The sequence below is a fragment of the Melopsittacus undulatus genome, chromosome 1 (genome assembly GCF_012275295.1).
Source record: "Melopsittacus undulatus isolate bMelUnd1 chromosome 1, bMelUnd1.mat.Z, whole genome shotgun sequence".
Taxonomy (NCBI): Eukaryota; Metazoa; Chordata; class Aves; order Psittaciformes; family Psittaculidae; genus Melopsittacus; species Melopsittacus undulatus.
The window spans coordinates 133,184,203-133,299,071 of record NC_047527.1 but is presented as its reverse complement, the minus strand read 5'-3'; the positions used below and the strand labels follow the sequence as shown (position 1 = coordinate 133,299,071).

The window sequence follows — 114,869 nt, the reverse complement described above, 5'->3', positions numbered from 1 at the left end:
CACTGAAAGGAAAATGTCTTTACATCATAAACTCGTATTCAATTCTATCTAAAACAATGAAATGAGAGTAATATTAACTAATTCATCTTAACTGGGGATAATTTCATTTAATTGGTTATGTTAATTCAATTACATTAGAAGAAAGATGCATTCTGATAGTGCTGGCATGCAGGACAGGACAAGAAATGCTCCAAGAACCCTGTCAGAAATGAAAGAATTCGTATGATGAGAAACAGGAGACAAAGGAATTACCACCACAGACTTAATTTGTGGCTCAGTCTGGTGTCTGTCTCAGATGACACAAGCACATAAAGCTTCAGAAGACGGAAAACAAAAAACCCAAAATAAATGAAAGCACAAAAGTATGTTGGAAGGTAAACCTACCACCACAAACTATAGTGTAATGGTTTGAAACTCCCATAAACAAAAAGATGTCTCACAGCCTTTATAATCTTTATTAGCAATAACTACTGGATATGGGCATTTGTAAGCCAACTAGTTGCTTGTTTTACCCTTGAATACCTCTCTTAATCCCTCCAGTGCCTGAGTTCCACTACATAATTATACATAGAAGGTTAACAGGCTTAAAGTGGATAAAGAAGCAGTAGATATGCTAGATCTTGGCTTTAATCAGACTTTTGATGCTGTTGCTAGAAAGGAATGTATCTAATACCATAAGCTGGGAGTGAAGTCAGATCAAAATTCACTCCATTATCAGTGTAATATCATCAAAATAGAAATGCACTTCCAATACTCTCAAAATGATGGCAAAAGAAGCATCAGAGATTATGAAAAGTTCCCAAAAGGTATATTTTTCCTTCTCCAGTCTGATGAAAGCAAAGGGAACCCTGAACCACTTCCCCTCTTGTTCCCAGGGAGCACAGCAGCCAGAACTGGTGACAGCCCATGTGTAGGAAATTCTACTGATGAACCCATACAATGTTTGAAGAATATTTCTTACTTATTTTATTGACTGAATCACTATGGAAATCTGTATGTTTTCTACAACTGAAATCTTCCACATGCACAAATTTATTGAAGAAAATTAAATTCAGATAACTTACAAATATATTAATATGCCCAAATTTACCCTGTTAGCTCACAGATGTAGGGAAGAGATTAAAAAAAGGGGATTTCTGAGCTCTACTGAGCAGCTCTGTGGCAACTTAAGCATAATACATACCTCTGTGAAATCCATCCTTTCTGCCCTTGCCACCAGGCAGACTTTTCTAGGGAATTGTACCACTATGGCTTAGAGCCTCTGGAAATCAGAAGAGGCTGTTTAATACCGAAGGCTCAGAGCTGGCAAAGGTGCAGGGCTGGGGAAGATGTCACTAGGTGTGGGGGAGAGATGGGACAAAGCAACCCTTATTTTAGAGGCACTACTCCCAGTTTGCTGGGTGAGATCCGGGCTGAGATGCACTCTGGGTTAGCAGGTGGCACACTGTACCGACAGGGCATCACTTAGAAGCACAGAGATCCCCTGGAGTTATCACGCCTTATCCGTGACTAAGCAGGCCTGACTTGGGTTCCGCGAAGTGTTTTATACCAACGTGCACGCTTACGTACCTTCCTAAACGCTAACGTTATGCTTTGACTGTTTGAACACCGACTTTGAAGCCTTACCACGGCTGGAGTATGTGACTACCCGGTAACTCCGCGACAAAGCAGCGACACGATGAAAAGACAGCAGCCTCCCCTTGCCACCTCCTTCGCCCCCCCTTCCTCTCCCGCGGGGGGTTTATCTGCCGCGGGGACAGCGAGGCTCTGCGGGTCGCTCCCGGAGCACCCCGTCCCACTCACTCGGCTCGCCCTGCTCCGCGCCTGGCTGCAGCACAGCTCCGACAGCCGGAGCTAAACCGCGCCCCGTGGACCAATCGCAGCCCGTGTTCTTCAAAAAGATGGCCTCGTCGACCAATCGCATGCCGCCGTGTTCGACAGCGACGCCGAATCCTAGCGATAGCGGCTGCCGTTGCCATAAGAACGAAGTAGAGCAGCCGCATCTCTTCTCGCAGGGCCGCCTCCCGTACTGCTCCCCGCAGCACCCACCTAGAATATAACCTGCCTAAAACAAAACCAGACACAGCCTTCATATAGTTCTGTAGATTTTTATTGCTTTTACCGACTTTGTGAAACATTACAAAAGATAATTTTATTCTAGCAGTAATTAAAACAACAAAGACTGGATCTTTCACATTGAAGACAAGTACGTTTTTCCTGTATAAACTGAATGTCGATTTTGCGTTCAGAGTGATGTTTTCATCTGCTTTAGGTTGTGTTGTCAAGCAAGAAAACATCATTGTAATTAGAAAAGCAGTCATAAAAACTTTGAACCGTACAGTATGTAATCACATTTCAAATAAACAGTATTAAAATCAAAGATGTAGTTCAGCTACAGATGCTGAACCCTGGAAGACACCTTTGCTCAGGAGAATCAGCAACAGTAGAAAGAAAAATAGTATAAATGATGTGTCTTGCCAATAAAATCATTTAGAAAAGTACTGATTTTCAAACTCATTATTCCAAATAAACATCAACAGTTACTAAATTCAATATGAAAGTGTCTTTAGATTAACTTCAATGCCAACTACAAAGTCCAATGAGTTTTCACTAAATGATACAAAATAAAATCAACTCAAAATCATTAAGCAATTTGTTTTATTTATAGCACTACTTTTATGCTGACTCAAAGCCATGTGCCTCTAGTCTTAAAATTTGCTGTACAATAAATTACTGTTGATATAAACAAAGTTATTTCACACACTGGTACTGTACTTGATGATTATTTGATCTAGATGAGTAATTAAAACATTACTAATCATGTAAAGCAAAAAGAAAACTAAGGTCACGGTGGTGCTCATCTAACAGATTACACTGGTGAACTGAAAGTCATTAACTGCTCATCTCACGCTGCACAGAACGTATGTACAAGAGAACCCTTCAGAATGGTGCAGGCTCCGCAACACGACACCTATTTGTTACAGACCCAACTTACAGCCTTTTGAACCTGCCTTTGCAAAGGGCACAGATTAGGAAGTGACCATGTAAAGAGGGAGAAGAAGCAACAACTTACAGGAGAACCTCCATTAAATGTAGCAAAAAATAGTCAAGACAAAGAAAAAACCCCAGTGGGGCACCAAACTCTATCCTAACAGGTTTTACAATGACAAACTTGGCAACTTGGAACACTTCACTGAATAATCATAAAGATACTGTGTTGTAGCTGCAAAATTATCTAGGAGAAAGTGTAATTAACTGGGCATATGTAAACAGAATGAAAAATGTGTCACTGTAATACGTATGAAAATACTACAAATGAGCTCTGTAGAATATTATTTAAACATGAGACTGCATTTTAAGTGAAATATTTTAGACGATAATTTAAATGGAGTGGTCAAGGTTAAGACCTACACTTTATGTAAACATTCATATTTATAAATAAGTTAGAAAAAGGAAAAGAAAAAAACAAAGGAGAGAGAAAAAGAGGGACTTCCTGAGGTGGCTCTGCAGCCAGACACACAGTAGCACTATGCTCCATTCTGGGAAATCAAGGCATCTAAAGAAAGTGCAGGGCTGTTTATTTTCCTCTAACAGTGGAGTGGAAATATATTGGCATAGTTTATACAGGGCTTAACCCCTATGAAAAAACAATCAGTGCACAGCAATTATCACTGCTCTTTTGCATCCATTAAGGCAAAACAAACATCTATGTACGTAACAAACATCGTACGTAGGTAAGCTACATCTTTAGCTGTTTAATACTATGTGTGATTTTAAAGCAGAGAAGGTGTAAAATGAGCAGCGAGTCAATCATAAATTATCAGCGGGGTTTTATGCACTTCATACCAGATCTTCTCCTATTTATACAGGGGGAAAAGTGCAACTGTAACATACTACTGACCAAGACCAGCAGAACTAAAGGTCACTGTAAACTGCTTTGCAAGTCATGGTATTTCTGGCACTGATTAAGAAAAAAAAATAAATAAAATCTACACAATTAAAAGTAAATAAATACTGTGATTAGACTTGCAGGGCTTTGGTTTGTTGTTTTTTTTTTTTTTTTTCTATTCAGAGTCCCTAGAAAAATATCTACTTCCTGTAACATTGACCAGCACTTAACCCTTCTGAAGCAGAAGCCAGATACAATGTATGCACCATCAGGGAACCCTGATTCCAGACATTAAAGTTAAAAATCAAAGAAGCTTACAGTCATTTTTGGGGTATTCAGAAATTGTTACAGGACTGTGTACATGAAGTGTAAAACAGTATGGAAGGACTAGAACAAAAGTAATGTGTTGTGGACAGCACTACATAAACTGCCCAAAGTATCTTCCCTCTTTGATTCAGCAAAAGCTACTCAGTAGTCAACAACTGACCTGCAGATGTGGTTTGTTTGTTTTGTTGCATTTTTGTTTGGGGTCTTTTTGGGATATTTCTTTGTTTTGAGTTTTGTTTGGGTTTGGGTTTTGTTTGGTTGGTTTTTGGTTTGTTTTTAAATAATGCAGAAAGTTTGGGGAAACCATTTGCTAGTTTCACTGAATCTCTGACTAGAGGGAAAACACAGGTGTTTTTTGAAAGCACACATACTCAAGCTAAGGCACAAGCTATGCTATCATCTGAGAATGAAGGAACATCTACACAGATCCTTATTCAGGACTGGTCAAATTGGTAATGCAGACCTCACTTGCTTTGCCACTGACCTGAGCCTTTGTTATGATAATCTGGATACCATTATTCATATTGCCAAACACTATAATTTCATTTCTTTAAACTGTCCTCTCAGAATTCAACCAAATAAAAAAAGGAAAGGTAAAGAAGAAAAACCTTAATTACACTACATTGACAGGGAATGGTACCAGTCTGTGTAACTTAAAATGCTAGCTTTAAATATTTCCACTTATTTTGATTGTTTACTTTTTGTAAAAGCCAACTGTCTTCCACCTCAAGTGGCATTTTCAGATGAATTCTGCCCTCCTCTGGAATCAGCTCCTTTTTTCAGTTGTTGAGAATTTTATGTGGCCCACAATAAAACTCCGAGCTCTGCCAAAAGCAGAATTAAGCAAACAGTATCTTCATTTTAAATAAGCACAGGTTTGTATTAAAGCCACTATAATACATCCAGAAAGGGCTAGTGGCAATTCAGAATGTAAAAGAAATCATTTCAAAAATTAAAGCAAAAAACCTGAAGTGTAAGGCAAAAAACTATTAATAATGGAAACTTCACAGGTAATAGATAAAGATTTTTGTTTATACATAAAATTCTCATTATTTCAAATATTATAATGCTGAACACTAGAAACTGAAAATGCAAGTACAACTGCATCTTTATCAGTGAGACCTCAATCCCATTTATTTTAATAAATGAATATTTTTCCATCTTACATGATAAAAGTTTATACTAGTTAAAATAAATAAAATGTTTAAAAAATAAGTTGGTGTGCTATCATATATGCCCTTTACAATGGAGAAGATCAGAACTGTACACACAAATACCATAAACTATTTCCAATCCATAAAATACTGATCATAAACTTATTACAGAATTAAACTACAGGTAATTTAGTAAAATATACAATAAAATTAAAAATTAAGAACTCTACTTGATGAGGACATGAAATACTCCAAGTTTTCAGTCTTACAGCTGAGTAAACCAAATTCCGATGGAAAAAATAAGTACCGACAGGAACAGAAGACTCAAAGAGAACTGGTGTGGTAAGCCTGTGTAGCTTCCTAGAGACCAAATTGCCATCTGTATCATGTAAACATGGAGTGTCCAGAATGATAAATACTGACTTGGGACTGTAACTACAATTACTGCACTCATTCCGCTACTGGATAATAATGAGAAATCAAGAGTGAATTTAAAAGGAAGAAAAAAGTAATGGAAGAAGGTATTTTTATATATATCTTAAGGCTTAACTAACCTGACTTAGGGCTCTAGGCCACTTCTGTAAAACAGGAGAGACAGAATCCTGAAAACACTAGCATGTAGTGGAGACATAAAACACAGTAGTTCTTGTCAACAGCACATTAATATTTGTTCTATGAAAACACAAAAAAGTATACCCTGCAAAAAAAAAGCAGTAACCACCTGCATGGAGAACGAACTTCTGTAGCACACATTATAAACAGAGGTATTGCAAAATTTTAAGCAATGTGGACCAGTAATCATCAGCAAAAGCTGATTTAACTTCTATGCGCATATTGATTATTGGAAAAAAATATGCATTTATTATAATCTTCCTATTTAAAAATGAAAATAAAATTTCCAATAAAATAAATAGCTGAAGTGTGATTACCACTCATTTGTAGGAAAATCTTCTCATTATGCAAGCATATCTACAGTGCCCTAAACAATGGCAGAATTAAATATATGATGCTCCTTAAACTGGAAATCACACTTCCACGGTATAATATCCTACAGCTATATATATACACACAAACAAATACACGCAATTCCCCTTGGTTCACTTCTATAAAGATGTTTCGGCATCCACGTATTTCACAACAGGTGAGTCTTCCACATTTATTTTCACACTTTCTGGTTTTTCAGGGCTGTTTGAAAGCAAAGAGGAAAAGGTAAGGTTTGGTTCACCAATAAACATTAACTTTCAAATATTTTATACTTCACAATGAATACTGAAAAGTATTTACCTAAGGATACTTTGATAACAATGCATTTCTATTGCAATCTAATAATTGTTAAATACTATTCACAGAACAATACAAGCTTAAAGAGAGAAAACACCAATAGCTCATCTATATATCCATTTCCAGTCCCACTGCTTTGACTGAGTCTAGTGATTTGAAAGTGTTTTGCAAAACTTCTTAAAAATAAGACAAACCAAACAAAATCATCTAGTTAAAAATACTCAGAAATACATAACAGGCATTCTTATTAATATCGCTTAATTACAGGGCAGGGAAACAATTCTATCCACAATATAAGATCAGGAAAACATTACAGTCTTTTCAAAATGGGATACCACACGTATAATAACAGTAAGAAATCTGCATGAGTGTCTGTTCAAGGGGAAGACTAATGACAATGGGCTGGCTGTCACCTGAACCACTGACACTCTTTAGGGACACAGCCACCGAGCAGTGGCTTATCCAAGGACAGAAAGGAACATCCTGAGGTAGTCAGAGGACAGTAGAAGAGAAACTGGAACAGAGTACGAGAGAGGATTCTCTAGGCATGAATTTTAGAAGAGATGACACATGCATGCACTACCTCTTTAAGGAAAAAAAAAAGTGTACCTGGACACCACAAAGGCTGTAAAATACTAGAGAGGGTGGAGTGAGTAAGAAAAAGCAACCTGCATCAGTTCAAGAAAGACAAAAAAAGATCTAAAATATGTACTTTTCTTAAAAAGGTAAGATTTTTAAGAAATAACACCAACCCACACAATGGCTTGTCTGGGATTCCAAAAGACACCACCTGCTTCAAACTGTGTCTTATTTGAAACCTATATATCTGAAAACAGCAGTACCTACACAACCATTTTTACCACAGCACTAAGCATCTATCCTTATTATCAGATGAAGACTGTTATTCAAATTAACCTCAAAAGAACTGAAATGAAAAAATCACTGGGAATTGCTTCAGACTGAGCAGAGGGAACATCCCTAAATTTCTCCAGCACCCACTATACAAGGAAGGGTTGCAAATGCCTCAAAACAGAAACCAATTGCGTAAGGCTCAGGGAAGTCCTGGTGCCTTAACATTTTCCAGATTCATGCAGTATCAGATTGCCTCTTGAAAGGACTGGTTTCTAGCACCAGTGGTTTTATTCTCTATTTGTAGTTTTAGCAAGTACTCTCCCAAGATACAATTTTTACCACACTAATCTCAAGGTGAGCATGGTATGTAATCAAAGGGATGTGTCTTACAGCAAAATATAAAAGAATAGATAGTATACTGAGTACATCAAAAAATATTGCAGACAGGTCAGAAGCCTAATTCCCTAGTGCTGCATGGAATTCTGTACTTACGTAACCTACTCAGGAGCAAGAGTCAAGGGTTTCTTAAAAAAAAAAAGGATATACTGACACACATCTTGTTATCTGTCTAATGCTTCTGCTACCTCTCTTCCTGACAGTCTATTTTCTGTAGTACTCTGGTTCTAAAAATGCTTAAGGCATGTATTTAAACATTTTAAATGTTTAAACCATACAAGCTGAAGAGTCACTGAAAATAGTGCCTGCACTGAATCTCCTCAGCTTTTCCTATTACAATACCTCCATGTTCTCTCTGTGTTTCCTTCTTTACTTTTGGTTGACCTACTGTTGGGCAAAACGAAGTGTATTTCCATGCCTAGTTTGGAGCAATGCATGTGATGAATAAACAGATGGTATACAAGTGGCTAAGTGACCAGTCTCTACTGCTGTTTCCATGACGCAAGCTCAACGGTACCCGATAGCTCAATTACGTATGAACACTCCCTTAAATCCAACTCTCCCACTGAGATGTTATTTTCCACAAAACTTGCCAATTTCCTATCTCTGAAACCTGTCTTCCTTTGACAGACTTGGCTGAAAGGGATCAACCAAGAAAAGATGCATGAAAGGATTGTATAAGCTTATTTTTCAGAGTCAAGTGGGCCCATTCTCCCTTTTTCTCCTACATAAAAACTAGTAAGCAATAGAGGCATTGTGATGAAACAGTCCACAGACACCAGTCCATCTAAACTAAAAGCCTTTGGGGAAGCTGCAGATATTCCACAAATATTCAATTTACTTTGCTCCTTTTGACAGATCAGCCAGACAGGGACTGGGTTAAAACCAGCCAAACAACCAACCCACTCACAAAAAGCAGGTGGCATAAAGCAACACTGGAAGTTCTGGACTTACCTTTATTCCCACTGGTATTTTTTTTATGTTCAGGATCAAACAATTCCCACGCTCAGGTACACTCTAGTAAAACTTTTAGAAACCCTATGCCCTTTAGAGTAGCATACAGTTGTATTGAGCACACAGAGTAACTTTAAAATTGTAATAATATATTTAATAAAATACTTGGAATTTGTTATAGAAATTGTTTCACTTCAGAGTAAAGAGCAAAAAAAAAAAATTAAAGTTCCTCAAAAGTAACAAGTCAATGCAGATTTACAAACCACAAATGCTCATTTTTTTGAGAAACATTTCAAGAAATACAAGTACAACTATTAGCTGCTAAACAGAAGAAGTTAGAAAACCCGTGAGTAATTATAGCTACCTCAGGTTAGCTCTGGTTACTTTGGCATTCTCAGTACTCATGGCAAGAGCCTTCCACTGTGCAGTTTTGGCCATTTCATCTGATATGTTTACAATTGAGGGATCAGTGCTAAAGAACAAACATACTTTCTGGTTAGTATTTCATACCTTGCAACAGCATTATACTTACTGGCACTCATCATTTACATCAATTGTGCCTTCTTTCAATATTTACACAGCCACAAGTTGAGTTCATGTATTACAAATGCATTTGAAGAAAAATGTGAAAATTTAACTCACTAGCACTGCCTTAACCACAGAGTATCTTGAAACAGTTTTTCCCATAGGTATCACTAAGATATTGAGAATACTTGAGAGGCACAGATGATTTAGAAATGAAGTAACTTCAGAAAATTAGTTAATACGCTCAGAAAAAAAATGAAATTAAGCACACTATTCTGCTTTTATAAATCAGAATAATTTTAAGTTGTCTGTAGATATGTTTCCTGGTTTGTTCCATATTTAAACTTCAAAATGTACACAAGGGTATCTGTAAGAGTTCTTGAAACTGCACAGAAATGTTTCAAAGCCATTTTTTCCTAAAGGAATCCCCACAAGATGCAAGACAGTGAAATATATAGCAAATACACGCACTACAGAAAGAGCAATTAGCAGCTCAAATGTCTCTTGAAAAAGCTTTAGCATTTATTATCTTCATTTGGGTTGCTAAAGTCCGATTAAGCCTACTCCTAGAGTAGGCAAAAGCACTTTACAGGAATGTGTATCTAAATCAAAAAATCTACTTGTTAACAACTTGGATCAAGGTAGAACTGATATTACTCTAGATCTGTAGGAAAGTGTATTTTCAGCCTAGGAACCCTTAGTATTAGAGAGGCAAAAAAAGCTGGCAATCTATCTGTCACATCTTCTGGGTGTGTTGAACTATTGTAGAATATGATGTAGAATATGTGATGACTAAGTTAATTCATATAAGTTCAGTGCTGCAATGGATGGCTACAGGCTCTTCAGAAGGGACAGGTGAGGAAAAAGGTCATGGGGGTGCACTGTTAGTCAGGGAGTACATCAATTACCTGAAACTCAATGTTGTAAGTGAGAAGGTTGAATGTGGGTGAAGATCGGGGGAAGGCCAACCAAGCAGATATCCTGGTAGGTGTCCATTACAGACCACCCAACTAGGATAAAGCAGTAAGGTAGGTATGTACATCTGAGTGCTGAAGGAACTTCCCATCAATGAAATTCCAGCACTTCTATTTCTGGAAGTAAACCTGTCCTCACATTTACTTTCAGAAAATGAACTCTTTAGCTAAAAACAGCTACCTGTAAAGGTGGGGTTTCCTATATCACAGAAATTACAGACTTCAGCCCTCACTTAAATAAACCATAGAAGAACTGCACATTTAGGACTTTTTCTGAAAAATCCTAGTGGCTGGTAAACACATGGCTCAACTGATGCTATTAGTTGCTTAATACTCAGAATTTCATGCACAGCAACACACAAGTATTCCACAAAAACTGACCAAGGAAGCTTCTTCGACTTGAGTACAGCTGGTCGAAATTGAGTCATCTGATCTGTTCAAGATGGTCATGTAAATTTACAGTTAAGATGCAGTTTGAAGGAACAAGGCAACACAAAAATGCTACTACTGCACCATGAGATAAACCTTTATTCTTCCTAATCATGGCTGAGTTAGAAGCTTGGGGAAAAAAAAATCCAACTCATACACAGTCAGCTTATTATGAAGTGATTACAGCATATAATAAAAAACTCTTACAAGATCAACATTTTTATTATACCTGTATTTTAGTTTTTTCACAGGAAAATCCAAATTCGCTTCTCCATATGCAAGGTGTACACTTTCATTGTCTCCTGTCTGAAGCATTCTCTCTGCTTCCTGTAAATTCCAAGTAAAAAAATGTATAAAATCACTTAAGAAGCAGAAATCAAAATAGTTCTCATACTGACAGTTCATTTCCATAGGGGTAAAGGCCATTTCCCCATAGGTCCTGAAGTTGAATGCAGCAGATACAGTTTAAGGCTTTTTTTCTTAGAAGTGTTTTATCCAGATAGGGGAGATGGGAAGTGGGGAAGAAGAGTGTTACAAGTTTTGTGAGAAATTCAGTTAGATGGTGTGCAGTGAAGGGATGCTTCTACGGAAAAGTTATGTAAGCTATACTACTACAGTATTTGTAACTAGCAGTTTATTCTAACTACAGCTCTGCAAACATACACGAGCAAGATGTCCCTAATATGATGAAGAGTTCTGTGATTAATGTAAGCAAAGATCCGTAATCCACTGCTTTTCTCTCCCTCTCCCTTTTCTCTCCTTTTAACCTGATGAGAGACAAAGTAAACAACATTTTGTGCTAAAAACTGCTTCTTTTGCCTTCGCTTGCTAATTTAAATCACAAATAAGAGTCATAGTTCATGATAGCATCATTGAAACTGACTGTTCAACTTAATTGCCAGTAATAGTTCCTCAAGCATTAAATCTCATTAGAAAAAGTTTCAAAGTATATATTTGGTATATAAGGTCGTAGTGGCTCAGGCCACTTAAAAGTTCTTAAGTCTCACTGAATATTTCCTAGCAACTTACACATGCTTAGTTTGATTGTTTTCATACTTACTTCTTTCTCCTTTTTCTTTTTGTCATCTTCTTTCTTCTTTTTACTTTCTGGCATAAGATCATCAAGCCAGCTAAGCTCTCTTTTGGTGAAACACAAATCCATGAGCTTGCGAACGAACACTAAAGCTAGAACCTTAAGGGAACCATAATGGAATCATTTATATTATGCTATTTAAGTGAACAAAAATGCATACACACTTTCAGTACATTCAGAATTTTTAACTGAAGCCCTTTTTCATTGGGCTACTTTTAATCTTACCACAAAGTTAAATATTTTCCACCTTCAATAGCTATTCACAACTGCATTGTTTATTATCAGGAAATGAAAAGTCCTTGTGTTTCAAAAGTGAACCAAACTTGTATTACAGGTTCTTTTGTTTCCTTCCCACTCCCTTCTTTATCAAAGTAGCAAATAAGTTTTGAAGAGATCCTGGATGATGCACACACTCTTGGAAAACAATTAACTTGTAAAACAGAAAACTTACCATCATAGGGAAAACAACAGCAGCTGCAGAGGCTTTAATCACCCACAACAGAACTAGACAAGTGAGCTGAACAACTGTAAAGATATGGACTTTCCAGAGTGGCACATAACGTAGATAAATCAGGTCAGGCTGATGTTTGGCAGGCATTCCAAACAGTTTTATACGGTCAAAAAACTGCATTGAAGAATAAAATCATCCTTCAGTTAATTATTTTCTTCCCCTCCGGAAGGAAATAAACATGTTTAAGAGACCCTAGAAACGTAAATTAATCCCAAATAAAATACTCATTTAAGTGGGTGGGTATCGGTGCCATTGTGTTTTGTTGTGTTTCTTTCCCTGCCATTACCACTATAAAATTTCACGTTATTTCAGAAAATCTGTTGCTCAGCTACACTACTGAAAGAGTAAACACAAAAGAAGCGATAAGTGAAGGAACAACACTGTAGGAACAAACAGCTGAACATGACAGTAAATTATCCTAAATATTATTCAGACAATATGGGCTGACTTGATTGCTGTTCACATAAAGCAATGTGTCATTTAGTGTTAAATAAAAGCAAATCACTCATTAAAATCAGACTTTACCTGAATGCCTTTTAATGAAGATACTCCCATGTAAAGAAAGACACCATACAAAACTGGCATTGGAATAAACTGAGAAGTAAAAAACACCCACAGTTACTCGTGGAATTAACATGGCATAACACAGCAGTCCATATTAGTGAAAGACACTGACCAAGTTACTTCTGAATTTGTATTTTAAGTAAGTGAATTCTGTAAAAGCTGAGACTTCCTTCATAGAAAAAAACATGCATCGTTGAGCAGCTTACAATTGCTATGCCTCCTTGTTTTCAGACCTTTACATACTTTAAAACACACAAATGGTCAACTATTAAGATTTTATATGTAGCTCTAATTATTAAACTATAGCTGTGTCTCTATCTTCCCATTACCTAAGCTTAACCGGTCATTAGAAGCTACCTTTTTGTGAATGACTTGTGATCTGTCTTTGTAAGAAGTTCCTTAAAGGTATAAGCAGTTACACAATAGCTGCTATTTTGGCAACAAAAAGGTGTGGGTTTTTTTCATTTCTCCTTTTAACTAACTGGCTTTGAAACAGCTAAGCAGAAGTTGAATGGATTCTACTCAAATCTGAGCAAAAAGCCAATTAAACTGACTGCTTTTCTTCCAGTGAAGTCTTTGGAAGGGCACTGTAGATATAAATTAAGAGAAAAACTGCAAACTGAGTCCACAATGTAACCTGAAAAATCTATTACACCATGACAATGAGTAAGATAATCTTGACACTTCAAACATCAAAGGAAGTTTAAGAAACTGAAGAATGAGAAGTGAACTATGTAATTTCTGCTGATCACTTTTTAAACTAGATGGGTTTCCTTCTTCTGCTATATTGCTTCTGCTCAAATAACTTTGCATTCTTATCAGACTCCTTCTCTCTCTCCATTTATGTACTTACATGAAAACTACAGAATAACTGTTTTAAGTATGGAACTAAAGAAATTAAAGAATAGCTGGCAAGAAAATCAGGTAATGTGGAAGAAAGTAGCTTTCTTCACTACTCACTACATTTCTAGCTTGCTCAGCTTTCATTTTCTTACATGATCTCCCACTGTTTTTATTCAATTAATATCTATTGTTAAAAAAGCAAATTGAGAATGAGTCCATGTATGCTTTAATTAACATAATAAAACTTTGTAGCATTATGAAATGCTAAATATCAAAATCAAAAGCACAAAGAAAGTATTTTGGGACAACTGTCTTTTACCTTTAACACGGAGGTCATGAACACTGACAACCCCATCAGGACAAAAATCATCAATCCTGTCACGCGCTGCTCCCGGATTCCCAAAAACTTTGGTTGCTCTCCTGGTGCTGAGCATTCAGATTCAACTTTCAGACTGTTAACATGACTTATAGACAGGACAGTTGCAGCAACAAACCATGGTAAGCCCATGATAGAACATACCCCCAACATAACACCAACCATGAGCAGATCAAGATGGTAGCCACAGCCTTTCTGTGAAATTAAGCAAACAAATAATTTTATAAACTTTCGATTTATGATACAATATTTATAACTCAGCTGGTAAACAAATGATTACTAAAAACGTTAAATACTTTTGAGAGTGTCCACAAAACAGTATTTGTTCTGTTAGTCAATATATCCATTTATGTAGTAGCTGTTGGCAACATTTCACAGACTTGCAGAGTGGACCTGATTTAAAATAAACTTGACTTACACAACACTCGAGCTTTGTGAAAATCACTTTTACCTTCAGCTTATGCTCTTTCCTGTTTATAATAACAGCTGTTATTTGTTGATCCATGAAAATGAGAATAGTACAGAGTAATGCAGGAACAGCAGCTATCAAAAGTGTCCACCAAGGATTGCTTCCAAGAGGATCCATGAACCATCCTCGGTCTTTTAGGGTGGGCTGAAAAAATAAAGATCCACAACAAGAAATTACTAAAATAAAATACAGATTTTATTGCTGCAAACAGCTGCAAATCGACAAATGAACAAAACAACAGTTTTTAAATATGAGTTTAGATTTTTTTCCAACAGCTTTGACCAAAAGACTGATTTAGCTGTTATGTGTGAATATTATATCGATATGGAATGGAATCCATTACATTCTTATTTTTGCATGTTCACACAAAAGAATGCTTCCGTTTTAGCGGTATTATAATATAAAGCATAATCTATTCTGTCAGATGTGACATACATCCAAAACAGAAAAAAGAAGTTACTTCATCAACTAATTTGTAAATAAAGAAGATAAATTTCTGTTCCTACACAATTCCACCGTTCTACTGTCCACGAAACCGCAAGCATTTAAAAAGTTCAGCTTTTTAAAAGGTTGTATTTCTTACTTCAAATTTCTCTGGAACGTGAAGTTTAGGAGAAGGTACTCCTACGAGATAGTCAATCAAAACCATTATTACTATGGTCAGAAATACTGCAAAGTCACTGATGGTAGAACGCACCTATAAAGAAACGACTTCTGTTAACTCTTGCTTTTTCATCATTGTAATTTGCATGTACAGAAAGACAGTTTTCTCCTCTGTGAAAAGTGAAGTCCATTTATATTATACTACACCCACTGAACATTAAATATACTTTCCCTTTTTATTTTGAAATTTAAGCTGCCTGCCAGAAGAGCATGAAGCTGCAGAAGGCAAGTATTCTTCTGTACAACTGTTCATCCCCCTGCCTCACTTAAAAGTGACCTACTGCAAGAAGTGAATTACTTAAAATAATTCCTTCCTCATCTTCCTGCCCCCTCAACCCTACTAGGATGCTGCACCATCACAGCTAGTGTCTTGTAGTTTGATTCAGTCACAGCACTGAATTGTTCCAAATCACTATTCATACATTTGATGACAGGAGAGGGAAACTTGCAACAGATTCAGGCTATCCGAGGTGACTTTACTAAACATTAGAAACACATTGTAGGAATGGGCTGAGGTTTACAAAGTATCTAACCACTTTATTCTGGCTAGTAGAAATGAGCTGTGTAAATCACTCCAGGGATAATCATTATATTAGCCTCTATTAGAATTAGCAATCCCCTGAGGAACTACTTAGAACCCTTCATACGTCAACAGTTTGGGAAAAACAGTAAGTTGTTCTGTACAGCTAGATGAGGAAAGCCTAGCGGTAGTATTATCTTTCCGAATGGTACCTGGGCAGTACCCAATAATATAGGGAACCAGACTGCTTTAGATCTCTAATGTTATAAACATATAGAGAATAAGCACCGAATCTTCTGTGTCCAATTTCTTTCCTCTGTTGTCTTCGTTTTTGGAATAATCAGTTAATTTTCTTGTTTAAAGTTTGGATTGTTTGGTTTGGGTTGCTTTTTTTTTGGTCTTAAAAGAACTCTCGCAGTACAAATTTCTGAAGCAAAATAGAAAATCCAACTCCTCTAAGTTATACTAATTTTTTATCATAAGATAAAAATAGTCTAATCAGAATTACCTTAGTTGGGAAATAGCGTTTGGTCTTGAATTGCTTAAGGAAAGAGGAGAGGAAAAATGTTGTAAAGAATAATATGACAGACCAGAAGAGAACATCTGGAATATATGGTCCATGACGCCCACAAGCTGATCCATGAAACACACCATGCAATTCTAAACATTCCTGCAAAGATAAAAACTTCTTAAATTCCTGTATTTTACTCATTTAGTACATTCAAGCTAACTTGCAGTTACAAAACACATTTGAGAATTTCTACAATCACAAACAGGGGAGTCCTTTCCTTCATCCGCCTGAAATGCCAAAAATGCTTGCTGTCTGTTGCAGAAGAGCCACATTGATTATCACTGATTATTTCAAGATGACAAAATATGCTAGAAGATACCAGAAAGGAAACAGCTTCTTTATATGCACCCTCATTTCTATTTCTCAAAGCATCACATAATTGAATGTATAAATAAAGACTGAGGACTAAGCCCATAAAAAAAAGATCTCCTCAGTTTATCCCAGCTTTATTCTTGACTTTGTTCTGTCCCAGTACAGTTAAGGAAAAAAAAAAACACCAGACTCTTACAAAATGAGCATTATCCAACTGTAAGAAGAAAAAATAGAAAAGCATCGTAAGTAATACGAATAAAAAAGAAAGCAAAGTCAGATGATTCCTATCAAAAAGGCTTGGTGAAATGCAAAGTAAAGAATTAAAGTAGACACACAGACTATGAGGAAACAACAATAAATTCAGTAAGCAGCACTGCCACAAGCTGGTCTATAGAACAGGTTAATTTATATTGAAAATTTAACTGAAGATAAAAATTCATCCTGTTAACAATGTACTTTGATTATAAGCACCACCAAATCTTGGATCAGTTCTTTATCTTTGGGAAGACTAAAGATGTTTCAGAGGATTAAAAGGTATATAAAATAAGTAATACATATTAGAAAAATATAAAAACTAAGTTTGAAACTGCCATTCTATGTGATTATGGTAAAGCAGGAGCCATTGGTCGTACATAGAAAACACTGCAGCAGCGCCACAAGAAATGCACTGAGATTTTTCACAGTATTTTTTCTGTGCAAAATGCCTACTTCCAGTGTGAATGTCTAGGCTGACACAAGGATAGCACATATATGGCTATCTACTGCCATTTTAGATATCCTAAAATGGCCGAATTAGGCACACAGAGTTAGGAAACACAACACAAAATCTTTTCAAGTCTATGCCTTCAAACAGTTCCTCTGTTTTATCTTCCCAGTTCCCAGGTAGTTATTTTCTTCCAATCATTATTTAGGTAGTTTATTTGATTCTATTGTAGTTTCATATCAATGTTTAACACACAAAAAGTGTTCGCTACTACATTTTAACTGCAGATTCCACCTTCAGTTCTTAAAAACATTTGTTCACTTTCCAGGAAACTGAGGGAAGTAATTTCTTATTTATTCATCTCATCGACATTCAGAAAGAAGACTGTTCTGCCTCTTAGAATTCAAGTGGTTACCTCAACCAGACATTTTATGATATTACTGTGTATTATGATATTTAGCATTTACTTCCATGCACTCACTGATCCGAGCAACTACAATGACTGCTTAAAACATTACAGGAGGAATAAAAGATTTCAAAAACAGGTTTAAAGACAAAAGTCCAGGTTCAAGTATTTCTTGATGAAAGATGAAAAAAAAAATAAGAGTGGTACTGTGTATTTAGTTTTATACACACACATGCAGATTTTAGATACTCACAGGAACTGTAAGGTTACTCCATGCTATACTTTCCACAGACTTATTCATACTCCTCCATACTCTCAAAGTTTCATTGCTGGGATTCTCAGGAGCAGCACACACACATCTGCAGGGAATTAAAAATTAATGTATATGCTTTTAAGTCATATGTGCCAAAGTACAGTGATGTGCAGTAATTTCAAACATCCTGAAAAGTTTAAACCACAGTTTACCCCAAGCTTTATGAAAGCAGCAGAGTATAAGGATCCTCCCTATGTGACATGAATTACGATTACGGGAGGGGGGGGTGGGAAAAGAAGAATCAAAGAGGCAACTGCTCAGGAGGTTTAACAGATTGGACAAAAAACCCAAATAGGCAAGACAGTGACATAATTATTTGGCTGTTCTGCCAGTTTCTGTATAGGATGACACCCAATAATAAAATTAAATAGATAATATATGCAGACTTCTACATATTGTGAATAAAAGATTAAGTGAAAAATCCATTTCATTTTAGAAACTGGTGCAGATGACTCAGTTTCGGGAACTCCTTTTCAAACCAGACATGTCATTAGGCACTAGAAGTTTCTGATTCTTTTCTAAAATGTTGGTAGTTAGCTGTTTATCTTGCATTTAGCATGCGTTCTGATTTACACATGACAAAACTGGTCACCATGAAGTAAGACACCCTTCTTGTATATGTAGTGGGCTAACTGAAGATAGATATGCACAAACTGTTCAGCTTTAAAGCAACTACATACATGTGTTTTTCGGTAAGTTTCTGCACAACTAGAAGTGCCCCTCCCAACCGCAGTGGTTTGCAAATTTGGACTGCAGAGTCCTTTCTGTCAGACAGATTGACAGACATACACATCAGTTAAAAAACCCCAACCAAACAAACCAACCAAAACCATGTAACATACTGAAGATTATTTGAAAACATCCAATTAAATCAAAGCCATTTAAGTACACCAAACCATAAGCTTAACACAAACATTTATGTAGAAGAGAAAGTGAGTAAGCAAGAAGTAAGTCTCCTCTTTCTATGAGATTTGTCAAGATACCAAAAAAACAAAGAAACATAGAAGGGCAAGCTTGCATCCTGATGGTGTGAAGATAAAGAAGGAAAAAGCACTAAATGTTCATGGGGAAGTTTGGAACTAAATAATCTTTAAGGTGCCTTCAAACCCACACTCTATGATTCTACAAATATATTTTCCTTTCTAACTAGATCCTGAAGTAACAGCAAAAACAAATAAAAGATTGGAAAGCAGTAATTCCTATGAGGTAGTTGCAAACAGAGTAACTTATACAGCTTGTGTATAGAATGTGAAAGTTGCAGAAGCTCTCCGTGCCTCAGCTACCTGGAATTAATCCTCACCCAGGTCAACTAAACTATCATGATTTCTAGAAGTGGAAAGGCAGAACTCCTGTTCTGATCTAATCTCCAGACTGACCTTTAATAAAGGTACAATTCAAGCAGGCAGTGTCACAGCCCCTTATCCCTTCCAACCACCCAGAGCTAACACAGAAAATACAATCCACATCATCCTGAATAGAATTTTTCTGAGGTTTCTCATGCCCATACCACCCCCAGCATTCCTCCTACCCTTCTTAGGAAAGGCACACATTGCAGTTTAGTAAATGGTGTGTCTCTGTGCTACAAACATTTTCATTATATATTTCACTAACAGACAGAAACTTGGTACTTACGAATATGAAGTCAGTTTACTCAAGTCATTGTGCATATTGAAGGCATACAGTTCTCCCAAATGAAAGAGCTTTTCCAATGCCTCATAAATAAATATGATGCATATGAGCGCTGCAAAAGCTTCCTCAGTAAATCGAGTGATGTAACACACAAGGCTGCTGGCATCTGTGGCTACAAGCACTATGCATAAAAATGCAGTCCACAGACCAATGCTAGTTCGCAGGGAGAGGTAGGAAAGATCATAATCCCTGTGTGAAGACAGAAACAGAAGTATTAACTGAGCCAAAAGTCACATTCTATTTGAAAACAGATACTAAGGCCAAGCTCAAGAGGTAGTCACTACTTTCTTCATCCTTGACATTAGATCTCAAGGAAGCAGAAACTTTTCTGTCTCCTCTTCCACCAAATCAAAGCAACACTGCAGCACGTTTCTAGGACTGAGGGTGCAACTACCTAGCTTGGGAAGCATCATGGGAATGACCTTTCTAGAATTACTTAGATGTTTTTCTCCTAGAAGGCAGATCAACCCCTGTTTACCCCTGCAGAACCAAAGCCAGCATCTCAACACAACTAGAACATAACTTTTAAGTCCTAGCCACTACTTTTCACTCATTTTCTCATCAAGGCTCACCAGTGCCTCACAGATTGGCCAAACCCCATCCATCTCTCAGTCTCTTGACACTACATTTTTATCTTCATGGACACCCACTTCTAACACACATCTGTTTTCAATTAAAGCTACCGTAACAGTCTAGCAAGTTAGAAAGTGCATCAAGAGAACACAAACATCACTTACCTGCAAAATTTAAATAATATTTTTTCAAATACTAGAACTGGTCCGGTGCTCCCCAAAATAGTAAGAGGTTGCCCAGCAAAGAGAGAATAGGCAATCCCAGTTAATGAGGCTCCAAAGAGAGACTCTATTGCACTCTGTTTGGGGGAAAAGAAACTGCTGTAACTATGCTGCCTTTCAGGTTAGCATTTAGCATCACATCTGCATAAACACAGTTTTAAGATGTGTTAACTTAGAAACAAGGTGTAAAAACATTGCGATTAATATTGATGTTTGAGACAAAAATAACAACACAGTTTAGCAGTTACAATACCATGGAAAAAAAGATTTTGCAAACTTCAGTCCCTGAGAAACATAAAGCCATCCAAAACCATGAGAACAAGTTACTAGTCCTGCCAGCTATGGAGGAAAAACATACCAACAATTACCACAAATTAAGAAAATAAAAGTTACTCAACATGTAGTTTACAGAAAGAATAATGTGTCTCTGAAAAGAAAACAAATAAATATATTGCAACATACCTGTACTAAAACCTGCATCAATTAACCAAGCATTACAAAAGAAAGAAACTCGACAGGTGGAAGTGCAGGGGAAGCTACATAACAATACTAGTTTATGCATACATGACACCAAAAATAATGAGCAGTAAAACAATGTCCCTCCTGGTAATGCATTTTCTTTTCACTGAAGTAAGATACTTCAGCTCATGATTTAGGTGTTTTAACACTTTTCTGCTAAAAAGAAGTTACGCTGCACCTTCAAAACAGAAGGGCAGGACTTTTTAGACGCTAAAATGATATGAAAATGACTCAAAAATAGTTAAATACACTACTTATAATTATGAGAAGTCACGGATTACAGATCAAAGGGCTCCTGGTGGAATTTTTAAGTGTTTGCTATTTTACAATTACGCAAGCCTAAGAAAACAGTATTTATGCAAAGTTAAGCTCCAAACCAGGAAAGATCTAAAACAGGGCAAAATGGTTTGGTGTACTGGGGCTTTTAAAAATTAAAATGTAGGTCCTTTATTAATTACATTAGGAAAAAAAAATATAAATATAATCACAGTCTCTTGTTTTACTACCTGTGAATTAGTGCTTTTGGTCAGTCAATGCATTAACCTTGGGGTTCTCGATCAGGGTGGCAGAGACAGGAGTACTGTGGAGGTGATGACCTCTGAGAATGTGAGGGAAGGTTTCAAAGACAAACTGTGTACCTTACAGTGTCAGCTACTGTGCTTGAACATGTGTGTGCAGTAACTAAATTTTATATTCAATGATGCACACCAAGTATCTGAAGGCAGCAACAAACCCGCAAACAATTCCAGATAGCTAAAAGAAAGAAGGTGTTTAAGAATCAAGCTTTAAAAGGAGCATATGTTCATAATTATACATAAAGCACTGTCAAAAGTTACATCAATATTTTGATAACCATTCCTACATTTACAGTGGCAAAACCAGAACATGGAACAATATAATTTGTTTTAGCATTTGCTATCAGCTTGAAGTGCTACATCAATAAACAAAAAATCTGAGTCAACAGCACTACTTGAAAGAGACATAACAGTTAACTAAATTTGAATATAATACAAGCTTAAAGAACTTGATCTAAGTATCAAAATAATTTTTATAGCATCATAAGCTTTACTAGAACCTTAAATTTGTAAAGGACATGTCTAAATATATCCTTACTTCCCCCAAGAGGACAGAGCCTTGTTTCCTCATGACAGATTTACAAACAGAAAATACACTTCAGTCTAGTTAACTCACAAGCCAATTGACAAAAATACAAAGTTATTAATACTAAGTATAAAAACACTAAGTTATTAATTAAGTATTCTTTCCCTGCCCCTAAAAACAAAGTTATCTACTGCCCAACAGTAACACTACCAAAATTCTGTATGTGTATGGTTTATATTAAAGTCATTTACAATGAAGAGTATTTTCTGCTCATAAACCTTAGCCACTTTATAGTTAACAACATACCATTAGTGAAAGCATATGCATATCCTGTCCATTACTTAAATACAGAATTGACTGCTACCCATACACTGCACACATTATTATCCTCATAGGCCTACTACTCAAGGCCAGTACATGTTCTTGGCTATCCACCTTGAGCTTCTGACTTTGCCTAAAGTAGGCCTAGTGGGATGGTGCACCTTTACTTCTATTCGTTATGTTACGTAGCAAAAAAGAAGGCAATGCAAGCCTTTTCTCAATTCATGAAAGCCATTCATCCAATAAGGCAGGATAAACATTTTTTTTACCTCCACTGTGCATCTTCTCCTGTTCACATGGGTTCCCCACATTTTCCACAGCAATTACCTTTTGGGGAAGATCTGCTTTGGGGTAGGCTAATCAAGTGCTGTGGGTAAATTCTTCAAATACAAGTATAAATAAATGAGACAAATGCACACAGTGACTTGCCTCTGAAGGTCTAAAAGCCTGGCCACTACCATTCTTTGTACTCACTATTCTGCCTTGTGTAGCTTCTCCCAGGAGCCCTCCAAAAGTGATTACAGGAGACATACAGGCACAGTATAGGAAAAGAATCGAGGCCAGGCACTGCAGGCTTAATGCATCCTTGAAGTCACTCAAGAAAAAAGGTGCTTTCCTTTGGATGTCAAGTATCAAACCACCAAAAAGCCTAAATAGGTGAGATGAAACTCGTCAAACTGTACACTAGAGGATTCTAGCTAGTTCAAAACTATGGGCTACACATGACTGCCAGTGCCTACTGCCAGCACAAATTAGCTATTTCATAATCCAGATTAAACCATAACAGTTTAAAATGTAAATGAGAATCTTATCTATTCAATTTCAGTAATATTCTAAATATAATCAAGCAGGTTATCCACATTTTTAAATGCTGGCTAAGTATTTTTGTATATGGGCTAGATACTGAAAAAAATATCTTTGCAAGTGCTTTTACCTAAATAATGCTGCAAGTCAAATCTGTCTTGAAACATTCAAAAGAAGGAACAGAAGAAATGTGCTAAGCCTCAACCAAGACCACTGCATTGACACATTTCAATATTACTACTTCAGTAAGCTGATTCAAATTCTCTACATGCATATGGTTAGATCCATAAATAAATTTAGGTCTACTATTTTTAACAGTGTTTTCTTCCACCTAGAGTATTAGAGGTATGCTAGAATGGAAATACAAAAATAAAACATATGTCAGTTCAAATGAGTAAATTACTCGCAAGAAATAAAAAAGCTTTTGTCAGTTTCCAAAAAATTTACAAGACTCAAAAATATTAGGTATAATTTGCACCTTTTAAAAAAAAGATTTTATTTTGAATTCTAAAAAAAAATAATTTAATATTCCATTCCTAAGGAAAACAAGAGTCTCATCTAACAATAATTGTGGGCAGAAATTAATCTCTCAGCTCCACATACTGTCTGCAAAACAGCAAAAAGTCAATATAACAAGGCCAAAATACTAAAAACCAACACAAATGTTGCAAAGTCCTTTGCAAAGGTATGAGAAAGACGCATTTAATTTGGAAATTCGTTATTTTGGGGATAACATCATTGTACATATTTTTCAGAATTTTTCATTCGATTTAATCCATATGAGATATTAAGGTTTCATCTTAACCAGATATTTCCAATGTTGGACTTTTTTAGCAAGTATTTCAGAACCAACTGGGAATAAAAATACAAGTCAACTGAAAGAACTTCCTTCAGTTTCAGTTTAGATCTAAAAGAAACCTGACGAAATCCAAAACATAACCAGTACCAAAGTATATTTTTCCCCTTTATATCCCTGATGTTCCATTTCATACATGTTTAAGAAAACAGATTTAAATTGAAATTTTTAGTACCTAGCCCAATACTGAAAATTGTATATTCCTGCTACAATTATGATAATTGCATACTCTTGACAATTAAAACATAAAACCAAACTCTTAAAGTCAGTTAGTTAAATTAGGCAGCATCTTATATGAAATCCTTCGTAAACGTGTTGAGAAACATTGCCACAGGCTTGAAAATGCTTTAAATGGATTGGCATTTATAGGCAAGGATTCAACACTTGAAAAGGTAAAAGGATGCACTCTGACACTTACACCATTATTTTTTTATGTTCAAATGTCACCATTAAAAACTGTGAAGGTTTATTACTTTTATTTCTTTATGGTAGCTAGTATTTAGGAAAGTGAACACACCTTCCAGTTCTCTCAAGTTCAGGTCCAGCATGATGGCCTTCTTCTTTGAGAGTCTCTCCTGTAGGAGTAGATCCATTTGGAAATTTAGGTGCCTTCCTTTTCTCCTGGGGGCAGTAAAGGTGGGCGAAAAAGAAAAGAAAAATATCATACTTTCAGAGTGCCTTTATACTGAGAAGTACAATTCAAAGACAGCATGCAGAGACTCCACACCTCCCAGACCTTTAGCATGGTCCTAGCTCATCAGCAGTCCTCCATTTGCCAAAGTCATCTTGAGCACAGACAACTAGAACTGTACAAAACTCCCCCAAAAGCTCTTATTAGTAGTACCTTGCACAACCTTATCTTCCCTCTTTCTACAAGAAATATGTCCCTGAAACATGATGAAAAAAAGGCTACCTTTTCAAAACACAGTAGAGACTCAACCATGACTGCCTAGAATTGTTTAGGTTTCTTCTCCCCCCACCTCAATCATTTCCAAAGCAGAGGCCTCTAGCTTCCAACAGAAACTGACCTCACTTTTTGACACACACACAGTGTTTAGCTGAAGTGCAAATAAGAAGTCATTCCAGTATAAATGAGAAGTCATCCCCCTATTGAGCAAGCTGCTCACAAGCTCCTCATAAATTTCTCAGCCCAGCTTGCCTTGCAAGAAGCCCTGAACCCTGATTATTTTGGAAACAGGTTAAGTGGTAGCTTCAGACTACTCGTGAACAGACTGCTCAAGTCACCCATTCTGCTCCATTCCACCCACACCCCTAAACCACCACAGGATTCAACACCAATGTCAACCTTCTAAATCAAGAGCATTTTTGATCCTGGCAGCAGCAATTCCCCTCAGCTGTGAAGAAGAAGGAAGGGAAGAAATCAGAATTCCCCTAAGGTCCAGCTTTGCCCTAGCTCCAACCCTAACCCTGTGCCACAACCGAGCAATATGATCCAGTTTTTAATCTAATTCATAAACATTCTGTGAACATTATATGCTAGCCAATACACATTACAACATTTCAATAAATGCTGTAAGCAAATAAAAGTTTTTAGAAGAATCACAATGTTCTTGCTGATCATTCTTTGATTAATAATCAAATTTATAGAATGCACTAAGGTACAATTTCTGACCAATTCTCCTGGATCTCACAGAAACTCGTTTCAGTATTATGAAACAAAATATGGTAAATACAACTTACTTAAAAGTATAAAAGGAAATGGATTAACACTTTTTTTGTTTCTCTATTTTGTTTTTTACTTAAATTGACAATCCGCTTTTTCTTCCCAAATGTGGGGACTCTCCTGATGCTTTGCTGAATTACTCGTTCAGTACATAATTTACATGCATGCTTTTGTAATATTACCTGGGAAGGAACACTTTTTGGTGGCTCAATTCGTATAGATGGATCCCATTCTCCTGGAGGCAGGACTGTCACTTGGTCTAAAAATTCATCAATTCCTGACAACAAATCATTTCTGTCTTTTGCTTTATAGGCAACATCATGGAAAACCTACAAGAAGAAATTAAGAAACAGTGGTGGTGGTTTGATTTTTTGAAAGAGGATGTAATTACAAGGAACACTTCATTATTGTTTAAAAGGCATGGAATATTTTTTAAAGGTCCTCAAAAGTTAGGCTTTTACTTTAGTTGCATACTTTCACATTAAAAACCTACCTTAAAAATTAGACATGGCAACTAAAGCTTTTACTATTCAGTTCTCACACAGTACAAGTACCATATTAACAGACTAGAAGCCAACTGTAAAATGACCAATTTCTGGTCTACATTTCCAACTTTAAACTGTTCTAAAGAAACCTTAGAATTTCTGCTTGACAGCCCTAATAATTGTCAGTAACTCAGCAGGTGGTGCTCAATGGGAAGTGAGAATTGAAACATTCTAATTTTGCTCAGTAAGATAACATTAAGTCTTTGAAAGCCCAAACTGCCCCAGAGCTCTTCAAAATCATTCACCAGGGCTAGGCATATGACTTCAGATGCCTAGTAAAATCCTAATTTTTTGACATCACTTTGATTCAAAAGAGATCTCTGACGACTCAATCACATTCTTAAACTTACTGTCCAGAACACTTGGGCAGTTTGCTGTATCCTTTTTGAAACAAGAGATTCATATCAGGGTCAGTTCCATTTAATAGTTCAATTTCCTAATTTAAGACAAACAGGAAATCTATATGCAAAAGGTACATTTTTTTCAGAAATACATTTAGGATTTCATCAAGAAAGGTAAGAGAAAAGAATAATTTACCATTATCTACTTCACCAACACAAGAAATAAATGGAAAACTGTAAACTTACATAACCAGTTTGGGGAGGGTGGGGTGTTAACCCTGCACTCCAGAATATTTCAATTTAAAACAGTTGGTAAGCGATTGTAGACTTCTTTAATCACAAGTGTTTAAAATATATCACTCACATCATCTGTCATAAGTGTTGCTATTGATCTTCCAATTTCATGGTACTGTGGAGCTTTTCCTGCTGGTCCCAGCAACAAAAACAAAAACCTGTGGAGAGAGCAAGCAAGAATACAGTTGACTCACCTGAATATATTCAGAGGGTTTTTTCAAACTAATGCTTAAAGAAAATTTAGTAGTGAAGTAAAAATCCTTCTCACCATTTCAGATCTCAAAGACTGCTGCAAGACTAAGAAAAGGTTGTCCTCAAAGTCATTAATGGAAGGAACTCGAATCCTGAACCAAAATTACTCCAAAAGCTTCCTAATTAAGCCTAATTTTTCCAGTTCTTATAATGCCTGATATGTAGCAGAAATCCACAGGCTAGAGCTCAATGGATATTTCCTCCAAGTTATAAGCATTTCTGACATTCCCACTGGCAAAGACTTTCTTAGTGAGGGTCCAGGAGCTTTATGACCTGCTCTAGCCTCTCTAACAATCTATCATCTCTTTCATGGTGTTAAATCCCTCCTACTTGCTGTGACTGGGCTTGTCACACAACAGATACATTGATATATTTCAAGGAACATACTGGGCATACTCATATAGACCTATCCCGGTCCTGTGCCAGTGGAAGAGAGTCTGTATTTTGAATACCTAAGAAGGTAAAAGTGACATTTTGGGAAGGGAATTCAATCTGGGTGTGAGTCATACCGTATGTTAACGGTCTCCATTTCCCATCAGAGTAACAGTTATTACATCACCAAACAGGACTAGTATCTTATCAATTCAAATGGATACAAAGCACCAAACTTCCATAATTATTTTCATGACCTTTTTCCTATACTCCATGAAAATAAAATTTCTAAATACAAACAACATACTTTAAAAAAGTAGTGCCTTCTTTCCCCATACAGTACAAAAAGCTCAATGTTATCTTTCCTTCACAAGGTGACTGTCCTAATGAAACTGAAACTGCATCTTTAGAATCAAGTATGCTATTCCAAATCTGCAAGTCTAAACCATTCTGAAAAATTTAGGACAGGATAATTTTAGCTACATTAATATGATAATCCGTATGCAGAAATTCTGGAACTTCCCAAGAAACATTATGAGCAACTAGTCCCTGAATATTCTCCTGTCTATTTATAGAACATTGCTAAGATTATTTTTGCCTTTCAGTAAGAGTGTATAAATTGAAAATTACCAAGCTAGCACTCTGATAATTATAAAATATTCAAAAGAAAACCACGAAAACACAAACGGACAAATTTATGCCAAACACCACAGAACAGACCAATAGATCAATGTGCACAGAAAATGAAGTGCCCTCTATGATGACTGACAAAACAACCTGACATCTTTATCATGGGACCTGTGTTTTGATGTTTGATGATCTGTGGTAAGTTACCCACAGTATACTGGGAGACCCATAATATCGGGGGGATGAGGGTGGGTGCACCAGGAAGGACAGTATATTGCAGATTGAAAACGAGTTCAGTGTATTAGCTGAAGATTGGTTACCCCAGTGTTAGCCACATAGTTTTTTCAATTACATGCCCAAATCTAAGTTTTTCCACCACTGAGGTTATTCATATACAGAATATTTCTATACAATGAGCATAGTTTCAAATTAGAGAGACTTTCAGACTTTGTGGACTCTTTCCCACTGCCACTCTCTGCCATGCTTAAGGGATGTATAGCAATCTTCATGCTGATATTTCAAATGGCAACACAAGCTTGGAAAATTCGCTGCTTTTACTCCAGGTCAACTATCAGTTTCAGCTTCTGCACTTGTTTAAGACAGTATCATTATATACATTTAAAGCATTCAAAGACTTTATAGTGGATCTTATTCCTTTAAATTTGGCACCAAATGACCGACATCATGTTAAACAAAAGTTTACATTTCTTGAGCTTAATACGATATGTATAAAAGGGTGTAACTTCTTCAGATCTTACATATTATTATCATCTTGTGTAAGTAAAGCCAGACTTTCTAAACAGTTATTTACCGTGTAGGAACCGGAACTTCTGTGAGACCTGAGAGAAGCACAGCTGGGGAGAGCCTCACAAAAGCAATAATAGGTCTTTCTAAAAAGTCTACTTCTCCCACTAATACATTTGACGCTTCTGCTCCTGCAGGTATCTTCCTCATGAAGTTCATATCAACCTATTCATACAAAGATGAAACAAGTGTTTATTCCCTTACGTAAGTTATCAGTATTTACTAGACATCTATGCTACAAAGGCAAACTATATATCCCACAGTACAGAAAAGACAAACATATGCAGAAAACGTCAGGCAGCCAACTAATAAACTATTTTCTAGAAGTTAGAATTACTACTACCTACCATATTCTAGAAAACTCCAAACTGCAAAACCACCTTTCTAATACTGCTTATCATAACAAACATTCTGTGATAGGACACAAAATCTACACACAAAATTAACTAAGGAGAGTTCATGTAATTACACATAGTTTCTAGAATGCAAGTAGTTGTTTCACAGCTGTATATTTCAAAGAGGTCACAATTTTGAAATATAATTTATGTTTGTCTTCGTTCATGAAGAATATGATGGCTGAAAATACTGACACTTGTTTCTGTAAATAATTATAGAAGAACATTAGAAAACGGTACAGCACATGAACTCTGTTCACATAAACACAAACACCAGTTACATGGCTATCTAGAGAACTTACGGGTGGCCTCTTGAGTCCCACACCAAGTGTGCCCCAACTACAGTGCCAGGAGGCTGACACCTGCCCAACAGGAGACAAGGCAGGTGGACAGAAGGACATGTCAAGCAAAAACAAAAACTGTGACAGAAGAGCAGGAATATATGGCCCCTGCCATGATTATATCTGAACTACGGTGTAAGTTAGCTTTCCTTAAGCATAATTTACCAATTTTCTTAGTGTTTCACAGATGGAACTTGTCCAGAAAAAATAAATTATGAAAGAAATACAAAGGATTTACAGTATGACACAAGATTTACTTGAGAAAGTGGTATTGTATGCGCCTAATGATTAAGATGCACAATAATAACTACAGCAAACTCATAAAACATACAAAACTATTTCCTTTCAAAGCCTTCTTTACAAAAAAATCCCTAGGGAAAATGTCACGACACTATAATATTGTTTTCATAAGAGTCTTCATAGTAAATCTGAAAACACTTCCCTCAGCATGAGAAAGTACAGCAACAGCACCCTTGAACTTACCATAATAATGAAAAGATCAAAGGAAACAAAGTTCAGTCCCACTGGGAGGGCTTTCAAATACATTTGATGCATTTAGCCCACACCATATTGTGGCACTTGTACATACAAGTTACACCTAAGTACTTATGTCTTGTGTACACTCTTACACATGTATACCTGTATGCTTCTTAGCTGTAAATAAGAGGGAAGTTACAACCACATTTTTTGTTACGTAGCTATTTTCTGCTAAACATTAAGGTTACTTACCTTACTAAAATCAACCGTGCTATTTTCTCTGCTTCCTCCTGCCCCGGTACCTTTAACCTCTCCAGTTTTCCCAGTGTCTAAATTTCCAGGCGCTGATTGTGGAGATGCTAACAGCCCTAAATTAAAACAAAAGGGGTAAGTTCAAAATGGTGTACAAAGTGAAACAAGTATGCAAAACTACCAGCACTCAATGTGGCAGCTTGCTTAAAGCAAATGTGCAAGTTATTCAGTAAGGGTGCCCTACATTAGTATCATAAATGCAACATTAACAAGTCACTGTGTTGTCAAAGTAATGACATCATTAAAAAAACATAAGTATTGCCCAAATGATGGCCATTTGCAGAACAGTCACCAGTAAATAAGAGCTACTTTAAGTGCAAAGTAACAACTTTTGATATTTTAATCATAACTGCTCTTGTAAGTAGCAGACAGCATCTTTGCTATATACACAAAAAGCAACACCTCTACTCCCTAGTCTTCTCTATAGCAGTTATTTCAAATGTAAAAGCCTTGGCAAGCCACAGACTACAACTACAAGGAGCAATACCCTAGCAGTTAACTAACTTGCACAAATAAGTTGTGTGCTACGCAAAGGAGAGACAGCTTGCAAACCACAATTCCCATCTACAGACCAAAGCTCCAAGTATTGACCCGACCAGATGTTACTACATGAAATGGTATCTCTTAACATATTAGCTGAAGAGGCACACGCAATGAAGCTATTAAACTTACGGCTTCCTTTTGACACCTGCTTCAAGACAAAACTGTTTTTATGTAGCTTGGCATGCTATTAGCAACAGTGAATTCCCAGTTCATTAAGGGTGCAAAAGGCAAGTAACCCAGGTGTTCGTACACCTGAATACCGTATGCTCTCATGGCTATCCCTTCCCAACTACCATTTAAAAGCTAGTCTAGGCATGCATAACCAAGCCCAAATCCCATCTTTTGCACTACAGAGCTTTTACTTGTTCAGTTTAACATGCACTAAGAGTGCATATGGCTTGCTTATCTACACTAGACTTTTCAGATATGGCGATAAAATCATGCTTTACATGCTTTCAAAACCACATTGGACAAAGAGTAAAAGTCTCAACACTGTATTACATGCAGAAAGTTTGTATTTAGGCCAAGCATCACTCAAGTCAAGCTAAAACTGAAGTTCTCACTTGGTTACCTGTTGGCTATTGTTCTATCTTAAGTACTACTGCATAACTAATTGCATCCGTCTGTGCTTATAATTTAGTAATTTGACTTTTTTTAGCATTTCAAATTATAACCAAATTAACTTCATTTGATCCCCAAATTTAGTTAAAAAACAAACAAACAAACAAAAAAAAACAAAACCAAAAAACACCCTCATTCAAAGAGCTATCGTATCAAAGAAACATGCAGGCCCAAGCCTTTACCATTAATTTTCATTCTTACAGTTCATAGGGATGTAAATGGTGTGGGTAGCTTTTCCTGAAGCAAAAACCAAATGAAGTTAGTAAGCTGTAATTTCCTTCGTGAATCCTAACATGCATAAGTAATTGGCTAACACTAGAAATACAACATTAGGTAAGCTAGGGAAAACAAAGTAGTCACAATCTACCCTTCTGCTCCAAGATGTATGCATTATTCACAAGAATGACTAACAGCAATCAACCACCTGCAAAATCAGCTCTTCAGTCTTTTAAGTGCATAAGAGCTGATGTTAAGATGTATTTGTAGGACCAGAAATAGAACAGAAATATTAAGCAGTTGTTGCAGAGGAGCATAATATGAAAGTGGATACACACACTTTTTTCACATTTCCCCCCCCATATAACAATAAAGATAACTGATGAAAGATGAACAATAATGCATCATTTTGCCCTTTACACAAATGCTCTGTGAGCAAGAGCAAGCAGATATTAGAAGAAAATGTGGAGAAACAACCAAAGAGGAGAATAGAAAATAAGGATTCTACACATTAGCATAAATTAATATGTTTCAGCAATACCAATTCTTCTAAAAGGTTTGCCTTCAAAATTTCTCCAACCAGTCACAGTCAAGATTCACAAGTTTTGGCACCAATACAGGAATATCTGTCTGATTCTAAACCACGTGTAAATAGCTTTCCTTTTGCTAGTCTTGCAGTTGGACAGACTGCTCTGCTCACATGAGAAGACTACCAAGTTTTCAGACCTGATCAAGCATTTCCATATGATACTGTTTCATTATGTATCTCAGTCTGATATTATCACCTCTAATTGTGAAATACTTTTACTGATATCTCTCATTAACAGCACAACTTCTTTCCTTCTCCTTTCCAGCTCAGTAGATACAAACTCAAAGGCTACTGCTAAAAGGAAGTCTACCTAGTATTTTTTCTAGACCAAAGACAGAGAAATTCATCTCGTTTTCCCAAAGCCACCAATGAGATCTTTAAAAATACAGTTCTCAACATTGTTAGTTGGGCAGATACACCACCTATCTCCTTCGAAAGACAACAGCTGATCAGGTCTTTAATAAGTTTGGATTAAAACACCCTAAGATCACTCAAGTTGAAGTACTTAAAACTACACCTTCACTAAAAGTCATGTGCATATTTTTAGCCAACTACACTTAGTTTACTATTGTGATCATAGAAGTCTAATGGACATTATCTACTGGAAAAAGAAAGCAAGAATAATACAGACATTTGCCTCACATCTCTACTTCGGGTAAAAATAAATACGTTGGGGAAATAAGAGCAGTTCAACACCTAAGCAGGATTATTCCAACATAATTGTGTTTATACAGGCAAAGTTTATGAAAAACAAAACTTGCAAATACAAACTCACACTATATTTGTATTTAAGGAAATAAAAATAAAATTTTAAAACTAAATTCCAATGAGCCTTAATGGGAAAATATTAAAATTGCTCTTAGAAGGCAAATATGTACTTCTTTCTGAAATACTATTTTCAGTATGTTATTATTGTAAAAGTAAAGCTGTTCTAAATATTATCTTACTCAATTTTAATGTACATTTATCAATGAACCAAAAGACTTCTTAAAACAGGACACTTTACCATTGTTCACAGACATTAAGAAAGCTTAACAATACTGGTGAAGTAAGTGTTTTCACCTTTAGCTGTGACACAGCTCTCTCTTCCTATCTCTACCTATGGAATTTATTATCAACAGTTTCAAAGATGGGAAAACAAAAGCTGTTCTTCAACTGATGACAAAACAATATCGTTAAGAGAACCCTTTGCCTGGTGGACCTGTTATGAACTGATGACTGGTTGATGAAAAGTGGTAGAGTGAAAGTGTCCCCCCTCTTCCCTCCTTTTACAGTAATTCACATTAAGTTCAGTAATCTTCCATGTATTTATGAAGAACAAAAATAAAGTCTCAATAGCACAAGGTCAAATATAGATGAATGCTACACAGAAGAAAATCACTTATTAGAAAATTAACATGGTTCTTAACGCTAACAGGAGGCAAACTCAATTATTCAGATGTGGAAAAAGTATTCAGATTGCAATATTCTGAATTACTAGAGAGGGAATACAAACCATACCTTATAGTGGAATGGACCAATGGCTTGGGGAAGAGTGGCTGGAAAGCTGCCTGGCAGAAAAGGACCTGGGTGTGCTGACTGAAGGCTGGCTGAACATGAGCCAGCTTGCGCCCAGGCAGCCAACAAGACCAACAGTATCAGAAATAGTGTGGCCAGCAGGGCCAGGAAGTAATAATCAAGAGATCAGTCCAATTGCAGCCCCAAAGTCATAGTCTGAGAATGTCTTGAAAGGCAAGTCTACAGAAAATGTGTCTTTGTGTTCAGATGACTTCTTGAATTAAAGAAGGGGAGAAACCCCCCCAGAAAACTAAACAGCTTCCATCATTACTGGTGTTCATCCTTCTCTGGGAAGACTTTAATTTATAGATTAACTGGGAAATCATCCCTTCAGGTTCTTCCTTTATGAGAAACATAAAGGCACAAAAGCAATTTGCACATGACTTGGAGATTCTGGTGGAAAGCCCTATTAGTGGTATTACTAAGCTCTATTGGTGGTACATTAGTGATACCAAAAGCTCTATTAGTAGTATGTTAGGGCATCAAGTATTTGATCTTCATTTGTTTGCCTTCTCTTGGGTTCTAAAGACGCTGGGTCTGGCATGCTGTAGCTCCTGTCAAATGAGTAGAAAAGTGAGAACTGGATGACTGATTACAGCTGTCCTATTTCTGGTTTTATATTACCTTTAAAAGATCACCCATGAGAGAGAATAATCTTAATTCTTGTATTTTCCCATAAAGAAGTGAGAGAAAGAGCCTTCTGTTTGCTTTTCTAAGTAAAGATAGACCCCTACTCCAACTCAATATAACAGCCTACGACTTAGCTTGCTCTTCTCAGTGATTCAGTTGCAAAATGTGAAGAGAGATAACCACAGCCTTTTTTCTGGCGGCGTATTTTCACTGCTAAATGTAACAGTGTGCTCTTAATTGTTAAGTGAGGAAGGAAACCAAGAAAAGCAGCCCACACCCTAACCCTCCCCACTCCCAGGAGGAGCTTAAAGGCTAAAAGAAATTATCTTAAAACCATTATCTACCAAGAAGAATCCTGAAGTCTCCAAATAAGTGATGATTTTGCAAAAGTAAAGGAAGCATAGCAGTATGCATGTAGAATGCACAAGTTATTAAATAATTACTAAAAACTACTAAGGAAGCTGTCAGAACTATCCATCCTTTCTTTCCACTTACCTATACAGCCACATACCTTTTAACATGCAAAGAACAATAGCTTTGCAAGGCAAAATATTAATAAATTGCTGAACTCTGATCTACAAACCTACAATTATAAACTCTCACCTACCTTACCCTATTTTGCATATCTAACACAACAAAATAATGATCAAGTGACAGATACTGAAGCAGAGCACTAATGTATAGCTATCTGAAAACAGTTTTAGATGAACTGAACCTGCCAGTTCCATCATAAACAGTTCCACTGTTTTTAATGGCCCTTGTTTTTAAAAGAACAAAAGCAAAAATAAAACTGCTTAAAGACTTCATGATACAAGTAAGCTAGGACCATCGCTGATAATTTTATCCTTCCTAATTCTTTTCATATTCATCTCTACATCTTCACTACATCTTCGACTGTAGCTATCTCAGGATATCAAACACTGGTTTAAAATACTAACTCAACCACTGACAAAAAAACCCAGCAAAGCAAAACCTGACACAGACCATAGGTGAGTGAAAGGAAAAGGCCACCATTTTTGACATTTTGCTTATACGTTACATTTTAAAAGCATTATTCCTTTTTAAATTACACAAATGAAGGTTAATTAAACATTGTTCTTTTTTTGCTGGCTTTTGTTAAAAGCTACAATGTTAAAAATGCCAAACAAGGAAAGAGTCACAACTGAGAATAAATAAAACATGCAGGCAAAAGTAACAGTTATCACATATTCCTTTGTGCCAAAGTTATGTGCCAAAAACATCACAATGCAAGTGATCCAGATGCAGACAGCATCACACACGGACAGCTTAAATTGTAATAGTTGCCTGGTGTTTTGTCAGTATTTTCCTTTGTCTTCTTTTCCTGGCTTTCCTGCACTTCTAAGTCCTCCTCAGGTGGGTGGATTATTACTGAAGGAATATCATCACTGGCAGGTGACACCAGCAATTCCTTGCCCTGCGGTGGACTTGGCTGGGCACTTGCAGTTGGCAGGTGGCTGCAGGTAGGACTGGAGGGTGGTGTGTTTTGAGGGGTAGTTATAGGGGTTGTACACCTTGAGGCTGACGGGGTTCCAGCTCTCGAAGAAGGAAGAAGGTAATTGAGAAGAACTGACAAACGTTTTTCTCCTCTCAGGGAAATATTTGAGGCAGAGAGACCTGTTCGCAAAGAGTGGTGGGAGGCTGAAAGGCCTTCCCCCAAGATAAAACAAATGAAACACCATGAGGCTTAGAACTAGGCTACACTAGAAAACAACACACACAAATATGCATTAACATTTACATGGTAAATTGCAGGGTTTATGGGCAAAAAATTCCATACTCATGCAAGTAAGACAAGAGAAAAAAGCAAATCTGATTTCACACAACCAGAAAGTCAGGAATTACCGATAAGTACTAATTAGAACGGCAAAGATATGTGGGAGAAGATATTATCTAAAAGTCAGTATTATTTGCTAATATAACAAAAAAAAAAAAAAAAAAAAACTGTATCTCTTAAAACTGACTCTTAAATTTTCCCGGAGGGATTTCTTATTCCATATTGCACAGCAGCTACCTTTAATGCCATCCAAAACCTACATTAAAAACAATCATTAGCAGCCAAAATATCACAAGACTTCTGTTAACTGTACCCATTATATACAAAGACTTACTTTTAAAATTGAAATATTTCAAAATGAACATGATCAAACATATCTCATCATGCTAAATGCAACTCTCCTCCAAGAAAAGTCTGGATTTAATAAGTTTTCTAGTCAGCTGTAATCTCAATAAATATTTTTGAGGAGGGCATGAGGAAATGCATTATCCCTTCTGCGTTTCTCCTTGCTGTGACTTACCCAAGTTCCTAAACTGCATGAAATCATGATCTAAAATTCACTCTTACTTTTCTTGCCCTATCCTCTTTCTCTGTCCCACTAATTTCACATAAAGAGAACATAATCTTGTCGTGTTGCCCTCAGATTTAAGTTTGTAATGGATTTCAGTTCTTCATTAAACAGGAAAAGAGTGTTTATCCTCATATCAGTACTTCCATTAGAAGGTTTAGTGATACCATTCCTCTCACAAAACCACAAATACTTTTCCTGGGATGGCTGTCTCCTCAAGAAGAGTACTGATTACTTCTCCTACAATCCCTGAAATCAAAAACATGCTGTTTTCACATACCACACCATCAAGCAAGGGAACAGCAAACTAGACACATGTAGTCTCACATTTATACTAGCCACTACAGAGACTGACACATTGAACAATCCTACAATAATTTACAAGGAAGAGGCATGCAAAGTATGCTTAGGCAAAAGTCACATACATTCCCCCCCCCAACAATGGAAGAGTGGATCCTACAAACTTGATTTAAATTAAGAACAAAAACCTCAAAGATCAATTATTAAAACTGCATCACAGTAAAGACAAGAGGACCAATAGAGCAAACTGGTTGATTTCATCCACATTAATCACTACATTAATAACTAGATTTCTGCCAATGTATCTGTGATAAATCGTGAAAATGATATATCCTAACACACAGGTGTAATAAGGGCTCTAAAAGGTATTATGCACATATGCAAACCAAACTGGTTTGGTTTACCAGTTTATTAGAGGGTAACCATTGGATTATAAAGAAAAAGCAAGCTGGTACATGCTGGCAAAGAATTAATCATGTTACACTGGTTTCTTATTTGCGCATCTATCCCATATTCTGTTGTGGGAACAGTATTAGGAATAAAATACACTGGAAAATGGAAGTGACATATGAAAAGGAACTGACAAGCAGCAGACCTTGAATACAAAATTCTGAGCATTGCAATTGGGGATACAGGTATCCAAGGATAGGTAAAATCAAGTTTCTATGTGAAATTTTCATGTTTGCTGAAGAAAACAGGGAAGTCGGAAGTTACAGAAGGAACTATGTTCTCTTATAAATTAGCTGTATTTTCATTCTAGAAAAAGTAATTCTAAAACTATCATGGAAATATTTATGTATGCATCATACATGCACTAGCTAACAAAGTATCAACAAGCTAGGACTTTTGCTGCAGCATACTCCAACTAGGTACCAAACTGAGAAGTCTCTCCCAACAAGCACTTAACTAAATGGAACATGTAAGCAGTTAGGCATCTTTCAAGACAAGTAAGGAATGTCACTTCAAGGAGTGACTCATGAAATCTGTAGTAAGTTTTCACTAGAATAAAAAATTTCTATTGAAATAGAATACACGTCAATGCATAGCAAAAAGAAAACAAAGGACAGAAAAGGAAATAGCGGCCATAGGAAATACAAGAATAAAGTATGCTTTTTTGCAGTATATATTGCTACTTGGACTTTGCAACTGGATATCTTGAGTAAGTATTTTAATATTCCAGCATATTTTCAGGAACTGGTTGAATAAAAGACATGGTAAAGCCTATAAAAAAAGTTGCTAATAGCTTCCCAGGTTTTGGATTCCTTCCTTCCCCATTAAACCCTCTCTAGAATACAAGGTAAAAACCTGTGTTCCAGCTAAAAGTAGTTTTTCCACCATCAGCACAGTGAACTTTTTCTAGTCATATTAACACTGGATTAAAACACAGTAACTGTCAGCATCACAACTCACGACACAACAACAAATCTCTAGTATAAAGACTGAATAAACAAGTAGGACTGATCTGATAAAAATAAAGCTATGCCATGATGCTGAAATACCTCAAACATTACACATTTTATTCAAGCATACCCTAAAGCTTGTTAGGACCAACATAGGTCTATTTCTATACTTCAAAACACTAATGCATGCTATGTATACAGGCAGAGGTAGAATGTTTGAGTAAAGTCAAAAATATATGGAAACATCAAGCACAGCTACATATAGCACACACTGTTATCATTAGTTTTTTGCTTATCAAGAAGGAAACACTTATCTGCTATTACCAGCTGGTTTTCCTTCATCTCCCATTGAGAACATTATTTAACATGTTAGAACAAACTGGCTGCTACAACTTCTCTCACCATTTCTTTCAAGCAAGTGAGGGTCAGAATGTTTCTTGCCTATATCTGCAAAAGACCGAACCAAGGGAATCCGATTGCTGAACTTCTTCTCGTTCTGATGATGGTGCCTCTTCAGAAGAGCCTGTCTCACGTTTTCCCTTATGGATTCATCCAGCTGGCCAGAGGCAATCATGTTGTCCAAAACCATATCTGCATAACAACAACAAAAACTATATACTCTGCTATCAAATCACTCCTCCACTACATTCAAGCAGTGCAGTTGCATCAAATAATAATTAAAATTAAAAAAAAAGTCATCTATTTAAAAAGAAAAATATTTTCTTTAGCAAAGTCATCATCAAGAATCCACAATAAATTTTCAAAGATTTCACTGAACAAGCAAATCTGAGGTTAAGGAAAGCACAACATGAAGATCCAAGATAAAATTTACTAGTAGCATCATTTTAAGAAATAAGTTACTTAATATTTTATAGTCCATTGTCATTTACTTCAACTTTCAACAGTGACTCCTTTTCCAAAAACCCATCTATGTATTAAACAACCCTTCACTAGAAAATGAACACACACAAACAGAAACACAATGAAGAACATACTTAAGACAGTTCTAACCTGGTGCTCCCTATTTTGAAAGTATACAACTATTTAAAAGTTACTAAAAAATGAGATGAACTGCCTAACTCCTCCATCATCTTCAGATCCATTACGTTCTTGAAGCTCTCTACCAAATATCATGGGATTCACATGCTCTAGAAGTAGTGTGAAACAAAAGCTACTAACATCATCTAAAACTAGCTATTCAGCTCACAAATAACATCAGGTTTCAGAAGAGAAAGCAATATGCTCACACTAGGAAAGAAAGCCTGCGTGTTTGGAAAAAATATATGGTGTGACTTTATAGCTGCCTTTCTTGTCATTTTTATTAATTTAAGAAATGGATTAAAAGTAAATTATAAACCAAAACATTACTTTTAAAAAGCATGTATTGAACACTCTTGCTCACTAAAGTCAGGAATATAGAAAGGAAATATAAATATCCTGAGGGAATTTCAAAGACTTCAAGATAAAACAAGGAAACATTTCAAGCACTGCCAGAGTTTTTAATGCCAAAACACCCTGTCCTTCACATACATGTTGGTCACCCCTAAGCCTAATGTGATTCCCAACAAGGCATTCCATTGTGTGGTACCTGCAGCAAAAGATACCATAAAAATTATGAAAAACTAGTTTAAATACCCACAGGCTAAGCTGATTATATTTGTATCTGTGTCAGTTTTGTATCTTTTTTTTATATTAAAAAGTCTTTAAAGCTGATTTTATAATACCCAAAATGACCATGTGATGATTAGTGAGAACACCCAAAACCGTCGGTCAAACAACACAAAAAATTTATTTCTGCTCACCTCTTAAAAAGATGGAAAACCAAACAAAACCCAGATGTGCAACAGTCAACTGCACTACTGGCATCAAGTTAATATCACCCAAATTATGTTCAATAATTATTGTACTAAAGCACTCAAATAAGTCCTAAAATACTCTTAGCAGATATTTACATTTCATCTGTAGAAATAAAGACAAAAAACACATTCAGGAAGTAGAACATACAGAGAAATTCTGGGCCACATCCCAAAATATGTAATAAAGGAGGTCCTACTCATGCAGTGTAGTTCCTTGTGAGTAAAATTTGTAGGACCAGATGAAGGAAACTGCAGTAAGCATGGACATACCTGTTTCTTCAATATAGGATTTTCAAGAACATATAAAAACACTGTAAAAACATCTCAAGTTATAGATTAAAATTTAAGAATAAAATAAGTTGTAAAAAGTGTTGCTTCAACCTGCTATCTCATCTAATGTGCTTGCTCTCATGTCCAACATGACCGTCCCATTAAGAATACAGCTTCGCAGTTCAAAAAGACTATGCAGAGACAGAGTTGCTACATAAGGTTTACTCCATCGATCACCACCATCTTCAACATCCTCTTCAAATTTCAGCCACCTGAAACGCATACACATATTTGTATTTCTCCTGGAAGACACACAATTTGGCAATCAATCCCATTCTTCCCTGTGGCTCCATATGACAAGGAATAGAAAATCCCATCAGCTCCTACCAGCTTTCATTTTTTAAGACATCCCACATGACTGACAGCCACAGTATCTTATCAGGCTTTTTAACACACTCAACTGTTTCAGATTTTGCCCATTTTATTTCTTTTGCTTTGAACAATACCTGTTTATTCACAAGTTCCTGTAAACAGTGTGGGCTTGTGCCTTACTACTTGATTTCCATACCTCAATTTCTTTGGTATTTAGGAAAGCTGTCTGAAACAACACAATACCAAGTTTAAGCCTCTGAGGGTGCTATGTCAAGCATTGAAGAGCTAGGTAGCACTAATACGTGTAACTGTAAATTGATACTGATCCTGACTCACAGGCACTATATAAACAACTTCTGCAAAAGTCAGCATGCAATACAGTAATGAGAAGCACTGAATGCAGAATAACTTACTAAAACATGTATGTAGAAGGAAGCTACTTGACCAATAGAGGCAAACAATAATTGTGGTTGTAATGTTCACACAAAAAATTAATCAAATACTACCCAAGAACATACAGAAATACCCAAATCTAATATATCAGCAATAATAGAGCAAACAGCTTTCTGAGATTGCAGATACTGTGCTCCATGGCTGAATGCCTGTATTACACCTAAACACAATTGTACCTTTCACAGTGCTTGGCATGATCAGTTTCAGAAAAGTCAACACAGCTCCCATAAGACTGAGGGTCTCTTGGGAAACCATATTGAAAACATACTCATCCCAGAGTTGGAGAACAAGAATGATAGTTTTGTTTTGCTAAGCATTAATCAGGAGAACAACTCTTACAGTTCTAACCTAGACCTGGTTTGCAGCTCTTTAAATAAAAACCAGGCAAAGATACATACACTTTGAAACAACCTAATTCTAGCATACCTAGCCGTTTCTTTCCATTCATATTCTTCTCCATCCCTGAAGCAAAGTTCATCCATTTCAGTGAAGAGATCATGGGGAATGTGTTCATCATCATCTTCAGTACCCAAGATAAACTGAACTCGTTGGGATGGCGTGTCTTGAAGAAAAGGAGAAACTGGACAATTAAATTTTATTATGCAAGAAGCACCATTTAACAGTTAAATCTCCTGCTCTCAGTTAGAAACATGTAGTGTGATACTGTCTTCAAGATAGAAGAGGACCAAAAGAAATGTGGACATCTCTTTAAAAGGAGGCCCTTTTAAAAATTTTTATTGTTTCTGAAAACATCTGGAAAATTATGTTTATGTAACATAAGTACTTTTACATCTTCTATAGATCAACAATAAGAAAATAAACATCAACAGCAAAATTGGTTAAAAGTCAAAAATTAATATCCTGAAGTGCTAAAACCTTGTTTTCACTTTGAGAACAGAATAAATTATATCACTGCTGTAGACTAACTAAAGGGCGGAGATCCAATTCTGAAATGAGTTCTTCAATACAAACAACATTCATTACCAATAAGGATCTACAGCTGCTTGTTTCTACAAATATAAGATCAAATGATAACAATTTGTATTTGGGAGGGGAAGTTTTGAAGATGGACAAGAAACTAAGAACTGCAGGAGAATGGTGAAAGCAGACTTGTCAAAGCATAGATTTGAAAACTCCTTAGTTTCAGGCAAACTGACTCCATGCCCTTAGGAGAAGGACTTAGGGATGTTGGTCGATGAGAAACTTAACATGAGCCGGTAGTGTGCGCTCGCATCCCAGAAAGCCAACCATATCCTGGGCTACCTCAAAAGGAGCGTGACCACTCCCCCTACTCTGCTCTCGTGAGACCTCACCTGGAGTATTGTGTGCAGTTCTGGTGTCCTCAGCATAAAAAGGACATGGAACTGTTGGAACAAGTCCAGAGGAGGGCCACGAGGATGATCAAGGGACTGCAGCACCTCCCATATGAAGACAGGCTGAGAAAGTTGGGGCTGTTCAGCCTGGAGAAGAGAAGGCTGCGTGGAGACCTCATAGCAGCCTTCCAGTATCTGAAGGGGGGCTTATAAGGATGCAGGAGAGGGACACTTCATCAGGGAGTGTAGTGATAAGACAGGTGATAACAGGTTAAAATTTAAACAGGAGAAGTTTAGGCTGGATATAAGGAAGTTCTTTACTGCAAGGGTGGTGAGGCACTGGAATGGGTTGCCCAGGGAAGTTGTGAATACTCCATTCCTGATGGTGTTCAAGGCCAGGTTGAACAGAGCCTTGGGTGACATGGTGTAGTGTGAGGTGTCCCTGCCCAGAGCATGGGGGTTGGAACTAGATGATCTTAAGGTCCTTTCCAACCCTAACTATTCTATGAAGAACATGGCTCTAGTCATAGAAAAGTGACAGTGAACAACATGGTGCATGCATTTGAAGCTCCACATTTGATGGAACATTGCACTACAACTTTCCTGTTCTTCACTCTAGGATTCAAAGAGGATTTGAGGTCCTGAATTAAAACTACTAAGAGTACTGCCAAGTAATATTATTTCAGACAATGATATAATAGTCATCTCTTGAGGATTGGGGGTGGGCTGGGGGGTGGTGTCTAAAACTAAAACTTAGCAGACAGAACAATAAGAAGACTGAAATATTTTAATAGCTCATTGATCAAATTACTATGGAAAATGCTGCTTTGCAGCTATATTCATACTTCTGAAAATCTTGAGTGACAGAGGAAGAATAATACAAGACTATATCATCTCAATAAAAGTGTCTAATTTAAACACATTTTTACGCTACAGACGAGTATTATGAAGTTCTAGTCTAACCTAATCAGTACAGGCTGCTGAACATTTATGCAGACAGCTGGAACAAGTCCAACAACTTATGAATTAGATAAAACACAACCATAAAGTCCTTGTCTGATTGTACACAGAAGAACATTAACTTTAGTGAGAATAGAAGAAACAGCACAAACCAGACACCATTTAAGCACAGAGTAGCTACTACATCATTTTCAAAAGACACGAAGAACTGACAACAGATTTTTTTACCATACGATGGAGATTCTCTGCCATCCTCTCTGTCAGTTTCTTTTTCTTTTTTCCTTTTGTGGTGCCTGTGCCCACGATGTCTGTGCCGTCGACGGCCCTGCTTTCCAAATGGGACGTGAACTCCAATATACACAGCTCTGTGGCCTTTTCAAGAAAGTTTAAAAGGAAACAATTAAAAAAAAAACACTTCTTGCTAAAATTCAGTGTCTTAGTTAAAAAGACAAGGAGTTTGTCAAAAAAGAAACCCAAAAGCACTTGGCAAAATTACCTTTAGTGAACCAATATTATCATTTCCTTTCTGTCTTTCCCCCGTGCCAAGGAACTGGTGCTATACTCATCCCTTATAAACTGAATAAATGGCTCAATTTCAGAATTTATTTGTGAAACTAGTAATATAGAAACATGAGCTTGGCCAGTAACACCAAAAGAAACTACCTGATAAACACCAGGGCAATGCAGAGAAATCACGTAATACCCCTCCTGTTTGAAGGGATAGCCGTTATAATGGCAAGATGTAATCTCCTTTGGTTTATGAACTTCATTAAAAAATTACCCACTGTTTAGAGTCTGCAAGGAGTTCTCTCTGCTTGAATGAAGTGCCAGTATTTCTTGAAGTAGCATAGGTCACAACTAGGTGAACCTGATGTTCAACTAAACTATTTAGTATCAGTTTAGGAGCATAAAAGGAACTTGTACTTCGAAACATATGCCAAAATATCAAATAACTTATAGAGAAGGTTAGGTGTGGGAGGCAGGGGGTTTATATTTTAGAATTTTTCAATCAATTTAGGGAGCACATTCTCAAATGAATACTACTACTATTTAAGATGTATACTTTAAACATCTTGGGTTTTCTTTGACCTTTCACATTAAGGCAATGCTAGCATCAACAACTTAGTAAAAGAAATCCATCAGCAGACTGTTATGGGCATATTACCACTATGTTTCCTGTAATGGAGTTAGCATATACAATAACCTTTTCAACTCCTTTTTAAACAAACAATCTCAGGAAGAGACATATTAACTATAAGCCTGGAGTTAACACTAAATACTTTGTTTCATACTGTAGGAGAGTTATCACAGAAAACTGACATTAAAAAAAAAAAGAGGAAAAGGAAGTGGGCTTCCGGCTCTTAGAGAGATGCAAATTCAGCAGATTTATAGAAGACAAGTCCTGGGGCTCCAGAACTTGTGACTGCATACCACATACATGAACGCACATACACTAGATAAAGGATACTGAAAAAACTGGGTGAGTATAGAGCCTTAAAGAAAAAGGAGGTGGTAATATGTCTTGTTACCGTAAAAGTCTGTCAGATAAACTTTTTTCTAGTAAAACAATCTCTAAACCCCAAGATATACAGAACTTTCATAAAGCAAAATTCAGTAATAATCATAGAATCGCAGAATAGTTTGGGTTGAAAGGGACTACCAAAGCTCACCTAGTCCAACCCCCCTGCAATAAGCAGGGACATCCCCAACTAGGTCAGGTTGCTCAGAACCACATCCAGCCTGGCCTTAAATGTCTCCATGGATGGCGCATCCACTACCTCTCTGGGCAACCTGTGCCAGTATTTTATCACCCTCACTGTAAAGAATTTTTTCCCCACATCCAGCCTGCATCTCCCCTCTTTTAGTCTAATACCGTAACCCCTTGTTCTGTCACAACAGGCCCTGCAAAAAAGTCCTTCCCCATCATTCTTATAGGCCCCTTAAATGCTGAAAGGCAGCAATAAGGTGTCCCTGGAGCCCTCTCCAGGCTGAACAACCTGGAGAACAGCTCCCTCACTGGAGAGAGATGGAGAGAACAGCTCTGCATTCCTCTGATCAATTTTGTGGCTCTCTTCTGCACCATCATAATGCATAAGTTCAGCATTTCATTAATTGGTCAAGATTCTTTTTCTAATTACAAACAGCTGATTCTTCACAGACTTCAAACACTAGTTTTTCATTAGAGTTGATTGGCACTATGACCAAATATGAAATCAGGTAATTTAAAAGCTATCTGTTTACATGTAGGAGTGGAAAAGGTATCAATTTGCTGAAGCATTCATCAGTACTTTTTATAGAGACTTTTCTTTTGTGAGATTCATCTGACAAGACAACGCAGCCCCTGCCAAGGCAGCCTGACCTCCACCCTCCACAATTACTATGCACAATACAGTTCCCAGAAAAGCAGCACATAAATCAGTGCACTTGATACATAATATGACTAGCTGGCACCATTAACAATGGTCACATTACTGATGCCATCATGGTAAAATAAACTTATATAGAGGGAAAGCAAAAGCACTAGGTTAAAAAACTCAATGCATTACTCACCCCATCCCACTCAAAGCTGTCAGGTGCAACTGAGTGACCCACCACTCACTGCAAATGTTATCATCCCTGTTAGGATTTCTGGTTTGTTTTACATACTGAATTAGAAAGTATTAAACTTGTATATATAGTTATACAGACACAGTTTTATTTGTCAAAGTGTTTGATTTTTTTGCAGGAACTCTTTTTTCCTAAGAGAAACTCAAATGTATTTTTTAGTAATAGAGAATTTTATATTATCAGACTACTTAAAATATTAAGACTGTTTTAAGCATATGTTTTGATCATCACACAAAAAGCTTGCAGACGATTACTTTCTAGAAAATTTCAGGAGTTTCTGAAATTTTTCAAGGTTTTACATCCTGAAGAATTAGACTGACTTACATATTTTGGTCTCTTGCTGTTCCCATAAATTAAGACAAAAATCCCACATTGCTTTCTGTACTGCAGAACAAACAAAAATCCCATACAATCTTTTTCTCAAGAGCCTCCACCTTAAACAATTCACCCTGTTATTGCAAAAATTAGCCCTTGTAATTATGTAATCATCTTCATAGTCAAAGACCATGTTGCCGCATGGAGGACAGGTAGAACAAGGAAACAAGAAGTTTTTGTCCTCTAGCAAAACAGTGGTCCGACCGAACATTATTTTAAGTAGGAAAGCTTGGAGAGGAACAGGTATGTTGCAAAGGGACAGCAATAAAACCTAAGGAAAACAGAGCTGAAATAAGCAACAGAACAAATACGTTTTCAGACAACCTGTGACCATAGCAAATTGCTTTCCTACCCAAGATGCACTGGCCTTGCAGCTATTACTATGTCCAGATGTCTCCCAGCTACTGAGGCATACTTAACTTAGTAGATTCTTCCAACTCAGCCCTCAGCCTGGGCAGCCAGTCTGTAACATTCAGTATTATTTTCAACTCTAGAAGGAAGCTTGAAAGTGCCTTCTCACTACCCCAGGACAAAGATAGGTTATCCTACCCTTCTGTGCCCATGCTGCCCAGAAGTGAACATGTGAATACCTATTTCCTCAGGTAGACACTGTCTTGCAAGCAAATGTAAACTAAGGATACCTTCCCCCAATCACTTCTGTATATGCAAAGTGACCAGATTGCTACACCTGCAACTGTATTTTGGGCCTAATGCAAAGTGCTGACAAACAAATGATTTTCAGCTGTTATTAAGTAAAATGAATCACAATCCAATGTGATAATATCAGAATAACTTCAAGAAAACAACCTGATGATGAAAAAGAACTGCTGGATTATTATTTTTGTTTTCTTTCTCAGAGCAAGCACGGGGGGTGTCAGTGCACAAAACTAACCAAGAAAAGTTCAGCTACTGCAAACAGCTTATAAGGGCATCAGCTGTTCCCTAAGAAAAAGACCTCTTTTTTGGCACCATGGATATGCATAAACAGATATCTCCACCACTACATATGAAATCCAAATCTACTGCTGTTCAGTATATTGCCACAATTACCCACAAACATGTTACAGATATATGCAACTATGAAAGGCAGGGCAAAACCACATAATAAAAGTTGGAACAAGCTTAACCTTAATTCTAATTACACAAAGCAAAGTACTGAAAAGCCCTCTAAGAATAAAGACAGCTTTATTGAGTAGGCATGGGTTCCCGTAAGTTTCATTTTTCAGACAGGGCATTTATTGATGTTTGCAGATGCACAGACAATGTTTACTTACAAACATAATTTACAAGGAAAATCAAAACAAAACAAAAACCAATGAATTTTTTTTCCTACCCACTCATTCCCAACGAACCTGGAGAGAAAACTTACACCTTACAGCCCTTCACCCTTGGCCACAGAAAGCCAGGAAGCCAAGTAATACAAGAGCAATGGAGGAAAAGTTAACTCTAAAAAGACTAGAATTCATATTACTAGCATCAGTGTTCTGAAAAAGAATACAACCTGTCACTTGAATATCGTTTCTAAAAGCTTGAAATTATATGAGCTTCAAAGCTTTATCCACATGAACATCTGTACCACAATACTACTCTCTAGAAAAGCTTGTTACAGAATTACTTTAAACCAATAACCAACAGAATTCGTAAACAGTCTGATACTAAATTTAGTAATACAAATCTCAAGAGATAGTTGTTCATTTTAATCTAACATGACTTCATCCAAGCTTAGCTGTTCAAATCCACCAAGAGTATTTACTACTTAAAGGCCTTACCAGTATGAAACAAATTTTAATGCTAGGAGCATGCTCTATCACATGGTTGGTCTTACTCCAAAAGTCAGTTTATATCAAGTCCTATAAAAAAGGCAGAACAAAAAATGCTTTAAGATCCCTGATTTATCCCCTAGGCCCCTAAGAAAACAGTAACAGAAGACTTCTAAAGTCTGAGAGAGATCAAAACCACGTCTCTGAAAACTGCTTTGATGTGGCAACCCTCCAAATAGAATTTCACACAAAACTTGCTTTTTTCCAACCATCATTTTATTAGCTGGATACCTTTTAAGCTTCATAGAAGAAGGACATTCTTCCCATGCTAACAAAAGAGCACAAAGAGAATCAGTATGTAGGTGAATTCTCAAATCCTGTTACTTCAAAATTTGAAATGCAGAGATCATATATTAACTACAGTTGTAAGGGACACCTGAAGGTGGGCTTTCTGGCCCGATCTTGCTCAAAGTATAGCCAACTTCAAAGCTGAAGCCATCTTTTTGATCAGGTTGGTCAGGATGACAACCAGCCAAGCTCTGAGCATCTGTAAGGATATTCAGATCTGTAAGGATCTTTTTAGCCTCTCTGAGCGGACTATTTCAACATATGACAACACAGTACATGAAACAAGTATCTTAATATCCAAGCAGCACTTCTAATATTCTATTTTCTGTTTGGTGCCCTTTTGCCTTTTCACTGCACACCTCCAGAAAGAGTCTAATTCCGTCTTCTCCATAAGCTACAAGTAGTCTGCTCAAGACAAAAACATAATGGCAGTACCTATCACTTTTTCAAAAATCTTCAAATAATAATCTGAGGATAAATCACTTATTTTATAATAAAGGTTTTTTTATTTAATGTCATCATCTATTGCTTTCCAGTATGGGAAAAAAAAAATGAGTATCTGTGGAGATCCTAATCTGTTCCTGAAGACCACTAGGGGGGAAGCAGCTATTCAGATATCTTCTAACTCACATCCCCAGATACGTTACCCTAGTAGGAAATATTTGAAATCTCTTGTCATGCCTTGGGATTAGTTCCCATTACATTACAGAAAATACTTGCATGCACAAAAATAAACTCAATGCAATTTATTAACACAATTCAACTGGAATTAAATGTACAATTTAATATTCATACAAAAGTACTTTGTGTGAGACAAACCAAGTATTACAAAATAAACAGCTTATTTTATGAACTCTCACACAAAACATCTAAGAAACAAAATTATTTTCTAAGAAATTAACGTCATAAAAGTGGCTATAAGGTATTAATATAATCTTGGTCTTCCAATTAAAGCTTCAGTTTTATGACCATACTACCTGACTAACAATTTTATGTATGTTTCAGGTTATAAAACTGCAGTTAGTTACCTTTTATAAAATTCCTGATGATGTCAGAACAGAAACATTACATCTTAAAATAATAAAAGGGGGAAAAAAGCTAGGACAAAAGCTTTCTTCTCTGAGAATATTTTCCTTAGAGCAGAACAGAAAACCACACCACAAGGATTTATGTAACATATGTACACTATGTCTTTAAAGCAAAAATAAAAATAGTAATACCATTGTTATTCTAAATAATTAGTTACAATAGATACAAAAATGTTGACTTAGTTTCAGCATGAATACTACTACTCAGTCAGAAAGACTGTTAAGTTGGCTACCACCTTCTTCATGCTAAAACATTCTGTCAACAGCCAATCATCAACTGGGGTATGCAGAAGGGCTTCTTAGCTGCTGGGATTATTCCACAAATAAGAAATAATCAAGTGTCTCAAGGACACTCATTAAGACCTGTTACAATAATAAGAAGTAATTGCCCTCAAAGATGAGGACAACAGTAGTATCAAAACTGCTAATTTTTTAAAGCTTATACGATTATTATCTAGCTAAAGAATACAAACTCTGGGGCGCACTAGTCTATGCTTTTTATACTCAGCTATTGTTAGGCTACCATCAGAAAGTCTCATAACGTAAAAATGTTAAGAAGTCTCTTACCTCAAGTAACTTCTATTAAGCTTCACTTGCCAGGGGCTTACAGTATGCCCTTCCAGTGATTTGCAAGTAATTTAACGTGCAAATAAAAATTTCAAAAATTATAGTAATTTTGAAGTACTGCGTTGGGCAAAATCAGAAGCAACTTCCAAAAAGAATGTTCTAGAAATCAGAAATAACCCCCTGCCTCCAAAACATAAAACACATCAACACTGAAAATTGTGGCTAGACACTGGATGCCCTACTGAGTTCAGGGGGTTGGACTGGAAGATCTCCAAAAGACCCTTACAACCCTAATGATTTGGTGAAAACTGTGTTAAATTAATAGCATAAAAAGTCCTAAGGAATCTACCTGTGAACTGTACAATGCGGGATTCCCATAGCAAAAAACAATAAATAAATTTTCAACACATGATGAAGTTGCAGCAGTGCAAGCCTAATTCCAAACACTTAATCAAGACTGTATTACAAATCATACAAGGCAAACATCCTCTATTTTTGTGACTTCTAGAAAAGGGCTGACCACACGTAGCATTTATTTCTGAACAATAAGGACAAAACAATTTATGCTGCACCAGCTACCAGCACAACTAGTGCAAGTGAACATTTTAAGTTGCACAAGTCTTGGAGCATGCCTCATATACCTAACTCTACTATATCTTAACAGATACGGTTTTGCTTACTCTCAACTCAAACTAAGGAGCAGGCAAGATGATCTTTCCAATTCACTGGATGAAAGGTGTTCTGTAAGAATCATTAATGACCATCCCAAATTACCTTTGCTTTCAGAAGTAGCTGCACATCATATTTTTCAACTTTTTGATCACATTAAAAAAAAACAACAAGAAATAGCATTTCAATATTCTTTTTTTCTGCTAAACATGGCTCTTTTCTAGACCATTAAAGGGGTCTTTTAAAGGTTCAAACATTCATTCTGTAGCCTGATAACATTAAGAAACCTGTTCTGTACTGCCTGTCTAAATTAGTAGTCTATAACAGAACATAAAAACATTAATACTAAGCACAGTCTTCAAGTGCCAGCACCTACAATGTCCTGTTGCATTACCTGTGTTCACCAGCTCCTGTACAACGTTTTCTTACAAGATTTACAGGAACTATTCATGGGGTTTTGAACAGTTACAATTCAGATGCATTTCAAGGGTAGAATAGTACATTTGACACCTCAAAACTGAAAGTTCTAGCAGGACATTCTACCATAAGTGAACATGTAAGTTTTCTTAGTTCTCCAAAGCTCTTTCATAATATTGAAACAATTTCATACTACTCATAACACATTAAATTGCAGAACACTTGCAAAATAAGTTTTCCACTGAGACATACAATTTCCACTTCTAGAGGTTAAAAAAAAATGCAAGATTAATTACCTGTCCTTACCAACTAAGATTAATTGAAATGCGCTGCTGTTTTCTTAAAGGAAAGGCTCTAACTCTCATAGGCTCACTTGAAATGTAAACACTACTTACACCTGCAACAGGATAGTGTGACAGTCAAGTAGCTACTATTAACTCATCTTAATTCTTGAAAACTGGTTCTTGGATTTATGTCACAGAAAACTGACCTCAGATTGTTTCTGGAACAAGACTTTTGTTAAGTGTAAAATCCTTATTTCTGCTATGTCTGTAACTGGCCTGCTAAGAGTAACAAAACAACCTTTTTACTTTTAACTGCATCTAGGAAATGCATCCTCAAATCAAGGTGGAAAATTAGCTACATATTTAAAACAACAGATCCTGGTAATATGGCAATATAAAGCCAAACATCAACTCTGATTTAAGAAAGCTTTCCATAAACGTGGTTCTTAACACTAAATGCCTTTTATAAGATGGCATGAAACATTTCTGCCATTAATATACTTGCCTTACTTCCAACTCCTGCCTTTGTTATTAATCTCATTCATTGCAGCTCAGAGTCTGGCATCAAGTTAAGAACATTAGGTACTCTTAAAAATGTTATTTTAAGATGTTATTCCCTTCTCTATCTCTTCTGTAAACTGACATTTGTTATTTCAAAGTAAGGTCTTAGAGCTACAGTAAAGAGCAGTACCTTTCCTCAGTATACAGGCAGTCTGCCCACAATTGCAGATTACTATCTCCATCCATCTCTCTTAGAGTAAGAGAGTTACGAAATAAGTAGCATGTGCCTAACCTTTCAAACCAAAACACTGTTGCTCCCAATCTGCATCACACTTTCCCAGCCACCATAAATAGAATGAAGAACTTGAGACGCCCTGGCTCCAAAACCTATCTTCCCCTTTAGCATCTGGCCCTCTTTCCATTAGTATTTCATCACAAAATTTCCACAAAGCAGCCAAATACTAACAATACCAAGAAAAAATTTCTATAATATTAGTAGCAAAATTATGCCTTCTGCAACATCAAAGCAATTAACATTAGTTTGTATAGGCTTTAAAGCACTTAAGTATCATCTGTCCATTCTGGTTCTTAAAGGTTTGGTGCTTCCCATAGAACCACAGAATGGTTAGGGTTGGACAGGACCTTAGAATCATGTAGTTTCAACCCCCTGCCATGGGCAGGGATGCCTCTCATCATAACTGAGCTGCCTCTCCTTGAAAATAAAACAACACACACTTCTGGAAAGGTTCCAAATTCCTCGAACTCCTTTTCAAGTAATGAGAAAAACTACTTGGAAGACTGGACTGAAACAGCTTCAGGTCTTAACATACTTACAATACCTAATGCTTGACTATGGGTGCCCCAAAGCCTACAACACAACACGCACAAGTTAGTAATGAAAACTAACATTATCCAGAGGTTTCTTACTGCTTGCAGACAACAATTCTAGTTCTCCCCTTGTAAGACTTACCAGAATTAAAAACAAAACCCCCAAATCCCACATATCTACTTTAAACATATTAGCTTATAAATAATGATCTCATCAACAAACAGCTGTAAGTTCACATGCATTTATCCTCTAGAACAACCTGAATCTAAAGAATCTCTTCTGGTGAAACTCAGTGAAGATAACCACGAGTCATAAAGAACTACTTACATACCTTTCTCTTCCGCACAGGAAAGACCTCTTGTTCTGACGTTGGAACAGTTTCCACTGACAAGGTCAAAATACATGCCATCCCTCCCTTCCCCTTTCTACCATTAAGGGGAAAAAAAAAAAAAAAGGAACAATTTTCTTACAAATATATAAGATACTAAAAAAAATGTCATCACCAAAAATAATTCCCACTTATGTGTAAAAATATGTGCCTATCTGAAGCTGATATGTAATAAATCTACTGGAATACATTTTTCTTGTTAGATAACTTATTATTTAACCTCCGTATAACTACTGTCTGGGTCACATCAAAGAGAGGTGGCCAGAGGAAACATAAGACCACATGGCTAAGAACAAAGTAAAAACAGCGAGATCTCCTCATCTCCTCCTTTCAGCAGCTGTTTATTCAATTGTTCATGAAACATTAGTCTCAGTTTCACCTTAAGATATTTGCCATAGTCAGTAATACAAATGTTTACATTGCCCCTAGCAGCCTGAACCCCCTGCCTTCCCATCCAGCATCTTATGCAAGTACAGTGTTGTACCAGCTGAAGCACTCCTGCAAACATGCTACAGAAGAGCCAGGGGAAATGATCTGGCTGCAAGTTCCCATGTCATTCTTGGTATTTGAGGTATCACAGCTGTTCATGCTGCTGCATGGCACACTACTCAAGCTGAATGCCTACTTTCCTTTAACCCCTGCCTCCCTGCATACCACACACATTCTTTTTCTGGGTCCTCTCCCAGACAAAAGCAAGAGGAGGAAATGAAGGTGGAGACAGCTTAAATACGCACTGAAGATTTAACTGCAGAAACAGACACAGCGGTGGTTTAACCACAGCTCAACCCTATCTAAATTGGCATTGCTGCAGGCTCCATCACTGTACCTCTCAGCCTCATATTCACACTGCCTTCTTCTGCTCCCCATTGGTAAACATCCATCTGTGTGGCAAATCGGTTTGGGGTGCTCAGCTGCTGAGATCTTTCTTACTATTTTCCTGTGTCAGGACTGTTGTATTATCTGCTGGCTTATAATACTTAACCAGGTTTACAGTACATACAGTCAAACAAAAGCATCAGTAAAAGACAGATAACAGTAACAGGTTGAAGGGAACAATTCAAGAATATGACTGCAACAGCAAAAAGCAACTCTAATCATGACAAACTGTATGAGAAAAATGTGACGGCAACCTAAATCACCTTTTCTCAGCTAGAAACTGGTGCTATAATGGCCCTCCAGTGTTTGGAGGCAGTAGGGTGTCAGGAAATACTGAATCTACTGATATTCATCTAGCATTTTGCAAACGTTAATTAAGCTGGAGAAGAGGCTATGTGAAAGGTGAATAAACAACATTTTTAATACCGGATCTCCGTAGCTTTTTCCTCTGGCATCCGTGAATCTTCACCCCAAACTATTTCCTTTTCAAGTCAGTATCCTACACGAAGTATCTAATTTTGGATTTTGTGATATGAAACTAGCTTAATGCTATTTTTATTGTTAAATGGAGGATCCTGAGTCAAGGTAACAAAGACTAACAGGGTTCCATAATGCTTTAGCTGACCACAGACTGCATAGTTTACCATGGAACTAGAAGCACTGTTAGCAGTTCAGACACTTGGTATTTAAAGTGCGTGACCACACTCACAATGATACTTAACTTGCAGAAAACAAAATAAACATCTCCCTTATGACCCCCATTTCCTGAGTTTTGATTCTGCAGAACTTGACATCATTCATGCTGGGAAATCATTCACTGACAGCAATCATTTTGTCAAACCTACAATCTCAGAAGCAAGCTCTCCTTGGAAAGTTTTGTGCATTTTTAATTGTTTAGGGGGGGTTGGGTTGCAGTTGGTTTGGGGTTGTTTGTTTTTTGTTGTTTTTTCTTTGTGAGATTTGAATAGCAGTGAGTATTTATTAACATGCACAGAGACAAAAACAGGGAAACAGGGCACATCATAAACAGGGCCCATCAGTGATTTATGCCTGGAATTTCATCTTGGCTGTAAAATTCCAATTCCTTTTAGCAGTAAGGAAAGCAAACAGAAAACCATCACAAACTTACTCTCTAGTTCTTCTTTCTCAAAGTTCGTATTGATAGTAGAGCTGATTTTGCCCATATCCACAACAGCTTCTTCATCGTGACCCTGAAGAAACAAACGCAAGTTTAAGTTAGAACTAAACAGAATTAATTTTTTCTTAATACCTAAATATATTCTGCAGTCCTGAAGCTGTTTCTCAAAAAGTTTTCTAAAACAGCATGCTTTCACCTCTTAGAAATTGAGAAAAAAAAATGTTACTGCAGATCTATCCATCCAATTCCTGAAGAAAACATTACCCTGAATTGAAGGAAAAAATAATCAATAGATACCATGCAATTGCCTTTTGCAATGCTAATGATATCCTATCATGATCAGAACATACATTTCAAGAATGTGATTCTTTTAGGTTTATGTTCAACAGCAGTGAATCTACTTCAATAAAATAACCAGCAAATTAAAAGTTCCATAAGTTAACATGGGGACAATTAGGGTGTGAGATATTCCAGCACAAATAAGCAGCTTTGGTGAACCAAAGGTTATACAAAGGGGTGGCAAAAGAGTTGTGTAACTTAACTTGGGGGCCCCTCCCCTACACCAACAGTTTTAAGAAGACCAAAAATATTTGTTTCATTCAGGTTTCAACAGACATCTTGTTAACCACACCCATATTAAACCATATTTTTAATGCACAAAGTTAGAAAACAGCAATTGCAAGATGATTTGTTCAGATTCCGTTACTACTGAAACCATACCATTCATAACACAAAACCACACTACTCTAATCACACCTAGCACATTGCTGAAGCAGACCTTTAAACAGTCTTTTGCTCACTCTTGAAAACAAAATATACCTTAAAAATAACTGAGCAACAGTAATTTCATAAATTCATCTCAGAATTGAAATCGAAACTACATTGAAGTTGCCCTTCTTCAAGCGTTTGCTTTCTTTAGAATACAGTCCACTTGCAACAGCTCACAAATTACAGCCTCCTGGCAGAAGGCTGGAGGTTCTCCAAAAGAACTACTGCCTACACTACAGGTAATGCTTTACTCTACATCTAACTGTGTCTAAGGGCAGGCTCACTGCTGAAGAATACTGTCCCTGCTTTCTGCATGAATCAGTTTTCCATTAGCTCAGTTCACTAAAGTGACTTTTCTTGTGGCCACATGACAGCTAGATCCACCACAAATAAATCTGTTTGATCACCACTTCTGGCAGCAGTCCACTGCTACATTTACATTGATCAACACAGGAACTGTGACAGTGGTTTTTGTGAGTTAAAAAGAAAAGCCTAAATCGGGAATCTTATAGGGACTGGGAACCCCAACAGTCTTGACATTCACCTAAACTTTGATCTTTGAATTATTCAGTAGTGCAATGCTTTATATATAGAACAAGTTGGTCATCTCACAGGGAAGTGACAAGGATAAGAAACAACATGTGTGTAACAGCTACATATTAAAAAAATTGGTCTTAATAAAGTAGGTATTTATTATACTGTATTGTGTTCACATACACACACAAAGAAAATCCTCATCTTTGTTTGAATACTGAGGAAAGGAGATTAAAGAATATGAGGATGAAAAAATCGCACATAAGAAAAAAAACATATTGGTTAAAAAAAATACAAAATAAAAGCAGTTAGACCACTTAAAATAAAAGCAGCAGCACTACGTAAATAGGCAAGATACAACAGTGGCAGACAGCCAAATAAACCTCTGAATAAAAGATGATTCTGAGCCGTGTCCCTTAGAATGGTGCTTTCAAGAAAGGTGTTACACAGCAGAAGTGGAGTCTTGCATGAATGTTAGAAAAATTAGAACTCCTGCACACTCCAGACAGCTTCAATCAAATAGTTTAGGTGATTAAACCAAAGCCACACCTGATGGGCAAATCTGCCAAATGGTTACAATGAATGAATCTATTTGAAGAATAACAAATTAATGAATACAATGAATATAAACGATGGAAGTATTAATGAAGAAGTGGTAGAAATTCGCAAAGTGTCACAGTAATAAGATGGAAGGTGGAGGCAGGGGGTACATTCCTGGCTCCTACACCCCAAAAAGCTCTCTAGAAGATGCCTTCATAATGAATCTGGCCTCTACCCTCTCTCTTTCCCTGTATTTGGCATGCTTATCAAAAACAGTTGCAAAGTAAGTCTTAACTCTTATCTTTACTACAGATGGATTTTCCAGCACAGCTTGGGAAACATCTCTTTTACATGCATAAGCCCAATAGCAAAAAGACATCTCCAAGGAGCACTATTAAAAGCCTCAGATAACAATCTTTTGAGGTACCAACTAAGTTCAGCAAAACATTTAACTGCGCTGGTGAGGCTGTAACACTACCAAGGAGGACTCACCTACTTTCTATTTCTGTGTCACTGAGATGAGGTAGAAAGTTATGTGACTGTGCTACACTCCAGTTCACAGAAAGAGATATACACACAGAATCCTGCATGTTCCCAGAAAACCCAAAAAAAAGGAATGAAAATAGGTGAAGTATTACAAATTCTCATTTTAAATGTCTTATGAGGGATAAACCCCTCTACTATTACAAAAACTGCCATCAAAACCTCTTTCACAGTTAGTTCCATAGTTACAGCCAGATTGATGAATACCCTGCACCTAACTTACCCAACCTCCTGGGGCTTTCCAAACACAGGCTTCAAGCAATAACAAAGTTTCTCCCCAGATTATACAAACTACCACATACTGGTAGAAAATGACATACGCACATGCAAGAAAATACTTTTATCGCTCAATTAGATCTTGAAACTGTTACTTGCTGTATGCTTTATACCATTTTATTAATATTTATCACCCTTTGCTTCAGTAACAGAGGTACTTTGCCAACCTTACACATATAGAAGCAGCCTTTTCAAATCCACATCATGTGAAAGTAACATGTCTTTTGAGATTAGATTACAGAAAGGTATGCATGCCCTTGCAAACTGCTCTATCACTATCTCAAAGTACTCAATGTATGCAAAGACTTCTCCAAGAATAAACCATTAGCAGCTACAAATATCATACATGAAGAAAAGCCTTTCAGCCTTTGTTTAGAAAAGCACAAAGCATCATTTTAACACAGCTGTTTGTGAGGCCAATAGCTAATGCCACCATAAGATACTTCTGACTCCAGTTAGACACTAGAAAAAAAAAAAAAAAAAACACTAAAATTTTCAAATGCTCTATAAAACTTACTCCAAGCTACAACTTTTTCCTTGCCAAAAATAAAGACTGTAGGGCATAGTTTTCCAGTAATTATAGAAGAACTACCATGCCACTTTAAGGAACAGAAGTGAGAGAAAAAACACTGTCAAAATCACAGCTGCTGAATCAAAACACATTCCCACTCTAGTTATCTATTCTACTTTCTGAATCTTTAAATACACAAACAAAAAGAGATGGGATTATTCAAAACTCATCAACTTCCCTTTTGTAGGCAGAGAATGAATTCATCTTAGAGCAAACACTCCTCTGCAGATTACCATCCATTTCGTGTGAAACTAGATGTACAATAACCCCACAGATGCCCAAAAAGCAGCAGATGGAGATGAGGCAAATTAAAATTATTAACTTGGAATGTATGTAACTTTTCAGTCAAGAGACAGAACAGTGGAGTAGGGAAAAAAAAAACAACACAAGCAGCTACCAAGGTGCCCCAGGGAGAGATTAAACCTTCACCTTTGGTTTGTTTTTCCACAAGGAGATGGTAGTTTATAAAAATAAATCCAGAGTACTTCAAGGAAATTTAAATAAATAAATAAATAAATAAGTCATCCTAGAACACTGTATTAAAATACACCAAGTATACTTTTTCCTAACACCAGATTTGTGGATACTCACAAACATAGTGTAGAAACAAACTTCCAGTAAAACCCTCCTATTCAGCCAGAGGTACCTACATATACCACAGCATGTCTTATAAGCCTTCTGACTTTGCCCTGCATGAAAATGAAACACCTTTTCAACTGTTGCAGAGCAGGTAAGACTTTCAAATACTCTTGGCTCTAGCAGAATCCCATCAGAGTTCCTCTTGCTACCTCCCATTTTCAAATGTCCAGAAGAAAAAGAGTAATACCTTTTTATTGCAGACAAGTATTCAGAAATTATTTATGCTTTATTTATTTACTTTCTTGAGTATTTGTCTTCACTTAGCATAATACAGTTTCTGTACCTAAAATATTAGAATCATAGAATAGTTAGGGTTAGAAAGCACCTTAAGATAATCTAGTTCCAACCCCTCTTCCATGGGCAGGGGCACCTCACACTATTACAGTTGTATGTTTTTTTAAGTAGTATTTAGGAAAAAGGTCAATCCTAAATTGCACGCATCATTAAGGAAAGTACTCAAGTTTGCAAGAACACCTCCAGCACCAGGTCTTAGTTACCATCTAGAGGACTGCCACAAATATGATGCAGAGAATACTAAATTTAAGTGGAACTTTCCACTGTCATCTGTACAAGCTCTTCTCACCATGCAACTCAACTAATCTTACGCAGTCATATACACATGACAGACTTCAGCTGGGCACACTGCCAAAATGCATTACTGAAAAAACACTTCCAAGAGATACAACTTGCAAGCAGCAAATGTTTAAGGTACTTGAAATGCAACTCAATCAATTCTTTCTAGGGATAGACAGTGATCATACAAGTGGCTGATATAGTGAACCATAAACCTCTGAAATCTAAGTATAATACAGTAATTATGTAGAGAATAATTTGAACTTAACATTTAAAGCCATTATTTAGCTAAGTCAATGTTTGTATGCCACATTTACGTCCCCTCAGCCCCAAGTTCTTCCCCAACAGAGTTTGGCACTACCTGGCAGCACCAGAAGATAGCCCTAGTGCTCACGGAAGTAAACAAGCAGAGCACAGAAGAGGACACAAACAAACAAAAGAACACCATCCCCCCCAAAAAACCCACATTACTACTTTCATGCTACAAAGAACCTTCACTGCAGCATTTATTCAAGTAGATGGGGGGGAAGAGAGAAGAGAAAGAAACCCACAACCACCCAAACCCAAACAAGGGGGCAGGGGGTAGTGTTTTATATTTATGTACAAATATTTTAAAACTAATCTTTTTTTATAGATAGATACAAACCCTTTTGTATTCTCACACAGTTACTGAAATACATTGTTCAGATTAATTAAGAACCAGGAGGGTCATTCATGATTTATTTTCACAACAGCATTTCCCAAGAGGTTTGTTTCAGAAACCTGCATTTCTGCTCCAAGCACACATAATACTCCATGTAGTCAGGAAACACAGAGCCTCTTCTCCATTCAGTCTCTCAGAACTGCAAGCTAATAGGCACCAACACTCTAAGGAAAAAATTTTAAAATAAATAAATAAATAAATAAATAAATAAATAAATAAATAAAAATTGTGCCAGACCAGTGTTATCTCCTAATTTCATAGGACTGCAAGCCTACCAGTGAGACAGCAGCCCTGGAAGTCATAGGAAAAGAAACCAGAAAATGAATGTATTTGTTAATGCCATCTGTGACACTGTATGCAGAGTTCAATGGTTTTTTCTGGCAATTATCAACACTAAATCTACACTCTACATCTCCCACTGCTATCCATACAGAGCGCTTAGTACCCTTAGTTACGAGTGAGTAAACTGGGAAGCCCTTTTTCACATGGTTCACCTGCAGGAATGTCCAACAGCAGCACTTGGTAAGTTCTACATATATTGGTTTACTTCTCTGTCAGACTAATTCTGCTTTTAAACCAGAGGTAAGATGAGCCTACGGAGGGAAAGAGGGCAGGCATCTCCAGTTGCTGCCTCCCTGAAGGACAGCCCAGATACAAAAATAAACAATAAATAAATAAATAAATAAACACAGTTCTTACTACATAGTAGTAAGTGAGGGTATTAGAACCACATGATCTTCAAGGTCCTTCCCAATCCAAACCATTCTATGATTCTATGATTATTCAGGGTATTGAACAGTCTTCAGCTGAACTGCACAAGCAATCATATAAATGCATTTGAAGGAAATTCTTTGAGCACAGTACCGGTCTACACAGCAATACTGTATCTGCATAAGGTGCCAAAGTGATGAAACACTACCAGTTCTAAATCAAGCAATCAACCTAACAGCCAAGGGAAAATGTACCAAATATAAATGGGCACCATCTCATTTCGTCAGCATACAATTTTTAGATAACTTTGCCTATAAATATATATGGATGAAAATTATTATTAATTCACAAGCAAAACACTCGCCAGGTTTAAAATAGGAAGCATACTATATTGGTGGGTTCCCCTTTGGTTGTATTTGCTATGTTCTCATTTGCACAGGAACAGCAGCTTTTTCCCCTCCTATCATAGTAGTGGATATTGGTCATACACTGGAGCAGACTGTAGTACAGCTCACAGGTTTTCGTGTCATCACCCCCTATACCACCACCCCCCTTCCAGTGAATCTTATCTGTGGTTATACAATTACTAATTTATACAACTATCCTCACATGTAAATGAAGACTCCTCCTAATCAAAGCAACACACTGATCTTCATAGGAAGGTCTGATGCTTAGATAAGTTTTTCTAGCCTACTAATCCTCTAATTAGCTGCTCAACTTACCCTACTAAATACATCTGACCCATCTTCTTCTAGATGACTTACCAAAAAAACCCAAAAAAACAAAAACAAAACAAACAAAAAAACCCCACAAAAAAAAAAACACGGAAGAGCTATACAAACCTTGTTTGGACAAGTATGCCCAATAGACAACAAAGACTTTCACAGGACTGTCCAGAAGTTGTATTTTACTTTTACTTTTCCAGAACTGTATGTGAAGACAGACATGTATGCGTGCTACTTTAAAAATAAAAGAAGAAAACACACACACAAAACACCACACAACAGTTTGGGGGAAAAAAAGGAGCTCTAAACATATTCACATTTTGTTTACTGCAGAGTTGAATATCTAATATTTATAAATAACTTTATTTCAGTGGTTCTAGCAAGCCACTGTCTCAGTCAGTGAGCACCATAACCTGCAAGTTAACCCATATTCCAGACAACTCAGACACTACTCCTTGGTCAGTAAACACAAAGTGCTTATGTTAATCAGAACACAAAATTAAACTGGGAGAAAAAGGAAGAGGAGGAAGCATAAACACTAACAATAGAGTGGTCACAGTAGTGACTGGCTGTCAACTGTAGCACACTGTAGAAATCTGTTCAAAACAATGAATTGGAACAGACACAAGAAAAAGGGATACCTTCATTTATATTAAGGCATTACTAAAATGCAAGAGCATATTTATTTAAAACTAGAAGCCTGTTTGAATTCAATCTGAGTATCTGGCAAGCCAGAAAATCTACACCTGCATAAATTTAGCAAATAATCTCACCAATCTGACACATGAGATCAAGTTTCATATCTAACATTATAGTAGTCATTTTACAAAGTTGCATTTTATCACTCCCTCACAGACTAAATTTCATTCAACAAATTCATAGCTCCATTCACTTTGATTTCTAGAATTACAGATAGAAAACCAGTAGAGGAATCTTTATAACTAGTCACCTTGGACTTTTGCCTAGTCTTCTAGCGTGCCAAATGGGTTCTGTGTCCAGAACACAATGAAAATCAAAAACTGATCACTGTATTACAGAGAGCCTAACAAACAAGACCACTGCATTCACATGTATTTTAACATGTCTAAATAAAACTCTTATTTCTTATGTTCACACAAGATAATAGAAAGATTAAGTGGTCATCTCATAAAATTCATATAATCCCATCCAGAGGTCTTCAAAGCTTTATAGCTTAGGAAAATTCCATCCGATAGATTTTATTTTCCAAGGAACTCTAAAGTAGTAATCCCTCTTACACACTGCATTGCAGTTAAACAGCAGTGATAAAGACTACCCCGTACAAGAGCTAAACAATAGCTTGTTACACTGACACCACAGTTCATTCTTTCACTATAGAAATCCCCATAGTTTTGCAGCTATGCCACTGACGTTTGAAGAAAACACTGCCTCTGTGATCATTTTACCTCAGTTACATCGCTCATTACGTTCATTTCATTTTTGTCAGAAGGAACAATGAATATGCTATTTCAAGAATCTTTACCAGAAAATTCCCTGCACAGAATTACTGAAAGCCACATTTAATAACCTTTAAATTAAGAAAAGATGACTCAAAATGGGGGGAAGCAGGGCAAACAAAAAACCACACACACATAGGAGGAAAAGAACAAAACAAACTACAACAGCAGCACAACAACAGCAGCAAACACTGAAACATGCTGCAAATCTAGTATTATACTCTCATAATTGGAAAAGCACACTTCCTTTCTGAATTAACCCAGTTACTATGATTAAGCAATTCTTGCGACACAGAAAATATCTTCCCTAATACAGTAATCTCTACTTCAAGTATTATCTCTATCTCCAAATCTTTCAAAGATTTCTTCCCACAACCAGTGAATCTAAGGTAGTACACCATTATGAGACACAGGTCCTACATACCACTTGCAGAAAAGCACATTCGAACCATTATCAAGTTACACAGCTGCTGTTTACGTACAGGTTGCATTTTCTTTCCTGGATGAGCTTCTTCCATGCTGATGTGCGGAAGCAGAGAATGTCCTTGTACAAGACCCTGTAATGAACCTCCCAGGAGATCAGAGACTGCGCATACATGACTGCTTTAGCTCACTCTGCTTGACACAGATGTACTCCAGGAAATTGCTCCCCAGCCCCACAGCCAATCGCTCCCTTGTGAGTCTCATCTCTCAGGGCACAGACTGCAGCTACCTCAGGGTCGTGCAAAAGCAGAATGGGCAAGACAGCAAGCTTTCAATTGCAGCTCTGACAATACCAAAAAAGGACTGAAACAGAGCCCCACACAACACTTTCTGCATCAACAGCAGCTAGGAAGAGCTCCAAGGTTATAATTTTTGCTCTGATCCAAGACTTCATTAGCACTACAAAATGAAAGCAAATTTGCACTTTGGGTCCCAAAACAGAACAACCCAGAAGTCAAACATCTGCTAAGTTGGTTTACAGCTGTATTATTGACCTTTCACTGACCACTCATTCCACAGCAATTTTGGTTCTGGTTTGTTGGTTTTTTATTTTTTATTTTTTTTTATCCTTACAAAAGCCCATCTTCTTGTTTAGCAAAAATAAACCAAAGCTTCCTAAAAAATCCTCTTGCCCCCCTGCTGTTGAGTTAAAAAATGGCATGCTGTTAGCTAAAATTCATTTCAGGTCTCCTTCCAGAGTATGATGGCTCCCCATTTCAGTCACTATAAGAGTAACTATACTTGTTCTTTCCTTAAGCCAGCCTTACAAAAATGCAACACAACCTCCAATCTAGCAGATCATCAGATTCAGAGCTTCATTTCACTCTTCCCCTCTTCATCACTGACTTACCCTAATCTCCTTGTCTCATCAAATAACACATAGAAAAGCTGGCTCTTTAAGGCATTATGCGTAACTTAACCTTCATGACATGACACTGCCTTCCTTATCTTTTTCATTCTTTCATTCCTGCTTGCTGGATGATGAGAACTCTAGTAACACAGCTGTACTGGTGCCACCCCAGCCAACAAGACAAGTAACATATTGGTCACAAACTCAAACACCACCAGCCGAAGAAACACACTGTAAAGATGGTATTTGCCACCTAGCAGTTCAGAAATCAAGGACCACACTGAGCTCCCATCATTGCCTCTCTCAGTCTAGATAATTCTTTAAGTGTAATACAAGTATTCTTAGCCAGTGCTGACAAGAATTTAAAAGTAGCTTGTTTCCATTCTGAAAACAGACATTCACTCTTACATGCCTCCAAATCTTTCCACTTCCAAACTATTGAAGGCCTCTCTGTTGCTTTCCATAAATGACAGTAAACTAAATGATTCATACAGGAAGAACACGCTTAAACTGTATCAGAAATCGTATCTCAGTGCCCTCTTCTCATGCTAAACCAAACCTTTTCCTCATACAGTTCTTCAGCTACTCAGATGAATACCCAAACAGCTATGCCGAATTGTGTTGTGCTGGCTCTCCCACACTTGAATGCAGTCGTCTTTAGTATAAATCTGCACTAGAAGTACTTCAGCATTTGGTTTGATTAGCTTGAGGCAGGCAGGGTGGTAAAAAGGAAAGAAGGGATTCTATTCCTTTGGTATTGGAGGGGATGGGATAATCAGAGGGGGAGGCTGAGAATCACACCCTTGCTTATTTTATTTTGGTACATTTTGGAAAGAATATTTACTTGGTTTAGAAACTTAATAAACAACTCTGAAGCAGTTTACTGAAACCTCTTTCTAGTCTGTAGTCAATCAAATAAAAAACCCACAGGCTTTTCATTGTAAGCATAGAAGCCTTATTCATTTAAGAAAAAAAGAACATGCCTATGTAAAGCCAAGCTATAAAATCCGATATTCTAAAATCTAAACAACTTGTTTTTCAAACAGATGGAAGTTTTTGTCTTTTAAGTCCCACACCAAAATATTTTGTAGATAAGCATCTGCTCTTACCCAAGAATTAAAGAATAAATATCAGGCAAAAGCTTTGCATTAGATGGAGACCACCACAACAACTTCAAACCGTAACTGCCTCAACATGCTTAGCTACACAAATATTCTAAAACAAACTGTAGGCAAATATATTCAAAATTATCACATCCTTGAACATGTTCAGTGACAACACTGAGAAATCAGAGCAAAACTATTTGTTCTGCAGAAGTATTTCAACCATACACTTTATGCTGCAAAAGCATCCTTATGAACCTTATGAAGTGTATGAGGGATTGGGGGAGGGGGAGATTTAAGAAGAAATAGAAACAAAAGTAGCTATTACGAAACATATACTTTTTCCATCAATTGTTCCTTCTTAATTTTCACCTTTATACCTCTTCCAGTTCCACTTTTCTGAGCTTACCTCTGGTTATAAAAGTACTTTTTTTGAAAGACAGGTCCAAACAATATGTATATATTCTCCAGACAGAAAAGAAGGATTTCATCTGAGCCGTTTGCTCTTTGCAGAACTTTTAATCTTTTCACACAAGCAATATAGAGTCCATGACTTCCTTGTATACAATCCAGAATTCCATTAAAAATTCCCACAAAAAAATAAATTGAACTAATTCCAAAACCTCTGTCAACCCATGGGGAGGAATGCAGAAATGTTAACAATGGATTAGAAGAGTAGTTTTCACAGCACTTGTTATGACTAGTTTCTGGATCAATCTGTAAAAATATCCCCCATCACATCTTACAGTAACACCAGCCTTAAGACACAAACAAGCTGCATATAGTTTTAAAGCCACAAATGAGAGTGCTATTACAATCCAAGTCTATCATGAAGTGGCAGTAAACTGCCTTACTGCAGGGTCTGCAAAGTCTCCAGCAGACAGAGCTGTGCTTAATCTGCTGTTCTGAGATGGCAGAACATAAGTATATTTATCCATGTGGCTGCAGTGAGCAGAACCATGCTCTCAACAGGATTTACCATGAGCTTAAGACCAGAGCTATCAAACCTAGTCAGATAGCAGAAGGAAACTTGAGCACTCGTTTGCTTGCAAAGAGGCCATACTGACATTCCCTCACAAAGAGCCCTGTAAATTGGTAGATCTGGCATGAGATTTGTACTGGTAATTAAAATCCTGGGAAATGAGTTAAGAGGGTGTTCAAGCTACATCCATAATCTAAACTTAACCCTTCCTTATATGAACAAATTATACAGAATGGACATGATAATCTTTTCTAAACTCAAAAAATCCAACCCAGCTCACTACCATCTTTGCTTCATCATGTATCTGACAGGATAGCATCCATCCAACTCAAATCACCTCACTTTTTTCTAAAGCCCAAGAAATACCCATGAGACAGTAAGACAACACTGCTAACTGAAGCTTTATTTTGGAGAGGGGAGGAGGGAGCCAGGTCACAGGAGAGTCAGGAGGGGAACCAGTATTACAGGGGAGCATGCTGGAGCAAGTTTTATGACAAGCTGCCCGTTAGTACAACAGATACCACTACAGATGGTTTTGTTTAGCTTTTTAAATGGGAACCCACTAACTCATATTAAGAAGAGCCACTTCCTACAAGTGTTCTATTACACACAAATATGAGTCACTCCTCAAAGGAGATTACAGAATCATTCAGGTTAGAAGGGAACTCTGCAGATCATCTAATCCAACCCCTCTGCCAAGGCAGGGCCACCCAGAGCAGGTTACACAGGAACGTGTCCAGGTGGGTGTTGAATGTCTCCAGAGAACGAGACTCCACAACCCCCCTGGGCAGCCTGTTCCAGTGCTCTGCCATCATCAGTGTAAAGAATTTCTTCCTCATGTTGAGGTGAAATTTCTTCTGGTTTAGTTTATGGCCACTGCTCCTCATTCTGTCACTGGGCACCACTGAAGAGTCTGGCCCCATCCTCCTGGCACCCACTTTTGAGATATTTACGTGCATTAATGAGATCCCCTCTCAGTCTGCTCTTCTCCAGACCAAAAAGGCCCAGTTCCTGCAGTCTCTCCTCATAAGAGAGATGCTTCAGACCCCTGATCATCCTTGTCTACTGGACCCTCTCCAGTAGCCCCTTGTCTTTCTTCTACTGAAGAGCCTAGAACTGGACACAGTACTCCAGATGTGGCCAGATGTTATTCCCTTAGCAAAGGAACACAGAAACCTTCATAAGCAGTGGTTCATCGTTTAATGAATTAAACACATCCATAACAATCAAGAGTTTGACTGTCTACAATTATTTTGCAGATACAACCTCCACACAAAAACTAGTTCCCAAGAGGTACATCTGCATGGGCTACTTCAGCTTGGCTCAGGTTGTATCAGCACATACAACTGGTGCTGAGTGTTTCCAGAAAAAAAAAAAAAGAAAAGAAAAAAGAAGAGAGGAAGAAGAAGACAAAAAAAAAAACAAAAAAAAAAAAAAAAAAAAACCACAAAAAAACCAAACAAAAGATAGGCTTGTTCTGTGTAAATATTCTCCAGTGTATTAAGCAAAGTTTCTCAGCACATTGCAGGACAGCTGTCACAAGCCACTGGGATGCCGTAAGCAAGCATGAGGCAGATCTCTGCTTTGGGCCCTCCTGAGGTTACACGATTATACATCATCCTGAGCTGCATACTTACTTTTTAGAAAGGATACCAATGACATTTATAATCTGCATTGTCATCAACAGCAAGATTACTATGTACTCTATTGCACAGGCTACTTCATTAATTCTCCTGCAGTCCTGATCTGGACATACTGATCAAGCGAAATTTTTAGAGTACTTATTTCTGGACTCAAAAACATTCCTCAGTAGGCACAGATGGAAGAAATTCACTGTATTCAAACAGAACACTACCAAGAATTTTACTGTAATATGCATAAATATGTGGTCACCATGCAAATGGCATTGAGCTAGGTTAGGGGATTTAGGGGGAGTTTTTTTTTGCTGTTGGGTTTTGAGGAAGGTTTTTTGGCAAAAGAATGAGGATACTCTCTAAATTCAAAGCTGCTCTACAACAGATCTCTATTGCTTGTCTTTACCTAAATTCATCTCTAGGCATTTTGGCACCATTTTTGAGAGATATTCTAATTTTTTATCCTACAAAAGTCTTAGATCACCTTGCATGTTCAGAAGAACTATAAACCAGGGCTGTTTCAAGATGATTATGGCCACCTAACCAAGGCCATCACTTGCAGAAATATTAAACATTCATCTCCTAGAATAACACATGGCACAGAAGTGAACAGCTGATGAATCCAAATATGAAGCAGCATAATACGGGGCAGATAATTTTATCTGGTATATAATGACATTATTTGAAGTACGAGTGGAGGAAAGGCTTTCTTTCCCTGACAGCAGATCCTCAAGAAGCAAAGAGAAAAGGAACTAAAATTCCGAGTCTGCTCATGACCGCTGCCATTTGAATCTCAGCTTGAGTATAACTGCTTGGAGAATAGAGAGATACCATGCTCATGCCACTTTCCCTTCTCACAATACTTTGACTAGACATTATAATATCCCTGCCTCACATTAGATCTGATGTCTCCCTGATCATAGAATAAACATTTAATTCAGTTGTCAGGGTTGGTTTTCTGAAATGATTGTTTTGTTTTGTTTCAGCAGGTTTTTTGTGAGGTTTGTTTGTTGGGTTTTTTTTTGCCAGCTTCACAAGTTGAATCAATTTATGGGAAAGGAGACAAGACAAAGGAAGAATGACACATCCCCTTCAGAGACCAGGAACTACTCAATCCAGCTCAGCCTCAGCATGAAGCCATATCTTAAGACATGTACTTACTTGCCAAAATTCTTCAATTCTGAAGAAAAACAGAGTATCTTTACAGGCTGAAATAGCCTTTATAAGGGAAGATGTTCCTAGACAAAAAACTGGCAACTTCCAATTTCCAGGAGCCAGCCCAAGATCCTTCAGATGGCTCACTGAAGGAACACAGCCACAGTCAGACCACAGGTCCACACAGCTTAAGCTGTACACTGCCTTCCAACATCACAAGCACAAGCTCAAGGAAAGACTGATTTTAAGTGAAATTAGAGCACAACCAGGAGTTCAGACAGGCTTCTGCCTTTCACACTGACTTCTGTAAGACAGAAAATTATCTAGCCTTGCATAAAAATTCTGCTGCCATGACTTTCTTGTTAAGCGAATTTGAACTTGCAGAGTAAGATTACACCAGATCTATGCTCCTTGAGATGCAAGTATAGCAATTTACACCAGCTGGCTTCAAAGCATCAAGTCATGCCCCTAGATACAAACTCTTCCTGTATTCTCTGCCTGAACTTGAAGAGATTCAAAAGCTTTAAGATGCCCTCACAAACGCAACTGATCCCATTAACAGACAGAAAACTAAAATACTAAGTCAAATACACAGTAAACCAAACATTAAGACAAACATATATAATACATCATCTAGACTGGAGACCTAAGCAGAAGACCTTCGAACAATATGAATTCAATATACTACATCCAATGGCTACAAGAACTTCATGTTATCATTTGGAATTCAGGATTTTCTAACTAGTAGGGAACCTTAAAATACTGGGGGAAAAAAAATGAAGGAGTTGATCTAATCAACGGCAACTGCATCTGGCAGCCAATTGAGTTTTCTACAAACATCAGACAAGGGAAAATAGACAATAAGGGGAAGAAAACTCACGACATTTCCAGTGATTTAGAAACAGTCTCCAGAGTAAGTAGGTCTTTCTAATGCTAACAAACGTTACACAGCCATTTACACAGAATTCAATATTTGCTTTTACTGTGACATATAAAATAGGAACAACTACAGCTTATAGCCCTGGGGACGTGCTACTATATCTGCAATGGGATATTTTAATTACATATGTATTAATGGAAATTTAAAAGTCTTGACTGTTTTATTTCTGAGGGGAAAAACATTTTCACTAGAAGGCTTTTAGCAAGCAAACCAAGCTCTCCTCATCCATGATCGCAAAAGACTGTTTTCTACCTCAAGCTGACACAAGTGAGAATTTGAAAAATGAAATACAAGATACATCAGAAAAAACAGTCAAGAACTGTAATATTGAAGCTTTTCCACGTACAGATAAAAGCAAAATGTAAAGAAATATTCAAATAGGAAAAACTTGAATGCACTTGTCCTTCTAGGAAACTCCATGTTTCTAATGTTTAAACTTTCATTTGCCTAGACCATATGTATATTATAAGCATATCCATTCCTTTTTCCCAATGTTACTTCAATTAAGTCAGGGCACACACAAAGATATTAACCTCTCCACCACATTATTTGCTATTATTCTCAAATTTCTGACTCTGCAGAAGAAAAATCAACTTGTAAACCAGGCTGGAAAAGTATCACCAAACAGCACCCTATTAAAACATCCTAAATACAGAACAGAATCAAACTGGTTTATACTACATGCTAATGCTATCCAACAAGATTGTATCTGAAATATGATAAGGCCCTCAACTTCAGTAGAAAATTATACTTTTCTGTTGAAATTTTAATGAAGTATTCTATTTAGGGGAATATGACATCATAGCTTTTGGCCATCTTAACATCAATTTCAGAACTTTTGACTGAAATGTAATTAACTAGAAATAATAATTACATATCTGATTTTAACAACCTTTTACAGACTTCCTCAAAAACCAACGTTTGCAAAAGATCAGTCTTCAAAATTTGAATCAGTTTCCATTGTTATCAAATCAACACTAGCAGAAGCATTACTTTAAAGAAAAAACATATAGAAAGCAAAATTGTTCAAGCACAATGAGATAAACAAATGGCCATTTTAAAACATTTACAATCAAATCAACTGTCTGCTGAAAGCTATTTTTGTTGTCTGAGGCATTGACAAGGACTCAAAGAAAGGGTAACACATCTTTTTGTCACAGGGACAGAGAAACTGTGCCAAAAGGAAGCTCTCCCTTTAAAGGCAGACTGCACTGCTCAGTTTCGAATTACAGCATTCATACCAGGACACTAGGGGGAACCTGAAAACTGTCCACTTCAGAAACCACCTGTATTTGCTGATGCTGTTATTAACCCCAAGTTTGCACTCACAGACAAGTTAATCAGATATATGAGGGGGAGATAATTTTCTTTAGACCACTGAGGTCATGATAGTCTTACACCACAACAGGAAAAAAAACCATGAAATTTTGATGACCTCAGAAAGGAAGTTATTGTACAATAGTACAGAGCACTACCATCATTCTCTACATTCTTATGGTTCTTTCAGCCTTTTCTACTGAAAAAAATTTTAAAACTGCACACTCAAGTAGCAAGCTGCTGGAGAAGTATGTTAAACAAAAAGTTGCTGAAAAGACTGAAATGAATACACGCTTACTGTTTAGGAAATACAACAATGAAAGCAGCCTGAAGAAAAGTTTATTCTATGTATTTGAAGCTTGTTTCCACTTTTGACTAATTCCATAATGTAACTGTGGTTTTGGTAACAACATAACATGATTAGCAACTTACATTCACAAACATGCATCACTTACTTATGCATATTCACAGTATCATCATGAACACTTTGCATGCACAATTATACCACTATTCAAACTTCTGGAACCATTGTGTCACAAGGATCCACTTCTGCTCTGGATCTTGCTTTGAATTTGCAAGGTAATCCCACATTTCTAAAAACACTAGAAGAATTAAGTAGCATGAGGAGACAAAGACGGGCATACAGGTTTGAAAGATGTCATTAGTAGCATTGACAGCCCACCTCTTTGAAGTAGACAGATGAAGGAAGAGGGTGATATAAGACAGAGTTCATTAGTGGTTTCCTGAAACTCACCCCTTTTCTTTAAATAATAATTTTCTTAATAGCTCTGTGTACCTATTGACACTTTAAAGCAGTATTAAATTCCACAGCTTTCTCCTCTCCCTTCCCTCACTCTCCTCCCCCTCACAAAAAAATCTTTCAGATAGATAACCATGTATTTTTCAGGTGTGGCAAACTAACTTGATTCGAGTCTTTTTTACTAATGTTACCACTACCACAATCAAATAATGCATATTAATAGAAAGCAAAACCATTTATGGTTGGACTCAATCTTCAAAGTCTTTCCCAAACTGAATTGTTCTATGACTGTGATTCTCATGTAGACATGTTAGTGCCAACATTGCTGAGTTGGAATATCCTTAACATTAAACATTAATCCTGAAGTCCTGACTCAAAATTTTGCGAATGCTATCCTCTTCAAGATGAGTTTATGAACAAAAAGCAATAAGCCAACGGTATTCTGGGCTGCATCAAAAGAAGCGTGACCAGCAGGTCAAAGGAAGTGATCCTGCCCCTCTACTCTGCTCTCATGAGACCTCACCTGGAGTATTGTGTGCAGTTCTGGTGTCCTCAGCATAAAAAGGACATGGAACTGTTAGAACAAGTCCAGAGGAGGGCCACGAGGATGATCAGGGGACTAGAGCACCTCCCATATGAAGACAGGCTGAGAAAGTTGGGGCTGTTCAGCCTGGAGAAGAGAAGGCTGCATGGAGACCTCATAGCAGCCTCCCAGTATCTGAAGGGGGCCTACAGGGATGCTGGTGAGGAACTATTCATTAGGGACTGTAGTGACAGGACAAGGGGTAACGGGTTGAAACTTAAACATGGATATAAGGAAGAAATTCTTTACTGTTAGGGTGGTGAGGTACTGGAATGCGTTGCCCAGGGAGGTAGTGAATGCTCCATCCCTGGCAGTGTTCAAGGCCAGGTTGGATGAAGCCTTGGGTGATATGGTTTAGTGTGAGGTGTCCCTGCCCATGGCAGGGGGGTTGGAACTGGATGATCTTAAGGTCCTTTCCAACCCTAACTGCTCTATGATTCTAAAGACACAACACAAAAAAAGTTGCTTTTATTAGAAATTCATGAAATTACAGAGAAAAATTCTACCTATTCTAAATTAAGAAGCCACTGAAGGAGCTGCTATTCCTAACAGGACAATATATGATCTAAGAAGCCATGAACATAACTGTCCCAAACTATACCACCCTGACAGTAAGAAACCACATCTTTACAAACACATCATGAGCACGTCTTGTATTACAGATGCTTCCTACTGTAGTAACAAACAGACTCAAAAAAAAAAAAAAAAAGGCACCAGAAAGTATTTAAAACCAGAAACCTCACTGAGCCCTCAGCTCCAAGGGATGAGAGATTGCCCTGTGCTGTCTGTTGTGCTGTAGCTGTAGGCTGGATGGAAAAAGACGTGCTTATGCTCAAGTGGGATCTTAGAATATCATGACAGGACCACATCAATTATTCAGTTTAAAGCAAGTAATTCTGGCTGTTTCACTGCATCTAGACTCTGAACAACTTTGATGTAAATCATTATTCCCATTAATAAGACTTCTGGCAAACTGCTTGCTTGTAAGTTTAACACGTTAACAAATGCAACCAGCTGAGGACATTTAAAGACCAGCTACCCCATCCACAAAGACATTCATCATTAGCTGCAAGAGGTTTGCTCCTTTAACACTGTGAACTTACACTTTTTGTTTCACTTCCAGCACAGAGTTAGTTTTCTGGTTTGGATTTTCTATGACTTGGATTGATACAGGATTAGTGACCTTATTATCAGATAAAATACAAAGCATTGACACTTTTGTCCACAGGTGATGAAAACTTAGGACATCACAACTAATGACTGTCTCAAAACACTATCACTAGGTATATCAAAGAGAAAACAGGATTATTTTTGTAAATTCTTTGATTTCTGGTACTTCAATAAAGCTGGTTCCTTGGGACCTCATGGATTTAGCAGCCCTTTCTATAGCACATATAGCACAAGCCAGGGAGAATCAGACTTCAAAAACACCAGTCACATCCAGGTCACCATTAATAGTTCAGTTTTCATTACTATCTGTCTAGAATTAATATACTGGGAAAGGTGTTGTGGGTCTTAGACTAATTGTTAAAGAGAAGCCATATTTTGAAATTGCATTCATCAGAAGGAACAAGGAATATGCTTTACCAGGACCTTAGCCATTCATGCCAGAGAGATACTAGCACAGTAACATAAAGAAAGGTGACATTATCCTACTTGGAAGGAACTTGGTGCTTAGTTATATATGAAGCAGTATATAAAACCAGGAGTATTGTAGAATTGCAAATGCTCTCTATCTCATTTTAACAAAAGGGCACTTGTCTACATCCACCGAGAGAAACTTCTCTCCAATGTGACAGTACAAGTCGCTATCAATCTCTGCAGATACGTGAAGAAAGCATGCCAATTTCTCAGTCACAAAACGTTTTTTTTATAGGAGACTTCCCAGAGAATCCTTCCCCATCACAGGAATATAGAGTACTGCCCACATAGGACAGGGCACCCAGTGACAACCTAATGCCTTCAACGCCATCTGCTATCCTGTTAAAGATAAAAGAAACGCACTGGATACCTTTATGACAAAGTTGGAAACAGACAAAAAAAGTGGGGATGGAAGAAAACAGCAGCCTTTCCAAGGCATACGTAAAATTCAATTCTGTTGCTTGCTGTAACACATGAATTTCCCATAGTATCCTCAGGAATACCTTGGCAACAGAGCTTACAGAAAACCACCACCTTTGCCTTGCAATACTCCTCACAAGCCAATTTCTTGATTGGCTTATCAATGATTCTCATATAAGCATTAGGAAGTTGAAAGTAGTTTCTAGATTATTCTCCACTTTCCCATACCATTATTCACTTCAGGAAAACTGGAAAAATTAGAATATGTTTATCAATAATCTGTTAGTGAAATATTAGACTTGCACAACACAAAATGATTTTGATAGAGCTTTAAAGGAGACCAGTTCTCAAAACTGAGATTGCGTCTCTTCTGTAAACATACCTTCTTCCATTCAAATTCAGTACATCTTAAAGATAAATACACACATACAAATGAACAATCCATGCACAAATAAAGAGCCATTAAGGTATTAAATTGTACAGCATATTGTACCCATTCATGGCGTTTAGATTTATTCTTTAGTAACTCTCAGAAACAGGAAGGGAAATTTTCTTTCTTTGCCCAGAAGCCTGTTTTATACTATCAAACAACTGAAGCAAGAAACAGATTTTTCATATCATAATGTTGCCATAATACATTAAACTGTTTACAGTTGTGTCATGTATCACCACAAACTTAGAACTGATTTTGTGAGCTTGGCAAGAAGCAGCAGTAATGGGAGTCACAACACAGAAGCCAATATGCCATCTTGGAGGTATGTATTCTTTACTCTTAAGTAGAAACTCAAGCATGTTGTACACTTCCATTTCCAGAAACAAGCTTGCATACAGATACCCTGTCACTTCCACAAGTACTCAGCTCCATTGCCTTGCCCAGCTGCAATCCCCTTGGGCTCTTAACAGCTTCCACAGCATTATTCCCAGCCCTGGCACCTACACTGCCATTCTCCATGCCTCTCCCCAACTTTTGCCACCTCTGCAGACTCTAAAACAAACTGAAACCTCTGTTTGGACATACTGCTACCATTCTCCAGAAGCAATTTCTGAAAATAAATAAGGATTTATCTTGTTCCTTGTTGCTTTCAAAGCCAACAAGATCACCTTTTGGCTAAAATCTCCCCAGTACCTGGAAGGGGACACTTGTGACTTTACTCAAAGTATGCACCTGCGGTAATTTCAACTCAAAAGTGTTCTGCAGCAACCACTTACAGCAACAGAGAAGACTATAGCCTTAGCTGCTTGAAACTCAATTACCTAACCAGTGGTCATTAAGCCCTACAGTTTTCTAAAGATAGCCAAAGGAAAACAAACCTTTTGTCAAGAAAGTGAAGTTAATTATTTGTGAATGCATTAATCCACGATACAGTTTTTAAAGCATAGACCTACTCCCCTACCCCTCCCCTAAAGAAACATGGCAACAGAATTGATGTATGTGCTCTAGCAGTTAAGTGCACATCCCTTGTATACATTGAAGCATATGGAATCTGATCTGGAAAAGTACACATGGTTTGAGAACTGGTGTTTTAACATGCAAATTCTCACTTTTACGTTGCCTCCAGAATCCAGAAGTTAATAATCAGACAGACAGCCTTGGCTACCATAAACGCAAACAGAGTAAATATACAGTCATAAAGAAACCACTGAATGTCACAGAGAAATTAGTCACCTTACTTAAAAAAAAAGCATTTTCCATGTTATTTGCTCTATTAGGATTGGCTAAATCCCACATACCCAATCTGTTACACTAAGCCCCACCACCAATGAGGAAAGTGCACTAAGTGCTCTTGCTTGCCTGTCTTTTCAAAAGGTTCTGTCCACTCAAAGCACAGAATGCAAGTAGGAGGTATATTCTTTGGCCTTTAGCATATCAAATTTCTCCAGTTCCCTATTTATATTTTGCCCTTCATTTGCACCTTTACAGCAAAGGCAATTTACTCATGCTCAAGAACTAAAAGCCTCAGATTAACACGATATGTCTTCACTTGGTAGACTACAGCCATCTTCTTCCTTAACTATACACAAACTAGCTATGTACCAAGTACATCTATGCTATACAAGTTATAAAAAAGTGGAATTTGTCTATTAACAGACCATAATTTAAGTACATTTAATCATGTCAAACAAAATAATTTGTGAACAGCTGTGCCATTAAAAAAACAAACAAAACCAACCAATCACCTAGCAACTTACCCCTACTTAATTTGTTCTCTTTCTTGGGGAATCAGATATTTAATCATTTTTGTGTCCACTGTTCTGAAGGCTTGAAGCTATGATTTTACTTAGTTTAAAAAGAAATGTTCATTCTACCGACTATAAAGGAAAATACTCCCAACTCCCTCCACTCTGCTCTTGTGAGACCTCACTTGGAGTATTGTGTGCAGTTCTGGTGTCCTTAACATAAAAAGGACATGGAACTGTTGGAACAAGTCCAGAGGAGGGCCACGAGGATGATCAGGGGACTGGAGCACCTCCCATACGAAGACAGGCTGAGAAAGTTGGGGCTGTTCAGCCTGGAGAAAAGATGGCTGTGTGGAGACCTCATAGCAGCCTTCCAGGATCTGAAGGGGGCCTACAGGGATGCTGGTGAGGGACTATTCATCAGGGACTGTAGTGATAGGACAAGGGCTAACGGGTTAAAACTTAAACAGCAGAGGTTTAGATTGGATATAAGGAAGAAATTCTTTACTGTTAGGGTGGTGAGGTACTGGAATGCGTTGCCCAGGGAGGTTGTGAATGCTGCATCCCTGGCAGTGTTCAATGCTAGGTTGGACGAAGCCTTGGGTGATATGGTTTAGTGTGAGGTGTCCCTGCCCACAGCAGGGGGGTTGGAACTAGATGATCTTAAGGTCCTTTTCAACCCTAACTATTCTATGATTCTATAAAATAAACTTTGAGCTGAAGCTCTACCTAGACCACCTGGGTATAAAACAAGACCCAAGATTATATATCCCTACCACACACAGAGTCACATAAAATTACACATTCCAGTAAAAGCAAGCAAAGTCAATGTAGCTAAGTACTTTTCAAAACACACTGAAAATAAGCTCTGGTTATGTTTCTAAAAAAATCTGAATTGCATGCATTTTCTACAGCATCAGCAGTTAAGGCAGGTAATGGATGGCAATACTGATGCAAACAACAAAAAACACCTGGTTGATGTTATTCCTTTTTTGATTGGCATACACCAGTAGTTTTCAAAACCCCAAAATTTCCACAAAAATCAGTCAGAAAGGCTTTAATAAATGTCCTGGTATTCAAAGTCTAAAATTTTAACTGTCCAGTAACTGGGTTTGTACAGTTAATTTGTAAGTTGGAACATGTCTCTCCATCCTATAATTATCTACGTGAAATTCAACCAAATCTTACACAAGTGTATTCCTCTTTAATTTCCTTTTTGAGATCTCTCAATGGCAGGCAAGCACAACAATGTTAATAAAAACCAAGCTGAAAAAGGAAAGGATCTCTGTTGCTCTTGGATTTTATCACTTCCTCAAGTAAGCTATAATAATTATCAGATGCTCTTTGTTTTTACACAAACAGTTTTAAAATGCATGGCTGGTAGGGGTAGCCATACAAAATGAAGAATTTAACTCCAACAGTAATACCAACTGTGGCTATTCAATAAGAAGTTTCTTATTTCCTTTTTTGTACACAGAGTCTGTCTGGAAATATGTTTGACATGTTAAAGAAATGCATGTGCTTACATAATAGTTTATCCTCACAATAGTGCTGTACCACCCAAAGGGGAAAAAAAAAATAATCACTAGCCCAAAACAAGCAGCAGTTTAAATACAATCTTTCCAATAGCTTCTTTGTTCCAGAGTTTTTCTTAACAGAAACAAAGAAGCAATAAATGTAGCAATAGTCTAAACAACCTTACCTTATTGACTAGGGTGCTAATTAAAGAATTTGCAGTCAGTCCTTTGACTTCACAACTTAGTCAGAGAACCCACAGAAGGATCCCTTCTGTTAAAAGTGTTCTCTCTGGGAAGCAACTAGAAAAGAAGATATTTGAGTTTTATCTAGCACTAGTAAGCACCAGTGTCATTTTTCAGTTAAAACCCCTCTATAAAAGATACAGAAGTGAAGAAAGTAATTCCTACAACACAGACTGAAGCTGCAGTGTTTCCACCTGCAAAAAATTATGTCTAGAGATAGAGAGAAAAAGAGATGAAAATTCAGCCTTTTCAACTGAAGCATCTCCAATATGGCAGAATTGTCTCCCCTCTACATAACTTTTAATACGTCGTTAAGTACTTCAAGCTAGGGAAAAGAGATGTATATTGTTACATGTACATGACCTGATAAAATGTGAACATCACTGTTTGTTGCATTTGGTCCCTCCTAGCTGAGAGGACAGGAAATTATGGAACACCATCAGCCAACACAACAGCATCAGTCAACTAAAAGCATTAATAATTATTATTTATTAATAGCTGCCTTGCAGAAATAGCAGTCATTACAAGCAAGTTTACAATACTGGATCTGCTAAAAGAATATTAACATGATGTGTCTATCAGAAACAACAATGAGTAGAACAAAATGTTCATATCAACCAGTGTGCTTTAAATCTGTGTTGCAAACAACTAGATGGTAAGGTTTAACAGTTTAACAACATAAAAATAAATGAGCCCTGCACATCTTCCAATCAGCCAACAGAGGCAGCTAACAGATCTCACAGCTGTTCGCACAACAAAGCTACAAACAGCCCCAAAACACAGTTCAAACTTATGTGATATTTTACAGGGTGAAGTCTCCAACACCAGCCAAAACAATAGTCCCTCACACATCAAAGATCTCAAGTCCAAGAACTGCACAGGGAGGATGTCACTATCTAGGTGCTAGGATCCAATAAGCACCTGCAGCTCCTTCCTGGTGCTGCTGACAGCAGTGGCCTTCTCTGAAGGGCTGAGTGTCCAGGCGAGGAGAGGATGAACAAACACATTGCACAACAGGAAAGATAAACAGGAGGCCCTGGGAGGTCTGCTGCTTTCTGAATAATGTTTTGGGAAGTCTGAGGCTCATCCAGTCCTCAAACTATTGCACTTTCCTGCTTAATCACATGGATACCAGTGACACTTCTAAAAAGCAATGACTGAGCAAATCAAGAGCAACTACTGAGTACTATGAGCAAGGGTGAAGAGGCCCAGGTGGCATTTCCATCTCTCCAGTTAGAAGCAAAAGGCTCAGGGTAGATGCTTCCAGAGAGTCAATACATGGTTATTAGCTGAAATTTTATTGCTATGACCATGGGAACCTCTTTTAGGAACAAGGATCCACCTAACAAAGCGTGGCAAGAGTATCTTTTGTCACCAAGCACATTAAACTTGTTAAAAGACTTCAAACCAGGCATGGTGGAGAAGGGTTGTCACACTTAAGAGAAGTGAAGACGTGGGGAGCACGTGACAGAAGGCTCCCACACTTCCCTTGTGAAAGAGGCATGGCTGGGGGCCCATCTCAAGCTCTTGCACACAAGCACAACAGGAGGCCTTAGTCCATGCACTGCTGCAGAGCTACAACCTCAAAGGAGTTGCAGGGTAACAGCAGGACAACGCCCACGGTTGGAGTGCTGCATAAGATGGGTACAAGCTCCTGAGAAAAGCCATACTGGAAAGTTAAAGAGCATGGGTTCCAATCTTGCAAAGGACTGGTTTCAATACTGCTCTGCTTGGAACATATACTCTACTGAACCTATTGCTCACAAACAAGGAAGAGCCAGAGATGTGAAAGTCAAGACCAGCCTTGACCACAGCAACCATGACATTATGGAGTATAGAGTGCAGAGAGAATTAATAAAGACAAATAGTACAGTGTACAGTGCAAGACAGAGTACATACAGCTAAGACAGCACTTCAGGAGAGCAGACTTCAGCTTTTTCAGGAATCTTCTTGGTAGAATCTCCTAGAAGGAAATTCTATTCACCTCTATGCAGGTGAAGGAAAAAGCTTGTGAGAGCTGGCTGATCTTCAAGGACAGTCTCTTCAAAGCACAAGAGGGACTATTCCTGCATGCAGGAATTCACGCAGGCCTGGTAATGGACCAGCATGAAAGAAAAGGGAACCTACGACTGAGCTCAAATGCAAAATAGAGTACATGGAATGTGGAAGCAGGAGTGGGAGGAATATACAGACATTATCTAATCATGCAGGGGCGGACTTAGATAAGCCAAAGTTCCACTGCAGTTGAAACAAACAATGGATGTGGAGGGCAGTACAAAGAGAAAAAATATTTTATTTTTTTCCTCCAAAACTGAGGTTAAACAACAGAAACAGAAAATAGATCTTTGTACAAAAAGGCATTATGTACATTAGCATCTGGTACAGACACTTTTCCTACAAATGTAAAAGTAAAATCTGAAGAATCAGAGCTCCTAAATGTGAACTTGAAGTCTGATCAGTTAGCACTAAATAGGATTTTACCTTACCGGTTGTATTAGCTTACTCATAAGCCTGTCTAAAAGAAATCACACATGCTTCTGCTTGGCATGACTTCCGAGATCCAGAAGACAGCAGCCTGAATCTCTTGACATGGCAACAGAATTTTGCCCTGAGAAGCAATCACTTCCAGAAATGGACACTAAATGAGATTCTGTTACAACATCTCTTTCTGCTCTTTGGTAACAAATACATACAAACAGGACAGCCTGATTAGAGATTATCCAGTGTTCTGATTATACTTTGCTAGTAAAACAGTCATGGGGCTCAGAAGAGGCACTTTTTGTTGAAGCAAATTCATAGCTTTTCCTAGCAAAGAATAAAGGATACCACCACCCTTGCCATTTTTAGAATCACTTTGCTTTTTCTTCATCCTATAATAGATCCCAGGCAAGACACAGCCAGCATATATTTATTAGACACTAGTCATGGAAAATGCAGAGGAATCAGCCTAGTGCAACTATGAGCAGGGGGTAAAAATTCAAAATATCTTAATTCTCAACTTCATAAAAGCATAACTTTTCCATGACATGTTGTCCACATATACACTCTTAATACACACATGCCCCTATAGTGGAAGATAATAACTGCGGGGGGGGTGGGGAGAGGGGGCAGTTAAATTTTCATGTGAATCCTTATTTTTCCCCAGCTAAAAGCAGCCCTCAGCTAACAGATCCTCAGTTGCATAGCTGTACTGCAGAAAGAACAGTAGCAGAAGGCAGAGTAGGTGGTCAAATGGCAGAATTCCAACATACATAAGGTGGTGGGCCAATGGAGGACACTGCCCTATAATTCCCCTCTGCAGCCTCCGCCCACATCCCTCATTCACAGGAAGCTCCACTTTGTTTGCAGACAGACTCCAGAAACCGTTAAACAGAGGCAACAGTCTGACAACAGGTGCCTGATGTGGAAACTTCTACTGAAGACTCTCTTTTAGTTAAAAAAACAACTTCAAGTCTATTTTTAAGTTTAAAAATATTTTAGTATTTCAGGACACTGACTTAGCCTTACTGCCAACAAAACAATCTAAATGCCTTCCAGCAAAACTATGTCTATGAAAAGCATTAGTACTCATTCTATATCATTTGTAGAAATTTAAACTTCCAAAGAGATAAGTAGACACAATAAAAATAGAATAAAATATATATACACACACACACATATATATATAGATAGATATATCTCAGCAAAAATTGAGTCACAAGAAACTTCAGTATCTCTCACAGCAGGAATCTGGGAAAGAAGGCGGCACACCTATACCTCAAAAAGTACCACCTACTGTAAGATTTCAAAATAAAAATCTGAATAAGGTCCTACCCTTCAAGTTGACGTTGTGTTCACCAAGAATAATTCACAGTGATGAGTATAGGGGAAAGAGAAGATCTATCAGAAATGTTACTAACTACAAATGCAGGGGGGAAACAGTCAAACTCTAAGAAAAACACAATCTACGTTTTAGAAAAGCAGATGCTGAAGGAGGATACAAGATGATACAAGTATAGCATTGCAAATACTTTGCTAAAATAGGACTTGCTAGAATTAACAAGCCAGAGGTGTTTCAAGGTTACGAAACATTCTAGCACTGCTGAAGTGAGACAACTTGTGCAAGTATACCCAAATAGGACAACTATTCCATTACACAGCTTTGAGTCAATTTAGTTTAAGGCCCTGGAGCAGGAAAACCAGTATCTGAGTTAGAGCCTTTCCTGGGCAGAAGTCACAAGAGCATCCAGACTGTCATATACAACACTGCAGATTCCAAAACATTACATCAGGCAACACGTGGTGTACAGACTCACCTGACATTGGACAATTTACAGGAATAACTGCAATTCCCATAAAGCAAAAGGATTCACTCTCTTTTGTACATTTGTGAAAATGGAATAGCCTTCCTGCTGTGCAATCCTGGCACTGTTATTGGAAGAGTAAGACATTTAGTCTTCCCTGCAGATAAAGAAACTATAACTCTTAGTCACACTCTAAAGACAAAATGACTGAAAAACTTCAAGGAACAGTTTTCAAAACTTAAGTATATAGGCGTGCTGCTATGGAACTAAAACGGCTCCATCTACTGGTTAAAATACACTTTTCCTTTGCCCTGACACACTGCTGCAGCAAGTTAACTCCCAGCGAAACAAGGAACTTCTAAGGATGCAAAGCATAAACTAAGACAGACTCTTACAGATAATCCCTTCTAACAACCATTGAGATATGCTGGCAAGGTAGATTTGAGATACTTGCGTAACTGATGTTTATTCTCAGGAACACAAAAAGGAGCTTCCAAGATGCCAGGACTTTCTAAAGGCAAATTAAAAATAATGTAATATTTTCACTTACTGCCAACTGTGAAAATGTAAATTTAGAAATACATATTTAAGAACATTGCAAGATCATCAGTAGAAGAATCAGTCTCATTATTGCATTTGGACATTTATAGATATACAGGGTTAAGCAGTTTGTGGAGCTCTTTTCCACCTGCTTACTTACAAACGAACACCTCATCTGAATCTCACTATTTGTATCACTATTTCAAAACATTAGCTAGACAACTATCTGAATTTCAGCCAAAAATTTGACATTTCCCTAAACTTTATTATTCCAGAATATGCCAACCAAAAAGCACAGCAGTATTCTTTGGAGATCTTCTCTAGCTGTTCAAGTATATTCCAGTTATACTCTATTTTATCAATCACTATTTACAGAGCAGTTCTATTTACTTAGTACACTAAAAATGTTGTGTAACAGATATCCTTGTGTAAAGGTTATCAATATTCAAAAGCCAACAACAATCACAGTGATATTTCACCATGCTTCACCTACAGAAGCAGATCAGTCATATGGATATAAGGAAATGACTATTCAACTTAGTACACCCTAGTGCTTATTTTGGATAGCAAATAAAACTACTGCAATGAAGACTAATCAAAGTTCTCAGGTAACACAACAAGTTTTTGACAACCGTGGTAACTTTTTAAGAACTCAAGAAGACTGCCAGCACATACACTCAGTAACAGCTTATAGTACTTCAACCAGCCCACTGCATGGTGCAAGTTGTAGAAGGTGTGCACCCTACCCAAACAGCACAATACAGAAAAGCAGCTTGTCTCTCAAAAGTCATAGATTCAAGTTCTGCAAGGCTGGCAAGCTAGTAAAATTCTCTCTCATCAGGGCTATTTAGCTAGGGCAGTGCCACACCAGTGTAACCATATTGCTTTAAATTGTGGAGAGCATGTGCTCAGCCAGATGCCACGCTCTTGTGGGGGAGGACAGTTTCCTGCCGAGTCCTCAATTTGCAGTACAAACATATCCTCAGTTACCCTTGTCCAGACATAAAGGGAAAACACCTGTTCCAGCTTACTATGTTAATATGAAAAATTTACATGTACCAGCATAATATTCCTCAGAGACTTATCATCACAAAAGCTACATGTCAAATAAGGCTGCCAGTAACCACACAAAAGAACATTTTCCACTATTTAATTTCTAAAACAGTAAGTCATCCCAGATATGTGGAAAGATATGAACAGTCAGTTCTGTTAAACTTTGTACTGATGCTACTTACATTCTTACATATGAAGCATCGCCAAGGTAAACCAAGACTTGCAACCTATTCTAAATGGAATTGTTTCAATAACCACCTAAGAATTAGCTAGACAAAGTTACTAAGCTATTTGAAATGCAGTAACTGGACCAAAGCTTAGTTCAGAAACCATGTGTAACAGTCTAACTGCCACCAAACACCTGTCTCTCCCCTGAAATCCATTAATGAAAAACAGATTTCCTTAAAAAGAAAAAGCACTTTGTAGTTTTGATTATTAAACCACTGAAGTTGTAAATACCAGCAGCTCCTGATAATTTGGATATTTCCCATCAATTTTTGTATATTTTTCTAATTCAAGTGGCTCTGACTTCTGTTACCTTATACTCCTACAAGCCTTCAAGGGTCTTGTTATGTATTTGAGAAGCTGGAGTACCAGACACTACACTGTTGCATAAAAAGATGTATCAGTATAAAGGAATGGGCAGATGACACTGAGGCAATAATGTGTTGGTAAAATGGGCTGAACCTGAAAGTCTTCAAATGAAGCCCAAAGCTGTCATTGAAACACAACCACTATTGAACAGGGAAGTATAAAACCCATCTGATAAAGTGCCTGCACAGCTGTAAAAAAAAAACAGAAGTGGTAGCCAACCATGTAGCCACTTCAGAAAAAGCACAGGGACACTAATGCCCTCTTCAGTGAGATATGGCAGACTACATCACTTTAGTGCTTTGATTAGGAAAGCCAGAAGGAGAAGCCTGGAAATATGCCCTTCACGAACAAAAGCCACTTTCAGTTCTGTCATCATCTGCAATAGAATAGTGACAAAACCAGATTTATTTCATTGAAAGAAAAAGAATACACAAAGAAACATAAACCCATTAGCCATACTGCATGGTCTATGGCCTTGTGAACATTTTATGATATACATGAAGTAGTATCAAATACTAAATAAAAAAGTTTTCATCTACTTCTTTATTTTTTTTTTTAGGATTACAAAGTATTTTGAAAATATTACCTCTAAAACATCTGGAGACAGAACTGCAATATACATTCCTTTAAATGCTACTCACAGGTGCTGCGAAGAAGCCCACAAAATTATCCAGTAGTGAATACCATAATAACAAAAGCAAGAAGCTAGAACCAAGATCACTGGTGTCACAGTATCAAGCATTTTAATACCTTCATTGTACCTGTGAAACTCACCACTGTATAGAAAGCAATATACTAATATGTTCTACTCCTATTAAACCAAAAAAGAAAGACCAAAAGTAACTGTTGAGGGAAAAGGAAAAACAGACAAGCAAACAACTCCTCCTTCATTCACAGCCTCAAGCTATTTTCAACTCAGACTTCCTGAAGCTGTTGCTCATAATTTACTAACCTCAATGTATCTATCCTCCGATGCTTGTCCAACCTCCCCTTCAATTGACAAAAAACTTGTGTACACATTGTACAGCCAGTATACGCATGAATTCCATACATCAAGTGAAGAGCCATCCCCTTTCACTCCAAACCTAGAGCCCAATTGATTTTACCATGTGCCTCCTCATCCATTTTCATTTGTTCTCTCCACAGGAGCTTTATAAAGCCTTACCATATCACTGTCCCATCATCTCTATGAAACTGACAAGTCCTAGCCTGTTCAGTTATTTCTCATCTAAGAACTAATTCGTATTTTGTTGCCCTTCAGTGAACCTTTTCCAATGATTATAATAATAATAAAAATGATAAGGTATCTTTTCTAAGCTGAGGTGTAGAACAGCTCACAGTATTTAAGATATCAAAGAAACACGGATTTATGCAGTTGTATCTTTTTTCCTGTTATGTTTTCTACTCATCCCAAGTTTTCTGATCACTGGTTGCTCTCTGGTTGTAATAACTTTATCAGTCGCTTGTTTCCCATTCCCCTTCCGACTTTGATGTATACATTGCCACCAAGCAATCTCCTCAAAATACCGATGTCCTAAACACATGATGATTCTCTTCTTTAAGACTGGACCTAAAATACAAAATAAGCAAGTTTATACTTTTGATTAAATAAACCAGGGGAGATGGGGAAGAAATTGACTGACAGAGGTGCTTTTCCACACAAGAAGCACCAGAGGTTGCTTATTACATATATCTAATATACTACATATAGCAATACATAAACATGGAACCACCTGATATACCAATATTGGAGGAAGGAAGAAAAGGAAGTGTTATGTTGATCACACTTCTGTATTTTTAAACCACGGCACTTTTCACATTTAATATACACTTCCTACAAAGTTCTTCCATCTTACTGAGATTTTTATTTCTGAAAAAACTATGCACAAGTAAGCAGTTCCAGCAAGCTCTGCTAGAAGGAAGATGGCTTGCACTATGAGAAGCACAGGATCAGAAAAATTAAGTTAAACTGCATTGTCAAAAATACTCATATTTTGGATTAAGTATCTCTCATGTACACAAAATTATACCTCTTGCACACAAAAAAACACAACAAATCCCACACTGCTATACTATGTAATTGCCTGTCCTTTCTTTAAGCCTTTATATACTATGTAATCAGCATATTCTGTCCTTTCTTCAAACCATTTACTTCATGAGTTTTCCCTAGAAATTCCTTTTTCCTAGTTCCTACCAATCCTTCTGCTATCTCACTTTTCTAACCATCTCAGCTTTGTTTCAGCTGCAGTTACCTCCTGAAAACACTGCCACCATGGTGACAAGGTGTTGCTGTTGCAAGGAAGCCAACTTGGACCACTCCAGTGAGCACCTCTGTTCAAAACACCTACACTAGAAATGACTGTTTAGTAGTACAGCAGCTCATGCATCTGCCCCAAAAGCCACTAGTTCATTTCTGTTAAAAAAGAACCTAAATGACTCCTGCCAGGCCTGGCTAATGTGCTCAGGGCACATTAACCTTCATGAAGTCTGCAGTCCTCTTTTCATTTAGATTAACTGCAGGGTAACCATTAGCATCTTTCACTTCAATTCCCCACACTTGAAGCCCAAAGCTTTTGCAACTTGCCCCATACAGCCTAGCATCTTTGTACGAATAAAAGTATTGTCCTACCTGCTAAGAGACACCTTCTATGGAAAGGCAGGGTAGATTTAACATGATTTAAACCTATCAGTCTGCCCTTACCAGTAATTAATCGTGAACAAGCCAACACGAGTTGGGAATGTGCTTTTTTTGGAAAGGGACAAGAAGGTGAAGAAACTGTCTAGAACAGACCGACAAAACTTTTAGAGGTGAGCATATATGTTAATTTTCAAAGCAAACGTACAAGGACTGTACTAATCCAAGGAATCTGCAAAATTCATGAACCCCTATGTTACCAACACTCCTGTTATAACAAAGGAAAGTCACACTAAAGTCACATTAAACACACTGATGTCACAGGAAGCTAACACTTCATTACACTGCCAATTTTATCAACTGTGACTCAAGTCTCTCCTTGAAAAGTAGCAGAAAGATGATGAAAACTCACATGTTTTCAACGATATTTGTCTATCACAGTACTCTGTGTCACAAACCACACATCCCTCCTCTTCAGGCACTGAAAACAAGTCGCTGTGTGACACCTTTCTGGAAAAGGCCCTAAGGGCGAATATCAGAGCAAGGGCTCTGAGGCTCATTAACAAAATCCAGACCTTGAGTCATCTGAAGGGAGGGGAAATTACAACTGTGGAGCCACATGTATTTTTCAGTAGCACAGGAAGTAAGGCAACACATGTCTGCTCTACTGAGCCACCGGCCAGGGAAGGAAATGAACCCAAACTCCGTACTTTTGTCCATGTGCCCCCACCAAAGCTAGAAACCCGCCGGAGGACCGCATCCACCACCGGGCCGGGCTGCGCGGTAGCGGACCACGAGGCCGAGGGGAAGCTCGCCGCTTGCCATGTGTGCGCACTTCTCCCTCGCCCAGGAACTCGTCAGCGAGCGCGGCCGGGGGCAGGGAGAAAGGCGAGGCCAGGGTCGGCCTCACCGCCCACCGCCGCCGGCACAAGCCCAGCGGGGACATCACAAAGGAAGGGGGGGCCGGGGTAGGCGCAGTCGCGGAGCCAGCGGCGCCCGCAGCCAGCGGCGGAACAAAGGCTCCGGCTCCAGCCGCGCCACCGCCCACGAGGATATGGGGGTACAATGCCGCGTTCACCAGGCCGGTACGCGGGCACACCTGCGCCAGGGGAGACGGAGCCCCCGGCGCTCAGGTACAAGCGGCGCTTCCGCGTCCTGCCGCCGCGTGGGGAGCCCGAGGAGGGTCCCGCCGCACCCCGACAAAGGGGAAGCGGCGCTGCCCCACGGCGGCTCTTTGTGCGCCCCACTACCACACAGCACAGCGCTCCCCACCCGCGGCGTTACCGTAGTGAGCAACGGTCTCATCTGCTCGCCCGCCCGCTCCTCTTCCATCGCGGCCCCTCCGAGATCGGCCGGGAGAGAGACGCGGAACGGAAGGCGGACGGCGCGCCGGGAGCCGTACTCAGCTCGCGGAGGCGGGAGCCACCGGTTCCCTCAGGACGGGGCGGCCACGACTTCTACCTCCGCGCCGGGGGGCGGGGGGGGCTGAGCCCAGACCGACTCGGCGCGCCGGCTCCCTCCTCCCCGCCCCCCGTGCGCGATGGGCAGCGCCGCCAGCCAATAGAAGGCAGAGACAGCGCCCGGCGCGGCCCACCCCTAATGCGGGGGGGGGGGCGTCGCTGGCGCGGTGCTGCGGGGGGGGTGTGCGGTCCCACGCGGAGCCGCGTGGCGGGTCCCCCGGCCTCGCCTCAGCCGTCGGTCGGACCGCGCCGGCCGGGCTCTGCGAGCTCCCCTCACGGGGCGGCTCCAGGCCCGGGGGCCTCCGTGCGGGACAGCAGCGAGCTGCCAGGAGGAGAGCGGTAGCGCTGCCCCTGAGGACGGCAGCTTGCCGCTCGCCTCGCACAGCACCCCTTTCTCCCTTGCCAGGCTGTGACTGCGCACGCTGAAATTTTCCGTGCCAGGTGCCTGCTTGGGGCTGCTTTTATTTTAGAGTTAAAAAACAGTAAAGAATAGTTCAGTCATTTCCAAAAATAATATTATTTGCCCTAGTATAAATAGTCCAACAATCCTTTATTCAAAAGGCTGGGGGGGGGGAGGAGTAGGGTCAAGGTTGTGCTTCTGGCTGCCTCTGCAAAGCTTGACTCCAGTAGAAGTTCTTTAGACAGAAACAGCTGTTTCCACTTGCCTAGTGGAGATAACATCTGCCTTGTCTGCCTCTGTGAAGATTACACCCTCCTCCAACACATTCAGCTCTAAAACACCTTGTGCTGATAGGACTGAGCACCCACAGGCACAGCAGATGAACTGTCACTTCAGGCTTCCCGTGCAGAAGATGCTTAATACCACACCTCAGGGCTTCTCCCCCTAACTAGTCCCGCTGCAGACTGGGGGGAAGGTGTATGCTGTGGACCTTTTTTCACCCCTGAAGGCAGCACAGGACTTCTGGGTGAGTTGTCAACAAAGCTCTACCACCATAAATTCAACAAGCTGATGTGCACCAGCAAGAGAGAGATGCCACATAGCTCCACAACAGCCAGTAGTGTGGACCACTTTTGGAATGCTTTGGGCTTAGTGCTTATTTGGTAGGTACAGCATGGGAACACTGAATAGCTTGGAAGTCAGAAATAGCAGTTAATTCACTGCAGGCGCAGTCCCAGCTTGTCTTCTGAAAGCAACAAATTCTGGATAGGCCACTTGAGATGGGCAGAGCTTTCAGGATCAGACTGGGATACAGGAGGTGCAGTGCAAAAGGGACAGCAGGCTGACAGATACAGATACAACATGCTCAAGACAAGATTGAGGAAGGGGAGAAGAACTGGACTGGGTCTCAAGCAAGCCCGCTCATATGGCGATAAGAGAGCTGCTGGTCCTATCAGTAGCTTTAGAAGCAGTACATGAAAGGAATGTGTGCATCAGCAGACACAATGCTGGACTAAGAACACTATAAAAGGAGGCTTTGCAGAGCCTGCCAACAAAAAATGTAAACCTGGCTGCAGAAGCAAACCAGGCCTTTCCTGCTGCCTGCCAGCAGGAGGCTTACATGGCGTTAGAAACCCCTTTGCTTTGGAGGCTGGCCACAGGATAGCAAAAGGCTGGGAACCTTTGAGCAAGGGCAAGAAGAGCTCGTTGTTGACCAGTGGTCCTCTCCATGCTTGCTTTCAGGAAAGGCATTGGAGAGACAGATCAGTCTGCAGGTGGAAACAGTTCACTGTTTCTCTTAACAGAACTAAGTGTCCTGGAGAGAGCAGCGGGTATGTGCATTGTTGGGTGGCACTGGGCACAGATGCGATCCTGTCCCCAAGGCCAGAGCTCCTGACCCATACAACTTGGAGGAAGCTTTCAATTGAATGACTTGGCATGGGTCTACAGCAGGTCACTATAACTTCTGCTTCGAGGAACATGTTAGTAATGTAAGCTACACCTGCACAAAAATAATTACCTTGATACAAAGGTAATAATAATGCAGTATAACTGTGACCTGTTCTGTCCCTTCCTGTTCCAGGAACAGTACTGGCAGAGTTTCAACTCAGATAAACCACTGAAAATTATCTTGCACTAGACAGCATGGGTATAATGGGAGTGGATTGTAACTTCAGGTCCCACAGAGTTAGTGCTAAATAAATGTCTTGCGTGGCAGATTACAGAGGTCCTCCTTTGATACCACCCTGAACACAACCCATCTTCACAAGCACAGAACTTCTCCATTCTCTGCAGACTCAGCCCAGAAAACAGTAATACCTAAACTAAGGACTTCCTGTAATGTGCAGTAAACTACAGTATTCGGTGAGGTTACTCAGAGGACAGCAAAATGTTTCTAAAAATTCAGCCAGAGTGAGAAGAATGCTTAGTCCATTAAAAAGGAGCCTACTGTCAGACTGTGAATGTCAGTCAGGTTTAAAAGATGTTCCTTCTGCATCATCCACTTGATCTCTGAAGAGGGGTCTCTGATGGGATGCGCTAGCACTCTTTTTTTCTCTTGCACCAGATAATATCTAATAAACAAATCAAGGCACAACAGGGCCCTGTGTTCAATCATCATACTTCCTTTGGCACCCTGTACTGAGAACAGTATCTGCAGGTGAACACCCAGTCATTTGCTGAGCTGAAAAACTTGTTTGCTCACTGCATTCCGTCTGGTCACTGTATGCATAGGTATAGCAGAAAAGGCCAGGCTAGCTTCCCCATGCCTTGCTGAGTGAAAAGAAAGTGATGCATCTGTTCACATCAAGTTGACCAGAACTTCATAATGTTCAAAACCTACCTTTTCCAGAAATCCATTACTGACATGAAAACAGGCCAGCTTTGTGCATAGGAGCATAAGTGCAACTGTCACTGACACAAAAGATGACATATGAAAGGAGATGAATAGGGCTCATGTGGCAGTGAAGAAGTGAAACAACATTTTTAAGAAGATAATGTACCACCAAAAGCTTTATGGTGCTTTTCCTCCACTCCTCTTCCTTCCTTTCCTCCCCCTACCCCTCCCCACATTCTTGGACATGGATGGAAGAAGCAGAAATAGTTAGATAAGACAGACCTCTGATTAGGAAATTGCCTGTCTCATTAAGGCAGAGCAATCAGTGTCAGCTTTGCACTTTACTGTCTTGCTGTTTAATTTCTTGCCAACTATCAGGCACTTTACAGGGCTCAAAGGGAGGAAGTTAGGGGCCGATAAAAGCACCTTCCATCCAACACACTCCAGTCATCAGTTGCTCTGGCAAGTATTGACCTCTGGCAGGAAGTTACCACAGACCTTCCAAACAAGATGAAAAGATAGTGTTTGATGGGATAACTGCAACAGCCATTAGCTCTACCAAAGTAGACTCTTCCTCAAAGCTTTTGTCTGTTATTAATGGCTGTTCCTACAGGCTAACGTAACATCATTAATGAAAATATGGACAACTTTACCTGTTGCAGGTACTCACAAGAGGAGATCATTTTGGGAGCAACAGTAGAGCCCCTAAGTAGCACCCTAAGAATGGTGACAGAAGAAAATGCTAGGAGTCAGTATTCCATAGTCCTTGTCCCCTTTTCTTCCCAGAGAAAGCAGATATCATTTCCATGGCTAGGACAGACTCAAGCTGAGTAGGCATCAATTGAAAGTGAGCAGGAGAGAGGACCCGAGGGAGAAAGAAGATAAGGGGACTGGCCCTTCTTTCTCATTAGAGCATCTGATACTGGCAGAAGCAAACAGTAATTCAAGAAATGAAATAGCTGAATGAGAAGGAAAGGGGTGCAACATGCAAGCAACCAGTTCCTGTAGCTGCAGTAGGACAAATAGCATTTAGATAGGAGTAAAAAAGACTAAACAAAAGGGTAAAGGGAAAGAGACACAAATGCTAGTGCAAACAATCAGAGGTATAAAAGGCAAGAGAAACACCTGGGTAGGGGGACAAGACTGGCACCAAGCAAAGAAGTGGAATAAATGTGGGGAGAAAGATGCTGATCTCTTGAGGATCAGAAAGGTACTGGGTGTTATAAGGGAGGTCAGGGAAAGAAAGGGTGAGGGAAGAAACATACAAGCTAGAGCTGTAAAAGGAGAAAGAGGTATTCTGGCCTAATGCTCTTAAAGACAAAGAAAAAGGTCTAGGAAGAGAAGATTCCTCTTCTAGGAGGCAGAGTATAGCAGAACAACTAAAAGAATCTCAGGATGCCTGCCAACGGACTTTCTACATCACAGTTCAAAAAACGAACCTCTGTCTTACATGGTCAACTACATCATGTATTCTTTACATTCTGAGTAGCAGTTTGCCAAGTTCAGACCACAAAAAAATAACCAAAGACATAAAATAAAGTAAATAAAGCCAGAAGATGTTGCATTTTGAAGATAAGTGTCTTAACACTTTAAAAAAATTGCCAGTTGCAGATATCCAAGGCAGATACCATTGGCTGAAGATTGGTTGAAGCTCTTGATGTTGTTTGGCTAGCTATCTGCAAAAGAATAAATACCCCTTCCCAAACTTGTGAAAGGTGTCACGGAAGTCAGTGCTTATAAAACAACTGGACATATAAAGCCTAATGCTAATAAAAAGCAGAAAAGAAAAATAATAATTTCACCCCCAGATGAGTAAATAATAAAGTAATAAATGCATCCTAAGTCAGCACAGCTAAGATAAAACACTGAGAAGCTGTTCATTAAGGAAATGCTGTCACATTTTATAATGTAAAAATGGTCTTGCTGAAAAAAAAATGAACAAAACAAAACCAAATCTAAATGAAGAAACTACATAAATGGAGGCCATCTCATGAAGCACATGAACAACAAGGTCAAATCAAAACCAACAGCAACCTGCATTCTGTCACATCCTAAACCAAAATCTGCAAGTGTTGACTGCTCATCTCCACAGTGTGTGGGTGTAGTATTAAATGCAAAATTGTGACTAAATATTTATTGTATATTAATATGGTAAGAGGTCAAAATTATTCTTGTTTCTTTCCAGAAGATTTATTGTTCTAAGTGGTTTTTAAATGCTTATGAAGAAATAATAACAGGTCTCAGGAGTTCATAGTGTAAAGCTAAGAAAAAAAAAGGAGACTAGAGGACAAGTGCAGCATGTTTGAGGCATACCAAAATTACCAAATTCCAAAGCTGAAGTGTAATCAATATCTCTCCTAAACCTACCTCTGTTGTGATTGCCCTCAAAAGAGATTTCAGAGTCAACAAAACAGTGATATCACCATCACTACAGTCACTAGCTTTTATAAATACTGGTTCAGATGAGTAAAGTAAATTTGAAAGGAATATAGCAAGTCAAGACAGTTTACTTAGGAAATAAAACAATTTCCACTTCATTCTCTCCTAAGTTCTGTCTTTTAGAATATTGTTTGTCTTTATGTTTCTTTTTAGCTCAGAGAAAGAAAAATACACCTTGAAACGGTTAAGTATTTGAGCTGTTACACTGTTTAGAAAGAGTTTTTAGTCTAAGGAAATGTGTTTTACATTGTCTTTAAAAAAAGAAAAGAAAAATCTGCCACTTACTCATTTTCTAGTATGTCACAATAGTGAAATTAGTACAGACCTCTGACAGAAGGAAAAGATTTACAAGCTTCAGTGTACAGAACCAGCATTTTAGAAAGCATGGTCAAATAGTATGAAATGTTTCTAACAGACTACCAAATGTACCAAAAATAGTGTGTCCATCTATAGCTATTTATCCCTCTTTAGTGTCAGCTTTACTTATATACAGTACCTACCTTGTCCAAATACAGTAACACAAACAAGGAATCGGGCAATCAGCAGTAGCAGCAGCAGACTTCAAAGAAAAATTTCAGTTAAATTTCTATACATATATGCAGCTGATTTTTAACACAAATTTCTACTTCTTCTCCCATCCAGCTTGTGTGCAATATCTAAAACACAAGAAATTTCAGCCTCCTGTAAATCCATCCTTAGAGTGAAGCCTATGGTTTAATGCTCACTGGGTCAGGGCACCAATTCAGCATCACCATGGCCAGCTTACTGCAAGAGGAGGCCTTCCTTACATTCTGCCTTCACATTTTCTGCTCTGTGGTAGACATGATATTTACTTTTTTCCCTAGGACAAAAAAAAAGGAACAGTTGTTTAGCTTAAAAGACAACACTAGGACAACTTAGCCTCGTAGAAGTTTCTTGACACCAGAAGAATAAAGGTCTAGGGAATCCTTTTAAGACAGGACTAGGGCAAACTTGAGACAGCAAGAAACTACTTAGTTTAAGATAGACCTTGAAGTAGTCATTAAAGATTTTAGCGTGTAAATGCCTGCAGTAGAAGAGAACTCTTCCAAGTGAAACTTCAAAGAAGTTCTTTCAAATCCTGTGGTCACACATTTCACAGCTGCACTTGTTCCTTGTTAACCATATAGGCTCAGTGCAATGTTTTAACCTCACCCATGCGGGCCTTTACATCATTAAGAAAATTAGCAGCCTTTATTATAGCACTACTTAGCCTAAAGTCCTGAGTTTAACCTTTAACCTATTCCAGAGCCAAGGAGGACTATTAAAGATTAGTCAACGTCTGTAAAATTTCTCACATGCACAGAAGGAAGATAACAAACACCAAAGATATTCTTATATCCTGGGTTCCAGGTACCTGAGGTAAATTGTGCAATATTGGACACCAAATCTTTTTTTCCCATAAGGCTCTTTAGATAATCATAATTCTTCCCACACATTTTCTCTTCCATCACCTCAGGGAGTTTAATCATACCTGTTATGACGAAAAGCCAACTAACTTCTAAATGAGTTTGGACACCCTCTGGACTCAGATCCAAAACGCCCAATTAACTGCATGCCAATTATCTACATATAAAATACCTTCAGAGTTAGCATTTCTATTTCACAATGTCATACCACAAGGCTCAGGATCTGGTGAGTATACCTTTAAAAACAGTTGTAACATCTTCTTTGTAGCATTTTCCTTTCTTTCTGTCATCAGTTTAAACATAAGAGGTGTGGTTTAACTTTATATCAGTAGGACTATTCGTTACTCAGCATGCTATCAGTAGCTTAATTTTTATTTCATAGAATCATAGAATAGTTAGGGTTGAAAAGGACCTCAAGATCATCTAGTTCCAACCCCCCTGCTGTGGGCAGGGACACCTCACACTAAACCATATCACCCAAGGCTTCGTCCAACCTGGCATTGAACACTGCCAGGGATGGAGCATTCACAACCTCCCTGGGCAACCCATTCCAGTACCTCACCACCCTCACAGTAAAGAGTTTCTTCCTTATATCCAATCTAAACCTCTGCTGTTAAAGTTTCAACCTGTTACCCCTTGTCCTATCACTACAGTCCCTAATGAAGAGTCCCTCCCCAGCATCCCTGTAGGCCCCCTTCAGATACTGGAAGGCTGCTATGAGGTCTCCACGCAGCCTTCTCTTCTCCAGGCTGAACAGCCCCAACTTTCTCAGCCTGTCTTCATATGGGAGGTGCTCCAGTCCCCTGATCATCCTCATGGCCCTCCTCTGGACATGTTCCAACAGTTCCATGTCCTTTTTATGTTGAGGACACCAGAACTGTACACAGTACTCCAAGTGAGGTCTCACGAGAGCAGAGTAGAGGGGCAGGATCACCTCCTTCAACCTGCTGGTCACACTCCTTTTGATGCAGCCCAGAATACGGTTGGCTTTCTGGGCTGTAAGCGCACACTGAAGCTGGCTCATGTTCATTTTCTCATTGACCAACACCCCCAAGTCCTTCTCTGCAGGGCTGCTCTGAATCTCTTCTCTGCCCAACCTGTAGCTGTGCCTGGGATTGCTCCAACCCAGGTGTAGGACCTTGCACTTTTCATGGTTAAACTTCATGAGGTTGGCATCAGCCCACCTCACAAGCGTGTCAAGGTCCCTCTGGATGGCATTCCTTCCCTCCAGCCTATCAACAGAACCACACAGCTTGGTGTCATCGGCAAATTTGCTGAGGGCACACTCAATCCCATTGTCCGTGTCACCGACAAAGATGTTGAACAAGATCGGTCCCAACACCGATCCCTGAGGGACACCACTCGTTACTGGTCTCCAGCAGGACATCGAGCCTTTGACCACAACTCTTTGAGTGCGGCCATGCAGCCAGTTCTTTATCCACCAAGTGGTCCACCTATCAATTTGATGACACTCCAATTTAGAGACAAGGATGTTGTGTGGGACAGTGTCAAATGCTTTGCACAAGTCAAGATAGATGATGTCAACTGCTCTACCCCTGTCCATCAATTCTGTAGCCCCATCATAGAAGGCCACCAAATTGGTCAGGCAGGATTTCCCCCTAGTGAAGCCATGCTGGCTGTCACCAAGCACCTTGTTGTTTTTCATGTGCCCTAGCATGCCTTCCAAGAGAATCTGCTCCCAGATTTTGCCAGGCACAGAGGTGAGACTGACTGGTCTGTAATTCCCCAGGTCATCCATTTTCCCCTTCTTGAAAATGGGGGTTATATTTCCCTTTTTCCAGTCATTGGGAACTTCACGTGACTGCCATGATTTTTCAAATATGATGGCCAGTGGCTTAGCAACTTTGCCAGCTCCTTCAGGACCCATGGATGGATTTCATCAGGTCCCATGGACTTGTGTACATTCAGGTTTTTTGCTTTCTCCCTCACTTAAAGAGAAATACTTACTGCATAGATCATCATCCCCACTATCTCTGGTTTTCTGTCACTGGTAAAGGAACATGAATATAAGGAACATCTATTTACAAGTCAAATTAATGTCCCACATTTTGTTATGTTGTAATTAACTTTAAGACAACAGTACTGCTAATGAGCCGTATGTGTTCCCTGATGCAAATCAGATTAGGAATTACTGACATTATAACCTCCTCATGATGGACTGTTGGCAAAGTTCCTTATATAAATGTGACTTCTAGAAAGTTCAGATCTCCTGTCTGAGACTTCTAAACAATAAATACAACAACATACTGCATTAAGATTCTTAACTGAAAGGAAAAAGAATCGATGGCAAATTTAACTGCGTTGCTCAGGAGATAAAGCGGTTACAACACAATTCTAGAGATTACTTTCCCTCTAAATATTTTTCTTAACAAAGACAACTTGTCACAAATCTCCAAGTCTATAAACAAAATCAGATCACATTTAGACATTTTCCTAAGCCACTGTGAAGGTACACTCTTGTTCTTGTCTTTCAGGTCTTTTCCAATCACATGCTTTCTCTGCTGATGACTTACTCTGTTTCCAATGTTGAAATCACAGTGGTACAAATCCCACCTGTTAGGCAATTTTGGGCAAAGAAGCTATGAGGATTAGAGTAAGAAGAAAGCAGCCAGAAATAAGAATGGCCAAGTAAGGAAAGCAAGGTTCAGCGTGATCTGTCTCAATTCCTGAATTGCCTGTACTCCAGCCTAGAGGATTTACTGAGTGAGCTGGCAGTATTTTTAGATGTGATGGCCCTAGGCCATCACAGTGAAATTGGAAACCGCTACCTGCACTTTCTGTGCTATATCACCTACGTTCTTACAATATTTTTGAAAGTACAGAATTGTAAGTAAATGCTCTCCAGGACCATTGTTCAGTCAACAAATGGAACACATGTTTCTGCAGATCTCTGGTAACTTGAGGAAGAATCAGGTTACATCGCATCAGCCAGCTGGGAAGCTAAGTTTTCCCTTGTGATTGAGAACCAGCAAGTTGTTTTTGGCAAGATACAAATAGCTGTGTCCCCGACAAGCACTGAATTTCCAGTTATGGAGAAGTTGCATTTAAGAGGTTCAGATCTGAATTATGGACTTCACCTTAATTCAGCAGCTATTGCAAAAACAGTTTGCCTGTCAAGTTAAAAGCCAATCTGGAAAAATAAAAATATACAAGTTCAGCAAAAGTTTGGTAATGCACTTGCATTTGTCTAGCAAAGGATTAAAATGTCTGTAGCCAGATCACATAAATTTTCAGTTTAGTAAAATGTAATTATTTATCTCAGAAGTGTCCTTTTTTATATATGTGTGTATATATATATACATTGTTGGAGCCTATTGCATCAAAATTTAGACAGAAAAGATAAAGAGATTCTTGGATTTTCTTTCTCTAAATTTGCAAAAGTAAGATTTTATCTTGTCTCCCCATCTTCAAAAATGGTTTGGCTGTACTGACACATTCAGCTTTCATGGAGGTGCCTTCAAAATTCCATTGTACTATGAGTTTTCACTTCTGTTTATTTCTTATTGCGAAAAAGTTGCTCTGCACAGCTTTACAAGTCCGTAGGATAGATCACATTATATTTATGTTTCTAAAATGCTCTTTATACTCTCCACAATGCTACTTCTTTACTATGGTTTACTTGAAAGGTGCAAGATACTTTAAGAGTCTCAAATTCCTGTCTGATAGTAGAATTTAGATTTCTTGAAAGACAAAATTTTTCTCTTTGTGATCATGCAGCTCACCTACCATAGCAGAAAATTTAAAACAAAACATTTGCTCAGGAATTCATCCAAAGTTACTTTAGAAAAAACGCTTATTAGATTGTTTATGAAATATTTGCAATTGCTATTATTGAATACTATTTACCAACTATTTTTTCTGGCAATGTTCCATCTGCTATTGTAGTTCAATATGTTACATTTCTGCTTTTTAAAAACTTTAAGTAGAATCAGTATCTAAAGAAATTAAGCTTAAATAATGAGGAAAGAGAAAATATATGGAAACAGAATATGGAAATAGATCATTTGTGAAAGATACTTGCAAGACACAAAAAATTGCTGACATGTTTTAAACTGGGCTACCTAACCTGAAATGTTTTATATCTGTAAAGAGATGTGTATATTAGTGACTAGATTGGCAAATGTGCCAAATGAGTTATAGTGGCTACTCTAAAATTCAAGAAAATGTGGGTTCTTTATTAATGCACATGTAGCAATTTAATTTTCTAAATAGTAAAACATGGAAAAAATTAGGAAAATAGGCATAAACCTTGAACCTAACTCATGACTTCAAGCCAGCTCCCAGTTATAAAACTCTTGGTTACTTTGGTGACTGTTGCATATGTTAAAGTGTTCCCAGTCTAAAGACCAGATCAAAGCAAGGATACCTGTGTTCCTTCTTTAGGGATGGTGTCATGAAGGACACCCACCTCATTTGGGCTCGTTGTTCAGGGTACCTGCTAGAAGAAATGTAAAATGGTAAAAACTGCTGCACTGCATCAAAGCATAGTTCTTTATGTTCCATATTCTGGTTCTGACACCAGCCTGCAGCAGAGGCTTAGCAACAACAGAAAAATAAATAGAACAGTTTTAGTATGATCTTTCCCCTAGTACATTCTCCCAGTTCTCAGCAACCAGCACAAGATCTCTTAGTCTGAAGGCTGTCTCCAGAGTACCATGTTCAAGAGCTGCCAATAGGGAAATTGGCCATGACTTTCTCCAACATATATTTGAATTAATTTATACTTTTACTGAGCAAACAACTACCTTTTGCATTTAAACCACTTTGTAACTGAAGAAATTAGAGTTCCCAGTTAAGTTACAAAAAATGGCCAGTATCCATTACTTGCTAATTTCTCCCCATGTCGCATGTGATCTTGTAAACCTCTGTCATTTTATGTCTCGGAGGAAGGGCCTGTCTTTTCCTGAGGACAGGCGTGACCAAAGAGACCAGGTCACTATGGACCCTCCTTTGCATAAAAGTCAGTTTGTACCACTGAATCCCTATCCCCAGCTCCAGCTCTGCTGTACTCTGAGGCACAGCTGTGTACAGTATTGAAACTGCAGGTTTCTAATACTGACAGTATCTCCCTGCCGCAGAGTCAGAGATCAATATGATCAGACAAAAAGCCATTTATTGCAAAGCATTAACTCCTTATATACTATTGCTTACACACACCTACAGCAATTTGGCATATCATGATTGGATACTTGTCTTGAAGACCCTTAGTGACTAACACATAATTGGTTAAGCACAGGTGTGAGAACTTGACCTCGAACGCTTGCCAACAGTCCACAGTTCTCATAAGTCAGTGAACTACAGCTTCTTCTTATCTTGCTTGCTTAGGCTTCCTTGGGCCTCCCACGGCCTTGCTGTATCCCTTGGAGTTATTCAGAGCTCATGTACCAAATATCCATTCTCCTGTGAGAACACTGTCTCCACATCTCCCTTTTATTTACTAGTCCTTTTCTAATAATTTCTAACATTTTTCTGGTTAGTTTGTCCACCACTGAACATTGAGTTCTCTTTTCCACAGGATTATCCAAAGTGATATGAGTGTTATTTCCCTAGTAGTAGTAGTTATTAATTAAAAGCAGTGGCTCTGATATGCGTCAGCAGACTCAATAGTACTTTGCAAAGAGCAGCACAGAATTTCTGTTCACCTTTAGTTTTGATACAAATTTTCAGATTTTTTTCTTTAAAAAAAAATATAATGTTCACTATCCTGGTTTAAGCATTTTATCAATGGATACAAGAAGATTTTTGAAACAGACATTTTCATCATCTCCAGGAAAATGGAAGTTCCTATGGCACCAAAGGAAGAATGTTGCCATAACTATAAAGCATCATAGGACAACAGCAGTATTACTGCTGGAAGTGGTATTAAGCTGATTTTGACTTTGTTGACTTTGATGATTTCCACCAGTGATCTAAATGCATGATGCACTTATAACTAACATATACCGTTTTCAAGATCCCATGTACAGCACTTAACTCTCCTGCAGCCTGTTTCTCTGTTTTAGTTGAGCTGAGAACTTCTTCTTTTTCCTGTATTTATAAATTTGGATGTAGAAGGGGTAGAAAAAGCCAAATATACCCTCTGCTGTTTCATTCTTCCCAACACTAGTTGAATAAAAAGACCCATACTAAATATGTCTAACAGAAAAACATGTTGTCCTCTATGTAGAAGGGCTAGAAAAAGCCAATTACAGTCTCTGCTGTTTCATTCTTCCCTGGACAAGATATAGTCTGAGCAAAACTCCTTCTTAATAAAGATTTGCAGCCTGTGTAAATAATTCTGTGTACCCTGGCTTGACTGCACCCATGTCAAGCAGTACATGTACAGCCTAAGCAATAGCAGTATATCATCTCAAAAGTGTGCAAGGAGAAACAGAGGAAGAAAAGCTGACCAAACATGAAACCATTCTGAACTGAGAGCTAAGTTGACACATTAGCATGGCATTCTGCTGGGGCTAATCACTCTGGTGAGAAATAGTCCATCTAGACATATCCTCAGACAGTTGCTGACATTTCATGACTCCCCTTTTCCTTTCATGGGAGCTGCCATTTATAACCAAGAAATAGTTCTTATTTCATTCCTTCCAAATTTCTGGATCTAAACCAGTAGTAGATGTCTGCTTAATAAACATATAAGAGACTTCCCAGTTTAAAACTGCCATCGCCCTGATGAACTTTGAAGGCAACAGGCACTGTCAATGTTTTGGCATTCCACCTTATCTCCCCATCAGCATTTGTCTTAAGCTTGTATTTAAATTGTTCTGTCAAAGTAAAAACATACAGAGACAATTCTTTTTATCTTCAGTTGTGTGGTGTGGTTTGGAGCACTCTTGGCATTTTGCTTTTTAATCAGTCCTGCTTAAGCTGTGAGTAAAACACCCACTTACACCAGCAGGTACAGAAACCAGGTTTACACATTCAGTTCTGACTTATAACAACCCATGGTTATAATATACTTTTTGTTCCCTAATTGCAAGGTACGATAAGATTATACAGTTTTGCAATCATTATACACACTTTTTGCTCTATGTAATACAAGATTACTATGGTAGGTACAGAGAAACATATTCCAGAAATCTAGTGTATCAAAATTGTCTGTAAAAACAAAGTTTCTCACATTTGATTTCTCAAAGAAAATATACATAATAATGACAATGTTAGGCCCTAATCTCTAGGGCTCTAATCTCAGATCCTCCAAGGTATTTGTTACTGTTACTGCATTTCAGTAAGAAATGTGCTCTCCACCTTCTTCTCCATTACAGTTTAATTTGAAAGAAAACCAAAACATTACTGAAAATAGCTGATCATTCAACATTAACATCAGCTCAGCACAAATCTTCTAATTCAGGATATGGCTTTCTTTGTTCAAGTTTTTAAACTAGGTTATATAGAAACTTGTTTGTCCTGAATCCAGGACAATCACCAACCCAAAACCCTGTATAAACTCTAAGCTCTGCAAAGTGTAATACAAACCAAAGATAGAAGACTGTAGAGGGAAATAAAATGCCAAACATTAGCTTTGTAATTTGCCAAGAAAACTGTGGATAAAAATAAAGCTTGGAGGTTAACTCTAATAGTTGGCTGCAGGAAAGCTTACTTTGCTGACAAGAAGAGTTTATAATAGAGTTTATAATAACTCCCCAAAGAACTCCAGCACTAGTAAGAACAGGCTGCAAGGGTTTACGTTATTTAGAAAACAACTCCTTCTAGAGCCAGATTATTAGCTTTCAAGAGCTCATCTGGCTTTCCCTCTTATCAGTTTTTAGTTAAAATAGAATTCTTAAGCCAATAGTATTTTTGGACAAGACCCAGAGTGGATAAAAATAGTTTCACTGAAAGATGACAGCTTTGTGACAGAGATGATAAATTCCATTACGTCTCAGAGCAGGAGCAACAGTAATTGGACATTTCTGGCTACCATACATTCCCTCTGGCTACAGAGGGAAATGATTTTCCCCTGCAAGAAACTACACCCAAAATACCTCAAGCGTTTTATTATATCCCTGTCTTTTCAAGATACCTAAACCGGAGACTAATTGCAATCCCAGTGCTTATTGATACTACCGTGTTTTGAGTTTTACACATTGTTCCATACAAGGGTGTATGTTCCACAACTTACTCCTACCACTGAAATGCTCTGTTCAAACCTAGTTCCCAAGAGGGAGCTTATATTAGCTGTTTGCAGAACTCATGGCAGTAGGGAAAAGTCAACTCAGAAATAGTGAGACTCCTTCTTTTGTACCTATTATTTCTCACTCCATGTCAGAAGGCTAGCATGTGGTCCCATAGCTGCAGGAATTAATCTGAATCTGGGCTGCTACAGTCCTGTTCTCTGCACACTACCATTTGCCTCTCTTGTACTAGCACTGTTGCTTCTGCAATTGTCAGAGATGTGAGCCAGCTGAAAAACAGTCCTACAAAAAGGGATTAAATTTTGGCTGCCTTAGCTGTTGAAGGAGAGAGGATGACAGCAGCCCGCAGTAGTTCAGCTATAGTTGCTGCAATACTACGCTTTTATCCTCATCTCCAATTTGCCCATCACATCAGTCTCTTCTGTCCCCTCTGATTTTCAAATCAGAGCCTTGTGCTTTCCTCTTGCAGCTTCTCACAATTAGCTGAAGCTCCCCTGACCTGTAGTGACAACTTCCTATAAACATACATCAGAAGTATCCCTCTTATTTACTTACCTTGCCTATGTGCGAGATTTATTTATGTGACTATTCTTTGAAGTACCGGCTATGTCTGTGCTAAATACTGTACAAATACAGAACAAAACTTTCATCTAAAGACATAAGGTGATAAAAATTACGTATCCTAGATCCAGTAGAACAGCCATTCCCAGACTGTGTGATGGATGTATCAGTAGCAATATTTCCAATGTTGCTATTGCTATTACTGACACATAGCAAAAAAAAGAGTTGAGAAGTAAAGAGCATTTGTGTTACTGCTGGCTTGGACACTACTAAATAAACCAGCCATTATTCATGCTCACTGTGCCTGCACTTCCATAGCCTAGTCTGAAAGAGGAAAATACATAGACTACTGTGAGGCTCAGCAGAGGGAAATATGGTTCTGTAATGAAAAGCCACTCCAGCTGCAGATGTGTCTTCAGGAGCATCAGTGACCCAAGTCAGTAGGCTTTACTATAAAAGAGATTAGGGACTGTGTTTTTCCTAACTGTCTAAACCCCACAGACACTGGATTTCCACTCTGTCTTCAGACACATTCTAACCTTGAGCCCAATTTCATCTCAGTTCTAGCAAATAAAGTCCACATTATTTGGCTTTGATGGAAGGACCCTGCATGTCGCCTGCATGCTGCTGACACAGGATGCCTCACTGCCTCCCATGCTATTTCAAATATAGACATTACTCAAGAACACGAAGCTTGCAGGATGAAAAGGAGGTGACTCAGCATGTTTTTTACAGTTAATAAGGTAAGGACAAATCAAAGGCCATTCCTTCTATTCTTCCTAGAGTCCTCAAGCAAGATGCATACTACAAACCTTGGTCAAACCAAATTACCTTTGTTAACAGGCCCAAACATGAGTCTTGGTAACAAAGTCTAGACTGTTACTAAAATAAGACAGAAGAAACTAACTACTCTTTGGACATACTTTGATAGTAGATTGACAGCTGCTACATGACTGGTCATGATAAGAACAACCCTCCAGCAACTATCCCACAGTGACTTTGTTCTCCAGGTAATAGCAACTTCAGTCACCAGCTAGAACTTTACCACCCAGGAATCCAGACACCAGAGCTGTCATTTTTCTGCAAAGCCCATTTCCTTGCCACAGAAAATCTCCAGCTCAAAACTGTATTGCTGCATGGAAAAGGATTCTTCATCCCTTAGGCCTATTGGCTTGTATTGCATCTTCAATCCCATTGCAGGACATGTTTATAGGTGCAGATTGGAAAGCAAAAGTGGGCTCTGCTGAGAAACACACTAGGCAAAGGTACAGCAAAAGCCTGACTGAGAAGTGAGAAAAACACAGAACCCAGGCTGCACCATTTCCACTTTAATGGAAAGGTAGCAAAGTTGAGAAGCAATGACATGCTGGTTTTAAATGCTAGCAAACTGATGGAATAAAAAAAATACTATTACAATGAAAAACATAGCAGCTTGAACCTGAGTACAGTATCTGTAAGACCTGGAGCACAGCAAAAGGGTCCCACAGAAGAGCATTTTGGATGCTGGTAAGATGCTCTTCACAGTACCTTGTATATTTTGTGTTTATAGTCTCTCATAACAATGACATATCACAAAGACTGAGCACAAACATAACAAGCAGCCAAAGGCCATTAACTGCTCTAGCTTTTAGTGTCAAACCTGGTTTTAGTCCTGTTGCCTAAGACTGATGACAGGCATAAAGAAATCGAACAGTTGGCCTGAGTACATCTCTTTGGCCTAAGCACTACAGCCTCTCTTTTTGCTTCTGCTAACAGAGATTGATTTGCATTCACTGTTCAATGTTGTACCAAAGTACATGGCTTCATGCTGAGAGCCTGAGCCTATGTCACACAAAGCACTGCTGCTAGGTTGAAATCAACCTTCTGTTTATTGACTATGGTGCATATGATGTTTGCTTCTTATGTTATCTTATTGGAACAGCTTTGTAGAAATAGAAGTAATTTAATAAATCCTTATCAAAACTTCAAGCCAGGTTTTTATCTTTCTGCTGTTCTTGCAAAGGATATTATTTGTGAAAAATCAATCTAACCAGACAGGGACTTCTTTTTGTTTATTTCTATGCCCATGAAAGCATTTCCATGGAATTTCTTTTCCTGTAAGTGGTCAGTCAAGTTTATCTACTGGCTAAGTTGGAAAGCTATCTCACAGTTAAATGTCAGTATCATTGTTTTTAATACATTGTATGATTTGTAAGGTAACTTCAGCCCTAAGTGCTATACATGGTGGATATGCTAAGTAGACATTTTGGATCTCATAAGTGCAAACAACTACAACACTTTTCATGAGCTTAACGCTCCTGAAAACTCAGTGTTGGACATGACACTACTCTCATGAAGGAGAATAAAAGATTAATATCAGGCTTGGACTTACAGCAATTGCCAAATACACATTTCTAGAAAAAAGCTATGTGGTGATGCTGTCTTCACCTGAAGAATCAGTGAATGAAGAGTCACTACAATAATAAATGAGCAAAATCTATTATTCAGAGAAAAGGAAAGAGGATGCAAAGGAGAAAGACTGATGGTTTTCCATAAAAGGTTTTGATTCTTGCTTTCTTTTTCTTTAGCTTTGTGGTTAGCTGTTGCCTAAGGAAAACTCTTTGATAGAGCACATCACATCTCACGTTAGATACAGTAATCTTTGCATGGAGCACTGTTTACAAAAAAGTTGTATCAAATCCCTAACTAGTTCAAAAGGGGTGTGTGCAAGTTATTATTTCACTAGAGATAGGACAAACCAAATAAAAGCTTGTTTCTGCTCCTTGGACCAGAACAAGAAAAGGCTAGTTTTGCAGTAACAGTACGTCTTAACAGCAGGTGTATTTTGGATGACAGAAATTACTTCAAAGATTGTCAGCTTTATGCCTCAATTGAGACCTGTAAAGAAATTGCAAGAATACCATCCAGATACCCAGAACAAAATGTTTTATTTAGCTATAAGTGAATTTCCTTATCTCTAAGTTTCCTAAGTTCCACTAAGAGGAAATGAGACTTTTTTTTCAGTGTTGCTGTAGAAAGTTCCATTAATGAGAATTAGACTGACAGTCTTTGTATCTAACACTACCCAAAAAGAATGTCCCAGACACATATTAGCTCATTTACTGTTATGAATTGTAACTGCTTACAGCAGCACAAACAGCTCTGGGGATTATTTGATGTAAATTCTGCAATTGCTTATCTCAGTGCAGCTCCAACTCCTTCAGTGCAGATTTATATGAGCACAAAGTCAGAACTGGGAACCATGCTCAGCAAAGTTTCCTGACAGTTAAGTCCTACTTACAGAAAGAATTATTTGGTCTTTCCCTTTAAACATATTTGAAAAACCTTACAAAACCCCTTCCTCCCTCTAACACAGACACACTTACTGCCCAATGTTTTTACATCCCACTTAAAGTGCCTTCTTGCCTTTACAAAAGAAAAAAAAATGTAATTCTGTATTAAAACCCCAGTACAATGACATCACTGGTATAAACAGAGCTGCCTCAGGTTGGCATAACTGAAGCAGAACCCCTCTGTAGACAGCTGTGTTGGGAGCACACACTGCAGACCTATCGTGCTTTCACCACGTCATGTATTTATGATCCCACAGGAAAATAAAGCTAAATAAAGAGCTGAGTCCAGTGATACTTTTAAAATAAGTGAGAGCAGGTGAAAACACACTCTGCTTAGAACTGCACCAAGACAGCTCATTCAAATACAGGCAGCAAACATATCCACTCAGATTCCAGCCTCCCAGTGGACTTTCACCTGCATGCCTATCAGCCGCACAGAGTGGCTCAGAAAACTGCTTATTAGTTCTTGCCAGTAGTGTTTTACCCTTATATCTTCTAAGGTGCTTAATTGCTAATCTAATTAATTCTTCCTAATGAAGAATTTGGGCAGCGGTGTATCTTTGAGGATCCAAACCTAGACTTCACTGAATAGCAAGTGATTCAACCTGACTCACATATTTGAAGAATATACCCTGTCAGCAATACATCCTTACCAAGTCCCAGAACCAGATTATGCGCCTTGCCTCCTGCAATCCATATCCTAAAATTTCCTGCGCAAATGACTAAATTACCCACACTTCAAAAAAACTGCCACTTCTAAACTGCTTGCAGATGGTAATTCATAGCCCAAGTGGCTGCTTTTTCATGACATTTGGATCTAAACTTTTTAAAGGTAAGAAACCTGCCATACATGGGTTACACATTCTGCATTGGTTCATTATATACAGTGATCAGCATGTACTATTTCTTTTTCTGTGGTTGTTTTCAGGTTCCACACCTCTGCTTGCTGGCACAAAACACAGAGTGAGGCGATACCTATATTGTTTTATGGATTTCACAAACAAAAGCACTCAAGTTGTGAGGCATTAGAAAAAGAGTTCAGACTTCATTCAGCTCAACTAGCAAACTCCCTGACCAAAAGACACTCATTAGTGAAGGAGTAAGACTATGTAAACAGAAGCTGGGTACCAAAACAGTTAGGGTTGAAGAATATGGGCAGCACTTTTCACAACACTCACATGTATAAGGTTAGCTTATCCTTATCCAGCTCATCTTATTAGTTCATTCCTTAGAGTAGTTTCAAATTTACCAGAAGGAACACGGCACAGCATTTGATTGCCATACTGACAACTTTCTTGTATGTCTGAAGAACTCTCATCTTTTAAAAATGCATTTCATTGTCATGGATTTAAAAAATCTTTATGAATACACCATTTTCAAACAGGAATTTTGTCTCTTCATTGGTAAATGTGTTAATTTCATTTATGACAGAAATGTGTTATTTCAGTGTGCTATGAAAATAACTGCACAGAACTTTTATTAAACTCAAATTCTGCAGCAAACCTGACTACATCAACCACTTAGGTACTGTAAGCTTTTTCTGTAATACATGAGAAGAATATGTTGGTTTTGATCAACTACCCTTTCACCTGCTGACAATGGATATAGTGAAGATAGCTCAACTAGTAGCAAAATTAAGAAATATTATTTGCCCTGCTTTGTCACAAATATATTGTTCAATTTTTCCAGTACCTGGTGTTTGACAGTGTTTTGATGAGATAGTTCACCCATACACTCTCTCCTACCCAACAACTGCTGAACCATTACAGTTGGATGGAAATTACATCTGTTCAGGAAGTGTGCATAGACAAGAAAATTACTCCAATCATTAATTAACTTTATGACTCCAGTCAGAAAGTAATTTCTGATTTTTCAACAGTTAAAACAAAGCTGTATCTGCTTTGCAAATTACTTAATACCTGTGATGCTTAAGCTTTGGTATCCCTTGGGAAGAAGTGCAGTGTGGAATACTTTAGATCCCCATCATTTAAAGTCTCCATTACAATGCAGCCTGCATAGGCAATTAATAACGGAATAAATCAGAACAAATTACACACTGACAGAATAAAGCAATGCTGGAACAAAGCAAGTGAAAAAATACCACAAAGCTCTTTGTTTAGCAGACGATCATCCTTGGTGAAACGATCAACAGTTTCATCATCCTTGGTAACAAGATCATGCACTGTAATTAACTGCTAGAAAGCTAGTACTGTAAATAATCCATGTTAGCTGAAACTAGAGTGTGATGTCAAAGTTTGTTTTCATTCAAGACTGTTAGCTTTTCAAGCCTCTTTCACAAGAATTGACCATAGAACACAGGTTAAACAGTCTTGGTAGTGGGTTAGACACAGAGATTTTAATTAAGCTGTAACTAAACCTCTGCAGTGAGACAAAGAGCAAAGAAAGATGCTACTTTGTGTACTTCATCCTGACAAAGAGAAAAAAAGAATAAACAAGGCTTCATATAATTAAGCAAAAATTTAAAAAATAAGTGGTCTTGAGTTGCAGACCTGATCTTTCAAAATCTTGTCTCTCAATGGTTCCCACTCAGGTAAGAATATTCGTAGAGAAGACCTATAGCACTGATTTTTATGCTTCCCTCCATGGAAAGCAGAGGATAAGAAGATGGAATAAGACCAATTCCATATGTAATTGTATACACTGTCATGTTTTGTTCTCTTTTATAGTGACCAAGTGACAGCCAGTACATTTCCACAGAGATATACTAAAATGTCACATAACTAGAATTTAACTACTTTCAAAATACCTGAGCTGGTCAGAAGCACAGATGGAAGTCAGTCTGTCACTCGTGAACTGGCCCCAGTGTCTCAAGCCAATAACAGGTATTAGTGACACAGCCTTCTCTACAGATCCTTGCATCCAGGATACACTGAAGTGTCCACCTTTTTTCCAGAGCAAATAAACTCTGTAAGACACCACTGTGCTCAAAGACATCAATGTTTAACCATGTGCTATGACAGATGCTGTCATCATTCATTCTGTGGTCTTCAGAACTGTAGATTTGCTCTACTGGCAGAATAACCTTGGCAAAACACTTCCTTCATGACATCCCCCACCTTTAAACTCTTCCACTATCACTTCTTCTCTACTCAGTATTCTCCACTTGTTTTGACTTCTAAGATCTACAATTCCTTGGCCTCTCAATTCAGCATATTGCTGCCTGACTTACTACCTACACTCAGCAGGAAGATAAGCCCTTTACAGTGACACTACAGGCCACTAATCTGTTTAGCAGACACATTTAATCATTTGGGGTTAGGCAGAATATAGCCAACAAAACAGACGTAATTTGAGCAAGGAAAGAAAGAGAAAAGACTACAGGTTTGACTTGAGCCTGGTGAAGTTTGCCCCAGAATATTTTTAGCATCTGCCTGCAGCTATTTCAGAAACATGCACAATTATCTTTGAGAAGTTGTGAAGTAAGGATGAGGCTTTTGATAAAGCAATGGGTGAATATAATGCTTATCTGTAAAAATAAAGAACAGAAGATGCTAGAAATGACAGAGCACTTAGCCTAACTCTTCAGTTTTTGGAAAGACAACAGAACAAATCTTTCAAGTGTTATGTACGCACCTCAAAGATAAGGACTCATCAGCAGGGATTTGCTAGTAACTACTCACTTCAGTTCAAGGCAATATCCTTTAAGGCAAGCCTAAAACCCAGTGCATTCATGAGGCATCAGTGTTATGTTAAGGTTTTGATGCTGTTTCATGTAACAATCTCAATGGCAAGTCATGCCAACATCACAAGACAGGTGCAAAATAACATGAGAAAATTTATTCAGAATGATGAGTTGTCAATAAGAAATTTTCCAACAGTATCAACCTGTGTTATGCAGAGCACTGCTCTAAGGCCCCAGCTGGTCAGTATATGCATCTGTAATTTGGAAGCTGGTAAAGACATACTACATCTGCAAAAAATGACAAAACTGGAGGGATCTGTGAGCCCTCAGAAATTACAGCTGAAACCAATTGGGACAGCAGTGAGTTAACTGCCCCAGGTCCCTTCCAACACCATTTTCTATCACTCTATTTTTTCTTCATGTCTAACCTTTGTGCAAAGCACGAACTTTAATCCCCTAACCTGATACTTACTAAAGCTTCCCCTTATCCATGTGCTTTCATTCAATTCCTTTTGGCCAAATCCAGACAAATGTGTGCCTTCCCTCAGGCTGTCACAGCTTGCTATTTGACTGCAAGTTCCTTGGGAGGCGGGCTGCTTTTCACTGTATTTGCACATCCCAAACCTTTGCTGTGGTTTCTGGCAGTTTACGTGTTACAAATCAGTGAAAAGAAAAAGGGAAAAGGGGAAAAGGGAAAGGGAAGAAAAGAATTGAACATAAAGCAGGCAAGCCTTTTCTTTTCCGTAAGTCGTAATTGCTGTTTTCAGTATTAAAGTATTCTGAATGCTTTTGAACAGGACAGCAGACTGGGCAGGAACTGACTTTAAATTTGCATTCACTTTCAAGTTGCATTCTTTTCATGGAATACCTAAGGCAAGAGTATTCAGCACTGGTATGTACTAATGGCACATGTACTGAGAGCTGACACATGGAAAACGAAGCAAAGTCTATATAAAATGAAATCATTCCATACAAGGACACCAGGGCCTGAGGGATGGAATTACCAGCCCTAAATGGTGCAGCAGCCAGTTTATGTGGTGTCTGATCCTGCAGACATTGAACACACATGCTCAGCTTGACTATGAATAACCCTATTGAGTTGAATGGAATTATTTACAGTAGTAAAGTTAAGTATGTGCATCAGCACTCACAGATTTGGGGTTTAGCACAGAGCATAAGAAAAAAAAAGAAGATGAAACCAGAAGTTTCCTGTGCTACAGAGAAGTTTCAGTGCATCAGGTCTGCTCAGTCCCATTTGCCCATGCCTGAAACTTTCCTTTCTGTGAACACCCACTGTGAATTCTTCCTAGCAAGCAGATGTTCCCTTGTGTCAGAGGCACTGCTGTTCCTACTCTAGTACCTACACAATCTTCATACTGCTTTTGGATATAAGGTGACAATAAAAAGCACACTCAAATTTGGCACCTGTGGCCTTTTCACTTAGTTCAGAGAAACTGAATCACAGAAACAGTATTCTCATTGACAGTGAAAACATATAAGGCAAGAATAAAAAAAAAAAAAACAGAAACCCACAAGCTTTTACAGGCTTTTACACCACACTGGTATGTTCCAAACTCCCAGCCAAACGAATGCATGTGTCCACAGTCTTTGAAGGCCAGCCCCATATGAGATGCCCCTCCTCTTCGCTGTTTCTGTTAGAAGACATTCAGACCTGATTTTGGTTTGCTTAACTGTTTTAAACTTTTTTTTTTTAGGGAATGATGCAATTCATTGGATCCTAAAGCATACTTAAGCCACACCACAAAAAAAAAGAAATTGTCTATAGGGGATTTAAAATAAGCCTGGATTCTGTGTGCTGTACTGTTTTAGGGTTTAATCACTAGAATGGAGGTTGGATGATGCCATGGCCAAAGCACATGATTGACACTTAAGAGACGTGGCACTTAGCAGTGCTAGGGGAACAGTTGGGCTTGATGATCTTGAGGGCCTTTTCCAACCTATCTGATTCTATGATTCAATGGCATTTATCACTGACTGATACAAATATGGTCGGTGATTCCAGGCACATTATTCAAATTCTGTGGCTAAGTTTCCACCAGTGATTCACAATATCTATATCCAGCCAGAGACTTCAAGTCTGATACTTAGAGGCCTTACACTCTGCATTCTGGAAACCTAGCAGATTTCCTTTTAAACTTTCCACACACTGCCTACCCCACAACTGACATTTTCAAAGGAAGTGAGGGAAA

The 114,869-nt window shown here is 38.2% G+C and overlaps 1 protein-coding gene across 1 annotated transcript; it reads right to left on the bottom strand.

The window, feature by feature from the left end:
• Window positions 1-2,094: 2,094 nt before the first annotated feature.
• SLC4A7 (solute carrier family 4 member 7) lies at window positions 2,095-90,361 on the bottom strand. Its single transcript, XM_031052361.2, has 25 exons — window positions 90,197-90,361; window positions 55,935-56,016; window positions 44,325-44,468; window positions 42,250-42,385; window positions 41,110-41,270; window positions 39,275-39,463; window positions 30,594-30,709; window positions 29,136-29,293; window positions 27,144-27,231; window positions 26,076-26,222; window positions 24,727-24,830; window positions 23,024-23,198; window positions 20,552-20,685; window positions 19,758-20,003; window positions 18,066-18,171; window positions 16,329-16,490; window positions 15,221-15,334; window positions 14,620-14,781; window positions 14,112-14,363; window positions 12,911-12,979; window positions 12,326-12,499; window positions 11,842-11,973; window positions 11,011-11,108; window positions 9,218-9,325; window positions 2,095-6,555 (listed from the first exon to the last, which is right to left on the bottom strand). The coding sequence occupies exons 1-25, from the start codon at window positions 90,242-90,244 to the stop codon at window positions 6,474-6,476; spliced, it is 3,387 nt and encodes a 1,128-aa protein (XP_030908221.1). The 5' UTR covers window positions 90,245-90,361; the 3' UTR covers window positions 2,095-6,473.
• Between the last annotated feature and the right edge of the window lie 24,508 nt (window positions 90,362-114,869).

Bases quoted from the DNA above. Each gene is read 5' to 3' on its own strand.
- SLC4A7 (XM_031052361.2), bottom strand. From the start codon at position 90,244: ATGGAAGAGGAGCGGGCGGGCGAGCAGATGAGACCGTTGCTCACTACG. The intron at 15,335-16,328 runs GTAATTCTGATT...GTTTCTTTATAG, and splicing joins AACGCTATTTCCCAACTAAG to GTGCGTTCTACCATCAGTGA. The intron at 12,500-12,910 runs GTAAAGTCTGAT...TCTTCAATGCAG, and splicing joins CTTCATTAAAAGGCATTCAG to TTTTTTGACCGTATAAAACT.